Source organism: Polypterus senegalus, chromosome 8 (genome assembly GCF_016835505.1).
Source record: "Polypterus senegalus isolate Bchr_013 chromosome 8, ASM1683550v1, whole genome shotgun sequence".
NCBI classification, from domain to species: Eukaryota; Metazoa; Chordata; class Cladistia; order Polypteriformes; family Polypteridae; genus Polypterus; species Polypterus senegalus.
The window spans coordinates 103976519-104120697 of NC_053161.1; the positions used below are offsets into that span (position 1 = coordinate 103976519).

The 144179-nt window shown below is 39.6% G+C and overlaps 2 protein-coding genes across 2 annotated transcripts; one reads left to right on the forward strand and one right to left on the reverse strand.

The window, feature by feature from the left end:
- Positions 1-23398: 23398 nt before the first annotated feature.
- LOC120534578 (outer dense fiber protein 3-like) lies at positions 23399-52459 on the forward strand. The gene is made up of 7 exons (XM_039762171.1): positions 23399-23402; positions 28500-28619; positions 29157-29360; positions 29547-29648; positions 49135-49256; positions 50639-50779; positions 52241-52459. The coding sequence occupies exons 1-7, from the start codon at positions 23399-23401 to the stop codon at positions 52331-52333; spliced, it is 786 nt and encodes a 261-aa protein (XP_039618105.1). The 3' UTR covers positions 52334-52459.
- Positions 52460-81805: 29346 nt separating this feature from the next.
- Positions 81806-107953, reverse strand: odf3b (outer dense fiber of sperm tails 3B). Its single transcript, XM_039761525.1, has 7 exons — positions 107814-107953; positions 106078-106204; positions 103810-104013; positions 100192-100293; positions 88672-88793; positions 87713-87853; positions 81806-83190 (listed from the first exon to the last, which is right to left on the reverse strand). The coding sequence occupies exons 2-7, from the start codon at positions 106184-106186 to the stop codon at positions 83098-83100; spliced, it is 771 nt and encodes a 256-aa protein (XP_039617459.1). The 5' UTR covers positions 106187-106204; positions 107814-107953; the 3' UTR covers positions 81806-83097.
- Between the last annotated feature and the right edge of the window lie 36226 nt (positions 107954-144179).

The window sequence follows — 144179 nt, forward strand, 5'->3', positions numbered from 1 at the left end:
AAACTGAACTGAATAATTTATCAGAGCAATGGTGCTGAGAGGTGCCACCCGTTGCAAGGCTGCACTCGGTCCTAATTTGGAATCCTGAGGTCATTCATCATGTAGTGGGTGCGGCAATGTGGTCTATTACTGCATGCTCCCAACCTCTCACCTCACCTCTCTCAATTTACAATTATAGAAATGTTTAAAATGTATATACTTTTAACGCTGTACTCTTAACAGCTTGTGGTTTGTTACCATTTAAACTGACAGGTTCCTACTAATGAATCAAAGTAATACCTCAAAAAATTGTTTACAAATCACTGCATTTTTAGTTATGAGTGTTACAGACAGACAGGCAGGCAAATGAATGTTTAAAAAAGTTATAAGAAGCAATCTTTTGTTTAACAGTATTTTAAGCAGACTGTTGGGAGATTTTGTAGTCTTCTTTTTAAGGCACTATATTGAGATCATAGCATAGCAAATACTGATCACTGTAACACTTCATTTATACTTTTTGATTGAAAACAAATCACTTTAAGCTTTTATGTTACTTCTAATTGAAATAATGTCAAAACAATAATCAACAGTTTACCAGCCCACCAGAACTTATTGTATAAGCTGAATTAGTTAAAGAATGGCTGTGCCAATATGCATTTGCAAAAGAAAAAACAAAAGATTAGAAACAAAGCTTCTGCCGATGAGGTTCCCTTTTCAATGAGAAAAAAATGGCTACATTATTTTATTTAATATACTGATAAGTATTAAACATTTTTCCATATTGGGTCAGCACATGGCATATGTGGGGACAGGTCATTAGAATTAACCTCATGATAGAATGATTTAATGACAATCTAGTCTCATTCCAAAAAGATCAGTCTGTCTGCCAGCTCTACAATTTCTGTATTGTTGCAGCATAGCTGCTTGTTTGACATAGGTAGGCCAGATGATTTTACCAGAAATAAATAATATTTAAGTAAGTATTTTTTTTGATTATTTGCAACATAACTGAACATTAAGGATCTTTTTTAATTAATGATATACTTTTGTCAACATATCCACTGGTTCTGTATTTGGTGAAAATGAGATGTTTATCAGAGTTTATCACAGAGTTTTACTTATTTGTCTGTTTTTCTGAAATATTCTAGATTAAGAACTCTAAAAATACCTCCTGAACCTGTGGGCATTGTAACACATACTACATCGGTGAAGTTTTGAAAATTGTGTGCTGATGGTGTCCTTTAAAAATATCATATTCTATTGTCAAGGCTGTGGAGCTGCAATAACCTGGTACATATGCAACCGTGGCAGACCTTAGATCATTACAGGTAAGAGCTCAGAGTAAAAGGGTTCATAATTTAAAGTATTGGTTTAATACACTTTAATGAAATACTGAACTTATGTAATCTATACTAATAAAAGGCAAAGCCCTCACTCACTCATCACTAATTCTCCAACTTCCCGTGTAGGTGGAAGGCTGAAATTTGGCAGGCTCATTCCTTACAAAAGTTGGGCAGGTTTCATTTCGAAAGTTTACGCGTAATGGTCATAACTGGAAGCTAGACTTATTCCTTACAGATTACTTACAAAAGTCATTTCGAAATTCTACACGTAATGGTCATAACTGGAAGCTATTTTTTTTCCATATACTGTAATGAAGTTGAGCTGGATGGCCGTGGGGGGCGGAGTTTCGTGTGACATCATCACGCCTCCCACGTAATCATGTGAACTGACTATCAACCGATGCGTAGAAAACCAGGAAGAGCTCCAAAAAGCGCTGAAGAAAACATGCATTATATAATTGAGAAGGCAGCGAAACAATAAGAAGCGAGCGAGTGACATATACAACCATATTCATGAGTGCTGCTACTTCGGAAACAAAGCACGGTGTAAACTTAAAGTTTAAATTAAGTTCATAGACAGGCTGCCGCTGGCGTTTGTCATGCCTACGGCTAATGCGGGATACAAGTTTAATGACAGGACGGAGGATATAAACAAGAGTTTTGATCACTTTGTAACTAAGTTAAAATTGCTGGTGAAGGGCTGTGCTTATGCAAATTCCGAGAGACTGTGTTTGTGGGGGGATTGACAGTTAAGGCGGGTGGGGGAGTCACGTCATCATCTCCCTCCCATTCACCTCATTTCTCGCTCCGAGCTGAGCTCCGCAGCTAATGCAGTCTTGCGGAAACAACTTTGTGACTCTGCCACCAAATACTCACAGAAAAATCCACAAGTTAATAAACACGCTGTCTCTAGAGTTTCTCCACACTCTAAATCCTCCAGGCACTACTTACAAAAGGTTACATTGACAATCGTGTTACATTATTTTTAAAATTTTTCCTTTTCTTAGCACAAGCACAGCTGAGAAGCTTTGATGCATGTGCTCCATAACGTGTTAAAAAAATAACGCATTTAATCAAACATTGCATTCCAAGCAAAGGGGAACTTCTGTCAATGCATGATTTCCTGCTACACCGATTACATTGATGCACAAATCAGAGCTACAAAAATGTAACAGTCGGAAGAAAGCGCATTGCTACGACTGATTGGAGGAAAATTTCATTTCAAAAAACTACCCGGTGGAAGCCTTGATAAAAGCATGGTTTTGTGCACATATATATGTATATATATGTGCGTATATGTATATATGTGTGTATATGTATATATGTGTGTGTATATATTATATTATATATATATATATATACACTAATACAGTGTTTGACCCCTTTTCGCCTTCAGAACTGCCTTAATTCTACGTGGCATTGATTCAACAAGGTGCTGAAAGCATTCTTTAGAAATGTTGGCCCATATTGATAGGATAGCATCTTACAGTTGATGGAGATTTGTGGGATGCACATCCAGGGCAGAAAGCTCCCGTACCACCACATCCCAAAGATGCTCAATTGGGTTGAGATCTGGTGAATCTGGGGGCCATTTTAGTACAGTGAACTCATTGTCATGTTCAAGAAACCAATTTGAAATGATTCGAGCTTTGTGACATGGTGCATTATCCTGCTGGAAGTAGCCATCAGAGGATGGGTACATGGTGGTCATGAAGGGATGGACATGGACAGAAGCAATGCTCAGGTAGCCTGTGGCATTTAAACGATGCCCAATTGGCACTAAGGGGCCTAAAGTGTGCCAAGAAAACATCCCCCACACCATTACACCACCACCACCAGCCTGCACAGTGGTAACAAGGCATGATGGATCCATGTTCTCATTCTGTTTACGCCAAATTCTGACTCTACCATTTGAATGTCTCAACAGAAATCGAGACTCATCAGACCAGGCAACATTTTTCCAGTCTTCAACTGTCCAATTTTGGTGAGCTTGTGCAAATTGTAGCCTCTTTTTCCTATTTGTAGTGGAGATGAGTGGTACCCGGTGGGGTCTTCTGCTGTTGTAGCCCATCCGCCTCAAGGTTGTGCGTGTTGTGGTTTCACAAATGCTTTGCTGCATACCTCGGTTGTAACGAGTGGTTATTTCAGTCAAAGTTGCTCTTCTATCAGCTTGAATCAGTCGGCCCATTCTCCTCTGACCTCTAAGATCAACAAGGCATTTTCACCCACAGGACTGCCGCATACTGGATGTTTTTCCCTTTTCACACCATTCTTTGTTAACCCTAGAAATGGTTGTGCGTGAAAATCCCAGTAACGGAGCAGATTGTGAAATACTCAGACCTGCCCGTCTGACACCAACAACCATGCCACACTCAAAATTGCTTAAATCACCTTTCTTTCCCATTTTGACAATCAGTTTGGAGTTCAGGAGATTGTCTTGACCAGGACCACAACCCTAAATGCATTGAAGCAACTGCCATGTGATTGGTTGAGTAGATAATTGCATTAATGAGAAATTGAACAGGTGTTCCTAATAATCCTTTAGGTGAGTGTATGTGTGTATGTATATATTATATATATATATATATATATATATATATATATATATATATATATATATATATATATATATATGTATATTGTGGACGCTGGCCCGGACACAGACAGACAGACATGTTGTTCATCACCACACACTGTTTATTTACACTACTATTTACAATATTACCGTGCTCACAAAACCCCAGTGCCTCTTGCACCGATTCCCCAAAGTCCAGGGCTCACAGTCTCTGTGCCTTTCTTTCCTGGCTGCCTGCAGTCCTCTCTCCATCTCTGTCCACTTCCACCCGACATCCACTGCTCACTGAAGAGAGGCGGCCCCTTATATATGATTCCCAGACGAGCACCAGGTGTTCCTGGCACTCTCGGTCTGGAGGAGGCACAAGCCCTCAATATATGTGTATATGTATATATATATATATATATGTATATATTTTGTATCTGTGTATATATATATATATATATATATATATATATATATGTGTGTATATGTGTATATATATATATATGTGTGTATATGTGTATATATATATATATATGTGTGTATATGTGTATATATATATATATATATACTAGCAAAATACCAGCGCTTAGCAGCAGAGAAGTAGTGTGTTAAAGAAGCAATGAAAAAGAAAAGGAAAAATTTTGAAAATAACGTAACATGATTGTCAATGTAATTGTTTTGTCACTGTTGTGAGTGATGAGTGTTGCTGTATATATATATATTGTGAACCTTGCCCCGCACACAGACAGGCAGACACGTTAATGTCACCCACAAACACAGGTTTATTTTCAATTCTTCTGTACAATTCTGCCCACCAACCCCCAATACCCCTCAGTCCAGGCCAATCCAATGCCTTCTCTTTCTTTTTCTTTCTCTTCTTTTTCCTCTCTTTCTTTCACTCTTTCTCTCTTCTTCCGACCGCCTCCTGCCTCCTCCAGACGTTGCCACTCTTCCATCCGACTCTTGTCATCGACTGGAGGGAGGCGGCCCCCTTAAATAGGAACCCCGATGGGCTCCAGCTGCTTCCCGGCATTCCTCCCTTAGACACGCCCCAGTGTGGCGGAAGTGCCGGCTGCCCACCCGGAAGACGTCTGGGTGTCCCCTGTCGTCTTCCCCCCAGCACTTCCTGGTGTGGCGGAAGTGCTGGGTTCCCGGGATATTCAGGAACTGGGGCGCTGCCTGGCGGTGGCCACGGGTCCCTACAGGGCTGGGCTTACAAGCCCTTTACCCGAGGCTCCCAGCATAACCAGGACGGACGCCCCCTCTCGCTAGCGAAGACACGTGGGTCCGAGCGACACTCCCCGAAAGGGCAGCACGTCCCCAGAGAGGGTCCTACTATGTCCCCAGGGTCCAACACGGCACCCTGGGACATCTCGGTTCGGCACCCCCTCCGACGCCAACGTGCCCTTCTGGTCTGCGCCGCTCTTGCCCCCGCCGTCCCCACCAGCTGGGTCCCCATCAGCCTCCCGGCGGGGAGCCTTCCCGCGGAGCAGCCCGTTCCAGGAGGGCAGGTCCCAAACGACGTTGGCTCTAGCACTCGTCTGGGCTTCGGACCAGTGAAAAGAGAAAAAAGAGGGCCAGGAGCACTGCCAGGACACTCACCCCAAGCGTCCTGTCGGTCTCTATACCGGCAGTGCTCTCGCCCCCCTCCGACAGCTCCCGACTTGCGTGCCCGAGTCCTCCGCCGCAGGTTCCATGCCCGTCCTCTTGCTGTCAGCGGGACCGCTCTCGCAGGCGGCTCGCCCAGCTGCCCAGGGGATTCTCTCTGCCTCCGCAGAAGACAACCTTTCTTATCGGGGAAATCGGCACTCACCCCTCGATTCCCCCTTTTATTCTGGGACGCTATAACGGCTTGAGTCTGCCTATGGGAAAGGTACAGACCCTGTCCGGTTTACGTCCTATAGAGCGACAGGAGACTGTTGCAGGCTTGGGGCGTAGGGCGCTAGGACCCAGGGCACTCGTCAGCCCGTGTCCAGCTAACCCTATCACTGTCACTCCCCTCCCCTTGCATACAGAACTCACCGTCGCATGCAGTATCGGACATCCCCCTACTTGATACCGTTCATTCGGATCACGGCCGAGTTCGGTGGGCTTTCCTTTATGCTGTAAGGAGTCGATTCTACTCACTGTCTCCGTGGTACCAGTCCATCCAAAGATTCCAGCGTCGCGCCGTTCTGACGTCACTGACGCGCCCGCCGTCTCCTTCAGACTTAGCAGTTCAGTCTGGATGGCACCTAGCACCTGCAACATTGACAAGCACAGAAAGTCAGTCGACGATTGACCTACCTGCTTGTCAGTCTTCACCGCCTGCTTTCTGTGAGGCTTCTCCAGCCCAATCGGGTCTCTCCTTGGCATGAGATGGACGTTCCTTGGTCCCACCTCTATACAATCATTGGCGGGCACACAAGACACCAATCCTGTGCCTGTCTCAGGGAAGAACTTCCGGTCCGCGGCCATCTTGGCTCCTCTCCTCCTGGTGCGACGCCATTTCGGCTCTTCGCGTTGCAGCTGATTCTCCATGGCAGATCCTTTCGCCGTCGTTGCGACCGCAAAGCGCCGGGGATCGGCGTGCGATTGCCCTCCGTATGGACCTGGGCAGCCCCTGCCTGCTAAACACCAGTCTCGATGTGCCCTCCCGGGCTGACCGTCTGCAAGCAGGGACCTTACGTCCCGGATCCCTTCTGACCGAGGCACCCGCCCCGGCATGGACTTCACATACGCCACGCCATCCCGGATGTCTTCATGGGCAGCACCCACACAGGAGACCGCTGTACCCCTGCAACGCCCGTTGAAGTTTTGCCGCACCAGGTAGACATCCGACCGCATTCCGGTGGCGATCTGGGGAATTTCACGTCTTTCTGGGGCCGTGAGCACTTCGCACCCTCGAAACCTGTGCGGGGTTGCCTGCTGCTCCGGGCCGTTCACAAAATTTTTGTTTTGGGGTCCCCATCGTGGCACAGATAGAGGGCCCCACGTTGGGCGCCATTGTGAACCTCACCCCAGACACAGACAGGCAGACACATTAATGTCACCCACAAACACAGGTTTATTTTCCATTCTTCTGTACAATTCTGCTCACCAACCCCCAATACCCCTCAGTCCAGGCCAATCCAATGCCTTCTCTTTCTTTTTCTCTCTCTTCTTCTTCCTCTCTTTCTTTTACTATTTCTCTCTTGTTCCAACCGCCTCCTGCCTCCTCCAGACGTTGCCACTCTTCCACCCGACTCTTGTCATCGACTGGAGGGAGGCGGCCCCCTTTAAATAGGAACCCAGATGGGCTCCAGCTGCTTCCCGGCATTCCTCCCTTAGACACGCCCCAGTGTGGCGGAAGTGATGGCTGCGTACCCGGAAGACGTCTGGGTGTCCCCTGTTGTCTTCCCCCCCAGCACTTCCTGGTGTGGCGGAAGTGCTGGGTTCCTGGGATATTCAGGCACTGGGGCGCCACCTAGCGGTGGCCACGGGTCCCTACAGGGCTGGGCTTCCAAGCATAACCAGGACGGACAACCCCTCTCGGTCTGGAGGAGGCACAAGCCCTCCTCCGGTCCTCCTGGGCGACCCAGCCGGGGACCACTATATATATATATATATTGTGAAGGACCGAGGAGACAGCAATAAGGGTTGGGGTTTCCGGCCCCGTATATTGTACAGAAAAAGAACAACAGGTCTTTGAATAAACAAAACAGTTCATACGCGACGCCGACTCCTGCCGCGCCATTTTATTGGGGAGGAGCCGGAAGTGGAGGGATGCCGGGAAGGACCGCAAGGGAGGATGGGAAGGATGACGTCAGGGCAAGATGGCGGAGGAAGGGCGGAAGTATCGCACTGCGGTCAATCCAGGCCTATGGTGCAGGAAGGTCTTTCTTTCTACGGGGAAGCAGAGGGAGAAAGTTAATCCCCCGCCATTCCCTGGCGGCGAATGGTTTCCCAGGTGCTATCGAATCAATCCGCTGCCTCCTACTGGCGCGCGACACGATCCCCCTTAGCCCAGGACCGCCAGGTCGGGCGGACCTAACCGAGAGGTCGTGAATACGAGAGGGCATCGGCATTGGCCTGAAGGGTGCCCGCCGATAAGTGACAGTGAACTTATACGGCTGTAAGTCCAGGAACCACCTGGTGACCCGCGGATTCGACTCTTTGTGTAGGGACATCCACTGAAGTGCAGCGTGATCAGTCACCAGAGCGAATTCGCGACCCAGCAGGTAGTACCGGAGGTGGGTCACTGCCCACTTAATGGCCAAGGCCTCCCTCTCCACTGCCGCGCACCGGTCCCCGGTCCATCAGTTTCCGCTAAGGTACATCACAGGGTGCTCGACACCATCGACGCTTTGGCTCAGCACGGCACCCAGGCCTGTGTCCGCGCCGGTCTGGAGAATAAACGGAGCCCAAAATCGGGCGTCCGTAACACAGGTGCCGACGTTAGGGCCTTCTTTAGGTCACTGAACGCTGTTCTGCTTTGTCGGTCCACACCACGTATAGGGAGCCTTTTGTCAGGTCAGTCAAGGGTGCTGCTCTTCGAGAAACGGGGAACAAACCGGCGGGAGTAACCCGCAAGCCCCAAGAAAGCCTGCACCTGTTTCTTGGGATTCGGACGGTGCCATTCTAAGATGTCTTTAACTTTGGAGCTCTGTGGCCGCACCTGTCCTTGTCCCACGAGGTAGCCTAAATATTTGGCCTCCTTTAATCCAAAAACACTTCCGGGGGTTTATGCGGAGGCCGGCTTTAGCCAGTGTTCGGAGGACAGCTGCGACCTGCAGTAGATGCTCCTCCCAGGTGCCGGAATAGATGACAACGTCATCCAGGTAGGCGGCACTATAGGACTGGTGGGGCTTTCAGCACTCTATCTACCAGACGCTGGAAGGTCGCCGGGCCCGTGCAGCCCAAATGGGAGGACCTTGTACTGCCAGTGCCCGCTAGGGGTGCTAAAGGCCGTTTTCTCCTTTGCGGATGCCGTTAAAGGAATTTGCCAATACCCTTTGTCATGTCAAGGGTAGTCAGATACCGAGCCGCACTCCAGCCGCCAAGGAGGTCGCCAATGCGGGCATGGGGTAGGCATCGAACTTGGAGATCTGATTCAGACGCCTAAAGTCATTACAGAACCTCCAGGAGCCGCCTGGCTTGGAGACGAGGACAATAGGGCTGGACCAGGGACTATGGCTCTCTTCAATTATGTCCATGTCCAACATACGCTTCACCTCCAGTTCGACCTCTGCGTTTTGCCTCCGGAGTCGGTAGGGCCTCTCCCGGACGATTACCCCGGCTCCGTGACTATATCGCGGCTCAATCAGCGCGTCCGCCGGGTGACTCGCCACTACCTCGGGATGGCTCGGAGTGTTTGGGCTAACTCCTGCCGCTGCGTGGAGGTCAGCTCTTCGCAGAGGGTAAGGGCAGTTGTGCTTGCGGAAAGGGAGAGTGACCTATGGGAGCTGGGGGGCACCTCTCTATCTCCAGGGCTTTAACAGGTTGACATGATAGATCCTCTCACTCGGTCGACGATTGGGCTGTTTCACCAAATAGTCGACGAGTCCTTTTCTCTCCTTAACCTCGTAAGGCCCTTGCCAGTGAGCGAGCAGCTTCGAAAGTGGGAGGTCGGGACGAGCACCATAACTCGTCCCCGGGCGAACTCCCTGAGGACGGAGTTGCGGTTGTAACACCGGCCTGCGCTGCTTGCGCACGAGTCACGTGCTCTTTTAGGAGGGGCCTGATCTTTGTGAGTCGGTCGCGCAGTTGCGCACACGCTCAAAATGTTAGAGGAGGGAAGAGCCTCGCCTCCCAGCCTTCTTTTAGGATGTCGAGGATTCCCGGGGTTGTCGCCCGTATAGTAATTCAAAGGGGAGAAGCCTGTAGAGGCCTGGGGTACCTCCCGGTAGGCAAAAAGCACGAGCGGGAGGAGCTGGTCCCAGTTCCTGCCGTCCGCTGACTACCTTGCGGAGCATCTGCTTAAGCGCCTGATTAAACGCTCACCAACCCGCCAGTTTGCGGGTGATAGACTGACGCTTTCAGGTGCTTTATCTGCAGTAATTTGGCTACCTCCTTGAACGTATCCAAGTGAAGGGCGCACCCTGGTCCGTGAGGACCTCCTTGGGTATGCCCACGCGTGAAAACAAATTAACCAGTTCCCGTGCGATGCTTTTAGTATTAGCGAGCGCAGGGGACCGCCTCTGGGTACCGGGTGGCATAGTCCACCATGACTAGGATATACTTGTGGCCACGGGTTGAGGGCTCCAGGGTCCCACCAAATCGACCCCTATCCTTTCAAAGGGATGTCCACGAGGGGAATAGGGACTAGAGGAGCACGGTCCCTCCTAGGAATCTGGCGGGTCTGGCACCGGACAGGATTGACAGAACCGCCGGACCTCCTCATTGATCCCAGGCCAGTAAAAGCGGAGCTTAATCCTCTCCAGTGTTTTTCGCCCCGAGGTGGCCTAGGAGGTGAGCATGTGCCAACTCGCATATCTCCGCCGGAAGGTACGCGGAATTAGCAACAACTTCGCACCTCGCCTCATGGGTAGCCACCGGTACAACAGATCATTCTCAAGGACAAAGAAGGGTTCCCGCGGTGTGGATCCGTCCGCTGTTGAGCTGTTAGGCAGAACGACGCATTCCGGCAAAGCGCAGGGAGTCATCATTCCACTGCTCCCTCTTAAAGGAGGCCGGCGTGGACGAAATTGATGGTCCAGGCGCCGAGAGGGTCTTGGGGCCTGGGCCCGGGAAGAGTTCCTGGCTAGTCCCTTCTCCGCGGAATCTTCCGGTCAAGGTCCGTAGCCACGAAAGGTCCCCGAGACACCAGCCCATAGGGCCTGCCCTTGTGCACGGCGTGGAGGCCGCGGGGGGTGCCTTTTCCCCTCATAACAAGATCCAACGAGGCCCCGAGCGCGAATGGCTTACCGCTGATTCTTTTAGACCAGTCTTGTCCCAAATCACTGGGAAGGGGGTCAGGTAACACAGCGACCGCCATTTGATTGGTTCCCCTTCCAGGTGACATAGCAGTGAGCTGAACGATATGACCTAGTCCCCCATGCACACAGGTGACCAACAAATGCTGTTTTAACCACTGTTGCGGTAAGACAAACGGCGAGCAACAATGGTAATGTTGCTGCCGGAATCAAATAAAGCCACCACGGCGTGCCCATTTAGCAACACCACTCCCGTATTCGGACTCGCCAAGGGATGCGGCGGGGTACAATACCTCTCCGTCGATGTCCAGCTGCAGTCCATAGGCTCCGGGGCGATGTGATGGGGCAGTTTGGCAGCAGGTGACCGGTCTCCACACTTGAAACAGCGGCGGACCCGCCTCTCTCTGGCTCTGGCTGGCGCTTCTGCAGCGCGCCGAGGGGCTCGGGTGGCCGCCCGCCCCTGCCGGTTCCCGCGAGCAGGCTTTTCTGACCCCCAAGTCGGAGGACCGCCAACTGACGCTCCAGGACGCCGAGGAGGCCCGACATGTTCTGATAGGCGTGTCCCCGACCTGCTGGGCGAGGGAACTGGGCATCGATTGACCAGGCCTTCACAGGCCACCCGCCGACCACTTTCCGCCCGCCGGGTCTCTGGCCGTAGCCAGCGCCCATCTTGCCCCAGAACTCAACGCCTGGGCGCGAAGGGCTTTTCAGGGTCAAAGACCCAGTTCCGCCATTCGCCGCCTGCTGGCCCGGCTAATGCCGAGCGGGCCAGTATTTCGGGCTTGAGGAGGTCGTAATTAGCGCCTCCTCCTCAGGGAGGTCATAATAGGCCCGCAGCGCTGGTCCTTCAGGTATGGCGCCAGATGGACGCCACTGACCGCTGCCACTCGCTCCGGTGGCCGCCCTCTCAAACATGCCCAGGTAGGCATCGACGCCCTCGAAGGGCCCATCGGACTAAAGGATGAGGCGGCTGCCTGGGCGGGTCTGGTCTCGCCCGCTGGGCTTCCACTAACCTGGCCTCGTGGCCTCCAGCTCCCGGTGGTGGCGGCTTGCGCAAGCTGCAGCCTGGAGCTGGTCATTCATTGCCTGCAGCACGTGTTGAGGTCCTGTCCCTCCGTCATTCCGGGATCTCTATCCTGCCGCTACGCCATGTAAAGGACCGAGGAGACAGCAAGGGTTGGGGTTTCCGCCCCGTATATTGTACAGAAAAAAAAACAGGTCAAAATATAAACAAACAGTTCATACGCGACGCCGACTCCTGGCTGCGCGGCCATTTTATTGGGGAGGAGCCGGAAGTGGAGGGATGCCGGGAAGGACCGCAAGGGAGGATGGGAAGGATGACGCCAGGGCAAGATGGCGGAGGAAGGGCGGAAGTATCGCACTGCGGTCAATCCAGGCCTATGGTGCAGGAAGGTCTTTCTTTCTATGAGGAAGCAGAGGGAGAAAGTTAATACCCGCCATTCCCTGGCGAATGGTTTCCCAGGTGCTATCGAATCAATCCATGCCTCCTACTGCGTGCGTGATAATATATATATATATATATATATATATATATATATATATATATATATACATATATATATACACATATATACATATATATACATACATACACATATATATATATATACATACATACATATACATATATATATATATATATATATATATATATATATATATATATATATATATATATATATATATATATATATACTGCTCAAAAAAATTAAAGGAACACTTTGCAAACACATCAGATCTCAATGGGAAAAAGAAATCCTCCAGGATATCTATACTGATATAGACTGGGTAATGTGTTAGGAATGAAAGGATGCCACATCCTTTGATGGAAATGAAAATGATCAACCTACAGAGCCCTGAATTCAAAGACGCCCCAAAAATCAGAGTGAAAAAATTATGTGGCAGGCTAGTCCATTTTGCCAAAATTTAATTGCAGCAACTCAAAATTGTACACAGCACTTTGTATGGCCCCTGTGTTTTTGTATACATGCCTGACAACAAGGGTGCATGCTTCTAATGAGATGACAGATGGTGTTGTGGGGGATCTCCTCCCAGATCTGGACCAGGGCATCACTGAGCTCCTGCACAGTCTGAGGTGCAACCTGGTGGCATTGGATGGACCAAAACATAATGTCCCAGAGGTGTTCTATTGGATTTAGGTCAGGAAAGTGTGGTGGCCAGTCAATGGTATCAATTCCTTCATCCCCAGGAACTGCCTGCATACTCTCACCACGAGGCCAGGAATTGTCGTGCACCAGGAGCCACTATACCAGCATAGGGTCTGACAATGGGTCCAAGGATTTCATCTTGATACCTAATGGCAGCCAAGGTGCCTTTGTCAAGCCTGTAGCGGTCTGTGTGGACCTCCATGGATATGCCTCCCAGACAATCATTAACCCACCACCAAACTGCTCATGCTGAATGATGTTACAGGCAGCATAATGTTCTCCATGGCTTCTCCAGACCCTTTCACTTCTGTCACATGCTCAGGGTGAACCTTCTCTCATCTGTAAAAAGCACAGGGCACCAGTGGTGCATCTGCCAATTCTGGTATTCTATGGCAAATGCCAATCGAGCTGCATGCTGCTGGGCAGTGAGCTCAGGGCCCATTAGAGGACATGGGGCCCTTGGGTCACCCTCATGAAGTCTTTCTGGTTGTTTCGTCAGAGACATTCACACCAGTGGCCTGCTGGAGGTCATTTTGTAGGGCTCTGGCAGTGCTCATCCTATTCCTCCTTGCCCAAAGGAGCAGATACTGGTCCTGCTGATGGATTATGGACCTTCTATGGCCCTCTCCAGCTCCCCTAGAGTAACTGCTGGTCTCCTAGAATCTCCTCCATGCCCTTGAGACTGTGCAGGGAGACACAGCAAACCTTCTGGCAATGATACGTATTGACCATGCCATCCTGGAGAAGTTGGACTACCTACCTGTGCAACCTCTGTAGGGTCCAGGTGTCGCCTCGTGCTACCAGTAGTGACACTGACTGTAGCCAAATGCAAAACTAGTGAAGAAACAGTCAGAAAAGATGAGGAGGGAAAAATGTCAGTGGCCTCCACCCATAATTTTCATTGACTTTATGCTATACTCTGATTAAAAAGTGTTCCTTTAATTCTTTTGAACAGTATATATATATATATCAGTGCAATACGCTGCTTGTTAAAACGGATGATTCCCACTCTTACGTGCAAGTCTGCCTGGATATTATGAACTATCGTTTCTGTTCAAGTTTTATTTAAATTTTAAATAGAAGGAATTTTTATTTAGTCGACAGAATATTATTCCGGAATAAATCACCTCAAACCTTAAATAACTTATAATATTTTGCTCTCCATAAAAATATATCCTGTCTAAATTATACAAGTTAGAAATAAAGTAAACGTTAAAAGAACAAACATTCAAATTTCTTTACTCTTATGTAATTTTATATAAAAAATAAACTTAAATTTTAAATATCCCAAAAGATTTTGCTCTCTATAAAAATATATCCTGTCAAAATTATACAAATTCAAATATGAACAAGGTGCATAACAACCTTGAAATAAAAATAAAATGTGTTCTTTTCAGCAATAACAAATCAAATCATTCAGTTGTCTTTGCTCTTATGTCATTTTATCAGATTTGGACGCCTGTCATCTTTTTTTGGCAACAAGTTCATTTGTTTGGTGTGAGGTTCTGTGTTGTGGAGATTCTCAGGTGGGACTGCAGGTGCTCATCAGTGAGGCGACTCCTGTGTGCTGTTTTGTTAGTCTTCATGACTGAGAAGAGCTTCTCACACAGATATGTGCTACCAAACATGCACAAGGTTCGAGCCGCATGTAGACGGAGCTGGAGCATTTTTTGGAATGGAGTGAATAAACTGTGCGGGCCCTGCAGTATCGTACTTTGCCTTCAGTGTGCCATTACACTGCAGCTCAATCACCTCCATCTGAATCTGCACAGGTGCAGTTTCTACATCGACGGCAAATGGGTTGCGAAACAACTCAGAATTCTTTTATTGTTCTTCAAAGCCACCAAAGCGCCGTGCGAACTCAGTGCGCAGTGCGCTCAGTTTATCAGCAAAGTGCGTATTTGGGAACACCGTAGTGCCGACTTGGTTCAACATTACTTGGCAACAGGGAAAGTGGGGCAAGTTGCACTGGTGCATTTGTGTCTCCCATAAAAGCAGCTTCACTTGAAATCACTTTGTGATTTTGCACGGGTAAAAACGTCTGCTGAAGTGTCAGATTCTTCTTTAACTCTTCTGATTTCTGTATCTTGTGCATTGCATTCAGGTCTTTCAGGTTATCTTGATGTTTTGTCTCATAGTGCCGTCTTAGATTAAATTCTGTAATTACAGCCACATTAGCTCCACAAATGAGACACCCGGGTTTACCGGCAATGTCAATAAACATATACTCAGCCTCCCATCGGTTTTTAAAGTCTCTATGTTCAGAATCACCTTTCTCTTTGGCATCGTGGGATCGCTTCGCAATAACTTGCAGCATCATAAGCTAGACTTGATTAACGCGGTAAATGTTCGGCAAGGCAGCTGAAGCGCTGCATTATGGGATCTGTAGTTTATTGTGTTACCAGTGCTTCATATCCTCGGGGCCATTAATAACAATAATATATAATATGATATCGCGGGCCGGATATAATTACACGCCTGGCCGGATGTGGCCTGCGGGCCTTGAGTTTGACACATATGGACTAAATAGAACTTGAAAAGATATATTTTCTCAAATGTAATCGCGCAATTCAGATCGAGTTGACGCGCACTACAGTACATCGAGCCCGTGTGCTATTGTGGTTTTCCCTGCGTGCCTCAATAAGTTACCCTCCCCTCGCTCTTACTTTTTTACCGTTCATCTAATGAATACACTGAGTATGGCTTTACCAAAACAATCATTGATCGCTAATAAAGTATCCATTATTCATAAAGCTTAAATTGGTGATCTGTCTTTCTGCGTTAACCGCATATTTTTTCATACGTCTCAAACCAAGGGGATGCAAGGCTAAAATGAATCGGGAAGCGCACGTACATACTCAGTGCATCCCTCTCGGGAATGGAACCTCGGACGCCGGGCGCTTAGATGCTAAGCTCTACTATTAGCCACGGCGTGTGGTTTGTCTAATTGAGCGTAACAGTGTAATTCGGTTTTTGTTCAGCACTCTTTGGAACTGTTGTTTTTTGTCTGCGCGACGCGCCAGTTCACGGAGCCGCTGAATATGGTTTTATATGTCACTCGCCGCTTCTAATTGTTTCGCTGCCTTCTTAATTATATAATGTATGTTTTCTTCAGCGGTTTTTGGAGCTCTTCCTGGTTTTCTACGCATCACGTGATTACGTAGGAGGCGTGATGATGTCACACGAAACTCCGCCCCCACGGATCTCGAGCTCAACTCCATTACAGTATATGCAGAAAAATAGCTTCCAGTTATGATCATTACGCGTAGAATCTCGAAATGAAACCTGCCCAACTTTTGTAAGGAAGCTGTAAGGAATGAGCCTGCCAAATTTCAGCCTTATACCTATACGGGAAGTTGGAGAATTAGTGATGAGTCAGTGAGTGAGGGCTTTGCCTTTTATTATTATACTAGCAAAATACCCACACTTCGCAGCGGAGAAGTAGTGTGTTAAAGAAGTAATGAAAAAGAAAAGGAAACATTTTGAAAATAACGTAACATGATTGTCAATGTAATTGTTTTGTCACTGTTATGCTTATACATATATACATATATATGTATATACATATATATATATATATATATATATATATATATATATATATATACACACACACACACACATACTATATATATATATATATATAGTAAAATACCAAGGCTTCACAGCGGAGAAGTAGTGTTAAAAAGCAATGAAAAGAAAAGGAAACATTTTGAAAATAATGTAACATGATTGTCAATGTAATTGTTTTGTCACTGTTGTGAGTGATGAGTGTTGTTGTCATATATATATATATATTTACACACACACACAAACATATATATACATATCTATACATATACACATATATACATACATATATATATCTACATATATACACATACATATACATACACACATAAATACATACATACACACACATATATACACACAAATACATATATATATATATATATACATACACACACACATATATAAACATATATATACATATACATACATATCTACATATATACACACACAGCTATTTCAGATCAGTGCAATACGCTGTTTGTTAAAACGGATGACACCCGCTCTTACGCAAGTCTGCGTGGATATTATGAACTATCAGATTTGTTCAAGTTCTATTTAAATTTTAAATAGAAGGAATTTTTATTTAGTCGACAGAAATATCTTTGGTAGGAATGGTAAAAACAGACAGGAATATTATTCCTGAATAAATCAACTCAAACCTTAAACAACTTATAATATTTTGCTCTCCATAAAAATATATCCTGTCTAAATTATACAAGTTAGAAATAAAGTAAACATTAAAAGAACAAACATTCAAATTTCTTTACTCTTATGTAATTTTATATTTTATAAAAATAAACTTAGATTTTAAATATCCCAAAAGATTTTGCTCTCCATAAAAATATATCCTGTCAAAATTATACAAATTCAAATATGAACATGCTGCATAACAAAACCTGGAAATATAAATAAAATGTGTTCCTTTCAGCAATAACAAATCAAATCATTCAGTTGTCTTTGCTCTTATGTCATTTTAGAGCTGGACACCTGGCATCTTTTTTTGGCAACAGGTTCGTTTCTGTTTGCTGTGAGGTTCTGTGTTGTGGAGATTCTCAGGATGGATTGCAGGTGCTCATCAGTGAAGCGACTCTTGTGTGCTGTTTTGTTAGTCTTTATCACTGAGAAGAGCTTCTCACACAGATATGTGCTACCAAACATGCACAAGGTTCGAGCCGCATGTAGACGGACTTTTTTTGTTCTTCAAAGTCACCAAAGCGCCGTGCAAACTCAGTGCGCTCAGTTTATCAGCAAAGTGCGTATTTGGGAACACTGTAGTGACGACTTGGTTTAACATTACTTGGTAATAGGGAAAGTGGGGCAAGTGGTTGTGTCTCCCATAAAAGCAGCCTCAATTGAAATCACTTTGTGATTGTGCACGGGTAAAAACGTCCGCTGAAGTGTCAGATTCTTATTTAATTCTTCTGCTTTCTGTATCTTCTGCATTGCATTCAGGTCTTTCAGGTTACCCTGATGTTTTGTTTTATAGTGCCGTCTTAGATTAAATTCTGTAATTACAGCCACATTAGCTCCACAAATGAGACACACGGGTTCAGTAAACATATACTCAGCCTCCCATCGGTTTTTAAAGGCTCTATTTTCAGAATCAACTTTTCTCTTCAGCATCGTGTGAGCTAGCTTCGCAATAACTTGCAGCATCTTAAGGTAGACTTGATTAACGCGGTAACTGTTCGGCAAGGCTGCTGAAGCGCTGCATTATGGGATCTGTAGTTTATTGTGTTACCAGCGCTTCATATACCCGGGCTTTAATAACAATAATACAGTATATAAAATGATCTCGCGGGCCGGATATAATTACACGCGGGCGGATGTGGCCCGGCCCTTGAGTTTGACACATATGGACTAAATAGAACTTGAAAAGATATATTTTTTCAAATGTGATCGCGCAATTCAGATAGAGTTGACGCGCACTACAGCCTGCATGCCTCAATAAGTCATCCTCCCCTTGCCCTTACTTTTTTACCGTTCATCTAATGAATACACTGAGTACGGCTTTACCAAAACAATCACTGATGGCGAATAAAGTATCCATTATTATTCGAGTATATAGATCATATATATATATATATATATATATATATATATATATATATATATATATATATATATATATATATACCCGCCAGACGCAGCGAGAAGTGTGTTAAAAAGGTAGAAAAAGAAAAGGGAACATTTTAAAAATAACGTAACATGACTGTCAATATACAGTATTTGTTTTGTGAGTGTTACTGGGTGTTGCTGTCATCAAGGATTTGATTATCATTATTTCTTTCAATCAGGTTCGTATTTGTAGGATGTGTTGTGTTCAAGTTACATTCCGTGTTTGTCAATCGTTGTAAAGATGACAGGTTTCATTCATCGATTCGTTTCTTACTGCATCAATAAACAGCTCGTCTTCTTTATCTGAGACCTGACACACTGCATGCACGGGTTTTTTTTACACTGTCTTCCTTTAGCGGGACATTGACTTTTTCCAACGTGTGCTTTGTTTCCGCAGTAGTTGGATTTATGAATATGCTTGTATGTATGAGACGCTTCATATTTTTTGCTGCCTTTTCAATTGTGTAATTCAGTTTTGTTCAGCTCTTTGGAACTGTTACCTTTTATCTGTGCACTGCGTCAGTTCACGTGAGCCGCTCGGTGTACACGCATCGAAGGTTCCCAGCTGTGCTGGTGCCATCTGGTGCTATGTCCGTGGCTGTATTTAATGTTACCTTAGTCCTGGCACTTAAAACTTTCTCTCGCAGTTTCGCTGAGTTTGTGTCAAACACCACCCTGACCATCTCATCTTCCTCTGCATAAGCACAGTCCTTAACCCGTGAATATTTAGTGGCAGTTTGCTATTGGATTGCCGCTGACGGACGGCCTTATATGGGCAGGCACTAAATTACAAACGCCAGCGGCAGCCTGTCTATGAACTTAATTTAAAGTGTAGGTTTACACCGTACTTTGTTTCCGAAGTAGCAGAACTCATCAATATGGTTGTATATGTCACTCGCTCGCTTCTTATTGTTTCGCTGCATTCTCAATTATATAATGCATATTTTCTTCAGCGCTTTTTGAGGTCTTCCTGGTTTTCTATGTACTGCGTGATTACGTGGGAGGCGTGATGATGTCACACGAAACTCCGCCCCACGGCGTTGAAGCTCATCTCCATTACAGTAAATGGGGAAAAACTGCTTCCAGTTATGACCATTACGCGTAGAATTTCGATATAAAACCTGCCCAACTTTTGTAAGGAAGCTGTAAGGAATGAACCTGCCAAATTTCAGCCTTCCACCCACACGGGAAGTTGGAGAATTAGTGATGAGTCAGTGAGTGAGTGAGTCAGTGAGTGAGTGAGTGAGTGAGGGCTTTGCCTTTTATTAAATTTCAGCCTTCCACCCACACGGGAAGTTGGAGAATTAGTGATGAGTCAGTGAGTGAGTGAGTGAGTGAGTGAGTGAATGAGTGAGTGAGTGAGTGAGTGAGGGCTTTGCCTTTTATTAGTATAGATATATATATAATATATATATATATATAATATATATATATATATATATATATATATATATATATATATATATATATGTGTGTATATATATATATATATATATATGTATATATACAGTGGTGTGAAAAACTATTTGCCCCCTTGCTGATTTCTTATTCTTTTGCATGCTTGTCACACAAAATGTTTCTGATCATCAAACACATTTAACCATTAGTCAAATATAACACAAGTAAACACAAAATGCAGTTTTTAAATGATGGTTTTATTATTTAGGAGAAAAAATCCAAACCTACATGGCCCTGTGTGAAAAGTAATTGCCCCTGAACCAAATAACTGGTTGGGCCACCCTTAGCAGCAATAACTGCAATCAAGCGTTTGCGATTACTTGCAATGAGTCTTTACAGCTCTGGAGGAATTTTGGCCCACTCATCTTTGCAGAATTGTTGTAATTCAGCTTTATTTGAGGGTTTCTAGCATGAATCGCCTTTTTAAGGTCATGCCATAGCATCTCAATTGGATTCAGGTCAGGACTTTGACTAGGCCACTCCAAAGTCTTCATTTTGTTTTTCTTCAGCCATTCAGAGGTGGATTTGCTGGTGTGTTTTGGGTCATTGTCCTGTTGCAGCACCCAAGATTGCTCCAGTTGACGAACAGATGGCCGGACATTTTCCTTCAGGATTTTTTGGTAGACAGTAGAATTCATGGTTCCATCTATCACAGCAAGCCTTCCAGGTCCTGAAGCAGCAAAACAACCCCAGACCATCACACTACCACCACCATATTTTACTGTTGGTATGATGTTCTTTTCTGAAATGCTGTGTTCCTTTTACGCCAGATGTAACGGGACATTTGCCTTCCAAAAAGTTCAACTTTTGTCTCATCAGTCCACAAGGTATTTTCCCAAAAGTCTTGGCAATCATTGAGATGTTTCTTAGCAAAATTGAGACGAGCCCTAATGTTCTTTTGCTTAACAGTGGTTTGCGTCTTGGAAATCTGCCATGCAGACCGTTTTTGCCCAGTCTCTTTCTTATGGTGGAGTTGTGAACACTGACCTTAATTGAGGCAAGTGAGGCCTGCAGTTCTTTAGACGTTGTCCTGGGGTCTTTTGTGACCTCTCGGATGAGTCGTCTCTGCGCTCTTGGGGTAATTTTGGTCGGCCGGCCACTCCTGGGAAGGTTCACCACTGTTCCATGTTTTTGCCATTTGTGGATAATGGCTCTCACTGTGGTTCGCTGGAGTCCCAAAGCTTTAGAAATGGCTTTATAACCTTTACCAGACTGATAGATCTCAATTACTTCTGTTCTCATTTGTTCCTGAATTTCTTTGGATCTTGGCATGATGTCTAGCTTTTGAGGTGCTTTTGGTCTACTTCTCTGTGTCAGGCAGCTCCTATTTAAGTGATTTCTTGATTGAAACAGGTGTGGCAGTAATCAGGCCTGGGGGTGGCTACGGAAATTGAACTCGGGTGTGATACACCACAGTTAGGTTTTTTTTTTTTTAACACGGGGGCAATTACTTTTTCACACAGGGCCATGTAGGCTTGGATTTTTTTTCTCCCTAAATAATAAAAAACATCATTTAAAACTGCATTTTGTGTTTACTTGTGTTATATTTGACTAATGGTTAAATGTGTTTGATGATCAGAAACATTTTGTGTGACAAACATGCAAAAGAATAAGAAATCAGGAAGGGGGCAAATAGTTTTTCACACCACTGTATGTGTGTATATATATGTGTGCGTGTGTGTGTATGTATATGTATATACAGTATATGTAGATGTGTGTATATATATATATATATATATATATATGTTTATGTAGATATGTTTATATGTATATGTTTATCTGTGAGTGTGTATGAGACAGCAACACTCATAACAGTGACAAAACAATTACATTGACAATCATGTTACGTTATTATTAAAATGTTTCCTTTTCTTTTTCATAACTTCTTTAACACACTACTTCTCTGCTGCGAAGCGCAGGTATTTTGCTAGTAATACTATAGAAGCACTGTAGCAGACTAAATAAATATAATCAGCCTCCATCCAATAATATCAAGGCTGACTAATCCTTAAGTGGGTTCAATCTCCAAATGGTTGACCTTGTACAATTAATTAATCCAAATTATAAAGGACTTCAAAAATGTAAGAGATTTCTTTCAGTACTGTAACTGCAAAGTGCCTTGGATAGTGTTCCCTATAGTGCTAAAATAAACTATAAATATGATATTAATAGCTGCTAAAGTATGTCAAGAGCTTGAATAGCAGTTTTGGGAGAAACATCCATCCATCCATTATCCAACCCACTATATCCTAACTACAGGGTCATGGGGGTCTGCTGCAGCCAATCCCAGCTAACACAGGGTGCAAGGCAGGAAACAATCCCCAGGCAGGATGCCAGCCCACCACAGGGCACACACACACCCCCACACACCAGGGACAATTTAGAATCGCCAATGCACCTAACTTTCATGTCTTCGGACTGTGGGAAGAAACCGGAGTACCCGGAGGTAACCCAGGCATACATGGGGAGAAACGTTGTCTTAAAAAAACAGAAAGCCTCATGACACATTTTATCCAGGTTTATTTCTAATAGTAAGCTTAATCTTGTCAGGCACACTGTTTATTATGTTTTTTATTCCTGAAAATTTAAGCTCAACTTTGCACTTATCCTTGCTCCAGGTTAAAATATGTATGCATGTCACAGGAGTTTGCTGCTAGTAAAGGTACCTCTTGTACAAAATTTGGTAACGGCTAGTATATCATTTTCCATGCATAGCCCATTCTAAAAATCTGTGCATTAGATTAGTGGGCAACTCTAAACTTGCCCAGGATCAGTTAGTGTATGTGAGTAAGTGTTCTCTGTGATGGATTCCTGCTCTGCCATACCAAATGAGCAAAATTGTAAATGAAACCCATACTTGAAGGACACCTAGCCAGAAAGTCAAAAGCAAAAAAAGAGCAAAGAAACTGAAATTGAATCCACAAACTTTGACACAGAAAATACACGTGGCTCCAGCTTAAATAATGTCATGCTGATGACATCACATGATGCAACTTCAAAAGCCACATTTTTGCTCGTTTGTGTATCAGCTGTTTGCTCTTCTTCTTTGATGACACTTTCTGGTCTACTATCTGTTTTTTTCTCTGATTGTTCACCCATCGAGTCCTTATATTTTCTTATCACTGAGTTACTTTTTTTTCAATTTTCAGATCTGCTATAAACAACGCCAGCAGTGGCTATAACTATTCCTGGTTACCAGAGTCACACTTCATACCCACAGAGTAAACTGGAGCCCAAATCAAAAGTGAAAGGTTTTGGGTGAAGAACACATTTTCTGGAACAAGAATGGGTTTGTACATTTATTTATTCAACCTAGTCAACTTTTTCTTTTTAAATATTGCTTTGGAAATATTTTTTCTTACATTGTTCCCTGTCTAAATTAACTGTGCTCCATCTTTTGAAAACATATGAAGAACATAATTTAATTACAGATGTTACCCATCAAAATTCATAACTTGGAAATTATTACTCACACTGAACTTCACAAATGTTAATAAGAAAAAGAAAGTGGACCCATCCCAAACACTCTGGTATTACATAACAATCACCAAACATCAATGGAGTATGCCACAATTTTGCTAATATAAATTAAATTAAACAGTTAAAAACAATATCACTAAAAATTCAAAAGTTAACCCTGATATGCTCCTTCATTATTTTAGTGGTAAAAGAGGTGATGTGTATTAGGAACAAAAAAGAGTGAAAATGATCATTATTCCTATTTTTGTGAATTTCACTTGTGTCAGGTCAATAACCACACTGTAGATACAGGATATTAATAAAAGAAATATGCAAAGCTTACAGGGAGAGAAAGTACTAGTGGGACTGAAAAGCTTAAAATCATCAAGTTGCTAGGGCCAGATAACAGTTAAAGTGCTGAACAAATTTAGTTATTACATATATAAACCCTTTATGAATATTTTTACAAAAATTACTGCCTACAGGGAAAATTCTTCATGACTGGAAGCTAGCAATTTTTACCTTGTTACGTAAAAGAAGTGACTGGGACCAGCCATCCCCATTATCTACAACCCAATTAGCTTAGTGTGTACCACAAGTAAATTAATGGGGACAAACTCTTTACCTCAACACACTTACTCACTTACTTGAGAGGTCATGAGACTTTGCCAATCTTGCATACATGTATTTTATGGAATTGGAAAAAGATTATAAGTTTTACCTTGTGGTATCTTGAGGTGCTGTAAGGTGATCCCTGGCCTGCTGCATGCCAGTCAGTACTTGTATTTTGTAGAGCTTAAGTTCTGTCTGCACATTTGGCATTAAGTCAAGTCCATTCAATGCGGTTGCTGGACTCCACCAACAGCATGTCTAGTCACCTGTCCTGTTTATGATTTTCATGGAAAACCTATCAAGGAACAGCCAGAATTGGAGATCATCCGGTTTGGAAGCCTAAGGACTTTATCATTACTGTTTGTGGATGACAATGTTCTCATCTCTTTATCAGAATGTACTCTCAGGCAGTGTTTCTTTACTGAGGCTGTGATGAGAATCAGCAACTACAAATAAGGTCAAATACTTCACCTGAAAAAAGTGAGGTTTCTGCTCAGATAAGGGGTTAACAACTGCACCATGTGAAAAAGCTAAAAGTACTTCAAGGTCTTGTTTACAACTGAAGGCAGAGACGAATGGGAGATTGACCAATCAATTGGTGCAGCAACGGCAGTTTTGTGGATATTATACTGGATCATGAAGCAGGTATTAAATCCTCAAAGTTTTCACTTTACCAGTTAAATATGTTCCCAATCCTCACCCATGGCCACTGATCAAAAGAATGAGATAACTAGTACAAGAGGCTGAAATGCTGTACTCACTTTACATGAGTCACCCCATAATCAGTGGATAGCCAAAGACTTGCCCACACAGTGAGTGGGTTACAATCAGATGGGATCCTAAAGACCTGAAACATATCACCAGTTGGAACCCAGATGATGAAGTAATTGTCATGCACCTAGAAGCAACATGCACATATGCATCAATACAGTGCCATAGGAGAATATAATCATTTTTTAACTTCATTAAAAAACACTGGAAATGATGTTCGAAAAAAAGTAAAAGAAAAAGGAACAGTCGTTAGCCAAATAACTGCACATATTGCTTCAATAGTAAAACTGGCTAAAGTCAGGTACAAACATTTGTAAACTGTGGACTGTATATCTTTCCTACAATAGTGTCCATGAAGTCACATTATGCTCTAGTGTTCTAACATTACAACATTTTATGTTAAATACACTAGAATAACTGAATCACGAATTAAAGAGAAAGAAAGTACTTTCTCACCTAACAGGTCTAAATGCTAAAATAGTATTTTTACAGGAAACCCACTTACTAAGTAAGGATCAGTTCCGGCTGCAAAAAGACTGGACTGGCCAAATGTTCCATTCTAGTTTTACAAAGAAAACTAGAGGGGTGGGAATTCTCATACATAGAACAGTACCATTTGTAGCATCAGATGTAGTATTGGATCCTGAAGGGAGATATGTGATGGTCATGGGAGACTTATCTAACTGTAAAATGATTTTGATAAATGTTTATGCACCTAATGTTGATGATAAGGAATTTATACAAAATTTATTTGCATCCATTCCCAATCTGAACACTCATAAACTTATAATGGCTGGGGACTTTAATTGTGTTCTAAATCCACTTTTAGATAAGACTTCCTCCACAGGGGGAACGGCAACTAACAACGCAAAGATAATTACAAAGTTTATAACTGATCACAACTTATCAGATCCCTGGAGGTTTTTAAACCCAAATTCAAGAACATATTCTTTCTACTCACCAGTACATCATTGCTACTCAAGGATTGATTACTTCTTTATAGATAATAACTTCTTGCCTAAGATTAAATCTTGTAAATACGATGCTATTGTTATTTCAGACCATGCTCCGATGATCTTGGAGCTGAAATTACTAAGCCCCATACACTCACCCCGCAGATGGCGCCTCAATCCGCTTCTATTAGCTGACGAGAATTGTACTGAATTTATATCCAAACAAATCGAATTCTTTCTAGAGACAAATACATCCCCTGAGATCTCTGCAGGAACACTCTGGGAAACTCTTAAGGCCTTCTTAAGAGGACAGATTATCTCATATCTTTCCCACAGAAATAAATCCGAAGCGAAGAAAGTAGCAGAGATAAAAAGCGAAATTACTAAAATAGATGAAGAACATGCCAGACTACCAAGCGAGACTCTACATATCCCTCCTAACCCATTAACAGCTGTGTTTGATGTTCTTCCAGAGGGTCTTAAAGTGGAGAAAGACAAACAAATTGTGATTGCATTCACTACACTGTTGGCACGCAGACTTATTCTGATAAACTGGAAGAACCCAAACTCTCCTCTTTTAAGTCAGTGGGAAACTGATGTGTTATATTATTTAAAATTGGAAAAAATCAAATACTCAGTTAGAGGATCTGTGCAGACTTTTTTCAAAACATGGCAGGATCTAATCAGTAATATTTTGAAATGATTTTATAAAGCACAGAGAATTTGTTGATTTAGGTATTTTTACAAGCCTTAAATTTTACACCGTTTGGCTTGCTCTCTCTCTCAAGGGTGGGGATCGATCTGTTCTTAGCATAATTCTTTTTTTTTTTTTTTTGTAAAAACTTGATTGCTATGTATTGATTGTAATAAAATTAATAAATAAATAAAAGGAAAAAAAAAAAAATACACTAGAATAACTAACGTTCTAATTCTCTGATTGGCTCGGATTACGTTTCCTCCTGGTTATGAAATCTTGTAGTTTATCCTGACTTTGATCTACATCCTGACCTTTTAAAAAATTTGTTTCACATCTTCATGGTTTCAGCAATTGGCTTGTTATTTTGATTTTGGGAGTCCCCCAGAATCCCTTTTCATTTTAAACTACAAATACCCAGTGCAGGTAGTACAATATGAAGTTCATCAAAAATTCACACACCCTAATCCTGCTATCAAGCAGAGACATAACAGGGCACAATTAAAAGGTTCTAAAGTGGGGTCATTGAGGTTAAACAATGAAAAAGTTGTGTATTCAGATGACTTCTTAAAAATAAAATACCTCATGTAAGCAAACAGGTACTGCTATTGTGAGTGAAGTTTTTGTTTAAAATATTCTGGCCCAAAAAACACTTGTACATATTTTCGGGGTCTCCGTTACTTCACATACGGGTCTTCCCTTTGATGCATTATTTTAGGCTTTATTCAGCTTGAGTGGTCCAAAAATTTGACTAAGGTCAGACATTTACAGTTGACTCTACGTTTCAAACACATAAAGGGCAAGAGTTTAAAGCGTGGTCTACAGAATCATGGTGATAATCACAGTAACAGAGCAAAGTGACAACTAAATCATTCGTATACTGTATAGTAGTTAGTTTATTATTTAGGTATTCCTAACAGATTGAAGTCTTACCTTCATGCCCCTAAATGAATTCTGCACTGTTATTTTCAAGAGGACTAGCTCTAAAAAATGCCACCCATGGAGCACTACATCCTATTTGTTTGCAGACAATGCCAGTTTTACTTCAGTTCCACTCCTTCCTACGTTGCACATATTTGTTTGCAGTGATAGAATAATTTCAAACTTTCTTGACACTCTTCAAACATTGTCTTTCTCCAGTTCAGTTGATCTCCAATAATGCTCATCTTTCCTTTAAATTATTTTTATTGTCTGCCTGGAAAGGTTATCCTATCATTCGATGCAGCCAATGATATATACACCGCTTATGCTACGTCAATGCTGTCAGGCTGGTTCCTGATGCACTAACTTTAGGACTGAGATATTTATTACAGATGACTGGTGTAGTGTGGCTCAAATGAGATGACTGGCTAAGGTGCAGGCTGCAATGCATGGGGTAAAAACCGGAGTTTTCGCCCCAGGAGCCCAGTGTTGATGAGTGGTTTAGGGAGCACTCCCTTGGTGAACATAAACTGATTCTACTGGCTGAAATCCCAATCTCTGAAATACAAATTCAGTAATGGTGTTTGGGAATCTAGAGTTTTCAGAAAAATAATTGTAGTAAAATAAAAGTTGGAATTAAAAAATGGAATTATGCTAAAAGTAACTGTTGGCCACAGGTGGTCTGCCAGTTTGTTGTCATTAGCAGAGTGATCCTTTGAAAAATTTTGAAAGCTAATGCACTAATAGGGACTACAAAATTGCAACATAAGCATAATGACACCATATTATCTTCTCTTGGAGACTCTTTATAAGTCATTACCTCTTATTAAAATCTAGCTTGTTCTAGAAAATATCTTAAAAGAGTTTCTTCTGCCTACATATCCAATGACCTTTTGGCAGTGTTCTTTCATATGTATCCTGCAGTTTAATTGTGTTTATGTGTAAAACTAAAGAGTATCAAAAATATTTTTTCCAGTTATATCCCAGGCATCCACAGAGAACTGGGTAGGCTCATGGAGACCACATAAACCAAGGGGACCGATTGCAGCACACTATAGCAGTCCAGGGCCAAAATATGGACTCCCAGGTTCTACAGGTATGAGGTCAGCATTGGTAACGAACACCAAAGAATTCTCTTATTCTAAAGAGAGACATGGTATATCTCACACTGACAAAAAATTTGATTCTGACTAAATTGGCTTTCTGATAGTGGAAAAAAAAAATAACTACAAGCAGATAGTTCTGTTAGTTACTAAATTAAAGTAGAAATTTTTGGAAAAAAAAGTTTTACAGAATTATATACAATGGTGTAAAAACTGAAATGTTTAATTCTGACACTATGCATATTTTCTAAATCTCAAAATGCTTGAGCATTTAATAATTTACCTGGTTATGTCTACAGACCTTAAATGACAATGTAATGCCATTTCTTACATCGCCTATAAATACTAGATATAATACCGTGTTCATGACCTACAAATGAGTTGTACTTCATAAAGGCTGTTTATTAACAACTTTATTTCAGGCAGGTTGTTTTTTAACATACTGTTTTATGATGAGAAATTCAGTTTTGAATGTTCCCGTATAAGTCAAGCAATCTTGATACATTATTTTATTATTTTTAATTTTGTAGGAACTCATAATCATGATCCCAGAAAACACCAATTCCCTGCATATAGTTTTGGACTTCGTCACTGTGCACTCAGCAGGGAATGCTCTCCAGGCCCAGCATATTTCGTACCACCTTGCATCACTCGGACTGGAAAGGAAGGTGTCCCCTCCTATTCATTGTATGGACGTCACAAGGAGTTCAACAAATTTCGGACTCCTGGTCCTGGTGAATAGCCTTTTGTAATTTCATGAAGAAATCCAACAATGTATTTACAGCAATGGTAACTGAAAATATAAAAAATAGAAAGTTATTTTTGCAATCAAAACAAACTTTAATAATAGTGTCCAGATCTTAAAAATGAATATGTTTCATTTTTAAATGACTTAACAGTTGTGTATATTCTCGTTTTAGGGCATTATTATCCCGAACATTCTGGGAAGAATGTATTTACAACAGCTCCAGCATACACCATGGGTTCAAAATGTAAAGGGTTTAAAAATGAACAAAGTCCAGGTATCTAAATACATTTTAACTATGAAATGTTTAAGTAAATCTAAACAATTATTTTTTAGCATGTTAATTACTATTAGAAGTAAAGAAGAAAATATCGGCTTTTAGTTTCTGGGACTTTTCAATTAAATTGACTAACTCTGATCCATTCCAAAACCAAAATGAGAAATTAAATTCCTGAGAAACAGTACTGAAGGCTTATGGAGTGTACAATTCTCTAAATTTACAATAAGATTGTTCCTTTATAAACATCCTAAAACCTTTGTCACATGAGCCACATGTTCTTAAATATCTAGTGGGAATATAAAAATATTATCCATATATATACTAATATATAAGTAACCCTGAAATTGTCATTTACAAAAAGCTGAACACATGGTTTCAGCTATCCATCCATCCATCCATCCATTTTCTAACCCGCTGAATCCGAATAGGGTCACGGGGGTCTGCCGGAGCCAATCCCAGCCAACACAGGGCACAAGGCAGGAACCAATCCTGGGCAGGGTGCCAACCTACCGCAGGACACATGCAAACACACCCTTAAACCATGTTAAATAACTATGTATCCATAATGACCAGTAAAAGTATTAAACAGTTGTTTTCCGCTCATTCCCTATTTGAATGCAAATCAAATTATGTACATGATGAAGATGAAATTTAATAAACACAGTGGATCTAATTTTCTAATTAGTGATAAAAGAAATCAATGGAAAGAGATAATTATTTTTAACTATATTTTAATTATATCATGGTAATCAAATCAGCGATGAAGAGAGAAATCTTTATTAAGGAAAAAATGGAACCAGCTCTAAATAAACTGCATAAAAGTCTAAACAATCAATTTTTTACATTTTTAGATAAACGCCCCCTGCATTACTTTTGATTCAGGTCTAGAATTTGCACAGAGATTCCTCTTTGGAATGGGAATACTAGGAATTAGATCAATTGCACAAATATATTCACGGTATAAAGGAAGTTCCAGACTTTTGCTTACTGAACACATCCCATAGCCACTGTACTGATGAAGCAAAATTTCTGCAGAGAAACATAGGGGTTGCAGATGTAGAAATTACCAGAAAGGTTTAAGGTAAAACAAGACACTTTTATTGATAATCAAGGACAATTCAAACAAAAATTCCCCAAACCATCACAACAAAAATAGTATGCTTTGTCTAGCTCACTCTCACTTATTTTTTTCTTTTTTAGAAGCTTTAGTTCTTGATAGTACTTTTGTTGTTTTTTTAAATTCATTATTTATTTTTAAAGTCTGGGAAATTTTCTTATCATAAAAATTAAGAAATAGAGCTGAGGTGAGTAAACCAATATGTGCATCAAATTTATCCTGTTCAGCCTGCTTAATTTCACTCTATTTAACTAACCATCTCAATATCTATAGTAACTGGTCCAAAAATATGTTCTAACAGAAAAGAATAGGAAGATAAACTTTGTAATGTGACGAGGAGATATATGGCAAATACATTTTTGTAATAACACAAAAAAGGTAAAAATATAACAGAAAAATTCTTAGTTCAAAACAAGCGGAGGTCAAAACTAGAAAATAAATAAAATGAAAGTAACAAAGTCCAATAAAACAAAGGTAACTATCAGAATAACAAGCAATGATCAAAGTCTTTATTAGCATAAGAAACCACTAGCTAAACCCCACATTTGTATTTCTTTGTTGAAATTTCTTTATTGGAATATATACTTATTAGACAATGTAGTATTGACATGTAATATTAGTATAATATACAAGGTGAGTCAAAATTATGTTAACATATGAATGGCGGAAACAATTTATAAACATACTTCATATGTGCAAGATGATTTACAGTCCCAATTATGTTCAACACATGTATCATATATGGCACATAAATTGTCCACAAAAATTGTAAATAAGCATATACATAGCAGTAACCTTAGTGTTAACATAATCTTGACTCACCCTGTATAATAATGACCTCTTCACATCACATTATGCAACTTCTTACTGTGATGCATTTAGCAAAAGGCGGCCGCTAAAGAAACAACCCTTCACAAAATGGAGTCACCCTTCATCTGAAATAGGAAAACGAAATGGCATCATATTAAATAAAATAATGATAAAAGTATTCACATGTTCAAACTTATTTTTACTTTTTTAAATTCATTTTAGTGATTAACAACAAATAACTGAACACTCACAAAGTTCTTTTATTTTCTCAAAAAAAAAAAATATTGCTTGTTGATGGACTTTAATAATAACTAAGAAACAAATAACTAAAAGATACTGTAATCTTTTTAGTTAGCCAATAAAAGGTGTCATTTTGCTTGACTTCTCACTAAGAAAATTTTAGAGAATGTACTAAAAGAAGGACTGGGCTTTTCCCAAATTAAGAACTAAATTCTTACTCAATAAGTACAAACCTAAAACCACAACAAATTGCATCCCTAAACACTTCAATGTTGAATTTGGTTTGGTTAATGCAATTTATTAACAAACGTTCTAAATAGTCTGTGGTACCCTGAACGAACAATGAGTTATAAAAACAACCATTTGATTATCCAAACATTAAGTAAGGAGCTACATGCAGAAAAATCCAATGCCTCAAGAAAGAAACAGAGACATCAGTCATTTCATAGGGTAGACACAGATGATTGCACAGATGGAAATACACCCCCTTGGGCTCAATTAAAGAAATAAAGAGCATTAAAAAATAATTCATAGAACACAAAGTAATTAAAAAAGGACAAAGTGGTTAAAAAGACAAAAAAGTATTCAGTAAATAATAAAAACATCTAATACCTGGGAAGAAACTCCAGCAAGATCTTATATTCACCCTAAACCTGGCTTGTTGCCACAGGGAGAGGAAGTGAAGGATTTAATTGGGCTTCACCCCTTAACAATTGCAGATGCCGTCCTCTATGTATTTCTTCCCTGTTACCGACCCTGCTCTAGCCCATCCTCCTACATATTTTTGCAGTTATATTACAATTATGTAGAATCTACTAACGTCAGGTATGTAAAAAAATCAGGTATATGCAGAAAGTCTAAAAAGAGCAGGTGCTAAATTCATGCTAAGAAAGGTACACATTGCCATGAGGAGAATTTATAACAAAAATGAATTAATTCATTGCACATTGACTGCTTCTGATTATAAAGTCAGGACCTAGATGAGGTCAAGAGGGAGGGTCCCCATTTCAAAAGCAAAGGGCAAAAAAGACTGTGAAGCAGCAATTGAAGTATAAAGAGCAGGTGCTAGGTAGGTCCCTCAGCCACAGTTCTGTATGAACCCTCTTCCTCTCTGAATTGTGCTTCATTAAAATGTGTTGCCTGTTGATTCATTAATTCCTAGGATAAATGATCAGCCTGACTGATATAATCTATCACCTGACTTTGCATATTATCTAATAAGATATTTGCAGTAGTTGCAGCTAAAGGAAGTACCCATTTCACAGATTCTACAGTATTTTCCATTATTACTAGTAAATTCTGATAAAAAGCCTATAACACACTCCTTTAGCTTTATCATACTTGGCCAGTATTCATGTAGCTTGGAAGGATGCCCTTGTTGATTGATTATTCTTGTTGCATTAGTTTGTCTTCTAAGGCTTGATTTTCCTGAATTGGCCTTCAGGCTGTTGTGGATACGATTCATAAGCTGCCAAGGTTCTGAAAATAGTGGCGCCACACATTGTACTCTTATATGAGAGTGACGGTTTCATTGCAGATCAGACTGGTCAGCTGAGTATTTCAGAACGATGGCATTATAAAGATGCACTTTTCAGTCCATTCATCACTGAAATGATGATCCCCTGTATCAGGGTCAGCCCATTAGAAACAGACTCCATATGCTAAGCTGCCTACACATAAATAGATCTGATTGGTCTGTGTGTTATGAGCACCAGAATCCATAATAGGAGACCATGTATGGACTTTAACATAAATCCACATTTGAGATCTAGTTTTAACCAAAAGAATTACAACAAGTAAGTAAAAACAAACTATTCTTGTTACATATTCTTAAAACTGTGGAGTTGAGGCTGTGACAAAAGAAAGCTTTGTGTATGGTATCTGCACAGAGTAAACCATTGGGAATAAAATGAATAGAATTTTGACTATTCATCATGTTTTAAGTATGTGTTAAAACAGGATGTTCTCTCATGGTAGTACTAGACTTGGATTCCTTCTGTAAATAAGCATACTGTGTCTGTACAATAATATGACCATATTTTACTGACCACAGATAACAGTTTGCTTAAATTGTAGAATACAACATCAATCACAGACTGCACATAATGTAAGAAGGCGTGGTGTGGTCATTGGAACCTGCCAGCATTTTCATCACATGCCCGTGCATTTAATCCAAAATATTTAAAGTGCTCCTGGGAAGATTCATTAAAACATTTACTGTTTCAGTATAATAATCACATTATTAGAAAAGCTTTCTTTTTGCACTATGCTTTCAGTGTTAATAATTTATGGATCGTCTTGCCAAGTCATGTTCGGGGCATCTCAACATTTACATTTTCCTTTTCTCTGCAAATTACAGAATTTACTGACTGGCTAATGTGCTCCATAAAATAATGAATGAATTTAATTATTCTAGAGATTTAGACTGTTATAATTTTAAAGACAATCATCTAAATAGACCAGCCTTCCCTATCCAGAGCAACTCAGAGACTGCACTTTTAATTTCACCTTCATTCTTCAACCAAAATCCCTAAACAAAGAAAATACTACCGTAAGAACTAGAAAAAAAATTAAAATTTCTTCTTGCTCTTATTTCCTCCATCTCTTTTATGTTCTAGACAGATATACTCTTTTTGTAGTTGACATTTCGTTAAATTGCTGTGTATGCTAATGTAATTAAATGTCTAGTCTTGAGCTTTGAAGGCTACATAGGAAACTAATCTGGTTCTTCAGAATTAGCAAAGGCATCAATAGAGCTGATCAAGCATAATTCCTTTGAAGCACTTTATCGCAACAATGCATCTTGGGAATATGACATACTGAGATATGTAGTTGAAGAAAAAACATTGACAACTTCTGAGAGGTATCTAGGTGAGGTACTTAGACATTAACTATTAGCTAACTAAACAAGCTGGATAGACTGGGCATTCTTTGATTGATTGCCAGAATCTAATGATGAGCAAAAACAAAAGAAGTAAAAAATAAATCACAATATCCATGTGCCTGAGCAGCTGAAACATTCTAAAGATTCAGCTCAGCTATTGCTGGAGTTGGAAGTACTACTCGGACCTTCTTAGGCTCCACATGTACAGGGCAGGGCAGAGCACCAACACCATCTTATAAAAACAAATTAACAAACAAAATCATAAATTATAAAAGTACAATGACAAAACAAAACCAAAAACAGATTTAATATACAAAATAAACCAAAGAAAAAAAAACAAAAAAAACTTATGCCAAAGCAGCAACCCTGGCCGAAACATAAACTGTTGCCAGGGATGGAGTTTTAAAAGTCATACTGTGTGTCATTACTAACATGGCTATTTAAATACTGGAATTTCACGAATACAAGAAACCAGGATCACAGAGTCCTAAATAAAAAATTATTCTTAAGAGTTTCTAATGGAAATACAGTTTACAAAATAATAACAAGCAACTAACAACTATGAGTTTAGAGTAACATTGTAGTCTGGGCATCTGATTTCTTGATCTCCCAGTACTGACTTTCACTTCGTCTTAGGTTCACATACCATCTACCAATTCTTTTACCAGAATAAATCTACCTTGTTCTGTTACAGGTAGAAGAATGATTAATACTGCATACCAACATACACTTGACAGGTATAACATAAGTCAGATGTGTCCAAGGCTTACTGTCAGCAATGGAAGACAAGGAGAAGAGAACAAAAGACTGAGAGCAAGTCATGTTCTTGCAGAGATCAAAACCAGAGAATTAAATGAAATCAAAAGAACATATTCAAAGGGTAATGAAAGAGCAAAAGCCTAGGGACAAAATCAAAAGGAAACTCCTGAAAATTACTACCAAGGGCAGATGTATGGTATGGTATGCCTTATCCAAGGATCGATACCAACACTTAAGTCGCTGTAATATTTATACTGGAAGACATACTGACAACATCCTTCACAGCAAAAGTTTTCATAAGCAAACCCAAAACATATTCCATACACTGCCAGTCAAAATGGCAAAATGGAAAAAAGATAAAAACAAGCTGGTAATATAAATTATACTCATTTGAAATAGTTTAAAAAGGCACCCAAAAGACATATTTGGGAACGTCATATTCCAAAACCACTGGCAAAATGCAGGCAAAGAGGTGGTTAAGAGTGGACACCAAGCCCACTCTGACTAAGGGATGCCAAGTATTATCAGGTTTTAGAGTGAGATCAGCAAAACTCCAATTTTCAGGGATTCTGCATAATTTAATTATTTTGCATGGATGCTTTTATTTTTTTATGTGACAAAAATGACATTTATGAATGAAATGTTTAATATTTAGCTGCTCATAAATGGCAATGCGGTATGACTATTTATACATACACTGTTCACAATCTGGGCACAGGCAGATTAAATGGCTTGCTCAGGGTTACAGGATGAGTCATGCTCTAGCAATAACCACACACTGTCTACATTGCTAGGACTCCTTTGATTAAAACTGTAATTATTAAAAGGAAGTGGATGCATCAGACACAGGACTTGGCAAAGTACCTGCAGATTTTCAAATACAAATACAGCACTGTTTTTGAGTGTAAGAAAATGCAATAATGAAAATCCAAACACTAATAACTGAAACCTCATGGTCACTGACAAACAAGAAACTAGGTATTTAAAAAGGACATAACATAAGTCCAAAATCATATTAATGTACTACACAAGGATAGAAATAGAAAGTCAACCAACTATGGCAGTCTCAACTGGAGAAAAGAAGGACCATAATAAAAAAAAAAAACAGTGCAACAAGGCAGCACTCATGAGACCAAATTTGCAAACATAAACCAAATTTCTGCCACAAAAACAAAGGACTACTAATACCTAAGAGGGAAAATCCAGATGCACAAACAATAAGAATATAGCATTTGGCCAGTTGTGCAGGTTAGAGAAGATAAAGCCCTATTTAGTAGCTGTCAAGAATGGAGTTTGATTAGCTATGAAAAATGAAGAACTGTAGAGCCAGTGACTGATTAAACAAACAAGATTAGGAGAATAGCAGTGATCAGATGTGCTCATGCACACAAGTAACAAATGAACAGAAAGGAGACAAAAACAACAGCTACCACAAGGCTGCCGATCCAGTAGCTGTACTGCTTTCTGAACCACACCCGGCACCCAGTTTAAGGGCATGTGTGGATTATGAGAAACTTGATGAGTACTGGTTCAAAGCAACATGAAACAGAAAACAAATATGGTCAATTCTACGGAAAACATGGACAACTGATCACCAAAGACACAAAAAAGCAACCTCAATGATTTTTTTATGTGCCGTTATTTCAGATTGTGAATATTTGCTTTGTATACTCCTGAGTCCCAGAATACCATTATCTCTTTCCACTCCCAAACACATACACAAAGTTAATTCCACATAGGTCATGTGTGATTGTGAATGTGATTATATGCATGTGTGAGCTGTACAATGGTTTGTGCCTGACGATGCCAGGACAGGTTCTAATCTCCCAAAATAGAAAATGATAAAAGAAAAAAATGTTTTAACAATTAAAGAAAAATGAAAAACAGATAAAGTAATTTCCTTTCTATTTTCAAACTTTAATTTCATCTAATATATTAGTGTGCAGTACATTACCTAAATATGTCATAGGCTTAAACGGTTTGGTAGATAAATTCAAAAGAAACCTAGAGATTACGAATAACATAAAATCCCAGAAAGGCCTATATTTAATTAGAAAGAAAATAAAAAATTGGAAAAAGAGTAAAAATTAATTCATAGACAAATGAACTTCTGTCAAAGCTCAGGTCAGTCCATTATTTATTAGAAAACAAAATAGAAATACAAAGCCATAGTACCTTAATAGAGCTGTCCCTTTAAAACTCATTCTATGTCCATGTTACAACATTTGTAAATACAAATGAACTCTGTCCACACTAGCATTTTCACATCAATTAATAAAACAACCAAAAACTCACTGGGCATTCACGTATCAGTGGAAATAAATCCTTGAGAGGATGGTAGCACCACTGTCCACAGGATTTATCTCTAAATTGTAGTGACCGGTAATTTGTTTGCCTTTTGTGCATATATGTAGCATTCAATCTGTTGTAAGAGGAGAACAGGTATTCCAGCTGAGAAGGAGGATGGTTTCTTGCCCAGACTAGAGCCCAGAGTTGAACAACAGATATAGTGGCCAGCAGGACGGAAAAATAACTTTGTGTCTGGCCAGCTCAATCCTACATTGTATGAAATGCAATTTAGATGCATATAGGTAAGCAGCACAACAAGCAGTATGGAAAACAGCCACCCCTCTATGTCTGCCATGTTGGAATATGGTTTCTTCTATGAAGGATGACCAATCAGGGAATGAAATAATAATAATGAATGGTAATAAGCAAGATCCAGTCAGGGAAGGGCTATGTAATAAGCCAAAAAAAAAAAAAATCAGAGCATGATTAGCATCTCAGTTTTTAAAGCTGTTTTCACCCATTCACACCACAATATTGTGCCAGCATTTTCAGAAGTATACTCCGAAGAATGTTTTCAAAAATCTCTATTTTCGGGGGCTAAAAACACTGGAGCAGTAAGGACAAAAGATCATGTGTGACTGTGAATTATCCAAAGAAATTGCTTTCTGCAATTAAAGATAATGTTCAACAGTCTACAAGGTGTTCCCTGATGAGGGCCTTTGTGGGAGAGTGGCATCAAAGAAGTGACACCGAATATATGACAGAAGGTCTTGTGGCCTAAAGAAATTAAAGTGGGATGATTTGAAATGGTATATGTGATACAAATCACTTAAATAACATCATTGTAATATTTATGAATAACAGAGAATGGAATCGCATCTAGTAAGATAGAAATATGTGGTTAAAAAAGAGCAATCCTTTATCCTTTTCCTACATTGAAACCTGGAAACATTTTGTCCTGAAATACACTGCTACAACAACAATGCAGTTGCTTAAAGGCAATAGATAGGTCCTTGAATAACTGTACTGTGCAAGAACAACGAAACTCAGTAACAAAACAGGAATATTGTATGTCCATCACAATTTTTCAATTCATAGAACCATTCTGACAAGAGGAATGAAGACGATTGCACCATTCTGATCTGCAAAATTAGCCAAATAAGTAACTGACCATTATGCCTGCTAGGGATGGGCAGAATGGTAAAAACTTTAAATCACAACAAAATTAAAAATATCGCAGTTACAATAAATATATCAGAATAATCTATGTGCATATACTTTTCAGACTGAATCCATCTTAGGTACTTCTGTTGGCCTAATTTCAAAGATTAGCAATAGACAATTATACAGTGATCATTTCTTTTCAAAAGGACAATTTTAATCATCTGAAGTAATTCTAAATATCTGCATTGTACAAAATAATAACTGAACATATAAATACATAGTGTGAACTTGAAGCCGGACACAGACAGACGGACTTCATTAGTTCACCCAACACACCCTTTATTTACAATATTTACAGTATTTACGTGCACTCCCCAGTGCCTCTTGCAACGTTCCCCCAATGTCCAGGGCACACAGTCCAATCGCCTTCTGGCCGCCTCCATTCCTTTCTCCAGCTCCGTCTCTCTTCCACCCGACTTCCGCTCTGAATGAAGGGAGGCAGCCCCTTTTATCCGCACCCAGATGAGCTCCAGGTGCTCCAAGGCAATCGCCCGCTGACAGGCCCCAGTGTGGCGGAAGTGCCGGTTGTTCTCTCCTGGTGTGGCGGAAGTGCTGAGGTCCAGGGTCCCCAAGGCATTGGGGCGCCTCCTGGCGGTGACCACGGGCCCCTGCAGGGTGGGGCTTCCATGCCCTGAACCCGTGGCCCCCAAAGCAACCAGGATGGCGGCCCCCACATGATCCCAGATGGGCACACACCCACTTCCGGTCCTCCAAGGCGTCCCGGCCGGGTCGTGGCCCCTGGCATCCTCGACAATAGATAAACATAATACAGTACTGCAAATGCCTTTTAAAACATATAATCTTGGAAAATATATGTACTGTATAGACTATACAATAAAAACACGAAACAAGATTGACAATAAAAAGTATTTAAAAGCTATTCTTTCCAATTCCTTTGCTTTCCCATTAAACAAAAACAAACAAGCCTAACTGGACTTTAATGTTGCCTTTCAAACGTGTTTGTGAACCTGGTGAAAATTATATAAAGACAAATCAAAGAAAATTTAAATCTGCAATGACTAAATACCGTCTCAGCAAAGATTATCAAAACAAGCCCTACAAAACAGTCTACTAAACAAAGCTTTCACATTTGTCACACTATATAAATTTAGTGATCAAGACCATACTTTTCAATTTTCAACATCCTCCTTTCTACAGAAACCTATGTTGATGGACAAATTTGTTTTTAAAATAAAATTTCTAATGATGAAATCTCATTATTTCTACTAAAATATTGTGTTCAATTGCTTTTAAACCTTGAAGTGGATATATACTGTTTCAAAATACTGTACATATATTTATCTGTTGCCTACTTATATGTTTCTTTTATGCTTAAAGTTTTCTCCTACTTTTGTAAAATCTCTGTGGTGCCACCTTTTATTTGGTGGAATAAGGTTAAACCATGGCTGCTTTGTCATCATCATAGACTAAGGAAAGTATCTGCATGCATACACTAACTTGCATCACAAATCTGCTTTCTGTTGGCATAACAGATTGTCATTGGTTTGTAGTATTTTATTTTCCTAATTTTTTGAATCTCTGCATTATTTTTAATGTTAGTAAAATCAATATGTGAACATACTGCAGAAAACATGTTAATTGATAACTTCACGAGTTTGAACTGTTCCCTACAGAAACTGATTGTTTCACTTTTTGACAGGAAAAGTGTGGTGTTGTGTCATCACATCCTACAAAATATAATGTAACAACCTGAGGTACACTGTGGTTGACCTACATTTTGGGGCCCCTTCACAACCAGCAATGAGGTCTGGGTAAACACTGATGCCTTCTTCAATGGGGTTCTTCCACGACAGATCGCCACAAATTTTATTTTTTTAATACTTTAATAACCTTTTATTTTAACTTATTTTATGTTGATTTGCACAATTTTAATACTGTTATTTAAAAAAAAAACATTCTAGAAAATAACATTCCATACACTTAAGTGTAACTTATAAAATGAACAAGATAACATTACATACAATCATGTTAAACTTAACAAAACAGAATTCAACCCCTAACCGAGAGAAAGAGGGGAGAATGAACAGCCAGAACAAATCTTTACAAACAAAGAAAGAAAAATGTCCTTTTCCTTCCCAATATAAATGCTAGTTTTAAAATGTCACTAATTAAATCTTTCCATATCTTATAAAGGTTTTGAACAGATCCTCTAAGCAAAAATTAGATTTTTTTTTACAAATAGTATAAAGAATCCGTTACCCACCGACTTTTAACAGGTGGGCTGGGATTCTTAAGCATAAGTCTATGTGATAGTAGTGTGGCATAGCCAATTATAATCAAATTGTCCTTCTTCCCTTTAAGCCCATCTTGGAGTACACCAAACACAGCTGTTAATAGATTAAGAGTGATTGTGACACCTAGGCTGTCTGATAGGTAATCAAAGATTTTTGTCCAAAATTATGTTAATTTGGTGCACTTCCAAAACATGTGGCCCAGTGAGCCTGGAGCTAGATCGCAACGTTCACAGGTTGAATCTTGCCCTGGATACATTTTGGACAATTTTAAACAAGATAAAGGTAATCAAAAAAAAGTTTATGTTGAATGATTGAATGCTTTACGCATATAGAGCTAGAGAGTATATTATGCATGGCTGCCTTCCACTGCTTTTCTGAGATATTAAGTGAAAGATGCTTTCCCCGTTAAACTCTGGGATGAAAGGAAACAATTTTAATATGTTTTTATATATTATTAAGAATCTTTCTTGAGAGTCTTAAAGACTGATTAGTATTTCTTCCTAAATAGAAATGTGTGGGAGGTGTTGAAAATTGGGTAGGTTCATTTTAGCAAAGTTTCTGATTTGAAAGTAGTGGAAAAATTGTGTTGATGTGAAGTTAAATTAAACCATAATTGTTCATAGGATGCAAAGACATTATTTGTGTACAATTCTCTTAAGTATTTTAATCCTGGATGTTTTTCAAACATTAAATACTAGGTAGGTTCGAGAGTGTAGAAAAAGGTGATTGTCATATAGAGGAGCAGCAGATAAAAGCATCTCTGCTTTTTAGTGCTTCCTGTGTTGGTTCCATATTCTGAGTGATTAAAGGACAATTGGATTATTGATGATATTTGTATTTACTAGGGCACAAAGCAGAACATACAAAGAAGCACAGCAGAATTTTACTTCTATTGCAGACCAGGCTTGTGTATATTCATCAATTTGTATCAATGTCCAGGGGCCTCATGCATAACGCTGTGTGTAGAATTCACAGTAAAACATGGTGTACAGACAAAAGCGGAAATGTTCGTACACGCAAAAAAATCCAGATGCATAAATTTGTGTGAATGTCAACTTCCACGTTCTTCCGGTCCATAAATCCCGGTCAGCGTGAAAAGTAACACACATGCATGTGCCTGCTGCCACTCCCAAACTACTCTTTGAATATGCAAATTAATATAAATAGCCCTTAAACTCGGCGCTCTATGAAAAGGCAATGGCAAAAGCACGGTGAAAATTGAAGAATTTCAGCAAATACCAAATGAAGGCAAGGAAAAACGTACCATTTGTTGGTTTAAACAGTGGTATAAACAACAAAAGAAAGTTGATCGAGTGACATAGAGTGTCGGAGAAACTCGAAAGCTCAAGTTCACAAAGTCACACAGTGCCTGAAATAAAAAAAGAAGTTGTCAGATATCAAAGTCGTCATGAAAAGGTGAGTCATAGCCCACCATCTGAATGTCATATGGAAGCTTATTAGGGTACAGAGAAAAAAAAATAGGCATTAAAGTAGGACATCATAATCTTCATCTTAAAATCTTTAATTTACTAGTTTCTCAAATACCATCGTAACTAAAGTAGCACGTTAAATGCTTTGTTTTGTATTTGTTCTTCTATGTGCTCTGTGTGTGTGAATCACTACATGATTCTTAAACAGGCCTTCTCTTCCTCCGACAGGACACAGAATCCATTACATTGGTGATAATAGAGCTCTCTGAATAATTTAAATACGGAGATGTATACTTGTTATCATTTTCATGATGATAGGAATTAAAGCATGTTATTAAACATGAGGACACAGTGGCGCAGTGATAGTGACAAGATGGCGTCTCCTTCAGAGATTGTTCCTGCCTCCCACAAAATGCTTGCTGCGCGACCTTCAGTGAAATAATTTATTGCAGCAGTATTGTCTCTCTCAAATGTACTAACCCCCAATGCCTGTCCTTCCTTTTCTTTCTCCAAGTAACCAATAGCCACACAATCAGCTCTGTAATAGATGTTAAGCCATCTGTAAGCTTAGAATGCTGATTCTTCAAAACTTTTAAGGAGCATTGAAATATCTTCATAGTACATGTTTAATTATTCTATCCATCTATTTTTCCAGTGTTGTGCCAGCCCCAGCATGAGGCAGGAACAATCCCTGAATGTGCGCCAGCTCGTTGCTAGCTCTGCAACTGTGTGTCCTCAAATGTTTCATTATTAACAATATAGATTATTTAAATAATGTTAAAATTTTATCTGTACAATGTAATAAACAAATTTTGCTGCATTTCACTTTAAAATGATATCATCATCATATGTAAATACGCGCTTTATAAAGAGACTCAGGTTGTGCAATATTATAACTGTATTGCAAGTTTACAGTGAGATTATTGTACTTATAAGTACAAAAAGTTCTACCAGGAGCACTGATTGAGTGCATTTATAGTTCTTGGGATGAAACGGTTTCTGAACCATGAGGTCAGTACAGGAAAGGCTCTGAAGCATTTGTCGCATGAGAGCAGTTCAATAGACAGCATGGCTGAGGCAGCGTGTGCTTGATGCTGTATACAGTACCAATAGTTCTCTTTCTGATCAGCTGCTGTAGGGCTGTGATTCCACACTCACATACAGTGATATAAATACTCCGAGGGGTGCAGTGACAGAAATATGGAAAAAGATGATCTGCTGTGGCAAACCCTAATGGGAGCAGCTGAAAGAAGAAGAAGGTGCAGTGAGAGTAACAACAAATTTGGAATAGTTTTGCCATTCTATGGACCATTATATTGCTACGGGTTAATTACAATCAGATGCCTTAAACTAATAAACAATATGCGGTTAATTTCAGTGTACAGTGGAACCTCAGTTCACGACCATAATTTGTTCCAGAACTTTGGTCGTAAACCGAGTTGGTCGTGAACCGAAGCAGTTTCCCCCCATAGGATTGTATGTAAATACAATTAATCCGTTCCAGACAGTATGAACTGTATGTAAATATGTAAATATATGTAAAGATTAAGCACAAATATAGTTAATTACACCATATAATGCACAGTGTAATAGTAAACTAATGTAAAAACATTGAATAACACTGACACAAAACACCCAGGCTTCCTGCTCAGCTACACGCTCGTGCTCTCTCTCTCTGTAGCGCGCACACACAAACACCCCAGCCACCTCCTCCCCTCCCCTCCCCTCTGTCAGCAGCACGTGGAGCACTTTTTTTAAAATGAGTTTTAAGCACAGCGGAAAAAAAAGGAACATTAGAACAAATCCTAAGTGTATTTAAAAACCAACCACAAGCAACCAAAAAAGTAACAAGATCACGCTATTTTAGCCTTACATTCCGATCGCTGTAAACACTTTTTATAAAATGAGTTTTAAGCACAGGGAAAAAAGGAACATTTGAAAAAGAGAAAAGTAACATTGCAACAATTCGCGCTACTGAACTGAAAAATTAACTTTTGAAAAATCCGTAATACAAAAACCACCAAGAAAACTAACCTTGCATGAGTCGAATTCTGGCATGAAGTGTTTTCCTTCAGGTGTTTTCTCTCTTGTGATATTTTGTGTTTCTGGTGTTTTTAGCTGTTTAGCTGGTGGGAGCAAAAGCCTCATGCAGCCATTCCAAAGAACAAGAACAAAGTCCTTGTGACCCAACCCTTCATGTTTGCCCTCCACATTACTGGCAGTCTGGCTTTGTTTACATTGTGCTGCTTGAAAGCACAAGGGTTCTCAAATTGGTAAATGAGTAAACTGGTAAACAGTTTTTCCACCTCTTCCAGCACTTGAAGCCTCTGCCTGGTTAACGCTGTAACTCCTTTTGCAATATCACCTGCTTTAATAGATTCTTTCTGCTTTAGAATAGTCGAAATCATAGATTTTGACTTCTTGTACTCGGCGGCAAGATCAGTAACACGAACGCCACACTCAAACTTTTCAGTAATTTCTTTCTTTACTTTGATTTCAATTTTTTTCAAAACTTTCTTCTCGCCACTCTTCACTTGCTTAGAAGCCATAGTTAACTGCAAAAGCACACAAAATACAGTAGAGCACAAAGAGAGCTCAAGTAAAGCACGCACGTCTGACTGCGAACAATGAACCAACCAGCCAGGCAGGCAAGCAGGCAGGCACGCGGCTCCTCTCTCTCTGCTATACCCCCCTCCCCCCCTGTCAGTAGCAGGCAGGCACGTATGTGCACGCAAACCTCCCCTCCCCTGTCAGTAGCAGGCAGGCAGGCACGTGGCTAGCTCTATTTCTCTCTCTCTCTTAGCAGCAGGAAGGCACGTCTGACTGAGAACAATGCAACACGTGCGGAAATCATAGGCGCGCACAAACCGAAAGGGAAACTGACTTTGTCCGTATACAGAGTGTGTGGTCGTGAACCGAGGCAAAAGTTTGGAGAACTTTTTGGTCGTGAACCGAGTTGTACGTGAACGGAGACATTCGTGAATCGAGGTTCCACTGTATATGATAAAGCCATGTCAGGGATGTGGATCTAAAAAAGGGAAATCACACTTGAACAAAAGCACTGCTTTGACGCTGGGTGCCGCCAGTTTGCAAAACTGAGCAGAGAACTTGCGTACACCAGGGTTTGAACTAGCGTGAAAATGTGCGTGGCTTTACGGTAAGTTTACGTTTTATACATCACGATTTGAGTGTGGAAACGGGAGTACACAAAATTTTTGTGCATACGCACCATTTATACATGAGGTCTTTATAGCTTACATAGTTGCTGCTCAGTAATAAAATTGAAAGTTAGGTAGTGCCATGCCACCTTCTGTTTTAGGTCTTTGTAGATTTTCCTTTTGATGTGTGGATGTCTCAAAACCCAAACAATTTCTTAAAAAAAAATTGTTAATGGAGATGCTTTTAAATTGGAAAAGAAGCTTGGGAAGCATGTTCATTTCCACAGTATTGATTCTCTCTGCCAATATGATATGGACAGTAGACCATCTGCTCACATCTTGTTTAATTTATTCCATGGTGATAGCAAACTTCTGTTGGAAGTGATCTTTATATTTATTTGTGATGTTTACACCTAAATATTTAAACATTTTAAGCAATGTGGACTAAAGGTGCTTCTCGGGCCACTCCGGTAGTAGGGGTCCAGAAGCTTAAGTTTCATTTGTTTCATAGTAGATCCACATCTGGAGGTACGACAGAAATAGGACTGTCACAGAGAGACACTATCAACATCTGCTGCTTGAGAGATGTCACTTTTCCTCTTTAAGATGGGTCACTGTCCTCACGAGCCTTCTTGCCACACAGGTCATTTTCTTTCCTTTGTTGGATCCAACCTGCTGTGCTCCTTCTAAGTCCTTCAGTGCGCATGGATCCAATCCTACCCCCTGCACAGTCTCACCTGCACCTTCCCTCACAGGTTGAGTTAACAGCAACAACACAAAACACTAATTTTAACATTGATTAAACAAAAGTGTCTGAAGCCCTACTGCCATCTAATACCACATGTCGAAGATGATTACTATAGCATGCATTTTCTGCAAAACACACATTTATATACAGTCATATGAAAAAGTTTGGGAACCCCTCTCAGCCTGCATAATAATTTACTTTCAACAAAAAAGATAACATTGGTATGTCTTTCGTTTCCTAGGAACATATGAGTACTGGGGTGTTTTCTGAACAAAGATTTTTAGTGAAATTGGTTGGATTAGCTTGTTAAACCTTGAACTTCAGACAGGTGTGTCCAATCGTGAGAAAAGGTATTTAAGGTGGTCAATTGCAAGTTGTGCTTCCCTTTGACTCTCCTCCGAAGAGTGACGGCATGGGATCCTCAGAGCAACTAACTCTCAAAAGATCTGAAAATGAAGATTGTTAAGTATCATGGTTTAGTAGAAGGTTACAAAAATCTCTCAGAGGTTTAAACTGTCAGTTTCAACTGTGAGGAATGTAATCAGGAAATGGGAGGCCACAGGCACAGTTGCTGTTAAACCCAGGTCATGCAGGCCAAGAAAAATACAGGAGCGGCATATGCACAGGATTGTGAGAATGGTTACAGACAACCCACAGATCACCTCCAAAGACCTGCAACATCTTGCTGCAGATGGTGTATCTGTACATTGTTCTACAATTCAGCACAATTTGCAGATTCATTTTGGAACAAAGTGCTTTGGACTGGTGAAACAAAAATTGAGTTATTTGGTCATAACAAAAAGCGCTTTGCATGGCAGAAGAAGAACACTGCATTCCCAATATCAACAAATTCTTCAGGCTAATGTTCAAGTATCAGTCACAAAGTTGAAGTTACGCAGGGGTTGGATATTCCAACAAGACAATGAGCCAAAACACAGTTTGAAATCTACAAAGGCATTCATGCAGAGAAAGAAGTACAATGTTCTGAAATGGCCATCACAGTCCCCTGACTTCAATATCATCGAAAATCTATGGGATGATTTGAAGCAGGCTGTCCATGCTTGGCAGCCATCAAATTTAACTGAACTGGAGAGACTTTGTATGGAAGAATGGTCAAAAATACCTCCATCCAGAATCCAGACACTAATCAAAGGCTATAAGAGGCGTCTAGAGGTTGTTATATTTGCAAAAGGAGGCTCAAGTAAGTATTAAGGTAATATCTCTGTTGGAGTGCCCAAATTTATGCACCTGTCTAATTTTGTTATGATGGATGTTGCATATTTTCTGTTAATCCAATAAACTTAAGGTCACTGCTGAAATACTACTGTTTCCATAAGGCATGTCATATATTAAAAGGAAGTTGCTACTTTGAAAGGTCAGCCAATGATAAACAAAAATCCAAAGAATTAAGAGGGGTTCTCAAACATTTTCATATGACTGTAAATTCATTTAAAACACACTTATCAGTTTCAGGACATGCAGACTAATAGCTGCTCCACCTTCACCTTCTTTTTTCATCTCCACAGTTGTAGCGGCATATGCTGTTCTGTGTCAAAAGGACAAGTAATAAAGATGGCTTCCTGATGTGCTCAACCACGGTAAAAACGATACACGAAAATGTTTATCAGTTGACAAATTTCTACCGCTGTCTCATTTGTGGTCATTTACCACACACCACTAATGTCTACTATAGGTGATTCAACAAAGTACTGGGACAAAGTGTGGGATAAATTATTAAAAAATGCTGGCATTTAAGGGTTAGTATTTTTAATTTTGAGATATATGATTGTTTAACATTACCATTATTGGGAAGAGATCTGTGAAGAAAAATGTGGAATTGAAAATATCTAAATCCTGTTGTTGCCAGTATACTTTCGAAACCTGAACTGGATTATGCAGGCTGGACAATGCAAGGGTAGTGTTATAAATCTTATGCAGAATGCCAGAAGGCAGTTTTAAGAATTATGCATTCAAAATAATTCATAAAATGGCTTAAACTATGTCTAGATCAGTTTAATCAGGAGAAGGCAAACAGAAGCTAAAAGGCTAAAAGAAAGACAAAAAGCAAAACTTGCGGTCAAAAAAGTTGAACAGCAAATTCCCTGCAACCACCTTGGTGGATTTCACCTATCTAGCTATGAACAACAATTAAGTGAATCCAATCTTCAGATGCCAGATGCTGTATGCTTCCATATCTTGTTAGTGGGACCTGACAACACAAGACCTTTATGTCACATGTCCAGCAATGGGGATAGCAACTGTAAAACAATGTGGCCACCATCACTAATATTTTTGGTATCATGCATGATCAATGTCCTGCATGCTGTAGATGTCTTTTGCAACTCCTTTCTAGAATATCTACTAAGTTGTTTTTATTGTTGTTGTATTGTAGAAATCAACTCTAATAAAGTTGTATGTTTTTAGAAAGCATCATATTCAAATTTTAATTGTATAATTCTGAGGTAAGCTTAATACAAATAGTAATTTGTCAGTATTGACAGATTAATTAGATATCGGAACAACTTTATTAAAAGTTTTTTTTTCTCCAATTGTCGTTTTATCCTCATAGGTCCAGCGGCATACTCACTCCCCCCTATGTTGGGACCCAAAGTGGTGAACAAATCATCATCACCTTTTTATTCCATGTCTGGAAAGAACAATACTGGAAGCTTCTGTGAAGACCTAAAAAAAGTAAAAGTTTTAGCAATTAAGATCCTAGGGTGGTGCTCTGGCTTGTTGGCCTTGAGGTATCTCAAGGGATCAGGTGCTGGCTCTTCTGACCATCTCTGGCTATGAAATAGTGACCACTGTACGTAGCAAGCCAGGTCCGGCAGAGATTGACATGAAAACCACCAGCCAACACTAGGAAATGTTTACTGGATAGAGGTGGGAATGGTCAGGAAAAATAATGTCACCATACATGCCATCTGAGAAGTCTTCACATGGTTCATTTTAGCTTTTACAGCATAAGCTGAATATAGTATGTCCACAGTCAAGAATCTAAGCAAATTTATATTATCACATTTCAAGAACTATAAGTAGAAAAAAAAATAACAACTGGGCCTGAATTATTGACTGTAACCATATTATACTTGAAGACAAATCAGCTTTTCTAAAGAGAAGATAAAATTACAATAGTGAGAGTATAGCAACCTGGATTATAAAATTTTCTGTAATTTATATTTGCAAAAGTATGGCCTTCTTCCGAAGCACTTTTAAGGAATGGCCTGGTTGTAAATGAAATTTTCTTCCAGGCCTAATTTTAGGATTGAGTTACACCAAAGCCTGAATACATTTCTGTTGTTGCAGAAAAATTCCTTGAATCTTAGAATATATTAATATGCAGTCCAATTATAGAAAATTTGGATTAGTGGTTTATTTAAAGTAATAGTTGCATAGGTGATGTGCATAAATGTATGCTTAATGAAACAAGTAAATTTCAATGAACACAAGAAGTAGGTTACTGTACATCCTTTTTTCCCCTCAATTATGCAGGTACTCGCGAATTTAGCTAAATAAAAATAAAATGGCTAGATGCACTGGATATCAAAAGTCTTTATACCTTTATTGAAATCTCAGTTTTTGTTGATGTAAAAGTTGATATCAAGACAGATATTAGACCTTTTTCACCTTTACTAAGATCTTGTAACCATCAAGTTTATTTTTCTGTTTTTAATTTATTGTCCACTTTTGATACCCACTGTACGGTGTGCATTACAAAAGCAGTAACTTCATTACCTGTATAGTTTATACTCTGAATTTTGAAAATGAAAGAATGAAAGATCACATTTGAACTGCAAAGTGGTATTAATTTTTGTAATTAAATTGCAATGGATGGCCAGGTCACAATCCTACAAATGTTCACAGTTTAAGCAATTTACTACTTTATATTATGGATTGTCTGTGCATGATTTAATGAGAATTAATTGACTGCAATTTTTCTCCCAAATAATTTAAACTAGAAGGTGTGTTCCATTTGTAAATAACAGTATATTGCATTAAGCTCAAGATAAAACTGAACTGTACATGATTGATATACTAAATCACCCACCTACCCCTCCATTTCCTTTTAGTCTCCTGGTCCAGCTTCATACACAGCAACAGATCTCAATACCTACAAATATAAGTCACCTCAGTTCAGCATGGCAGGACGCAATGTCATGCCAGGGGACTCGACAAGGAAACCAGGACCAGGAGCGCACTGCCCAGTGGAAGTAAGTTTTAAACAACAAAAATAAATAACACATCTTTACTGTTTTGCTCGTATTTGTCTTTATTATAGTTAACATTCTCATTTTAGAACTATTTCAACATGCATAAAAAAAAACCTGACAGCTAAATATACTGTAATTTTCTCCTTTTAAGCACATTAATACTACTATGTTACAGCATGTGAGAAATGTAACAGTATGTGCAATAAATACACAGCATTGTGCAAACATGCATAAAGTTGTAGGAAGTCTACAAAAATAAATTTTCCATTCATATATACAGTGAGGCGCAGGGAAAAGGGAAATTTTGGAACGAGGTGTTGGCAACCCTGGGGTGTCAGCTGTTGTTTGGAACCAATGTGACCTTGTTTAGTACCCCTTGCCTTTAGTTATAATGGAGCAATGGAGTGGTGTGCAGAGAGCATTCACTGTGAAAGCCTTTTATGAGAATGGGGATAGTGTGACTGCTGCGCAGAGGGAATTTCAGCATCATTACCTGTTAGGACATCATGATTTTGTCCTGTCTGCTCATTCGATTACAACATGGTTGTGCAATAATTAAGAAACGGGTTCAGCCTTAAAAAAAAAAGAAGTCCCCAGGTGAAGCCACTTTGCATACTGCCCGACAATCAATGGCAGTTATTCGATGATTGTTCGGAAGGCACGTCATTTCACGCAACGGTGACATTCTATGACCTCCAAGATTCCCAGATCTCACCGTTTGTGATTTTTTTCTGTGGGGACATCTTAAATGTCAAGCGTACCGTACACATCCTGCAACCATTGCTGAAATAAAAACGAGGATTAAAGAGGAAATTGCTGGCATTTCTCTTTACGTTGCATCAAGAGCTACAGAATTTGTGTACAGAGAAATGGACAACACCTTCATGATGTTTTCATCAAAACATAAAATGAATATTGAATGAATATTGATTACCATCATTGAATGCATATCCTGTACAATACATTTCATCATTAAATGTATTTTGTAATGTATTTATTTGTGCATTGAACATCAAATGAAAATTTTCAGTTTCCCTGCGCCACCCTGTATAATCTGAAAAAGATTTAGAACTATGGTGTAATGTAGATGAAAGGATCCACTCCATTTCATTTTTTCCAGCCATATTTTGGATTCACGTCTTCACAAAGCAACACATTAGAGGTTAAAAGTACAAAATTGGCACTAACTTTGAAGATGATAAAGTTTTGGAGTTCATCACTTAGAGACTGGAATTTGTTTTTTTCCCAAAATTTGTCAAAGTGCTGAGTGCAGGGCTGTCATTTTCAGTCAATCACTAAAAAATCATTAGTATAATTATAAAAAGTGCCATCTGTACACATGACAAATAAATGATAAATATAATGCATAATATTAGACTGATTTTATAACCATTATACTGTTGCCCAGGTAGGTTATTGCATGCTATAATTGTTACTTTTTTTTTTTTTTTTTTTTTTAAGGTCACAGTCACTAAAGCCAAAGCTCCTTGTTTTACATTTGGAATTAGACATTCCCCATATCTGGCACCACTGATTACCACTGGAGCTAAATAATACAGGAGAACATCAAAATTGAACACAATTCCTGGACATCATTGACGAGTACACAAGTCAGGGGTCTGGTCCTAGGAGAATTTTCAACAAGGAGCCATTCCAGACAATTTCGCTGCTTTGGACACAAAAAAACAGCCCTTGAAATTCTGTTTACTAGGAATTTATAAGAAATAAGGAATAATCTTGGACTAAAGGATACTTTCCAAATAACCTTCCAAGTACTTTAACAGATGTACAGATTTTTTTTCAAGTTTCTACCTCTACTGAAGATATGGTAAATTCTGCCTAATTGACGTTTTTCCTGACTCAAACTAGATCAACATCTGGATTGACTGGGTAAGTCTGTGAGTCAAACAAACTAATGGAAGCATGTTTTACAGTACATTGATCTCCATAAACAATTATTTTTATAGATTTTCAATGACTTTTCTACAATCCTCTGTAAAAGTAGCATAGAAAGGCTAACTTCATGCTTTCTCTTTTAAAGTTAGATTTTGAATGAAAGAGTTTATATATGAAATGATCTTAATGTCAGTAAACTTTACCTTGTGACAACACTAAATATATTTGGTAATTCAGTGCCTACTTTATCTAAGGCAAATTTTAAATATTTTGTGAAATTTCTAGAATTTAATTTAAATTTAACATTTATCCATTGTTGCAGGTCTTGATGGCTTGTTTATTTAAAGTTTATTTACAATTTAAACGTCTTCATTTATTTTCCTTGGTCTTCCTAACTTTATTTAGCAGCATTTTATTGATGTTTCAGGTTTCTGAATGTGTGACAAGCATTGTTTTGTGATGCCTCCACAAGATTATTGATTGTGATGACATTTAAGTACAGGCTTTCATACTGTTGTGTTTCATCTTAAAAGTCAAATCTTAGTTACTACCGCCAGTAAAATTCTCTAGAACGACTTCTTCATTGTATATGGATTTTTTGAGATGCTACTTTGTTTTCTTGCCATGTGTTATATATAGTCCTTTTGTTTGTGATAACTGTTACAGTAAATGGCCTTAGGCCTAAATAGTTAAGTCAAGAAAGAATTTAATATTCAAATAAAAACAGTTTTGTGAGAACAAAAAAGGAAAATGACACCAAATTAAGATACGTGACCAATGAAAGGGAGAGGCGGATGATCAGGTTCAAAAAAACACTACCGTGTGCCTTGCGTTTCCTGCTTATGATATGTGCGGATTTTTCCAGAAGTGCCTGTTTAATAACATTTACCAAAAAAGCATGCATTTTTCACATTTTGAGCATACGGCTGGATAATGAACATGTAGATTATGCAACACAGTCAATAACGTCAGATTTTTGTTATGTATTTTTTCCCCCCATGGACACTTTTCATATTGCTTGCTACTACACAGTATTACCTTTGGCCTATATTATTGGAAAACATTATATTAAAATCGGTGGCGCGGTGCCGCAGTGGGTTTGCTTCCCGGGTCCTTCCTGCGTGGAGTTTGCATGTTCTCCCCGTGTCTGCATGGGTTTCCTCCGGGTACTCCGGTGTTCTCCCACAGTCCAAAGACATTCAGGTTAGGTGCATTGGTGATTCTAAATTGTCCCTGGTGTGTGTGTGTGTGTGGGCTGGCACCCTGCCCGGGGTTTGTTTCCTGCTTTGTGCCCTGTGTTGGCTGGCATTGGCTCCAGCAGACCCCCGTGAACCTATAGTTAGGATATAGCGGGTTAGATAATGGACGATATTTAAATTTTTCTTGCCCATCACTGCAAACTACATAAGTTAAGGAACTTATGAAAAAAATGGCTTTTTTTGTGGAATATTCCTTTAATACTAAAAATTTCCAATCAAAAAGTTAAGGATTTCTGCTTTAATATTAATGATTTACATTTGTTATTTTGAGTTTGACTTTACTGAACCCTTTAACTTCTGATGAATGATCTTTTGACTTCTGCCTGCCATTTTGTCCGCAAGTTTTGCAATAAAAGATCTTTAGTTTGGTCAAACAGGTTACCTTCTCTGATGCACTATACCTGGAGGTTTTGTTTTTGAATCCCATAATCACTATGCCCTTATTTTATTTTCTAAATGTTAAAAAAAACCTTACCCTGTGGCGTACTAGGAGTTTTACTTCCATACTCTAGTAGCTAATATTGCACGGACATTTCTCTAAAGACATTTTTTGTACCCGATTACCTGAGAAAGTTAATAATAAGCTAAAAATATTTTTAACCTTAATACATTTTACAAGTAATTTTCAAATACAAAATTTGGATTGTAAGTGATACTGAGCAAAAATTAATGTATCATATGTAAATAGCTGTGTAAGCCTGTGCTGTAAAAAGCACGGTGTCCTAGAAATTATTGAAATCGTCAGAAAAAAAATTGAAATGTAGAGATGAAAGGTAATTTAAAGGAACAGCTGTGGGCATCTCTTTCCTAGGAGAATTCGTGTTGCCAACATGCTTGCATCACTTGTGCATTAGCGGCTAAGTGACTGTCTTTTATTTGAGGTTTCCTTTTGCCGGCATGCTCAACTTGTGTATTAGCAGCGCGAGGAAAAGTAAAAGGGATACCGTTTTGCCAATGTGGTCGCTAAGCGAGTGACTCTTTCTTCGGAAGGTTTTACTTTGCCGATGTGCTGGTCTCACTTGTGTATCCTCGGAGGTGGAACCTTTACTCCGCTCTACCCTCTACCTCTCACTTCTGGGCCGGAAAGACTCACACACTTCCACGCGTAGACGTTTATATATAAGATAAGGAGTCCTGGCAATTGAATATTTTAGTCTTTAAGTCTGACTTTTTATAATTGAAACATACAAAATCATGAAATTTTAACATCTCAAAAGGATATAAAAAGATTAGAAAAATGTAGACAAGAACAGGACATTCAGCCAGTTCTATCCCCTTAATTCCTCAAAAATAACATCAAATTTTGAAGGTCCCTAAAGTACTGTCTACTGCAGTACTTGGTAGCTTATTCCATGTTTGCAAAATTTACCTTTAAAAAGTTTCCAACTGTGTCCCTGTGTTCTTGCTGAACTCATTTTAAAGTAACATTTTCGATCCACTGTACAAATTCCCTTCATAATTTTAAACACTTCAATCATGTCAATCTAATTTTGCTTAAAATGAAAAGGCTCCTCCGTTTTAATCTTTCCTCATAACTCTTCCCCTGCAGTCCTGGAATTAGCCAGTTACTCTTCGCTGAACTTTTTCTAGTGCTGCCATTTTATTTTTTGTAGCTTGGAAGACCAAAACTGTACACAGTTCTCAAGTTGAATTCTAACCAGTGCGTTAAGCTTGAGCATAACCCCCTTGGACTTATACTCCACACATCGTGTTATAAAATCCAAAATTCTTTTAGCCATCTTAATGGCTTCTGAACACTGCTTGGATGTTGATATTGACAAGTCCAATACAACACCTAAATCCTTCTCATAAGGTGTACTTCGATTTTCAGACTCTCCTTTGTTTATACAGCTGTAATATTTTTACATCCTCTAAGTACATTTACTTACTTTAAATTTCATCTGCCACAAGTTTACCCAAGCCTGTATGCTGTACAAGTCCCTCTGTAATGATTCAATGGATGTCAAGATTATCTGCCAATCCACCCAGCTTTGCATCATCTACAAACATAACCAGCTTATTTATATTCCTATCCAAATCACTTATATACATTAGAAATACCAGCAGGTCTAGCACTGATCCCAAAAGGACACCAAACTTAACATCAGCCAAGTCAGATAAGGTTCTTCACACCATCACCTTCTGCTACCTGTGTTTATGTCAGTTTTGCACCCATCTACACCCGACACACTGAACTTAATTTCTTTTACTTTGATAGCCAACATCTTATTTGGGACCTTATCCTTTTTTTGCTTTCCTCATAGAATTCCAGCTTGTTAGTAAAACATAATCTCTTTCTTCTGAACCCATGCTGACTGTTTAGTAAAACTCCTGTTCTTCCCATGTGTTGCTTAACGTTTTCCCTTAATAATTCTTTCCATTAATATAATAGTTACTGTGATTTGCCTGATCACTCTTCTTATATAATGGGATAATATTTGCCATTTTTCAGTTCAGTGCTGCCTCATTCTTGAACGATTATAACTTTGTATGTTCCAGAGTTTGAACAGTAAATTCGAGAGAAATATGATTTGGAGTTAGAGCTGTGCATGCAGTGAAAGAAAAAAAAAAAAAAATGTAGCAACAAATGGTGTTTACAGAGCGAGTGTAAATATTGTGTACAGTCTTAGTGTTAGTACACCAGCTGTTCTTGACATACAGCCATAATACCCCCCCACCCCCACCCCCCTTTTCTTACTGGATTCTCCGGTCCTGTCCTTTCAGTGTATTTTATGGTCTGCAAACTTGATAGCTGTATCCAGAATAAGTGAATGAAGCCAGACCTCTGTAATTATCAGAATGCTACTGTCTTTAATGATATTATTCACTTCAACCTGTAGCTTCAGTTTCTGTACCTATTCGCGAGGGACTTTGCGTTGGTGAGAAAAACACTAGGAAGAGGTGGCTTGTGTGGCCGCCTCCGTAGCCTCACCAGCACACCAGCCCTGCTTCTGCTTCTTGTCCTCGAGCTGTCTCCATCCCAATCGTAATTACACAATACATTTTAAAAGTCTCGCATACCATCTTCTTTGCCTATTTTTTTTTCTGGGGCTTCCTCCTGACCTGACAGTAGCGCCAAACAGCAATAGGTCACCACACAGAACATATTAAATGTATGATATTCCAACTCTCTGCACATTAGGAATCCCGACATTTATACTTGACATCACTTTCATGATGAAATGCATTAATGTATGTATGTTACATTTTACAAAAAGATCATTAATTTCATTTAAATAATGAATACTGTTAATAATTACACACATGTGGGTGACACAGTGGTGAAGCGGTAGCACTGCTGTCTTGCAGGGAGTCACGTTGCTGCTGTTCCTTGCTTGGAGTGTACATGTTTTCCTGGTGGGTTTCCACAGTAAGCTCTGGTTTCCTTCCAAAGATATGCAGATTTGGTGAAACTAAAATGATGCTAGTGTATGCGAGTGCTTGTATTCAACTTGCGACGAGCTGATACCCCGAAAGGATTGTTTCTGTCTCATGCCCAATGCTTGCTGGAATGGACACATCCCTGGATTGATGGATTTAATCATTAAACATCCTTTTCAGGGATACTGCATTAAGGTGTCATTGGAATTTAATGGGTATTCCAGGCAATTAACAACACAGCGAAGCTGAACCTGTTCTCACAGTGTTAATGTCTCGCACTGCCACCTGGTGGATTCCTCCAGATTTACATAAAGTATGCACGCAAGTATAAACAGTAAAACACTTGCGTAGCAGGAGCGTCCGCTGGAGCATGCGCCGCGTCGCATGAAATATAAACCTGGCCTAACATGCAAACTGATCAAATGATTAAACATTTAAAAAGTCTGTGCTCATTGGCATGGTAAACCAAACTTGTAGTGTTAAGGAGATCTAGACACAGCCTAGCAGCTCTGAGCAGGACGCCATTTATACCTACTGCTTTGATCATTACACTGAAATCTTGACCATAGCCAAGGATGGGAACATAAACCAATTAGTAAATTACATCATTCACTTGAGGGATTCAGTTCTTGCTTTACCACCACAGTACAGAAAGGTTTACAAAAGTCTTCTACTGCACAGATCTGTTGATGAATCTCACAATCATGTCTGCTCTCACTTATGAGCAGTGTCCTTGAGATCCATGAACCTGTTCCTTTAGGGCAGCTGCCTTCCACCTAATAGTTGCAGAGAGCTAGTGTTCCATGAAAAGACCATTTGGCAGTGATATTTCTTATCCTGACTGTACCATAATTACAGTAGACTGCGAACCATTACAATGTCTACTAGATAGCAGTCTAAAGAAGGTGATCATTTACAAACACTAAAGATGTAATGCTCAGTTTTCCAAAGTAGATAAACTTCAAGTCTTGGCAGTGCTTTGTTCTCTTGTCCATTTAAATCACAAAGACAGGCTACAGTTATGAATTTGTTGCTTTTCTTTGATAAATTCTCTCCATTAAAAGAAGTTAACAATACTTTGTGCCATTTTCTACATCATTTTCAGATGCGTTCGCATATAATATGCAAAGCATCTATTGTGAAAGCCCATGTCTGTCTCTCTGACTGCATGAATCAACTTGGCCCCCCATGGACTAATTATGTTGAGATGTGGTACACAAATTTTTCTAAGATATTTGTCAAGACAGTTCAACTTTCATTCAGATTTCTCAAACAGGCAGAGCTATACAAAGTTTTAAGATTTCAAAATCTCCCACTGAAAAGTACGGTTGTATCGACGAACCTGAACTTCTTAAAGTGGAGAAACGTTCTGTGTAACTTCAGCTAGTAATTTCCTGTTTCAATTTTACCTTGAAAGCAAGTTGCTTGAACATGAATATTTTGAATATTTTCCTCATTTGATAGTCAATCGAATGCCCAATGCAAGTGAACCAGATGCCGGACACACAAACAGCTCACACAGCAGCCCCATTCTCATAGCAATTATTTTAGCATATACAAGACTGAACAATATTATCTGCAGATTATTTTTGTATAGAACTGACATTAGCAACCTGCACCTAAACAGTGTTTGAACAAATTAATAACACAGGAAAAGTGCAGCTTCCCTAACCAATATAAACATGGAACAAGCTTAGCAATAGACAGTGGCGGAGGTGGGGAGCTTCGGTAGCTTAAGTTGTGGTGTCTAATGCCCATCCAAAAGTCATCTTTCAGTCCCAGAGATACACTAACAATCATGACAAGTCCCTGATTTTGCCCATTGTGTCCCATTCATATTCCCATTACACACAAAATTAGTTCCTTTCCAAGTTCTTACTTGTGTATATCATTTTAATGATATACTGTGTTTTAACTAAAATTAATAGCCAGACAGGGAACTTGGGTTAATATGGATACTGATTTTTTTGTTAGGATTTGTCATTTTGTATTAATGGTTACTTTTTCAATTGATAATTATTGGATACTGCTCAATTGGATATACTTTCAAAATGTTATGCTCAAGTACACTAAACAACAATTAGTTATAGAAACCCCACCACTAACACACACATACACACACATCAATTGATGCCATTTTCACATTGATTGTATCACAATCTGCTGTGAATGGAAGCTATTGAGCCACAACAAGCCTGTTGGGGCCTAATTTTTAACTTCATTGTAAAGTGCTGTTAAAATGTATGCATTTAATGTGATCTGCTAACACATATAATTGCATTCTATTATCACTACTACTTCTGAATAAGACCAATTACTACAAAACAATTTAATAAAGAAAAAACTAGGAGGCTCTGCCCCTGCTTGCTTTGCTCACCCACCCCCGGGTTTGGTTTACTGGATATACAATTTAAAGAGTTTGTTATTTTCATGGGAATTGTTACATATGCATTATTTTCATTTTTACTTTAAAACTTTAGTGAAAACAATATTTGGAATTAACTTTTCTTCAGGTCACCTGTGAGTGAATATCATTTCTTTCTCACTAATAAATAAAACAACTTTTTTCAAATGTTTGTTCATGCTCTTTTTTCTTTTCTTTGTTGTTGACATGTCATCTAGAACGTATAAAATTATTGTCCTGATAAAATTTATAAGAGCTGAGAGCGCAAGAAGTGTGTCTGACAAAAGCATTCACACGACTAAGGTTAGATGACCGTAGTCTTGTTTGAAAATAGTTGTAAGTAGGGGGTGACTTGAAAGAATCTCATGTTAAAAGTCTCCATGCCACAGGACTTCAAACCACCCCAACGTTTTTGGAATCTTTTAATTCTCGCTGACAATACGAATTAGACAATCTACAAGTCTCCGACTTAAAGTTTAAATCCGAACAATATATTCTCTCTCTTTTCGCTGTTCCGTTATTTCACCGAGTAATAATTTCTGTTTGTTTGCACTAATGCTGATCTTTACTATTCTTTTTTTGAGACTTTAGAATTTTCATACTTCCATTATCTCTAACCTGCACAGCATGTGTACTGTGCAAACATTTTTAAATTCTTTACAACATTCTATTTTGTCATCTACTCTTTGTCCTCCTTTATTTCTGGCCCCAGGCGTGGTTAAATCTCTTTCTCACAGGGCATATAAGCGTCTCTCCGAGAAATTCATGTCGTCTACTTCCAAGATTTATTTTTTATAATAGAGAGATGTACTAAAGGATTCTTAAAATAAAAATGTGTATTGCTCATATCATTTAACTTAGTTGCAGAATGCACCTGAATGTTACACCATGCATACACTAGATAGATAGATTAGATTTTCCCCAGAGTGGTTTATTTAATAACATCTTGGCTGAAGAAGGGGCCCGAGTTGCCTCGAAAGCTTGCATATTGTAATCTTTTTAGTTAACCTATAAAAGGTGTAATTTTGCTTGACTTCTCACTACAACATTTTAGTAAAAACACATTTGTGTTACATGTCGTGAGCATACAACTGAAGGACCTGCCGTGTGTGTGTATATATATATATATATATATATATATATATATATATATTAGTAACAAGGCACTATATTTGCACCCGACCTGACACAGATTGGACACTGGAGGCACGTATAAAAATAAAAAGACTTTTATTTCTCTTCATCTGTGGGGCACGTCTTCCCCGTAATCCCCACAGGCACAACACAGTCCCAAGCATGAGACACAAAATGTAAAGCACAATCCTCTCTTGCTCTCTTCCACCACCACTCTTCCTGTCTAGCTTTGTCCTCCTCCTGACTCTGGCCACTGAGTTGTGGTTGCTGGCCCATTTTATTGTTCCCCCAGGTGTGGTAAAAACACTGCCCACAAGGGCTCAGGAGTTACAGCTGCAGCCCCCCCTGGCGGCGCCTGTAGGACCCAACAGGGCTGCCCCCAACTCCAATTACCAGGGAGCCCTGAGGGAAACCAAGGCACCATTCCAACCCCGGGAGGCGGCCATCTAGCGTCCAGGGGGAGGTACTGCACCGTCCATGGCTGCTCCCCCTGAGGATACAACAAAGGGGAGTCCCAGCCAGTCATGAATCACAGTCATACACCACAATATTTTATTTATTATATATATATATATATATATATATATATATATATATATAGTCAAACTGGTGCAAGTAGGAGCCGGCTAAAGGGTTTGAGTAATAAAACATCCAACCAGGGGGTGGCGGAGTTCGCCGACTGTCTTTCTCAATTCCCTACAGACCTTTCCCAGGAAATCCTGCAAGGTTCCGGGTCTTTTGCTGACATCACTTCCGGTCCAGACAACATCACTTCTGATTCCGGCCCTTTTGATGACGTCACTGCCTATACGGTACTTTAAAGCCTCCATTGTTGTCTATTGTGATCAGTTCTGTTTTGGCATCTGTCCTATGCACATTGTGCTACTTATTTCGACTTTTGCAGCCAGGAAAAACAATATACGGGTGGCTGGCCCAAACCTTTATGAGGTCTTGGACTCTTTATTGTCACACATACACATATATACATATATATATATATATATATATATATATATATATATATATATATACACATTATATATACATGCCTATATATATATATATATATATATATATCGGGCGGACCTAACGAGAGGTCGTGAATACGAGAGAGGGCATCGGCATTGGCCTGAATATATATATATATATATATATATATATATATATATATGCCCACTTAATGGCCAAGGCCTCCCTCTCCAAAAATAACACATACATACTTTTTGGTCGAGTATTCCTTTAAGTTTCTCTTGACACTATTTGTCTGGTCTTTGTGACGCACTGATGTGACCCCAAAGTAACACAGACAGCTGAAGCTCACTACTCTTAGGCCAGGGGTGTCCAAACCTGGTCCTGGAGGGCCGCAGTGGCTGCAGGTTTTCTTTCTAACCATCTTCTTAATTAGTGATCCTTTTTGGCTGCTGATGAACTTGTTTGGCCTTCATTTTAATTGACTTGACTCAGATTCGGACCTCCTCATTGATCCCAGGCCAGTAAAAGCGGAGCTTAATCCTCTCCAGTGTTTTTCGCCCCAGGTGGGCCTAGGAGGTGAGCATGTGCCAACTCGCATATCTATACGCGGAATTAGCAACAACTTCCGCACCTCGCCTCATGGGTAGCCACTCGGTACAACAGATCATTCTCAAGGACAAAGAAGGGTTCCCGGTGTGGATCCGTCCGCTGTCGAGCTGTTAGGCAGAACAATATTCCGGCAAAGCGCAGGGAGTCATCATTCCACTGCTCCCTCTTAAAGGAGGCCGGCGTGGACCGAAATTGATGGTCCAGGCGCCGAGAGGGTCTTGGGGCCTGGGCCGGGAAGAGTTCCTGGCTAGTCCCTTCTCCGCGGAATCTTCGGGTCAAGGTCCGTAGCCACGAAAGGTCCCCGAGACACCAGCGCCCATAGGGCCTGCCCTTGTGCACGGCGTGGAGGCCGCGGGAGGGTGCCTTTTCCCCTCATGACAAGATCCAACGAGGCCCGGGAGCGCGAATGGCTTACCGCTGATTCTTTTAGACCAGTCTTGTCCCAGATCACTGGGAAGGGGGTCAGGTAACACAGCGACCGCCATTTGATTGGTTCCCCTTCCAGGTAAGATAGCAGTGAGCGGAACGATATGACCTAGTCCCCCATGTACACAGGTAACCAACAAATGCTGCTTTAACCACTGTTGCGGTAAGACAAACGGCGAGCAACAATGGTAATGTTGCTGCGGAATCAAACAAAGCCACCACGGCGCGCCCATTTAGCAACACCACTCCCGATTCGACTCGCCAAGGGATGCGGCGGGTACAATATGATGTCCAGCTGCAGTCCATAGGCTCCGGGCGATGTGATGGGGCAGTTTGGCAGCAGGTGGCGGTCTCGCCACACTTGAAACAGCGGCGGACCCGCCTCTCTTGGCTCTGGCTGGCGCTTCTGCAGCGCCGAGGGGCTCGGGGTGGCCGCCCGCCCCTGCCGGTTCCCGCGAGCAGGCTTTTCTGACCCCCAAGTCGGAGGACCGCCAACCCTTAGTTGTTTATTTTTCCTTAATGAGCAGCCAAGTTTCTCTTGACACTATTTGTCTGGTCGCTGAAGCTCACTATAATGCAGGTTTTCTTTCTAACCATCTTCTTAATTAGTGATCCTTTTTGGCTGCTGATGAACTTGTTTGGAGACACAAAACAAGAATCCATATGATCAGCTCACCTGAAAATAAAGAAAGGTGAAGGTCGCGGTCATGTTGGTCTGCTCAGGTCACCAAAACATCTTGATGGAAAATCAACAGTCTGCTGTGGCAGATTGAGAGCTGCAACAAGTCAGGATATTCAATAACAGCTTTAATTAACAGCAACAATTGGATTCTCATTAAGAAACTGGTTGGAGTTTGAAGACCGAGTTTAGCTGGTGATTTGTCAGCTCATTTCAGGTCTCATTTCTGTTTGGCTGCCATTTAATGAAGAAACGAATCAATTCAGAGGACTGAATCCTTAAAAACAGGGCTATTAAAATGAAGGGAAAAGGAGTTAATTAGCATTGAAAACTGGTCAATGATTAGGAAAAGGGTTAGAATAAAAACCTTCAGCCACTGTGGCCCACCAGGACTGGAGTTGGACACCCCTGTCTTAGGCGCTCAGCGGTGTTATTAGAATTTTAAACACCACACCTTCAGCATGAGGGTAAAGCAGTGAAAGGAATTTTGAACAGAAACACTTACCGTCGGCATCTGTGTTCGGGAAGAGATAATCCCTGGCGGATGTGAACTAGGTCAGAAGACCATTTTAAACATGGCGCTTCGTGCCGGTGCCTTCGTCAGTAATGGGAAGCTAGAAAACACACACAGGGGTAGGGCGAGTATTTTATTGGTATACAGCAAGACTATTCAAATGGTGGCCCAGATGCAGATGAGTGGTCCAGCCCATGGTCCCACCAGGGAACCAGACAGTAACTAAAATGATTGCAAATGCAACCAAAAATAGGCTTGGCACTTATAATTTCTTACTTAGTTCACCAGTGGTGAACGGAATCATTGAAACTTTAATCTACAGTATTATATTGTAGCAGATGCAAAAGGCCATTATTGTTGAGCATATGTACCTTTAACACGTGCCGGTACGGGTTTCCCCTTGCATACCCCTCAGCTGCATAAAGGCTGGTTTATATCCCACACTGGGCACGAGGGAGTTGCGGCGAAAATGACGTCAGAGGTGGAGACACCCGTGAGAAAATATTTACAGGATAAGTACACGGCGCTGCTGATGGGACGACCATGAACTTCAACGAAAGGCTGGTTATGCTTCTGTCAGAGTAATGAACGAAGGCCTGAATATTAGGGATGGGAAGATCGATACCACAGTAATCGATACTTCGATACTCAAAGTGTATTCATTTGTGTATTCATATTGAGTACCGTTCAGCTACTCTTTTTCCGTAAGGTACAGTGGCAAGGTTCATGCAAAAGGCGTAGAATGTATTAACACACTTTTCACGCTCACATACTGAAATGAGCAGATACGCTGTGACGCAACAGCGCCATAAACCCATGTCCCTTGCACAAGCGCAGACTGTACACCAATGGCTGATCGAGAGGTTAGTTGTATGCTGGTACATTTTACGGATGGAAAAGAATACAGCCGCTTGATGCAATATTTGTGAGAAGCATCAGCAGTATAGTGGCAAAACAATCAATCCATTTAAACAGTTAAAAAGCACATATGGTATTCAACAGAAAGATGTTTGCAAAACATCAAGTTGATGCAAATCTGAAGCCCAGTGATTTACCTGCAATCAGTGCCAGATAAGGGAGGTTGCAGGAGAATTTTGAAAGATGCATGAGACGTTATTCAGGTAACTCAGCCGCTAGCTGGATTATGCATAAGGGGATTTACTGAAGACTTTTCATCTGAGTAAAATATTTTACTGTTTATCACTCATTAATACTTATGAAACGTAAAACCCATTGTTAGCATAACGGAGAACACAAAACAGTGAAGCAAAACTGTCAGAGCATTGTGTTCTATCCATTTTGTTTTTCTGCTAATTAAATGAAGGGTACAGTACAACAAATATACATAAATAAGATATTACACTATGCAAAATACTTACTAGATATGTCTTATTTGAAGATGAAAAATTTCACTAAAAGTCAATTTTCTTTCGGAAAAATAAGTGCCTTAGTAAACGTTAATAAAAATATTTATTATTGTGCAAACTTAGTTGGATTTAAAAGTAATTCAATTGCATTATTAACAATCTAGTGTAATAAAATATAATTTTCTCCTTAATTTTGTATTGTTAAAATGATATTGTGCTTCTGTTTCCTCCCACAGTTCAAAGACAGGCAGGTTAGGTGGATTGATGATGTTAAATTGGCCCCTGGATTGGGTTTGTGTGTGTTCACTTTATAATGGCCTCTCACCGTGTCCAAGGATTGCTCCGGCCTTGCACCCACACAGGCAAAATAGGATTTTGTGTAAAAATGTCAGCATTTCTTTTTCAAAATACAAAATTAATAACTAAATGTAAAGCTAATATGACAAAATATTTCTCTGTAAAACAGAAGGGCACAATATAATGGAAAATGAAAGTGTGGGAATATGTTTTTTGTAAATATTAGTGTTCTAAGGGGATCAGTTTAAGTACACTCCTGAATAACCAAATCTTTATGAAAACATAAAAGTTATTATCTTTATTACATTTGTATTTTCCTTCTTTGCTACCCAGATCCTTCCTGAATGGAGTTTGCATGTTGTCCCTGTGGCTGTGCAAGTTTCCTCCCACAGTCCAAAGATGTGCATGCCAGGTGAACTGGCAAAGCTAACTTGGCCATAGTGTGTGTTTGCTCTGTAATAGATGGGCACCCTGTCCAGAGTTTGCTCCTGCCTTGTACTTTATGGCAGCTGGGAAAGGCTCCGGCACCCTCCCATAATCCTGATCTGGAGTAAGCAGGTTAGAAAAAAAAATGACAAGCCATGTTCATTCTATTAATATAAAGTTTGTAATAAATTTGTTATGGTGACCTAATACTGTGTTGTGATACAAGTTAATTTAAATACAGACTGGCCCATTAATATTAGCCATTCTAAACACTATCTTCATTTGAAAACAAATTCCTATGCTTTTTTAAAAAATACTCAGTATTGGTATTGAAAATCTGACACATAAAATACTTGTATTGGTATCAATTTCAAAAACAGTGGTATCGCCCATGCCTACAGAATATGACGCAACCGGTCATGGAAACAAAAGGTAGGCATGCAAAACATTTGAAATCCATCTGCCATTCATATAGGTCTCCTTTTATGAAAATATCTGTGCTCCGTGGAATTCCAATTCTCCCTTCTGATTTTGTGTAGGAACACAAAAGGTGCGATTGTCGACAATCTCTTTGGATTCATGTATCTTTGCATGCCGTTTCTCTTTTGTTTTAACGCATACCTCAGGAAAAATGCCGGCCTGTCCGTCAGTAAACATGTACGAGCAGTCGCCCTCTCAATGTTTCATCATGCACAGCGATGTGATGTAGTCTACATTTTAAGGTTTCAGGTGTATTACTGTTGTTTTACTGTGTTGCTCTGTGATTGACGGTGGAGAGTAAACTTTGTTAAAATGGTATGAAAAATGCCACTTCGTTAGTTGTTACTTCAGTCGTTTTGGCATGCGCTATATGTTGTTACCAAAAAATTCTTCAATGGGAGCGCATCAACAAAGAAACATGGAAAATGATTTAGTAAAAATAGTAATAATTATAATTAATGATTCATTACTTGAATTCCAAGAACTCTGAACTGAGATATTTTGAAATAAATGTATTAATCCACTTTCACACCATACATGCAGCCTTGCTCTTAAACATTTACTTGTGTAGTTTTTTTTCGGGGGAAAAAAAAAAATCCACAGGAAAGGCATTGTTGTGGAACTCAAATTTAATCTGTCATATTGATGAAAACCGTGTGAATAAAATAGTGTACGTTCTATGGAAAAAAAATCCCTTGCCTGTCATGAACACCTCTTTAAGTTGGGGGAGGATCTCATATTTCAAAAGGGAAAGAAATGTTACTGCTAATACTGTGTGCATTTTTTGATGTTTATGCACTTCAGATGTGAGCAAAATGCTTATTTTCTATTTCAGAAGTAGAAAAAAAAAAGTATTGCCTCTACCTCAGATTCTGGTGACCTGAGAGATCAACCTTACTGAGACCATCATCTTTCTTTAATTTCAGATCTTGTGTGATGGGCACAGGTGAGCTGGTCATGTGATGACTTGTTTTGTTTCTCATTATTGTCTGGCTGCTAATTAAGGAAAAAGAGACAACTAAGGGGCCTGAGTCGACTTATTAAAACTAAGGCAAAAGAAGTTAAATAGCAACATAAATTTGTCCACTAATGAAGAAGATGGTTAGAATGAAAACCTGCAGCCATGTTGCCCTCTAGGCCTGGGGTTAGACATCTGTGTTTAAGGGAAATGACATTCTTTTTATAAGGTTTAAGACGTTGTCTGCTTGGTAACATGGCTTGGTGGTAGAGGAGAAAAGTACAACGGATAATGCTTGCTGGAGAGAGTGGCCCAGGGCTTGCTGCTATATTGGAGTTTAATGACTTGTGTTAGTCAGTGGAGGCTCCTGATCTATCTGGATGCAAAGGAGCTCAATACCTTGAACCTAGTATATACAGTGTTTTAGAAGGCTGCATCAGAGCCATATTTTTGTAAATAGTACTAAAGCAGATGTTAGCCCTGCACCGAGATTAATTTCTTATTTTATTTTTATTCATGTTGCTTTTCTCACCTGTTTGTACATAACTCTATTCAACTGCTTGAAATATTTGGTGGATTACTTTTTCTTTATTCTTACATTACTCTTTCTTTATATATACACATATATATTTTAGGACTGCTGAAATGAAGCATTTTGGCTTTTTAACATCCAGTTGTCTTTTTATTTTTGATGCTGCCTTTGTCGCCATGGGTCCAATGGTCCAGAACTACTTGCTGGGCACCTGCTCCAGCAGACGGCTTGTGACAACCTTATTATAAACTTAAGACGTAGGAACTCAGGTATAGATTAAGGGATTGCTTTTAGACTTGGGTGAAACATCCTGCATGGTAAATTGAGGGGACAATATTTAAAAACGTGAATATATATTAGCAGGTATATAAAACATTCCAACTCTGACTTAGCTATATCCTTGAAGTTAAAAATGTGAGTTAAACTATATAAATTTTAAACTGTAAGTAGGCATGTGATAAGCAAAGTTCAGAGGCCGTAATTAATGCAAGTAAAGAGGAAGTCGATTATGGAGGAATATTTCGGACAAAATGAAATAAATAAATGCGTAAATAAATAAAAGTACTGTGAAATGTGAGCATAAATAAATAAATGTGTCATGAAATGAGAGCCTTAATAAATAAATATGTCATGAAATCAGAGCATAAATAAATAAATGTGTCACGAAATATGTTTTTCGTTGCTTATTTATTTATTTCATTTTGTCCGTAACATTCCTGCAAACCGTCATGAAATACGGCTTGAAATAAAACTGTCACTTTCACTCGTCAAAGTTGAGAGGGTGGGCTCTAACACGCCCTCTAGTTACTGATTGGTGAATCGATAGCACAAGAATTAATTAGAAAAATGCTTACTACTGCCGATGAAATGGATTCTGCCGAAAATATTACGTATCTCAGAGAGAGAATTGAAGATTTATCGGAGTGTTGCCGGCCCTTTTAGACTCCGATATAGATGAAACTATTTTTGAAATTATCAAAGAACAGGTGGAACGAACTCTACTACACTCCAGTTCAGGTGATGCAGTTACCTGCTCTGGACGTCCATCCTTTGACATTCCAGCTGAGTCAATAGAACACCTTCTGTTATGCGTTTTAAAAGTACGACCGATTACAGATCTATATGGTGTATTGGAGAAGACGATCACAAGGCGAATGAGCCAGTTTGATATACGGCTGTCTTAGTTTAGGTACTTTGACATGGAATGCCTAAAGCAGCGCCAACTAATATTTTGAACTGAACAACTTTACCACTGATCAGAGCTGTACAGTTGTTTGAAAAAGTAGCTGTGAATATGCAACTGACTTTATACTCGTAAAACAAGGGTCAAATACTCAGTTCTAAAAGGGCCGCCAACATTGTAATTTCTTCCGATAAATCTTTAATTCTCTCTGTGAAATGCGTAATATCTTCGGCAGAATCCATTTCATCGGCAGTAGTAAGCATTTTTCTAATTAATTCTTGTGCTATCGACTCACCAATCAGTAACTAGAGGGCGTGTTAGAGCCCGCCCTCTCAACTTTGACGAGTGAAAGTGACAGTTTTATTTCAAGCCGTATTTCATGACGGTTTGCAGGAATGTTACGGACAAAATGAAATAAATAAATAAGCAACGAAAAACATATTTCGTGACACATTTATTTATTTATGCTCTCATTTCATGACATATTTATTTATTAAGGCTCTCATTTCATGACACATTTATTTATTTATTTATGCTCACATTTCACAGTACTTTTATTTATTTACGCATTTATTTATTTATTTATTTCATTTTGTCCGAAATATTCCTCCATAGGTCGATCGGCTTATCACGGACATTTGGAAGAAAAATGTAAAAGAAATAAAAGTTTTCATTTAACTGTTTTAGAGAACCTACCCAGATTAACACGGCGGCAGTTTGAGCGCTGGGATGTTCGAAAGGGTGCCGCGGCCTACAGGTGCTCAGAGAGCCAGCAGTGGGGCTCAAACTCGCCAACGCCGAGGCACGCGTGTAAGGCAGTTTTTTCGAGCGCGTTCACGGTTTCTGACAGCCAAGTGCGGATGCGCGCTTCCGTAACCTCTGGTGGAGAGACGGTGAAAGTGGTACTGTATGTTTAAAATCGGAGGACAAGTCTGAAGGATTGAACGCCTTGTTTTAAAGTAGCTTGCGGTGGGTTGGCACCCTGCCCGGGATTGGTTCCTGCCTTGTGCCCTGTGTTGGCTAGGATTGGCTCCAGCAGACCCCCGTGACCCTGTGTTCGGATTCAGCGTTTAGAAAATGGTTGGTTGGCTTTAAAGTAGCCGACATAAAAGGGAATTCACACGTGTGGCAAAGGACAAAAGTGAAAGCCGGAGAAACTGAAATAGTACTTACTTAACAAAGGCTGAACGGGAAGCCCACAAGTCATCAAGACAGACGAGAAATAGAGAACATTTTAATACGCTGGAATGTACCTGAACAGGAGCTGATGAATGGCGCTCGTCTCGACATGTCTGAATTATTGGAAGCCCTAGGACAGGGTTCCTCAATCACGGTCCGGGAGGGCTGCAGGTTTTTGCTCCAACCCAGCTGCTTAATACGAAGCACGTATTGTTCAAGTAACACTTCTGCTTCACTTTAGTTGTCTCGCTCGTTAAGATTTTGAACCCTTAGTGCATATTTTAGTCGTATACAGCTGTTTTCTTGGTTTTTAATTGCTCGTAATTAGCAGTAACATGCAAATGACAAAAGAGACCCGCATTTCTTCATTTAGCTTGTTACCATTTACACCTGTGTGTGTATTTATCATGCACTATTGGGTTTTATTAAATACTTGGAAAGAAAGTGAAGAACTGAGAATTACTCATCCATTTTAGCCTTCAAATCATTTAGATGATATTGCTTACTACACATATATAATCCTGCTACTTCCTTGTCTTGTCTTTGCACAATGTCTTGTCTTCTTTGTGTTTTAATTTTAAATTTAAATTTTAATTCTTTTTGTAATTTATTTTTAATTTATCATTTGCACTTCATGTTGTTACACTGTGGACCCTGAGCTTCGCAATCTGAATACTTGTATATGGTTGAGATAACAATAAAGTTCACTTTGACTTTGACTTAGAAAGGGGAAGAAAATCTAGGATATGAGAATTACCTGACATAGAAGAGTTAAAGCTCTATCAAGCCATGAAATTAAATTATTGGCAAGAATTGCTTTCTAATTAATCAACTGGGTTAGAACAAAAACCTGCAGCCACTGTGGCCCTCCAGGACTGTGATTGAGGACCCCTGCCCCATGGAAACGTAATGGATTGGATGGTCAAAAGGGCTCGCGATATAAAACCAGGGTCCGAATGCCAGAGGTCATCTTTTGAGCATGTCTTCAAGCTGTAGTGAAGATCTGTGCTACTGATTTATTTAATTGAGTAGTAGAGATACATGCTGTTATTTGTGTATATAGTAGGTGCTTCGTTTATTCATTTTGTTTTGATTATTTTTTTAGCCTGTCCTTCGTGATCCTTTTGTAGCTGGACGATGGAGGTGGGAGAGTTTTTCTTTTTTTCTGTTTTGGTCTTGTCTTCACTTTTGATTTGGAAACAACTGTAAATATTAACACCTGCACTGATTTTTCTTTTGGGAAGTGTCTCTGCATTGGACTTTGTAAATATGTTTTGCACGATATTTCTTTGTAAAATAGTATGGCTATTGCTGGAATAAAGCTGATTCCTGATTTTGAATAGTTTTTTTTTAAGTCTCTCTTACTCCATTCCCTTGGTTGCTCGGTCTCATCTACTGACACCCCAAGTCGAGTTTTGTACAACTGGGTCCTTAACCCTGGGTGTCACAAGGCATTCATGGCATATCCATTTTGTAACCCAGCATTATATAGTAGATTGAACTAAATCTGTCAGTCGTTTAAAAAGCACATACATGGACCTATAAATAGCCATATAAAACAGGCCAATAACAGTGCCATAAGGTAACCTTTCAAACCTCACACATCTGATGAAAAGCCACACAGAATTTGTAGACCCTCCACATTGGCTCTTGGAGTCATGAAGCAGTTGTGTTGACTTTTGAGCCACCATGACGGGCCACCTCGTGACCCAATAGGCCACCTCAAAACCAGTTCCCAAAAAGAGAGAGATAGTGATAGTTGGGGACTCAATCATTAGGGGGATTGAAGCGCAGGTGTGCTCCAGAGAGAGAGAGTCTCGCACGATGTGTTGCCTTCCGGGAGCACAGGTGGGAGACCTCCCTGGAAGGGTGGATAGGCTCTTGGCCAGAGCAGGGGTGGATCCAGTTGTCATTGTCCACGTTGGAACAAATGACATACATAAGGGTAGTCTGTCAGTTCTGCGATCCAAATTCAAAGAGTTAGGTACCAAGCTGAGGAGCAGAACTGACAAGGTAGTCTTCTCCGAAGTTCTGCCTGTGCCACGCGCCAGTCCAGGTAAGATTGAGGAGATTAGAAGGCTTAACGCGTGGCTCAAATCTTGGTGCAGGGTAGAAGGGTATAGGTTTATGGGGCATTGGGACTCCTTTTGGAACAGATGGGACCTGTTCCGCTGTGACGGGTTACATCTGAACTGGAGGGGCACCAATGTATTGGGGAGGCGTATGTGTAGGCTAGTCGAGGATTGTTTAAACTAGGGAATGGGGGGCAGGGAGTTTAGGACAGGCCAGATTTAGATCTATACATGGAAGAACAAACAATGGTGTAGAAATAAAAATGCATAGTAATGTAAATTTTAAGCAAACATAAAGTAGAAGGATTAACACATTAAAAATAGCTTGCCTTAATGCTAGAAGTATCAAAAATAAGGTAAGTGAGTTGGAGTTGTATGTAGCAGAGCATAATTATGATATTATAGCAATAACGGAAACCTGGCTAAATAACAAAGATGGGGATGAGTGTAACATAGAGGGATACACATTTTTAGGAAGGATAGACAGAACAGAAAAGGAGGTGGGGTTGCTGTTTATGCCAAACAGGATTTAAATGTAAGTCATCTTCAGTTGGATGATGAGCCCCATCTTAGTGAGGACATGTGGCTTCGCCTGGAAAATATTAGGGAAAAGGTTATTTTAGGAGTGTGTTATAGACCACCCAATTCAGACAGTAATTTCAACACACATCTTTTAGTAATATCAAAAGGCAAGTTTACAGGGGATATTATAGTCATGGGGGACTTTAATTATCCAAATATTAACTGGGATAACCTTACAGATGGAGGAGCACAAGAGCAGGAGTTTTTAGAAGTAATCAGTGACTGTTTTTTAACACAGCATGTTAAAGCACCAACACGGGGTGAAGCCTGTCTGGATTTAGTATTCTGTAATAATCAGGATAGAATTGAGGGTGTAGAGGTGATTGAACCACTAGGGTCAAGTGACCATAATGTAATACAATTCTCAGTATTTTGTAAGAGTACAGATGCAAAGACTAAAATTGTTAAGTTGAACTTTAGTAGGGCTAATTTTGAGCAGATGCGACAAAGTCTAAGTAGGATAGACTGGGATAAGCTTTTAAATGTGGAGACAGTCGAGGAGCAGTGGAACAGGTTTAAAATGTTTTACATGTAATGCAGGACAGATACATACCTAAATTTGGAAGTAATAGGAAACTAAAAAAAAACTCCATGGTGGATTAATAAAGATTTAAAAAGAAGTTGCAAAGGAAAAAACTGCTGTATAAGGCATATAAGACTAATGACTGCAAAGAGAATCATAGAGCGTATGAGAACATGAGGGCAACCATTAAGAAGGATATCAGAGAGGCTAAAAGACAGTTGGAGAGGAATATAGCAGATAAGGCGAAAGAAGACCCCAAGAGATTCTTTCAGTATTTTAGTAGTAAAAGAACAGTTAAGGAGGAGGTCAAGTACATCAGAAATAGTAAAAGGGAATTAAAAGATACATTTACATTTTTCTGAGGTGTTTACAAGTGAGCAAGTGGATAACCTGCCAGAGGTAAACGCAACTACTAAGGAGGTACTGAGGGATTTGGAAATTGTAGAGGGAGAAGTGCTGCTCAGATTAAATAAGATGAAATCAAACAAATCACCAGGCCCAGATAATATTTATCCTCGTGTTCTTAAGGAGGCTAGTGAGTACATATATAAACCCTTGACACATATTTTTAGGAAGTCACTGTGCACTGGAGAGATTCCAAAGGACTGGAAAATGGCAAATATCATCCCATTATATAAAAAGGGTGACAGGGCAGATCCAAGCAACTATAGGCCAGTAAGCTTAACAAGCATCACAGGAAAATTAATGGAAGGAATTATTAAGGATAAGATTGAGCAACACATGGCAAGGACAGGAGTTATTCTGAACAGTCAGCATGGGTTCAGAAGAGGGAGGTCGTGTTTTACTAACATGTTGGAATTCTATGAGGAGGCAACAAAAGGATACGATCAAAGTGGAGCTTATGATATTATTTATCTGGACTTTCAGAAAGCATTTGATAAGGTGCCACATGAGAGGTTGGGCATCAAGTTAAAAGAAGTGGGAGTTCAGGGTGATGTTTTTAGATGGGTGCAGAATTGGCTCAGACACAGGAAGCAGAGGGTGATGGTGCGAGGAACCTCATCAGAACTGGCCGATGTTAAGAGTGGTGTTCCACAGGGGTCAGTGCTAGGGCCGCTGCTATTTTTAATATATATAAATGATTTAGATAGGAATATAAGTAACAAGCTGGTTAAGTTTGCAGATGATACCAAGATAGGTGGATTAGCAGATAATTTGGAATCCGTTATATCATTACAGAAGGACTTGGATAGCATACAGGCTTGGGCAGATTTGTGGCAGATGAAATTTAATGTCAGTAAATGTAAAGTATTACACATAGGAAGTAAAAATATTAGGTTTGAATACACAATGGGCGGTCGGAAAAATGAGAGTACACCTTATGAGAAGGATTTAGGAGTCATAGTGGACTCTAAGCTATCAACTTCCAAACAGTGTTCAGAAGCCATTAAGAAGGCTAACAGAATGTTAGGTTATATAGCATGATCTGTGGAGTACAAGTCCAAGGAGGTTATGCTCAACCTTTATAATGCACTGGTGAGGCCTCATCTTGAGTACTGTGTGCAGTTTTGGTCTCCAGGCTACAAAAAGGACATAGCAGCACTAGAAAAGGTCCAGAGAAGAGCGACTAGGCTGATTCCAGGTCTACAGGGGTTGAATTATGAGGAAAGATTAAAAGAGCTGAGCCTTTACAGTTTAAGCAAAAAAGATTAAGAGGTGACATGATTGAAGTGTTTAAAATTATGAAGGGAATTAGTACAGTGGATCGAGACTTGTATTTTAAAATGAGCTCATCAAGAACACGGGGACACAGTTGGAAACTTGTTAAGGGTAAATTTCGCACAAACATTAGGAAGTTTTTCTTTACACAAAGAACGATAGACACTTGGAATAAGCTACCAAGTAGTGTGGTAGACAGTAAGACGTTAGGGAGTTTCAAAACTCGACTTGATGTTTTCTTGGAGGAAACAAGTGGATAGGACTGGCAAGCTTTGTTTGGCTGAATGGCCTGTTCTTGTCTAGAGTGTTCTAATGTTCTAATGACATACAAGTAAACATTTCAGATTCCTCTTGTTGATATTGGTTCTGTATTGTAAAATGGAAAGTTAATTACTACTTATTATCTTGAACTATCCAAGCCCCTTAACCTGAGATCCAGTAAAATAAATAAAGCAGATAGAATGGTATCCTGATACCCACTTCCAAAATGTATGGTTCACTGATCTCTCCTGAGGGATTTCCTTTCTTGACCTTACTGTTGATATTCCAGCTCCCTCCAACTCTGAATAAGACAGGGGAATAAAAAAGTGGATGGATGACTTTTGGCAAGGGAGAATTGTTAAAAGGTTTATTTATTACCATTCATCTGCATTAGCTGTTATGTTGAATGTGAAAAAAAATGGTCAGCTATGCACAACATCTTTAATTTCCAGCAATGTTCACATTTTTAATGAAATTAATTGGATGTTTTTCCCTGCAGAATGTGCTCTTCTGAATCAAAGATGATGGCAGCTCAAAAGAAGAGGAACTGAAATTGACAGCAGTCTACTTAATGTTGTTGATTTTTAAGGAATTCAAGGGTTTCTGAGTAACATTTCATTCTGGTAATAAGTTGGTCAGGTCCACAAATTGGATTGTTCTTTTGAATGTGTTTTTAATTGTACAGTTAACAATGGCTGCCAGCATGTAAGGCTGGATTTTGTTTGTGATGTTTAAAGTTTGTTCAGTACTCAAACCATATTTTCATTTTTTGGAAATTTGATAATCAAAATGACTGTGAATATGATGGGGTTATCTTTAGTAAAATGTGATGCTTCTGTAAATTATTTTTTAATGCACTGCACATTCAAAAAATGCTTACGCTAAATTTCTTTATTAAAATGTGATGCTTCTCTAAATTGTTTTTTTAATATGTTGCACATTCAAAAAATGCTTGCAGTGAATGTGTACATTTCTTTGAATGCGTAGCTCAAATCTGTTATTGCCACTTTAATGTTTTACTTTGGTTGATTTTAAAGATACAGTACACTCCTGTTGTGAATGAATTATTGCTTGACATTTGTACAGTAATATAATTCTGTTGTACATTTTGTGTAAAATGCACTCATCTTTGTATTATCTAATGACCTGTATAATGATCTGGCAACATGCCATAAATTTTTTTTATATAAATTAACAAGTCTGTCGTGTTGTATTTTTTTACTTTGGGGGACTGATAAAAAATATTAACAAAGGACACAGTTATTGTTAGTGATAAAAAAAACAAAAACAGTGTGTGTTTCTGATTCCATATTACCCCCAAATCATGTAAAATCTAGCACACTACAACACTAATCATATACAACAGGCTAGGCACGGTGGTGCAGTGTTAGCGCTGCTGCCTCACAGTTAGGAGACCCAGGTTCACTTCCCGGGTCCTCCCTACATGGAGTTTTCCCCGTATCTGTGTGGGTTTCCTCCGGGTACTCCAGTTTCCTCCCACAGTCCAAAGACATGCAGGTTAGATGGATTGGCGATTCTAAACTGCCCCAGGTGTGTGTGCCCTGCCCAGGGATTTGTTTCCTGCTTTGCACCCTGTGTTGGCTGGGATTGCCTCCAGCAGACCCCAGTGACCCTGTAGTTAGGATATAGCGGGTTGGCCAATGACTGACATACAACAGGTACATTTACAGTAAATAAAATTATATATATTGTATAAGAAAATAAAGATTTTGACAAGAACAGGCTGCCACCTTCTTTTCACCTAATTCTTTATGTACAGTATTTATTACACTGTGTTAATTTAATTTCAAGAAGGTACAGTCAAGGAAAAAAAAATGCAGAGCTTAAACAACAAATAATTTAGAAAAAACACCAGAAAATTAAAAAAAGAAAACAGAGAGAAAGCAAAACCTAATAAAACAAAAATTCAGCTACCACCAACGAGAAAGAGAAAGGACCCAAGAGCAGACAAAAAAAAACATCCTTTTCCTCCAGTAATGACTTTGGGTTCTCAAAGGCCGTCAGTGTTTATTTCTGTCGTTAAGTCCACTTCCAGCATTGCAAGGGGCATGGCCTTTGAGGTTGAGACCTATGTGGAATTGATACCATGGGATAAAAGGTCGGCTATAAGTGTAAATCCTTATCTGATCTGTGGATACCAAATCTGCAGAGTATTCAAAGTTCATCTTTGTGATCTTTTCTCGCGTGTACTTTCTGTTTTGGCCCTCTTTGTTCTCTCAGCCAGAAGTATTGTCTCTTCTATTGGGCTTCTGTTTTGTTTTGCTTTAAAATTTTCTTATGTTTTGTTTTTTATGGACATCTCCTGGTTTTTGCTTAAACGTTTATCTGCCAATTTGCTGACAGAACACTCCCTAAATGAATTCTTATTCTAATTTGTTTTTCAATTATGTCTTACCAAGTTTTGAAAGAATCCTCTAGGCAAGCATTATATATTTTTTTTCTAATTTCAAATAGTACAGAACACCAGTTACCCACTGACTTATAAAATGGAGGTTGGAATTCTTTCAGATGAGCAAGATAAGTCTACGTGCCAATACTAAAGTTAAAGGCAATCACAGTTTGTTTGTCCTTCTCCACTTTAAGCCCATCTGGAAGTACCCCAAACACAGCTGTTAATGGGTTAGGAGGGATTGTGACTCCAAGGCTGTCTGAAAGGCATTTAAAGATTTTGGTCCAGAATGATGTTAATTTGTCGCAGGCCCAGAACATGTGACTTAGTGAGGCTGGAACTTGATTGTAACATGTGCAGGTTGAATCTTACCCTGGAAACATTTTGGATAATTTTTAAATCAGATAGATGTGCTCGACAAATGATTTTAAGTTGAATTATTGAGTGCTTGGAGCATGTAGAGCCAGAGTGAAATCTACATATGGCTGACTTCCACTCCTTTCTTAGATATTAATTAATCTGTATTCTAGGATTGTTGTTGGGAAGATTCTTTGAGATATTTTTATATATCTGTTGTTGAGATCCTGTCCAAGTCTTCAAGATCAGTATTTCTTTTGGAATAGAAGTGGGTGGGAGGTGTGGAAATTGAGTAGGGTTTTTTAAACAAAATTTCTAATTGGTAAATATTGGAAAAGCCCTTTAAAGAATACATTTGGTGTTTTTCCATGTCAAAAGTTATTTCTTCACAAGAATTGTTTATATTAATATGCCACACGAAACTGCATGGAGCACATTTTATAAATCTAAAAAAATAACTATCCCAGTTCCGTATTTTATAGTGGACTTTATGGAAAAGCCTTAAAACATACTGAATATGTCCATTTTTCAAGCAATACATGTCATTTAGTATTGGTCCATGGCTTGAGATTACACACACATTGCAAAATAGCATATTAATGTCATTTTAAGAAGGTAAAAAAGCAAACCAATGTTGTGAGATTCGGCCATTTTAAAAGGACACTGGCATTGTACTTTACTGTGCCACTTGTCTTCCTCCATGTCACCTTTCAGGACCAGGGATCTGGATTCACCTAGGAAAGCAGGATACTATCCCAGCAAGCATCAACAATCTCTACACAGTGGACACAGTGAATACATGCGCACTCACACTTGCACACCATTTTAGCAATGCTAAATTCTAAGTTTAATCAGTGGGTTAAAGGTTAGTACGTTTAGTGGCAGCACCGAGCTACCATGTCTGTCTCACAGTGCCAGCTGCATGGAGTTTGTATGTTCTCCCCACACATGGATTAACTGTTATCTGTGAGTGCCAAAAACATTCTCCTCATTGTTTTTTTATTATCATATCCTCGGTAAGAGTGACCCATCAAGCACTGGTTTGTGGTACTCCAAGCTACTCTATCACACACTTGTTTTTTTTTTTATGAAAGGTGGGCCTGTGAAGGTATCTTGATAATTTCAAATATCTAAGGTGTTTATTAAAATGCAGTAGAGCGTAATCAGTTCAGTTCAAATTTATTGTTATGTGTACAAAATACAATGAATTTCATATGTGTGTTGTTCTCCCCAGCACTGCCACTCAGTGTGAATCTCGCTCCACAGGCTATGTAAAATAACAGAACAGAATATAATTGGTGAAGAAGTTGATGCTGTTTAGGAAAACATAATCCTATGAGCATGCATCTGTGTTATTACAAGGTATGGCAGGACATAACCAGTGACAAAATAGAACTACTGAAGCAAAAGTAGCTTGCAGAAACATGCATCCTAACCTCAAGAAAGGTCAGGTCAGGTTAGGCTGGGGAGCAGGCATTGGTACAGTGCGTTGCTGTGTCCACCACACAGCCAAACAGTTCAGTATCTTGGTTGGCAACCCACTAGGCATACACGCGGACCAGTCCCACACTCCGGAAATGGCCCTTTATCTGCTGCAGCCAGGTGTTATGTGGGTGTCCCCTTGGCCTTGTCCAGCCACTCGGGTCTTGAATAGTGAGGATCCTACAAGCCGGATCACCCTCGGGGAATCGTGCCACATGGCCATAGTGCTGTAACTGACGCTCCCTCACAATGCAGGTAATGTGCCTCATTCGGGACTCCATTAGCAACCTCAGAAGAGACACAGTACCTCGAGATAAAAGTACAAGAAATCTGTGGAAAAATTGTATTATTTACACTGAGAAACAAGGAAGACATGTTTTCTTAAATCAAAACCTTTGCTACTTCAAAGTGGACATATTCAGTAAGTTTTAAGGTCTCACACATGTGTATCTGGGAACCATCCTCTTGGATCTGAAGCAATACCACCCCAGAAAGGGGGTTGAACTGACACTAATCTTACCTTCCAACTCCACTGCCAAGAAAAAGTGCTCAAAAGGAACAACTGACCCTGCCCACCATCCAAATATCTCTGCCACTTCTGATCCCCAGAATATAAACCGGTTCAGGCCTAAGGCAGGAACAATCTGTGGACAGGGCACCGGTCCATCACAGAGTGAACAAACATTCACAAACACACTTACTGTAGCCAATTTACAATGCCAACCCACCTAACCTGTTTAGAATGTGGGAGGAAACTGGACTTCCTGAAGGAAACCAACATGAACACGAAGAGAACATGCTAAACACTAGTAGTTCTACGCCAAGCCAGGGGGTGGCAGAGTGTACTGACTATCTCTCAGTCCCTTGCAGACCTTTTCCGGGAAATCCCACCTGTTGCCGGCCCCAAGAATTACGTCACTTCTGGGCACAAGGACACCACTCCCAGTTCCGGCATAGATGACGTAATTTCCCTTCCAGCCCTTTAAAACTGCCATCTTGCCTCAGTACAGGCAGTTCTGTTCTAGACTCTGAATTAAGCACATCGTGCAATTTTAAACTACTTTTTGCAGCCGATTCAATTATACGGGTGGCTGCCCCAAATCTTTATGATGTCTCTGACTCATTCTTATTACATCTTACATAGAAAGAAGCTTGCAGTTCATAAAATGTCTTTGCACCTTTGATGTTTGTGAGCACCTATAGCACTCCATGTGACACCTTTCAACATTCACTGTATAATTCTTTTTTTTTCAACCATTGTAAAAGTAAAATTCACTAAAGACACTTAGTTTTACTATTGTAGGTGTTTTTTTACCCTTAAATATTTATATATTGAAATTGAAAAGGAACAACTAATTTACAATTCATAATTTTATTTCGTTATCAATCCGAATACGTGCTTGCTCTGCACAGAAAATACTCCCACCTATCACTTGTACACTACACTGGTTCTGGTTTTTGCCGCGTAATTATCTTAAACTAATAAAATAATAATAAATACTAAAAAATTAAACTAATAATTATCAGTGCGTCTGTACTATATTCTTGTCTAGCTGATGCTTATAAATAATTATATGTGAAAAATGATTGCTGTTTCTCTATATTTGAATACATCTATGTAAAATATATGTAACATTTTCTCTATACATTATTTTAAATAGGTTAACATATTCAAATATGTTGGAGGGCTGCAAATTGAAGCACCACCCCTCCCCGTGGTGGGCATGAACTCGAGCTACGCCACTGATTTCTGTGTTAGTTTATGCTAAAGCCACATTCGTGTACAGTGCCTGCTATAGCTCAGTGTACAAATTTCATAGCATCTTACCATATTCAGCTCAATTTCAATTCAGGTTCAGATACATAAATCTCTTACCATTTCCTGACCATGATGGAAGCATGTTTCAAAAATGGATGGTGGTTATTTATATACAACAAGAAGATTAATTGACAACACACAAGATACTCAAAGGAACATATTTATTTGAAGGTTGGGCTGCATATTGTGATATAGAACATACAGTTCAGTGTAAAGGCACTTAAAGCTCAGGTGAAAATAATAAAAACAACTTAAAAATGAAATTCATCTGTTAAAAGATAGACATATGTACTGTAATGATTAAATAACAGTTACAGTATTAATGCATATTTATTTTTCCAAAGTAAGTAAGCAATGATTAATATAGCTAATCTTATTTAAAGTTGTTTACTCACATTGTTGTAAATATTGATTTTACTTGTCTGTACAGGCCCATGAAGGAGGGTTATAAACGAAAGCATACCTACCAACAATGGGCAGGAAAACCCATGCATTGACATTTGGCACTTAACACATCCTCACTCAGTTCCAACCTTTCTTTTGGTAGTAGACATTATGGTGATTTCAATTGCAGAATTTAAGATACGCATGCGATAAAATATTCTCAAATGTAATTAAAGTTTACAAAAATATGAAATACTGTCATGAACCGTGAAAATTCACAAAATTATGTGTTCCAGTGCACAATTCTAAGAGGAAACATGGATTTTTAGTGATGTCAAGATGTGTGTCTCTGAGAGTGTTAGTGTGCTTTAAAACAGAAATGTGCAATTATACATTTCCAGGAGTTACATAATTAAGTAAAATTTTGTGAAATGGTGGCTGTTTGATAAGTGAAACCCACTAGATGAACATGCATGCATGATCACACTTTGAAGTTCTTTCATCTGCAAGTAGCACATTTTCCTCTGTTATGCAAATATACTTGCATACCCTAAGACATTGTTACATTTGTTACTAACATGAAAACAACAAAATAATTATTAAACTTTAATTAAGAAGCTTCCCTTTGTGCAATTATTTTAGTCAACATATCCATTTCAAGCTGATGCTTTCATGTGAAAGTGAATCTCTGTCAAAACCTAGAGGTATTCCTATACGTTTAATAGATTACAGAATGAAAGTATAAAATGTTAATGTTTATTAGCTTAATATTCAAAAGAAATTCAATTTTCATAACAAAAGTAATGTAATTGTATATGCAAAATATTTGATTCACCAATTTTATCACTTCAATTATAATAAGTTTAGAAAAGTGAAAAAATGGATATTTTTCCCATTATGAAAACTAGGCATAACAATTACATCAACAGTATAAAATGGAATGATGCACATATAAAACATTTTTAAATGGTGACTTATCCTTCCTTTTCAGATTTTTATGCAATATAAATTACACCTTTCCAAGACATGAGGCCAGTTGCTGCAGAAACCTTTTAATCTTGCACATCCACAATGAGAGGAGCCACATATTCAGAATGTCGGATTCCAAATGAAAAGCTGGGAGGTTTGGCTTTAGAAAATGTCACCTGAAAATTGCAATTAAAAATGTTATTGGGACTAATCAAACACATTGCATTCTATTAAATGATGTAGAGAATTTTAAAGTAAAGTCCCCAAATATGTGTTAATGAATAGCTCAACTGCTAATATAAAAAAATATTTCATGACCCATGCAAGATTTTTGGATATGTCATATGAAAATAGCTAATTTAGTTGCGGAGTATCTAGCTACCAGTGGTATAGCTGATAGTACATTAAAATAACGTCTGTTTTCCTTTGCTATTAATACATATTTTACTTTTCAGTAATTAAACCCAGGTCCAAATCTCCTCTTTTTCCATTTTAAACCTGCTACCCCTTTTTTGGTCAGAAAACTTCACAGCTTGGTTTGACAGTAATGTATACTTTTATACTTTTGAACAACAGTTCCTGGAATAATCTCGGACAAATAAATAAACAAAATGTTCACTTGACATATGGATATGTGTTTGTGCAACTCACACTAAGGCTGATTGTTTCACTGTTTTTCTTTGAACATATTTTTCTTAACACTTTTACATCCAAAATGTGTTGATATGGAATCAGAAATTATGATTATCTGGTCATTAGAATTCACATTTTGTATTGATGCATCTTCAACATTGATAATTATTTTACATTCCATAATCCCAGTGAACAACAAAAACAATGCCAATAAGAAAAAACAAGAAACTTGCAGGGTATGAGTTTAAGGTTGTGTGTGTATCTGTGCTCTACAACTGGCTAGGATTCTTTCCGGAGTTAATTCTTGGAAACCTGAGACATTATAATGAAAGAAGATGTAGCTGAAATAAGTGTATAACCACATTCACCAGTATCAAGTCAACCCCACAGTGAATGGGCAGGCAAATGCAATTTTAAAAAATCTAAAGTTAGACTCGGGTGGCATGGTGGTGCTGCCTCGCAGTAAGGAGATCTGTGTTCGCTTCCCAGGTCCTCCCTGCATGGAGTTTGCATGTTCTCCCCATGTCTGAGTGGGTTTCCTCCGGGTGCTCTGGTTTCCCCCCACAAATTTTCCCAAATTTTACCAAATGTGAATTTCATGTATACAAATTTTATGATTATGTACTATAATACAGTCATATATAAACCATTTTATATACAGTACATATATACATATATACATATATATACACATATATACACACATATATATATATATTATATATATATATACATATTATATATATCCTCTTTAATAAAAGCCCTATGTGCGTCCAGGTGTCCGTGTGTGTGTCTCTTCTGGTGTAGTGCGCATGCGCGGGGTCACACGGCACGTGTTCAGTCTCTTCCTGTGCATTCCCTGTGCAGACACACACATAGGCGCATGAGAGACAGACACGCACACACAGGCGCGTGCACGACAGACACACGCACGCACACACGCACACACAGGCGCGCGGGACGCACACACACGCACACACACACACAGGCGCGCGCGGGACCCACACACACACACAGGTGTGCGTGTGCATTGTTGCAGTGTTACTTTTCTCGGTTGTTTATTTATTTTTCAACTGTTCATTTTTTTCCCTGTGTGTAAAACTCATTAAAAAAGGTGTTTTTAGAGAGCGGGTTGTAAGGCTATAGCGTGAACTCTTCCAGTGTTAGTTTTCTCAGTTGTTCAAGGTTTTCTTAGTGTTATTCAATGTTTTTACATTTAGTTTACTATTACGCTGTGCATTCAGTGGTATAATTAACTATATTTGTGCTTAAAAACGTAACAAAAATATATATTTACATACAGTTCATACGGTCTGGAATGGATTAATTGTATTTACATACAATCCTATGGGGGGAAATTACTTCGGTTCACGACCAAATCGGGTTAGAACCAGAGTTTTGGAACGAATTATGGTTGTGAGCCGAGGTTCCACTGTATTACTGTCATACAAAATTATAGGCATTTTAGGGAAATACAAACCAGTATTGCTGAGAGAGAAAATTAAAGGCACACAATACAGTGACAAATATTACAGCTACATACAAGATCCCTTACCATTTAATATAGACTGTTCCTACTAATGTTTATGCACTACTGTTCTAGTGCCCGTTATTGTAACGGGCTTAATGTCTAGTATATATATATATATATATATATATATATATATATATATATATATATATATATATATATACACACTAGGGGGCTTCATCCCCCCCCCCAACCTGCACTACACGTCAGTTACTTCGCGTCTCTGATGCTCGCATATGTAGATTTCACTTTCACCAAACAACAAATCTTTTCATTCTTGCAGATAAACATCTTCATTGGGAAGAAACACTACTCTTCCCTGATGGCAACAAGAATTAGACGATCTACAAGTCTCCGACTTAAAGTTTAAATCGAACAATACATTCAATCTCTTTTCGCTGTTCCGTTATTTCACTAAGTAATAATTTCCGTTTGTTTGCACTAATGTGATCTTAACTATAATTTTTTTGAGACTTTCGAATTTTAGTACTTTCATTATCTCTAACCTGCTCTGCATGTGTATTGTGTCAAAGTTGTTGAATTCTTTATGACGCTCTACTTTGTCATCTACTCTTTGTCGTTTATTTCCAGCCCCTGCCATGGTTAAATCTCTTGGCACAAAGTCTCGTCTATTGGAAAATCATGACAAGAAATATCTTACACCTCTCCCACTGACACAAATGACTGAAAATGATTTATATTTATAAATCACATGATATTTCCCCCCATTAACACCACTTAACATAGAGTTTTTATGAATATTGGAGAACTTAACTGTGCTAAACACATTTCCCTTGTTTTTGAAAGTTAATGGATAATTGTGAAAACATCATGGTAATGGTGCTTTAATGAGAAGTATAGTAACGTGCTTATTTAGATTTCAACCACAAAGTTTGTTCTCTTGTACAATTGTGTGTGTTCATTTCAAAGAGGGATACAATACAGGTATCGCATACAATATAAACAAATAGCCTTGTTTCAAAGCAACATTTGTTCACATATCAGAACATTTCCCTGCTACCTGTGATTCACTATTTAAAAATGTACATATGGTCTTGAACTGGTTAATTGTATTATATAAGTAGACAATTTAACATTTTTCAACAATATTACTAATTTTACTTGATATTTAATTAATAGAGGTGCAGTCATTTGACACTGAAAATGTCATGTCAATGACTTTCAAACCTGGAATTTTACAACAGAAACCTTTATTTTATTTGGAACCTTTCTACAGTGTGTCCATTACTGATTGATAGCCATGCCATAAAAATGAGAGATCACATAACAAGGAACCAACCTGAACTTATCTTAGATAATGTAACATTGTGTCTGTTATATAAAATGACTGTGTATTTCTTGTCTTATTATGATAGTTTATTAAGTTTTTTTTATTAGTTCTAATAGATTAACACATAATTGCTAATATCACTTCAACGTTAGCCTTAGATATATTCACACGTGCATATGGGAGACAGCTTAAGGGCTCGAATAATGGTGTTTCTCCACTAGGCAAGGGTTGGCATTGTTATCTAAATCTTTCTCATTTTGTTCCTTTGCAGACCTACAGAAGACCCCACTCCATAAAAAACATCATTCCTGTTTCCAGTCTCATCACCCTGTCTTCCAAGGACATCACTTCCTCTTCCAGTCCCTCAGAGGCCACCTCTTCCTGCCACACAACTATATAACCGCCTCATTTTCAAATGTTACCTCAGTTCTGTTTTGGACATGTCTGTAAAGAATGTTGCATTAATTCAAACTGATTTTCAAGTATACGGGGTGGCTATCCCAAACCTTTTTGTTGTGTTTCTGCTTCTTATTATACAGTGGCATAGGTGGCAGGATTATTGTTCGAAAGATGACTGAAGAACAAGACCTAATTACCATTCTAACTAGCACAGAGCTTCAAAGACTCAAGGTACAACTGGGAGAGACTTGGACACAGTTGATGGAATCTGAAGCACATGCCCAGACTCAACTGCAAGATCAGTCATGGGCTCCATCCCAGATAATATTACCACTTCAAAGTAAAGATGACATTTAATCTTACTTTTTGATTTTTGAAAGAAGATCTACCCGAAACCACTGGGAGTGTGCAGAATGGGCCAAAATATTGGCACCATTCCTGAAAGGTGAGACACAGCAGACTTATTATGAGGACGTCACTTCCGCTTCTGGTCCCTCTGAGCTCTCCTCTTCCTGTGACCAACTATATAACCACCTCATGTTCAGATGTTACCTCAGTTCTGTTTTGGACTCAGACCACTGCATTTATTCAACCTGATTTTCAAGTATATGGGGTGGCTACCCCAAACCCTTTTCTTGGTTTCTGTTTCTTATTTTACAATACCTTATTAAAAAGGGAATAAAAATTGTAATATAATTCACAATTAAATCACAGCACATAATATGCTGAAAAACATTAAAGAAATCACAATTTTATCATATCATGACCAATGCATCATAATAATATCCTATCATGATATCCCTTCCACTTCTACTTTACAAATGCCCAGTTTAAGTTTACGTACCTTCTCTGGACTATGGGCTCCTGGTCCAGGTTTCTGTGTTGTATCACCTGGCATGCTGTTTCGTGCTGTCATACTGAACTGAGGAAGTTTGCTTTTATATATATTGGGGTCAGTCACTTTGTATGTGCCTGGACCTGGAGTCTGAACAATAAAAAAATAAAAAAGACACATATTATTTGATTATATATGAACTAAACCACTAAGAAAACTAACCCAACACATGCAGAATTACAAATATATTTGTATTCAACTAAAAACAATGTTTTTTGTTTACTTCATCACAGGGGAGTGGGCAGTCACATACCATCTTTGTACTATGAACAATTAGACAGGATCCAACCTTGAGCCTTGGGATATCATTCTGTCAGAGGGCTTACTCATATTTAGCTATACCCCATTCTAAAGGAGACAGCCCTACATAGACACAAACAAAAAGTACAGTCTCCATACAAAGAGGTTCCTGGAGCTGTGAGCTAGCAATACTAATCACAGCACCACAATGTGTTCAAAAAGTATAAACAGCAAATGTACTTAAAATGTATATATTTTAATTAATTAAATAAATTTTATTAAGTTAGATTTACTTATAAGCATTTTATTGAAACCATTTACAAAGAAAATAAGTTCACAATTTCATACACATTCTAATGTTTGCATGGTCGGCTATAGTTCAGCTGTTGAAAATCTATTTGAGCAAGAGCTACAAAATTTAAATTAAAAGTGAACAAAATAATATATTTTTTAACATTACTACTCAAACTAATTGTAATTGGATTATGGATTATTTCAGTTATTTACATTTGATCACCTTATATTAACCTTTATTTCTGCAGCTCTGCAATGGAAAAAGTAAGAAATGGATGAATGAACCAGAATTACAAATTATCCAAGTTTCCAAATGTTCATTGTTAATGCCATTAAACTGCATGTATGTATGTATAATGACATATAAGTCTTACTTTTTGTAAGTCTTCATGGAAGCTTCCAATAGTGCTCTTTCCACTCAGGGAATAAAAAGGAGCTGAACTTTTAGTCACAGTTTTGGGTCCTAGCATGGGAGGAAGAGTGTATGCTGCTGGCCCTAAGAGAATAAGAAAGAAAATCTAACTTATTTTTTCCAAAATAATACTTCCTAATCTTTATTTTTCTATTCCAAACTTTTAGATAGACTAGAAATATTTTGTTAATCAATTAAAGTAATTAACATTCATTTATGTATGCTATTAAAAATAACATACATTAAAATAAATTCAAGAAAACAAAAACAGCATTTCTTTGACAATTTTAAAGTTTATTTTGAAGTACAATCACATAAAAGAATACTATGTATTATTTTGCACAGTGGCAGTCTAACATGCTCTATGAATAAAATTAAATATAGGAGAAAATAACTCTTAAGTCTGCATCCAAAATTGTGCTATAGAAATAAATTACATATAACATTAATGTCTACAACATAAATATGACAAAAAAGATATAATGAACATGCTAATGGGTAAATCTAATCTGTTTAAACAGTACTACATAATAAAGGTAGAATATAAAAGTTATTGTTGCTGTTCTTGAATATATCAAGCCAGATGCAAAAAATGAATAGGCACATAGCTGATGAGTCCTTATTTTTAGCTATATATCTAAAGCAAAATACCTGCGCTTCGCAGCGGCGAAGTACTGCCTTAAAATTTTTATTAAGAAGAAAACTAAACCTTTTTAAACCGAGGGAAAATATACCAATAATTATTTGTTAAGGATCTCTTTGTATACCACATTGTGAGTTCGGCCCTCCGGTTGTAATATGACCAAACTGTACGCTGAGCTTACTCTTGAACATGCAACGTACAGTTGGCTATGTGACAAGTAATCTTGTTTCAAATCTCACAGCATGGATTGCTGCTGTCATAATCGGTTTGAGTTTCATGGTTCGACAGTATTTGTAGAACTTATGTTGAAGAGACATTCAGCATCTGTAAAGCGTTGTAAGTATACAACCGGTTTCATCGATAAACTTCACATCCAGCTTTTGAGAGTTTAAACATTCATAAACATCAAAGTGTCCACTACTGAAATTGTCACCTGTGAATCTAAGATGTTTAAGAGGCATTGGCGGTTGTCGAAAGGTGTAAAATATTTGGCCATTTCGGTACACTTGAACGCGACAACCGAACAATTTAGCGGCAGCCATCAACTCACATGCAGATCCATAGGTGAAGGGCTTAAGCATTTCACTCTTATAGTGCTCCTGTGTAATATAATTATTTCCTGTACCGTCATCAGTCCACACCTTGAACCTGTCCCAGTCATTCAATACATAAGACACAATGTTCCTCCGGATATCAAGAGTGAGCCTGATATGGCCATGCAATATGTAACAAAGAGAATGGAAAAGGTATCTCCGGGCATGGAAACAACTCAGTAAGTGACAGTTCTTTAATAGATGGTGATCACCTCGATAGACATGTTAATGGGGGTACGGTTGGAATGATAAAGGAAATGGATACCTGAACAATGTAAAGTAAGTCTAAAATACCTACACAATAACTATAATCGTAATAAATGAACAATAAAACAGCGGAGAAGCCGTGGATTAAATTAAAAGGCTGTAGTTATCAGTAGGGAAATGTGAATCCCATGGTGTAGCAAGGAAAGGAGTGTAGAGACTGGAGCGATGGATGGCCTCATATAGGCAGGCAGCCAACAACGTGGGAGGCATTGGGATGGGGGACCCAGTGTTGCAGGCTATGGATGTATACAGTATATGTACGTAAGTAGGATTCAGTTAGCGTTGGGAGCCCGCGTACAAAATATCTTGAAGATGGGCCAATAAGTAACCAAGACCGTTGAAAAGTTTTATATATGGCGGCCAACAATGGCATCATACCATCGAAATAAGTACATACATTGGTTTCGGTTAGCGCAGGGAAGCTGCCTACCAAATTTCGTGAAAATGGGGCCATAAATAAGAAAGTTCAACATGGTGGATGTTGTTGACCATTGCGACCGTTACACGTAGAATTTCGAAATGAAACCTGCTTAACTTTTGTAAGTAAGCTGTAAGGAATGAGCCTGCCAAATTTCAGCCTTCTACCTACATGGGAAGTTGGAGCATTAGTGACGTTGGAAAGTTCAATATGGCGGCCAACAGTGGTGTCATACCACCGAAATACGTATGTACATCGGTTTTGGTTAGCGCAGGGAAGCCACCTACCAAATTTTGTGAAAATGGGGCCATAAATAAGAAAGTTCAACATGGCAGACGTTGTCGACCGTTATCGAACATTATGACAGTTACGTGTAGAATTTCGATATGAAACCTGCTTAACTTTTGTAAGTAAGCTGTAAGGAATGAGCCTGCCAAATTTCAGCCTTCTACCTATACGGGAAGTTGGAGAATTAGTGACATTGGAAAGTTCAATATGGCGGCTGACAGTGGCGTCATACCACCGAAAAAAGTACGTACATTGGTTTCAGTGAGTGCAGGGAAGCCGCCTACCAAATTTTGTGAAGATGGGGCCGTAAATAAGAAAGTTTAACCTGGCGGACGTTGTTGACCGTTGACCGTTACATGTAGAATTTCGATATGAAACCTGCTTAACTTTTGTAAGTAAGCTGTAAGGAATGAGCCTGCCAAACTTCAGCCTTCTACCTATACGGGAAGTTGGAGAATTAGTGACATTGGAAAGTTCAATATGGCGGCTGACAGTGGCGTCATACCACTGAAATAAGTACGTACATTGGTTTTGGTTAGTGTAGGAAAGCAACCTACCAAATTTCGTGAAGATGGGGCCATAATTAAGAAAGTTCAACATGGCGGACGTTGTTGACCGTTATGACCTACCAAATTTCATGAAGATGGTGTCAGCCTTCTACCTACACGCGAAGTTGGAGAATTAGTGATGAGTGAATGAGGGCTTTGCCTTCTATTAGTATAGATGCTAATATTTTATTTTCATATTCATAATACCATAAAATACTATAAGTACTACAGTTGAGTACATACATACACTCTCTATTATAAAAAAAAATCTTGGAAGGAGACGAGACGTGATTTTCTCAGAGAGACACTTTCACATCCCGCAAGAGACGTCTTTGTGCCAAGAGATGAGTAGATGACAAAGTAGAACGTTGGAAAGAATTCAAATACGTTGGTACAGTACACATGCAGAGCAGGTTAGAGATAATTAAAGTATGAAAATTCGAAAGTCTCAAAAAAAGGATAGTAAAGATCGCATTAGCGCAAACAAACGGAAATTACTACTCAATGAAATAACGGAACAGCGAAAAGAGATTGAATATATTGTTTGGATTTAAACTTTAAGTGAGCGACTTGTAGATCCTCTAATTCGTATTGCCATCAGGGAAAAGTAGTGTTTCTTCCCAATGAAGAGGCATATCCACTGAGATTAAAAGATTTGTTGTTTGGTGAAAGTGATTTGGAAAAAGTCTTGCCCACGTCTAAAACATTTACAACCACGCACACGGTTCAATCATTTCTCATTTGTGTGAATGCAATTGTTAGACACATTTCTTGTAGAAAGAAAGAAATGATATTCACTCATGGGCACTTATACATTGCATTGTCACGATGTAATTCCAAACACGGAATCAAAATTCAATGTGATAATGATGAAAAGGTAAAAGCGAAAAGAGATTGAATATATGGACATAAGTGATATGAGTGCATTATGTACATATTGTTTGGCTTTAAAGTTTAAGTTGGAGACTTGTAGATCGTCTAATTCGTGTTGCCATCAGGGAAAAGTAGTGCTTCATACCAATTAAAAGGCCTATCCACGAGAATTAAAAGTTTTGTTGTTTGGTGAAAGTGAAATCCACACACGCGAGCGACAGAGATGCGAAGTTGCTGGCGCGTAACGCAGGCTGGTGGGATGGCGAACGAAATGAGCAGGGAGCAAAGCCCCCTATTACATACTTAAAAAAAAAACCTTCCCAAAACCATTAACTCCAATTCACAGTCATTGGAGTCCAAAGCTTATCCAAGCAGGATCAGGAGCAAGGCAGGAGCAAACCATGGATAGGATGCTAATCCACTGCAAGGCCCACTCATTCCCTTGCACAAATACTTTCATCTTTTGAAATACAGAGAAAAACAGAAGTACACAGAGGAAAAACACACACAAAACTGTGAGCATGTGCAAACTTCATACTCAAAATGACTATCCTCAAGATTAGGACCAGGACTCGTAAAGGCAGCAGCGTTATCCACTACATCACTTAATACCTGAATATTGGTTAATTATCAATTTTTTGGCATGAACAGATTGATTGAAACTATAAAATAGGGTGGATATTTCATTCACATGGGTTGATGCCATTTTTAATCTTAACGTTGTCAGTTGCTTTGTATATAAAGTGGAAATTTCCCATTTGGAATTCCAGTAGGAGGGAACCTTTCCCAGCAGCATTGAGTGCAAGGCTTGCCCTAAGGTGCCAATCCATTGCAGGGTCCATGCAAACACATGGTGCCAACTTAAAATTATTCATTAACCAGCATTTCTTTGAGGATGCAGGAAGAACCCCAGAGTCACTGGAGGGAAACCAGCCCAGAAACATTAAAAACTATTGTTTTAAATACGGGTTTTTATCATTATATATCCTCATTATTACTCGGACGCAATCTGTTTATGTTTTAATTACAGCTATAAACGTTTGTGCTTAATTAATTTTTTTTTTTTTTTTTGTCTAATTATTTTCTCTCTACCCTAAACGAGACTGTTCAATATCATACCCTTGGTTTATTGTTATTGCAATTATTGCATTAAGACCTATTATGCTTATTCTGGACCACTTTCTAACACCATTCCCTGGGTTTATTATCTGGGTGTATTATCTTAATACACTAAGATTGCTGAAGATTATATATATTCTAAGTTCACAGTTTGCTAATGATTAAATTTTATGCATATAGTATTTAGACTATATTGGTAATAGATATCTCTATTTTTTAATCCTAAAACGCCGCTGCGTGGGGGCTTGATGTGCTTTGGACGTGCTCTGTCTCTGGGTATGTCAGAGGACCGGGACTGTGTAAAGTGGGTTCTAGCCTCAGGTGGGGAGGCAAAAAGGGAGGGTGGGGGGTTAAGGGGGGGAGAGAAAGAGAGCAGGCTATATCTATACCTAATCTATCATTTTAACCTTTCTAATTATAACTACCAACGTAATAATATGCTGCATGGCAATAACTCTTGGGGAAATAGGAAATTAAGGCCAAAGCTGTCTCACTTCCAGTTAAGACTACAAAATGACATCAAAAACTCAGAATCAATGTCTCCATGATGGGACAGTAAACTTTGTGAGCTGGAATGTTAAAAGCCTGAATCATGAATTAAAGAGAAAGAAAGTATTCTCCCACCTAACAGGTCTAAACACTAAAATAGTATTTTTACAGGAGACTCACTTACTAACCAAGGATCAGTTCCGGGTGCAAAAAGACTGGACTGGCCAAATGTTCCATTCTAGTTTTACAAAGTAAACTAGAGGTGTGGGAAATCTTACACATAAAACAGTCTCATTTATAGCATCAGATGTAGTATTGGATCCTGAAGGGAGATATGTGATGGTCATGTAAGACTTATCTGACTGTAAAATGATTTTGATAAATGCTTATGCACCTAATGTTGATGATAAGGAATTTATACAAAATTTATTTGCATCCATTCCCAATCTGAACACTCATAAAATTATAATGGCTGGGGACTTTAATTGTGTTTTAAATCCACTCTTAGATATGACTTCTACCACAGTGGGAACGACATCTAACACTGCAAAGATAATTACAAAGTTTATAACTGATCACAACTTATCAGACCCCTGGATGTTTTTAAACCCAAACTCAAGAATATATTCTTTTTACTCACCAGTACATCATTGCTACTCAAGGATTGATTATTTCTTTATAGATAATAACTTCTTGCTTATGATTAAATCTTGCAAATACAATGCTATTGTTATTTCTGACCATGCACCTCTGATCTTGGAGCTAAAGTTACTATGCCTCACACACTCATCTCGCAGATGGAGTCTCAACCCGCTTCTATTAGCAGACGAGAATTGTACAGAATTTATATAAAAATAAATCAGTTTCTTCCTAGAGACAAATATATTCTAAGAGATTTCTGCAGGATTACTCTGGGAAACTCTTAAGGCCTTCTTAAGAGGGCAGATTATCTCATATCTTTCCCACAGAAATAAATTAGAAACCAAGAAAGTAGCAGAGATAAAAAGTGAAATTACTAGAATAGATGAAGAACATGCCAGACTACCAAGCGAGGCTCTACATAGGAAAAGGCAGGCTCTGCATTCAGAACTAAACCTCTTGACAACTAAAGAAACTGAGCAACTAATTTATAAATCCAGACATCATTACTATGAACATGGAGAGAAAGCTAATAAGCTTTTAGCTCAACAAATTCACAAGGAAGAAGTCCGCAACGCAATCTCAGTAATCACCAAAACGAATGAAGACAAAATCATCGACCACAAAAATATAATGCACACATTCAGAGACTAGTATAATTCCTTATATACTACTTAGTTTAAAGAAGACAATACACAATCTAAAGCATTTCTGGATACATTACAGATACCATAAATAGACACTTTTAGTGCGGAGGAACTCGATAAACCTCTGGCGTTATCAGAATCAGTGGAACCTCGGCTTGCAAGACGAGCAAAATTTTTTAACTAATTTTGACTTGATAAACGAGCAATGTCTTGCAATACGAGTAGTATGGATACACTTTGTCTGCTCATCGTCATGTGATCACAACTGAGCTGATGGCGCCGTCTCTCTCTCTCCTTATCTCTCTTGCTCGCGCACGTCTCTCTCTTCTTATCTCGCTCGCTCCCGCACACGTCTCTCTCTCTCTCTTTCTCCTTATCTCTCTCGCTCACGCACAGCTCGTCTCTCTCTCTCTCTCTCTCTCTCCTTATCTCTCTCACTCGCCCGTGTCTCTCTCTCCTTATCTCGCTGGCACGTCTCTCTCTGTTTCTCTCTCTTCTCTTGAGGGCAAACGTCTCCTATTCTCCGTCTGAGTCTGTGTGCCTCACTCATATAGTCAACATCCGTACGAGGGTATATTGTTTACTACAGCATTGTGACTGTGTGTGTGTGCAAGCTGTGAAGTGCGAGTCCCCATCTTGCGCCCCAAAACACGAAGCTGAGTCTCAGTACTTTAACAACACCAGGTTTATTCAGCTTGAAACAGCAACAGTGCGGTTATTTATTCTATTATATCTTTACAATGTTCTTTGTATGACCCATTGACGGCAGGCGCTTATAGCATGTCTGCAATCTTTTTGGATGCGCTTATACGGCGAACTGTTACAGCACTGGGAGGCTGAGATTGCTTTGGGACACTCTTCCGCGTGTTGTCCCGTTGGGTGGAATCCTACATGAGTTTAGAAACTCACTCACACCAGCCATGATTCTTTTTAAAGGTAAAGTGCAGGTTAATTTGTTTTATGTATTTTTACTTTATATTTTGTATTAATCATTTTTATATGAATAGTTTTGGGTTGTGGAACGAATCATCTGAGTTTCCATTATTTCTTATGGGGAAATTCGCTTTGATATACGAGTGCTTTGGATTGTGAGCACGTTTCCGGAACGAATTATGCTCGCAAAACGAGGGTCCACTGTACTAGATGCTATAAAGTCACTTCAAGGCGGGAAAGCAGCAGGCCCTGATGGCTACCCTGCAGAATTTTATAAGAAATTCTCTGCTCAGCTAGCTCCTATTAGCAACATTTAATGAAGCCAGAGACAATCAAACTCTTCCTCAAACTTTTCGCCAAGCACTAATCACCGTTTTTCCAAAACAAAATAAGGACTTATTACAATGTACATCATACAGATCAATTTCACTTCTGAATAATGACATTAAAATACTCTAAAAAATCATAGTTAGAAGGATGGAGAAACTGCTCCCCTCTGTAATATCACAAGATCAAACTGGATTTATCAAGGGCCGACACTTATCTTCAAATGTTCGACACCTGTTTAATGTAATATACTCACCAACTAAATCAAACACCCCAGAAATATTATTATCATTGGATGCAGAAAAAGCATTTGACATGATTGAATGGAAATACCTTTTTACTACATTGGAGAAATTTGGGTTTGGCCCGAACATTTGTGCATGGATCAAATTACTGTACAGTGATCCCTCGCTATATCGCGCTTCAACTTTCGCGGCTTCACTCCATTGCAGATTTTAAATGTAAGCATATCTAAATATATATCACATATTTTTCACTGGTTCGCGGATTTCTGCGGACGATTCTTTTAATTAATGGTATATGCTTCCTCAGTTTGTTTGCCCAGTTGATTTCATACAAGGGCCGCTATTGGCGGATGGCTGAGAAGCTACCCAATAAGAGCATGTATTAAATAAAACTCCTCAATGATATACGATATGCTTCCCGCGCAGTGCTTCACACACTTCAAAGCTCTAACAGCCCGTATTGATTTTTGATTGTTTGCTTTTCTCTGTCTCTCTCACTCTTTCTGACATTCTCTGCTCCTGATGGAGGGGATGTGAGCAGAGAGGCTGTTTGCACAGAGGCTGTTTGCTTAGAAGATACGGACACTCCTCTAAAAAATGCTGAAAGACATTGATCCCTTCATTGCGGGCCGCTTTACTGCGGTGCTTCATTTACTTAAAAGCCCAACAGCCCTATTGATTTTTGATTGTTTACTTTTCTCTCTCTCTCTGACATTCTTTGCTCCTGACGGCACTTCTTTGAAGAGGAAGATATGTTTGCATTCTTTTAATTGTGAGACGGAACTGTCATCTCTGTCTTGTCATGGAGCACAGTTTAAACTTTTGACTAAAGGGTGTTATTTCATGTCTAGAGGGCTCTAATAATGTTAAAAAATGTATTTAGAAGGTCGTAAACAGGTTTTCCATGCTCTAACTGCGAAATATTAGATTTATAAATAAAGAATCCTACTTTGTGGAAATTCATTTATCTGTCTGGAGCGGATTAAACGCGATAAACAAGAGTTTACTGTATAACTGTGCGAAGAATATTTATAAAGAGCATGGGAGAGTTTCTAAGGGCTTAAAATATATAAAAATATCCATACAAACATATGGTTTCTACTTCGCAGATTTTCACCTATCGCGGGGGATTTTGGAACGCAACCCCCGCGATCAAGGAGGGATTACTGTATACCAATCCAGAAGCTTCAGTTTGTATCAACAAGAGTTGTTCAGACTACTTTAAACTAGAACGTGGTACTAGACAAGGATGTCCCTTGTCACCGCTACTGTTTGCAATCGCCATTGAACCACTGGCAATACATTGTCGAAATACTGATCAGATAAAGGGGATTATCAGAGAAGGACTGGAACAGAAAATTTCACCATATGCAGATGATATGGTAATGTATATATCAGACCCACAAAATTCTGTGCCTGCAGTCTTAACAGCACTCACTGAATTTCAATAGATCTCTGGTCTCAGAATTAATCTGAATAAAAGTGTACTCTTCCCAGTGAATTCTCAAGCATATAAAATTAGATTAGATACCCTACCTTTTATCATTGCAGAACAGTTTAAATACCTAGGGGTAAACATCACAAGTAAACATAAAGCTCTTTATCAACAAAATTTCGCCGTCTGCATGGAAAATATTAAGCAAGACTTGCATAGATGGTCAACTCTTCATCTCACTCTAGCTGGAAGAATTAACACTATTAAGATGAATATTCTTCCTAAGCTTTTTTATTTCAAAACATCCCAATATACATCAATAAATCATTTTTTAAGCAATTAGTTTCAACAATAACCTCATTTATTTGGAACTCAAAACATCCACATATCCAAAGAGCAACCCTACAAAGACAAAAGGCAGAAGGAGGCATAGCTCTACCTAACTTCCAGTTTTATTACTGGGCAGCAAATATACAAGCGATAAAAACCTGGAAACAAATAGAAGAACATACACAGGCTTGGTCCGCAATAGAAGTAAAATCCTGCAGTACTTCTTTATATTCCCTGCTCTGTGCCCCAATAAACACAAGTTATCTGCAATATACAAATAACCCAATTGTGCTTCACTCACTTAGAATATAGAACCAATGTAGAAAGCATTTTAAGACGGAGAAGCTTTTATCTGTGGCACCTCTGCAAGAGAACCACCTCTTTCAACCTTCACAAACATATGCAGTCTTTAATATCTAGAAAATATTTGGGATTAACTTGCTTAGAGATCTTTATATAAACAACGTCTTTGCATCCTATGAACAATTACATTCCAAATTTAACATTCCAGCTACATATTTCTTTCACTATCTTCAAATTAGGAACTTTGTTAAACAGAACCTTCCCGATTTTCCTCATCTTGCACCCTCATCCATGCTGGAAAAAATATTGCTCAATCTCAAGGACTCAGACACCATCTCTGCAATATATAAAATTATTTTACAGCCCCTCCCTTTCAAAGATCCAAGAGGACACTAGGAAAAAGATCTCTCAATTAATATATCAGAAAAGGAGTGGAAAATTGCAATGCAGAGAATTCACTTGAGCTCCATATGTGCAAAACATACAATTATTCAACTCAAAATTATATATCGAGCACATCTGTCTCGCTTAAAATTGTCCAAAATGTTTCCTGGGCATGATCCAACCTGCAAACGTTGCAACCAAGCCCCAGCCTCACTGGGTCACATGTTCTGGGCCTGCACCAAATTAACATTATTCTGGACCAAAATTTTTAATTACCTTTCAGACAGCCTTGGTCTCACAATCCCTCCTAACCCATTAACAGCTGTGTTTGGGGTTCTTCCAGATGGGTTTAAAGTGGAGAAGGACAAACAAATTGTGATTGCATTCACTACTCTTTTGGCACACAGACTTATTCTGCTAAACTGGAAGAATCCTAACTCACCTCTTTTAAGTCAGTGGGAAACTGATGTTTTATACTATTTGAAATTGGAAAGAATCAAATACTCAGTTAGAGGATCTGTACAAACTTTTTTCAAAACATGGCAGGATCTAATCAGTAATATTTTAAAATAAACTCTTAAAGCACAGAGGAAGCCATTATTTCTGTATTTCTTTGTCTTCTGCATTCATCTCTATTGGCTTCTCAAACATATTAAATTTAGGTATGTTTACAAGCCTTAAATTTAACGCCGTTTGCCTTGCTCTTTCTCTCAGGGGTGGGGGTTGACTTATTCTTATTTTTATTTTTTGTAAAAATTGATTGTTGTTTATGGAATGATTGCAATAAAATTAATAAAATTTCAAAAAAAAAAAAAAGAAAAACTACTGGGTGAAAGATTTGAACCTAGGACTCTGGATCTGTGAGGTAGTACATCAGCACTATTTTAAATAGCATTGTACATTCATCTGTTATAACAGCAAAATACATAACAATAATATACATTTTAAAAATATATAATACATATTTTAATAATAGAAATGAAGTAGTGAATGCCACATACCTGGTGTCTGGTCATTTCTAAATCCTTTAGATCGAGCAGAAAGAGAATAGGCTGGAGCTGAATAAAAAGAAGACCTTCCAGCTTTTTCTGGAGAATATTCCCCTGTAAAAAGACACATTAAGTATTTGAAAAGAAATGTAATGTTGACTTATATTGTTTAATAAAGAAAAATCAAAAGCTGATTTAACAACTGTAAGAAAAATGTAGCAGTAACATTTACTGTACTTGCACAGACAGATACTCTTTCGCAAGACCCAGGAAACATTACTATTATAATGAAGATACCCTTGAGTTATATTTTAAAAGTTTCAAAGAGGTGTTTCACTCCCTGTTTTGTAGAAAGAGAAACTTTGCTTGAGGCCTTTAATAAAATTATGCAACCTCCAAGGAAACCAGTGTTGGCTTCTATAAATCTAGGTGCTATGGAAACAGCAGGGAAGATCATGATGGGTATCTACATAACGCAAAATACTGGAAGTGTAGAGGATATTTAAGCAAGTCTTCTGCCAGGCTTTCTCATTACAGCCCATTATCATAATTAGAAATGCAATGACAAAGAAAGAAGCTGATGATGGTGTATGTAACCAAAGATTAGGATAGAATAACTAAAAGAAATGTAACCACAACACAGAAAATATACAAACCTAAAGAGTATATTGATTTTCTATTAATTTCAATATTCTCCTAAAACATAAATTTTCACTTACAGCACCAATGTAGATATAAAAATGTTGGCACCTGACTGACAAAGTCTAATTTATATAGTACAGTATATGCCAGGCAGGCTTTTAAGTGAGTGTTCATAATAGCCTTAACAGTAACGTTATACACAAACTGCTCATTTTCATTAGCATAACATTCTGATGATATCTTTGACGGTAATGGAGAGTTAAGAGTTAAAGCATAGTGAGTTTATGGCTGGCCAGATTGCACTGAAAAGTTGTGAAACTTTAAGGCAGTCATTTTCCAACCTGCTATATGCTAACACAGGGTCACAGGCATCTGCTGGAGCCAATCCCAGCCAGCACAGGGGGTAAGGCAGGAACAAACCCTGGGCAGGGCGCCAGCCCACCACAGGGCACACACACACACACTAGGGACAATTTAGAATCATCAGTGCACCTAACCTGCATGTCTTTGGACTTTGGACACGAAGGAAACCCAAGCAGACATGGGGAGAACATGCAAACTCCACGCAGGGAGGACCTGGGAAGTGAACCCAGGTCTCCTAACTTGCGAGGCAGCAGCGCTACCACTTTAAGCATTAGATATATTTTAAAACCTTGCAAAATGTTTTAAACAATATGTTTTAGTATTTTTATATTATTCAGTGTCTCAAGCATATTCTAAATTCTTTATCACTTACTTTTAATGCCTTCCTTTTGGTTATCTGCTTAGTTACTTCATCTGTTTTCCATTGACGGATATGACTTAAAACCGTTTGGAGACATGTGACACAACATATGCCTCTTAATCTTAAAAAGGTCTGTAAAAAAGTTTGATCTATCGACTGCATATACAGTATCTATTTATCTATGTATACTGTATATAGTGGCAGATTGCTAAGGTCCTTACCTGGCCGGGATGCCTGGAAGGACCGGAAAAGGGCATTAATAGCTTCCGGGTCACAAGGAGACCGCCCTGCACTAGTAGAGGACCACGGGAGAGGAGCAAAGAGGTTCTGGCCTGTTTGGACCCATGGCCACCGCAGGGGGCACCTCAAGCCTCGTGAGACCTGGAGAACTGTTACTTCCAACATAGCAGGCAAGATGGTGGATGAACCTGCCAGGGATGCCCGGAGTGCTTCCGGTGCAAAGGGCAGCACTTCCGCCACACCAGTAAGTGCTGCTGGAAGATCGTCATCAGCCACCTGGAGTACATCCGGGCGGGAATAAAAGGGGCCACCCTCTTACACTTGAGGAGCTTAGGTTAGGAATGGGAGCAGGATAAAGCCCCCAGGAGGAGAGTAGAAGCGGGTAAGGACTGTGAGAGAGAAGTCTGATTATTGTGGGGATTAATTGCTGTGTGCATTGTGTGGTGTTCGGGACTGAAACCTGTGTTTGTTTATGGCAAATAAACATGTGACTTTTATAAAGTTGTGGTCTCCGACTGGTGGTGTCCAGGCAAGTCTCACAATATACAGTATATATAAAAGAAACGTCCTCTGACTTTCAACTGTTTTTACTTTCAGTAAACTTAATGTGTAAATATTTGTATGAACACTAAAAGAGTCAACACCATAAGACATAAACTAAAAATGTTTCACAATGTGTCCCTGAATGAAGGGAGGCTCAAAATCAAAAGTACCAGTCAGTATCTGGTGTGGCCACCAGCTGCTTGAAGTACTGCAGTGCATCTCCTCCTCATGGACTGGACCAGATTTGTCAGTTCTTGCTGTAAGATGTTACCCCACTCTTCCACCAAGGCACCTGCAAGTTTCTGGACATTTCTGGGGGGAATGGCCCTAGCCATCAATCCAAATCGATCCCGCTCCAGGGTACAGGCCTCGGCGTAACGCTCATTCCTTCGACGATAAACACAAATCCGTCCATCACCCTTCGTGAGACAAAACCGTGACTCATCAGTGAAGAGCACTTTTTGCCACTCCTGTCTGGTCCAACAAAGGTGGGTTTGTGCCCATAGGCAGCGTTGTTGCTGGTGATGTCTGGTAAGGACCTGCCTTACAACAGGCCTACAAGCCCTCAGTCCAGCCTCTCTCAGCCTATTGCAGACAGTCTGAGCACTGATGGAGGGATTGTGTGTTCCTGGTGTGACTCGGGCAGTTGGAATTTCTTGCTTTATCAATGGGGTTGGGACCAGCAGTTGTGTTGTGCAGAAGTCAGGTTAGTTGGACGATCATTTATTTTTCAACAGGACAATGACCCCAAACACACCTCCAGGCTGTGTAAGGGCTATTTGACCAAGAAGGAAAGTGATGGAGTGCTGCGGCAGATGACCTGGCCTCCACTAAACACCTCTGGGAACTCCTTCAAGACAGTTGGAAAACCATTTCAGGTGACTACCTTCTGAAGCTCATCGAGAGAATGCCAAGAGTGTGCAAAGCAGTAATCAGAGCAAAGGGTGGCTATTTTGAAGAAACTAGACTATAAAACATGTTTTCAGTTATTTCTGAAAGTTAAGTACATAACTCCACATGTGTTCATTCATAGTTTTGATGCCTTCAGAGAGAATCTACCAATGTAAATGGTCATGAAAATAAAGAAAACATATTGAATGAGGAGGTGTGTCCAAACTTTTGGCCTGTACTGTATATATATATATATATATATATATATATATATATACACAGTATATATAGTAGGAAAACCGACAATGAATTAGGTAACATAAATACTGTATATGTCACAGGAGTGACTGTAGTGAAATGGCTGTGATATTTTAGAGCTATAGTACAAGGAGACAATGGTTTGATGCTCTCTAAACCTTTTGCATTAATTTGCTTGCAATGTCTGCAATTGACATATCATTTGTATTCAACCACGCCAAAATTAAATTACAAAAGTCTCATCTTAATTCTTATCACATTTTGAACATATCAGTTAAAAAATTACATTTTATAACCTTTTAGCTCTAAATGTTACCCATGCTGAACATTACCTGGACCAGGAGTTCTAAACTGGTTGAGATCCTTGGGTCGTCCATACAAAGAATATGCAGGAGTGCCATCCTTCCCTATTCTTGTGATATTAGGTGGAATTAAATACCCAGGACCTGGGGAGCACTCATTAGTTAAGGAGCAATGACGAACTCCAAAACTATATGAAGGATATTTGTACTTTCTTGGATCATGTTGGGAAGTTCCTATAAAATAATTTGAATGGTATTAGTCACATGTAAAACATAAACAAAATGAACTCTTGAATGATTATATTTCAACTTGAATACTAAAATGCTATTCAAAGTGAATGGTTTTCTTAAAATGCAGTTAAACAAGAAATATGACACGCTAAACAAAATCTGCTCTAATTTAGAAATCCAGCTCACCATTCTGACTGGCACATCATTATTGTTGTTTTTCTTTTCTGTATTAGGATGTAACTATTAAAGAATTATAACATGATAATTAGCATATTGTACTAGAACCGGCAGTTCACTTAGTAGGTAAATGTTTCTCATGCATGGTTAAAATTATTTTAGATTTCATTAATAGTAGTATAAAATAATTCATTTTAAAGTAAATTAGCCTTAAATTTGTTTTCTGTCTCCATTTCCAATATTACAGCTTCACAAAGTCTCTCCTATTTCCATAAGGTGCAAGTAAGTGACCTGAACAGGGCCTTCTCACTCCCACACATAACTTCTAATATGAATACTTTTGGGATAAGGCAGGAAACCCGGGCACTAGAAAAAGCTAAGTAGATAACAGAAAATATAACTGTCTATCCATCAGATTTGCTTCCTGTAATTTAAGGGTGATGTGGAGATGGGGCTATCCTAATAGCCTAAGATATTTACATGCTATCAAAGGTTATTAAAACGACTTTTGGGAAAGAAAATAATCACCAAATAATGCACAATGTATTGTTAATACTTGATGTTTTAGTATATATATCTATTTTCTATCCCTCTTTTCTAAGCCACAGTCATGGGTTGTCAGTGTCAACCCAGGGAGCATTTAAAGCAATGGAGGAAATGTCCCACTCACTCACCGAGCCCCAATCCATTCTCACTGAACCTAAGCCAATTTAGAGTTTTGAATTCCCCTAAAATGTATGCTTCTGAGCTGTGGGTGAAAAGCCAAGGTGGCACTTTATACCTATTAGGCACATACTGCTATGTAAGTCCTTAACAAAGGCTTCTTTTGGTTTTAATAACACAAACCATCAATAAACTGGTCATCTCTGTGCAATGTGCGATATGAAGAGCCTGTAATCTGTTGGTAAAATAACTGCAAATATAAGATCTTCATTTGGTTTTTTGGCATTTTTTGAAGAATGGAGAATTGTAAGATATACTGTAATATTACTGACTTAAGCCACCAAAGTAGCGGTATTGTAGCATGCTGCATTGAACAGAGATAAATAACCAGTTTATTGAATTCTATTAAGAAAAAAAGAAGGCTTTGTTAAAGACTTGTTATATAAGAATATGTGACTAATAGACACATCATAGGTGGTACTGTACCTAAGTAAATGTGTGGCCAAAATCAAAGCAATTGAAAAGAACAAAGAGTGTCCAGACTGGGATAAGAAGCCAGGCTCTGGAGTTGTGAGCCGACAGCACCAACCACTACATCTTAATGGCTTCTGAGAAAATTGGTAATTAACTATGATTAAGTTAAGAAAAAATACCTAATAATGTAGGGTCCATTTTAAAGCATCACCAAAATCCCAACAATGCTTGTACATTTAAACATTTACAGTGCATTAATTGTGCATCTGAAGGCCAAATACCATAACAAAGGTGGTGTTATTTTCATTAACACTTCAGTGTAAGTATCCATTACAAGCAGCTGTTAACAGTCTGAATGGTATAAAATAAATCATAAACCTTTTAAACTTTGTATTAAATTATGGAAAAACAACACATAACACATTTCAGGAGTCTTGGTATTTTAATGGTAATTTACTTTTGCTAATAGCACAGTTAATAAAATGTTTGCATAGTCTTAATTGCTGGATTATAATGATTGTCTAAACTAAAACGTGACCATTTCTATTATGATATAAAAGTGTGCAAGGCTTATTTGCGTTCATTTTTAACCACATATAAAAACCTGCTTATTTAATGAGACACTTCATAAGTAATATAAATGCTTTTTAAACTTCAATTTACAAATGTGAGCTGGAAAATGTAATATTTGTCTAAATAAATGACTTTCTGTACATTTTAGCTGATTTCCTCTGTTTGCTGAGCACACCATACCTGTAGCACCTGGGAGTGCGTACTTTGGTCCTGGACTACTGTAAAGTGCTGCAATTGGTCCTCTTGGTTTATGTGGTCGCCAGCTTCCTACCCAAATGTCTGCAGACATCTTGATCTGTAAAATTAACTGCAAGAGGCAAAGAGACAAACATATCTTACTTGAAATTGTAAAAAAACAGACTACTACCAATGGGTTTATATTTCTTTATTTTATATTTCTCAGAGAATTATAAAAATAAATTATTTATATATATATATATATATATATATATATATATATATATATATAAAGAGTCTATACAGATTGTCTTGCTTATAATAATCTGAGGTTTGCTTGATTAATTGTTAATCTCTTGAAAACTTGACAATATTTCAATAAATACCTGTATGATAAAACAAACACAGACTTTTTCTTCCTCAGATTCATATATGTGTTGTTTATTGCCCAGCTTTAAAACCCTTTCCACAGAAATTGCAGTTAAGTGGTCTCTTAGCAACGTTGTCTTTGACAAGTGTGCCACACATTCATTATGCTTCACTGAGAGAAAGGCCCTTGGCTAGTAAATAATAGACTGCTACTATAAAAGAACAGCAATTTATTGTCTTAATGACCCTATAAGTGTACGTTAAAGCAAATGTGGAAGTGTAGGAAACACAGAAAGATTTACTGTGCATCTTTGGTTAGCTGCATGGAGTTATGTTTTAATAAACCAAATACGATGTAGTAGCAAAAATTATCCTTAAAAAAGACCAATTTTTAAGGTTTTGCTAATTATCATATTGGGGATCCATTATAGGACTTTAAATACACGCACCAAGCTACATTTACTTTTGAAACTGTGAAAGGTAGGATTCATTACTCCAAAACAATAACTTTGCAGTGTTTTTCTTGTACTGTTTATAGTTTCCATGGCAATCTGAACACTTTTTCTGGAGTTGAACAGAAATGTTATAGATAGAGAAATTAAATGGCACCATATGATGACTGATAGATAGATAGATAGATAGATAGATAGATAGATAGATAGATAGATAGATAGATAGATATGTCAAAGGAGTACTTTGCTTCAAAATGTTATTGCAGGCGAGTAGATAAAAACGATTTTGTCATCAGGTGAAAAATTATATTGTACCTAAAAGTTAATTTATGGCTGTATTTTTTATTTAAGTGTTTACACTTTCAAAGTTCAATCTATCATTGTATCCATTTTACAACAGATACACGTTGAGACTATGCGACATTATTCACCCATTAGTTTTCACATCTAATGTCAATTACTATAGTGAAAGTTTTCAGTTCTATTTATTCACAGACCACTTGAGAGATGCTACGCTATGCATAATAACAGCTCTTTTTTCGCCAGAAGCCGAATTCTGAGGGATTTTACTCACTTGCATACCGACAGTGAAAACGAAAGATTTACTTTTTGCACAAATACAATCGCTAACCTATCACACATTGAAAAAATACAGATCTGAAGAAACTAATAGCATGCTTTCTTGTCAAATTATCAATTTTCCTTAGATACAACTGTTCAAAGTTAATCAAATGTGTTTTTCGTTATTAATACCTAAGAGAACGTAATCAACTGGTACTGATTAGTTATACACATTTCTATCGACACAGATGTTCACTACAAAATAAAAATGCACTTCCCATCTATAGTAACTTAAAAAATCACGCAACTCACGCTATTAGAAAAAGTAAAAGTATAAAATGAACAAGAGTCGCGAACCTTTGCCAATCTCTGCCGTCGAGTCCCGCTTGTAGTCCCGCAGCTGCTGCCGCACGTGTACCTTTAACTGGAGCGCCGGACTGTTTACATCCGTCTCCAGGCGACGGCGAGCTGCAACCCAGGCACTGCGTTGCTATGGCGAAACAAACCTCAGCTTCTCTTACGCTACGACCATATGAAGGACCTTTCACTTCCCCCTACCCAAAGGTGCTCACGTTCTGCTGATAGAAAGCTGATAAAGCAATTCGCGCAGGTTTGTGTGCGCTGGCGTTGACGGACACTGTACAGTACGTGAGGGCGTTAAGACGACATCCATTGCACGTGCTCAGCAGTCTTTAGGGTACCTAGCTAAGCCGAGCCAACTCCGTGCTTCAAAAACCCCAGCAGAAAGCCGTGATTTAAATTTGTTTCGAGCTCGCGCACTGAAGAAGTAGTAAAGTGAAGATTCTTGTCGATTGTATCCCCATATAAAAAGAATAAGTTGTTGGGTGCGGTGCTCTGTTCACTCTGGCAAGTGTGCTCACCCATGTGAGGACTGAATCGCACCCCTTGGACGTTTTTGCTGACCTCATGACCTCGCTTGGGGTCGGGTCAGGTGAATGTCACCCAGGCCAGTAGTTATGAAAACACGGAGGTGAACAGGAACAGCACACTTTTCACAAACTGAAGTGGCTCAGGTGTTTAAAAACAAGCTCTATTATTGGTGTAATGGCTTAGAGAGAACAAACAAAAGAAGCCTTTTTTGATGGAGTGCCTTTTAACAGTAAAGACAGAGGCCCTCAATCCTAGACAATAATTTGCACATGTAAAACAGGTAGGTTATGGGTTAGCTCCTGGCCATAGAGTGTGTCAGTTCATGGAATTGAACCAGTAAGCTAGTGGTTTAGAGTTCAGTTGCTTAGACAATCTGCCATGCTGTCTACTAACAATTAGGCAGTATTACACTGTAACATTCTTGGAGATGAGAGGTGACAGATTTATCTGGCAGCCATGGACTGTTAGAAAGGACGTGGCTACCTGGAAATACCAGGCATAAAAACAGCTCCTGAGAACATGGGAGTGGTGTGCAGAAGAAACACTTATAGGAGACCTCTTCTCCACTGCTAATGTCCATTGGTGGTCTTATTATGTGACCTCGGGTAGGATCCAGGCCTTGGATCAGTTCATGGAGCTGGGGAAAGTGCGGCAGATGGTGTTGCCACTGACCCGAGGTGAGCAGTGTGAGACTGAGCCAACAGTATCTATGTGCAAGCTTGGTGTTGAGGCAGCTAGGACTGCGTGAAATCACAGAACATTGGAGCAGATCTTTGGAGTTGCTGAAGGAGGATGTAGCGGGTTTGACACCAACTGTTACTTGCCCAACTACTGCCAACATTTTCAGAGTGTTATGCCTTTTCCTTCGGCTCATGCACCCTCAGGGCATTTAAATAATTTGAAGATAAAGCTAAAATAATGTAACAGACTGCCCTTTTCCACTACTAACTTCTCTTGACATTTGTATGTCACAGATGTTTATAGACACTGTATGTTCCTTTCAGGCTACATCTACTAGACATTATTTTTATTGTGATACTTTTGTGAATGAGGAAATTCTAGAGCTCATATTTATATGGCAACATCTGGTGCATCTGGAAACTCCTCATGGTTCTTCTTCTTTCGGCTGCTCCTGTTAGGGGTTGCCACAGTGGATCATCTTCTTCCATATCTTTCTGTCCTCTGCATCTTGTTCTGCTACACCCATCACCTGCATGCCCTCTCTTACCACATCCATAAACCTTTGTTTAGGCCTTCCTCTTTTCCTCTTCCTTGTAGCTCTATCCTTACCATCCTTCTGCCAATATACTCAGCATCTCTCCTCTGCGTATGTCCAAACCAATGCAATGTCGCCTCTCTGACTTTGTCTCCCAACCATCCAACTTAAGCTGACCCTTTAATGTAATCATTTTTAATCCTATCCATCCTCGTCATACCCAGTACAAATCTTAGTATCTTTCACTCTGCTACCTCCAGCTCTGTCTCCTGCTTTCTGGTCAGTGCCACCGTCTCCAACCCATATAACATAGCTGGTCTCACTACCGTCCTGTACACCTTTCACTTTTGCTGATACCCTTCTGTCACAAATCACTCCTGACAATCTTCTCCACCCATTCCACCCTGCCTGTACTCTTTTTAGCACCTCTCTTCCACAATCCCCATTACTCTGTACAGTTGATCCCAAGTCAACTCATCCACCTTCACCAACTCTACTCCCTGCATCCTCACCATTCCACTGACCTCCCTCTCATTTACACACATGTATTTTGTCTTGTTCCTACTGACCTTCATTCCTCTCCTCTCTAGAGCATATCTCCACTTCTCCAGGGTCTCCTCAACCTGCTCCCTAGTATCGCTACAGATCACAATTTCATCAGCAAACATCATAGTCCACGGGGACTCCTTTCTAAACTCGTCTGTCAACCTGTCCATGACCATTGCAAATAAGAAAGGGCTCAGAGCTGATCCCTGATATAATCCCAGCTCCAACTTGAATGCATCCGTCACTCCTACCGCAGACCTCACCACTGTCACACTTTCCTCGTACATATCCTGTACAACTCTGACATACTTCTCTGCCACTCCCGACTTCCTCGTACAAGAAAGCAATAAATCTATAGTAAGCTAAATCTAATAGAAACCGATAGAATATTGTCACTCTGCCTTTAAATAATGTATCAGATAAGTAAGAGTGAATAAACTTGGAGATAGGAAAGTGCGAAGGTCAAAAATGGGAGACAGAAGAATCAGAAACACCTAGCCCAAAATTAAACCTAAAATCAAAAGCCAGAAAACGTCCAAAAGTCTTTCCCCTAAAAACTTTATTAAACCACTCGTAACAATCTCAAAATTTTTTATTTTGTATTCACAAACTTGGAGAGTTACCCATAGCTTGACTCCAGTTTAAATACTGTTGCATCACTGATGTCAACTGGCAAACCTCTGGTAACCGCACCCTAGCACTCTACTGTTGTGGCCCAGCACAAAATGGCATCATAGGAAAAACTAATCATGATAATCATATATAGCATGATTACTGTATGAAATGATGTCAAAACAAAAGTGAAACTTAAGATCTCCATCACTCCAAACCTGCAGGAAAAATTAAAATGATTGATCAAAATCAAATCCCAATTCCAGACATTCATAACAATTTTCTTAACACATCGTCCATTTTCCTTAAATACATTTGTTTAAAGAGTTGTTGTGGGTGCCATGCTGGACTGATTAGGCGACCCAGCTGGGATGGAGGATGGTTTCCGACCAGAAAGGGAAGCCATAATGGAAGGACAAGTGGTGTCTGCCACCCACAGTCATAGGAATAACAGCAGGGCATGCTGGGAATTGTAGTCCCATGTGGCAGCCCTGTTGGGGTTCTTGGGTGCTGCCAGGGGGAGCTGCAGGGGATTGTTATGACCTCTTTAAAAGACTTCGACCTGACCTGAAAGTGCTCCTAGTGTGCAATACTGTGGCAACAGTACTCCCGGGTCTTTAATAAAAGAAACCAAGTTTCCTGCAAGGAAATCAGAGTTGGGAATCAGACAGTGACACTCTTCGAGTAAGGAAAGAGGGAAGAAATTGATCACATTTGTATTTTGGTATTGATCTTTAGGCAGATGATTATTGGAACGTGTTGGAACCTTTTATTTGAATCTGAAATTGTGTTGGGTATTATTGTATCTGCAGTTTGGGGCTTGGTTGTGTCCCCTTGTGGTTACATTGTACAAATTCTGAAAATCCATAACACATTTTCCAAGTTTGTCTTAAATGAGGCTGTATGTCTTTACAAATAAGACCAGATGTAAAAAGTCTTGGTGTCTTTTTAGAATCAGAGCTAAACGTCAAATCACACATTAAGCATATCACTAAAGCTGCATTCCTTTACTTCAGAAACATTGTACGAGTTAGATCTTTATCACTGCGAGATGCTGAAAAGTTAGTATATGCTTTTGCCTTTAGCTGTCTAGATTATTGCAATGCACTCCTCTCAAGATTACTGGAAAAGGATATCAGTTGGCTGCAACTAGTTCAAAATGCAGCTTTAAGAATTTTAACAAAGAAGAGAGATAATCAGAGCATATCTCACCAGTTATAGCATCACTGTACTGGCTGCCTGTGTCGTTTAAAATTTATTTTAAAATACTTTTAATTGGATATAAGGGTTGAAACAATCTAGCACCTTCTTACATTTTAGACTGCTTGTCCCCTTACATTCCCAATTGTAATCTTAGATCCTCTAAAACTGGTCTGCTCAGTATTCAGAGAGAACTACACAAAAGAACTGGTGAGGCAGCTTTCTGCTTCTATGCATTAAGAATCTGGAATACTGCTATTGCTAGAGATACATCAGGCTAGTACAGCAGAACACTTCAAAAATCTCCTATAAAGCACCCTTTAATTTGACTTTCTTTCTTGATCACTTAAATTACTAGCATCACTAATACTAGTACTTCATACTGAGGGGAGGAGGAGGAAACTGGTTCTTTTTCATAAATGTACTTGTATTTGCAGTTTGATATACTGGTCACTAATCACTACTCTGGTGTGTGTGTGTGTGTGTTTTTTTTTGGTATTTTGTTGAGGTATTACTGCCCCAACATACTGTAAGTGTTCTGCAGCTGCCTGATATGCTTGGAAGATGAGGAGAAAGAGCTCAATGTCCGGTAGTTGTGACATGTTCATGGACTGTAGAGTGCCCACTGGGGGCTAGGCAGTCTTTTGGCCTTGGAATCCCTGCAGATTTGGTTTTCTTCCTCCATGGATCATGTCCCTAGCAGCTAGACATTATTATAACAATACACAAAATGGTGGTGATCACAGAAGTAGCAACTCACAAAATGTTAATGTGATGTCACCAAAAGTGGATCTGCATTCATGGTAACATTGAAATTACAAAGAAGAGGGTGAGTCTCCTCCTGGCAGCCCCCAGGACAGCACCCATGTACTCTAGCAGAGTTGCCCATCATGACTACAAATGCCATGCTGCTCTGTGGGTACACAAATGGGAGACCCACCTGAGGGATGCTGCCACCCAGTGAAATTAAGAAACATATGGCCCCAAGAGGCAGTCTCCCTCAATCCTTCCACTGTGACACCTTCCCTACCAGGTAAAGGAACACCACCCATCCCAGTCGGCATTCCCATCCATCCCTGTTTTCCATCCCACCTGCCACATTTCTAAATTAAAGGTCTATATGGTACTAACATATGTTTGCACATCTATAATCCATATAGTCCCATTCCAGCAGCTTAAATGTTAGCATAAATTTGTATACTTACTTGTCAGTAGCTTTTTAGTGAAAAATTACACGTAGAAAACTTCAATTTCAAAATTCATTGTAATAACATTTTTATAATACAGCTCACAGGACTCACAGTTCAATGGCACTTGTGTTGCTGCATTGGCTATAAAAGTATCCCCACAACTTTATTGTTTTTTTTTAAGTTGTCGATGCTTACTATGCAGTCTGTTTTTGAGGAGACAATCACATGCAAACCGAGTTGTCGTCAGATTTTCCCGTTGCTAAGTATTGTGACAGTTGTGGTTGCTAATTATAGGTGTCAGATATAAAGAGAATTTCAAAGGCTTTGTGTGCTGCATGTACAATGAGTGCTGATAATTGTTTGCAGGGATATATTTTGACGAGGTGGCTTTGGTGGTTCCTTAAAACTTGTTCACTGTTATGTATTCACGGAAGTGTGGTGGTACGCAAGGTTTAGGGATTAATGATAGATATGGGAGCAGTGGAGACAGTGGCAGGATGGCCACTTATCTGTATTGAATAGCACATACCGTGTACTAGTTTGTAAGGTAATATGGAAAACGTAAACCTGAAGGGATTTTAAAGTTAGAATACTTTAAAAGACCAATGCATCTCTGAGCTGAATATGTGTTTTCTATTCCAAACTCACAGGAAAGCTAAAGGGCAGCCCAACATGATCAAAAGCATGGCAGGTACCAGCCCTCACAGTCATATACACACATCCTTACAGATTCAATATACCTGTAAATCTGCTGTTCACCCTCTGTTGCACATACAGTGTGTGGGATGTGCACAGAACACAAAGTACCTGAAGAAAGCCCACATGAACAAAGGGAGAACAGGCAAAGCTCACAGACAGAGAGAGATCACATTAGCATTCAATTCCAGGTTCTTGGATCTTTCTGGTGGCTTTTTGAACTATAGCAACACTGCTCTACCAGTAACAAGCCAGTGCAATTAACATCATTATGACTTTTTAAATGTGATTCTAACGTAAGGTTCAAGGATTTATTTAATCCTTTATTTATATTAGAAGCAGATAATATTCCATGCAGTCAAATCAAGTTTAACAAATTGAAGTAAAATTAAACCCCCACCCAAGAGAAAGATAGAGGAGCCAGCAACCAAAGCTACTCTATAAAAGGAGCAAGAAAAGAAGGGTATCCTTTTCCCCCAAGATGAAAGCTTATTCTAAATTGTTATTGATTAGATTCTGCCCTATTTATAAAAAAAAAAGTTTTGAACAGATCCTCTAAGTGTGAATCTGATTGTTTCCAATTTCAAGTAGTATAGAACATTGGTTACCTACTGACTTAAGAGTGGTGAGCTGGGATTCTTTCAGTTGAGCAAGATAAGTCTACATGCTAGTAGTGAGGTAAAGGCAATTACAGTTTGCTTGTGCTTCTCCACTATAAGGTTGTCTGGGACTACACCAAACACAGCTGTCAATGGATTAGGAGTGATGGTGACACCAAGGCTGTCTGATAGACATGAAAAGATTTTTGTCCAAAAAATGTTAATTTGGTGCTTGCCCTGAACATGTGGCCCAGTGAGGCAGGAGCTAGACTGCAATGTTCACAGGCTGAATCTTGCCCTGGAAACATTTTCGACAATTTAAATGAGATAAATGTTCTCAATAAAAGATTTTAAGTTGAATAACTGAATGCTGTGCACATATGGAACTCGAGTATATTCTGTGCATGGCCACCTTCTACTCCTTTTCTGAAATACTGAGTGACAGATCCTTTCCCCAATGTACTCTAGGGTCTTTGAAAGGAAGAAACTTTAAAATATTTTTATAAACTGCAGAAATGCTATCCGAGTCTTCAAGAATGATCAATAATTCTTCTGGAATAGAACAAGGTGGAAGGTGAGGAAAACTGGTCAGGTTCTGTTTAGCAAAGTTTCCAGCTTGAAAGTAGTGGAGGAATTGTGTTGATGTGAAACTGTACGTGTGAAGTTTGATTGTTCATAGGATGCAAAGACATTATCTATGTACCAGTCTCTAAGTGTTTTAACCCAGGACATTTTCCAGACATTGAATAGTTTATATGTTTGAGAGGGTGGATAAAGGTGGTTGTTATGTAGAGGTGCAAAAGATAAAAGCTTTTCTTTCTTAAAGTGCTTTCTACATTTGCTCCATATTCTGAGAGATGGAAGTTAACTGGATTTTTAGTGTAATGACGGTAGTTTCTGTTAACTGGGGCACAGAGCAGGGAATATAAAGAAGTACTGCAAGATTTTATTTCTATTGGAGACCATGCCTGTGGATATTCATCAATTTGTATCGATGTCTAGGGGACCCTGCCTGTAAAGATGTTCGTGGCTTTACACCAAATTTAGTTACTTCTCTAAGTGAGCGTGGAAAGAGGCATATGCAACATTTGTGTGTGCATCCAGCCCTTGAAGACATGCTCGGCACAGCAGCATCATCACTGCCTGACCATTGCACAAGGGTCAGTTTTTGTAATATTGTCTGAAACAGAATAAACAGATGGTGGGCTCCGACTTGCCTTTTCACATCGACTGTGATATCTGACCACTTCTTTTTTCTTTCAGGCACTATGTGGCTTTCTGAAGTTGAACTTTTGGGTGTCTCCGCCACGCTTTTGTTTCTTATACCACTGTGTAAGCCAACAAACAGTAAATTTTTTCTTGCCTCCACTTCACATTCGCTGAAATTCTTCTTTTTTTCCATTGATTTGTAACCAAACTCTGAATGGAAGGTGATATTAATATTGATTTGCTTATTAAAATATGCAAAATTCTGGGAGGAGTCAGGGTGGGGCTGTAGGCACGTGCACATGCATTAAAATTTCATGTTCGTTGGGATCTGTAAAGGGGAAATGTGTGGGATTTGGTGTACACACAGATTTATGCAATTTTGTTTTGTGCATACACACATTTCCACTTTTGTCCGAATACCATGTGTAAGAGCCAAAGTTAAAAGTTAAAGCTTTGAGTTAAACTCATATTAGTGTTTCCTTAATTTGAATAGAATATAAATTTTCTTTCATAGTCATAGACAATGGTGTAGTCTTTTCCCCCGATAAGTTAGTAAGAGATAGAACTTTATTGCTATAACTGAGATACGTTGTGTTAATTGTGTCAATTGTTGTTTAGAACAGGTCCCAGTAAACAGGGACTTAAAAGACCCATTTTCAACTTAGAAATGGGATAGGCATACAGTTTTCTGACAGTCGTTTTGAAATGGTTCAGAAACGTTTTGAAGTGATTTGTAACGATTTGAAATGTAACAAGATTTAAGCTTTGAACAGAACTTTTCTTAACTAGAACTTTTCCCTTTTTTTGCTATTTCAATTTTCTTTTTTTGTGTGAACTGTTTTACTTTGAATTTTAACTAAAACTTTTAAAAACAAAGATATTTTGTCTATGGAATCATTTTGTGCATCAGGATTTTGTTGAATCCTATTTTTATGCTAGAGCTGCTGAACTTTGGTAATTTTGGAAAAAACGCAGCTACACCATGTTTTAGTGTGAATTCCACGCATGGCGTTATACATGAGGCTCCAGGGTAGACCATTTAGTCAAATCTTGTTTAATTTTTCCATGCAGACAGTTATTTAATCCTGTTTTACACAAGAAAATATGAATTATGCCTTCTCAGTTCCAACCAATAACTGACAGAAATTAAATAAAACAGATTTTCAAGATTTCAAGAGAAATTCTAAAGTATTTACATCATTTTGAAAAACAGATTCTTTGCTAACTACTTCTAGATGGAAAAGATGGAAGGATGTGGGTAGGGAACTGCTTTAGGGCAATGCCTCCCCTAAAACGCTAGATAGTAACTACCCTGGTACATAACGGTGTCCCAGATTCCCACAGGACACCATGGGACTTGGACTTCAATATCGCAGACCTGTTGGGTACCGTGGGTACCACCAGGGGGTGCTATGGAAGAGACATATGCCATGATGTTTACGCCTGACCCGGAGGTGCTCGTACACCACGTGAGTGGAAGAGCAGAAGCACTTCCAGGTTGGCCACTATAAAAGGATGGGCCTGACCTCACAGAAAGGAACCAGAGTCAAGTGGTAGGTGGACGAAGCTTGCTGGGAGGAGCAGAGGAATAAAAGACAAAGAAAGAAGAAGAATTGCCTATTGTGCAAAGTATTACTTGTGGCTTTGGTGTTGAGGAACTATTCTGAAGAGTTTTCCTGAATAAAATAAGATCTTTGTGGTTTTATCTTTTGCCCTGTGTCTGTTGTGTTGGGTTTGAGGAGCAACAGTGCACTCTAGTGTCCAGAACTGCTAGATGTTTTATTTTTATCTCCCATATTGCTTATTCAAAAACAAATGGCACCGACAAAAAATTAATCACTGTAGTGGTTTGTGTGTGTTTTTTAAAGCAACTGCATGTAATGGGCATCTGGTATCAACTGAGGTAATTTCCAATTTTTTCAGCATTTCCTTCTGACACACACTTAGCAAATCATCTATGTAAGCTCCAATAACTGTAGCTGCATGTTTGGTTATCTTCTGGAGCTTTCATAAATTTTGGTTTGTCAGACTACTAAACCAGGCAATGAGGCTGAAAGTGATGATTGACTTAATTACACTGTAATAAAAGGGCAGAGTGAGGTCCCTCTCCACTTTAGTCTTAGTTTGCAAACTAGAAATAAGGGCCGATTGCATTTAAGGGTTTTTGCAGGGCAAATGATAAGCCAGGTTGGTTGGGGTGACAACTGGGCAAAACCCTGTTTAATTCTAACACAAAATAAAACATTTAAACAAAACACACACTTGATGGCACTGTATTGTCAGGATAGTTCCTTTGTTCTTCTTTGCTCTTACTCTGACATTCAGAGTAAGAGATCTACTGAACTAATTTACCATACAGCCAAGCTGATTTAAGAAATGGCTTTCATTATCTACAGACATGTCTCCTAACAACATGGTGTCATCAGCACACTTGTTAATGAAGTGGTAATTGTTCTGTCTCAGGTCACTTTTGTACAGAGTAAATATTATTGGAGACAAGGAGAATCTGTATTTGAATAAAGGAGCTTTGAAAAATCTCTTGTACTTTGACTGTCTCTGAATTTCTGAACCCATAATGTAATAAATGGAGTAATTAAAGGTATTTCGCTGTGGCCTGCATTGACATTTCAGCAGGCTAGCAAAATGTTGTCTGCCATGTATAAACAGCCTCAATAATAAGAAAATCTGCAGTGGGCTGGCGCCCTGCCTGAGGTTTGTTTCCTGCCTTGTGCCCTGTGTTGGCTAGGATTGGCTCCAGCAGACCCCCGTGACCCTGTAATTAGGATATAGCGGGTTGGATAATGGATGGATGGATAATAAGAAAATTGCACTCAATGAAAGATACAAAAAAGGTATAATTTTAGGAAAAGTTATGGATGTATAGTATATTGAATAATATGACCTGTTCTCTGTAAATAACATCCTCATAAACTAATTTATTTAAAAAAAACTAGGGGGCTTGGCTCCCTGTTTGCTTCCCTCACCAACCCCCCGACATGCGCTACACGGCACCCACGTTGCGTTTCTGCCACTCGCGTATGTGGCTTTCACTTTTACCAAATAACAAATCTTTTAACTCTCGCAGATAGGCCTCTTCATTGGGAAGAAACATTAATTAAGAATGCAAAACACAAGTCTCTGACTTAAAGTTTAAAGCCAAACAAAAGCTACATACTTCTGTCATATCACCTTTGTCCATTGTCACACTCGTGCGCATGGGAGGCAGCTAAAGGGCTTGAGTGAAGGCAGTTCGGAGGCATGCCGGGATGTGGCAGAGTGCACTTTTTCTCCCTTTCCTGTAGACCATTCCCGGGAGATTCCACCTGGCTCTCTTGATGTCACGTCCGGGACCGAGCCAATGGAAGTAGACCTTACCAGCTCCGGCCCCTCTGATGTCACGTCCGGGCTTGATCCAATAATTGAAGAACACATGCCCGATCCTTATGACCTCACTTCCTGTCTTCCCCTTTAAAACCCTGCCCTTTTTCCCTTTTCCCTCAGTCTTGTTTTGGACTCAATTATATGCACATCAGTGCTGTTCATTGTGAGAAATAACGACTTTTGCAGCCAAGATACCAGAATATACGGGTGGCTGCCCCAAACCTTCATCTGAGTATGTCTCATCTTTATGACACCATATATTTGATCTCTTTTCGCTGTTCCGTTATCTCACCGAGTAATAATTTCTGTTTGTTAGCGCTAATGTGATCTTTACTATCAGTTTTTGAGACTTTTGAATTTTAGTACTTTCATAATCTCTAACCTGCTCTGTATGTGTATCGAGCCAACGTTTTTGAACCTCTTTACGATGTTCTACTTTATCTTCTACTCTTTGTCTTTTATTTCTGACCCCGCTTGGAGCTGAGAGCGCAGGAACTGTGCCTGACAATAGCATTCACACGAATGAGAAGTGATTGGACCATGAACGTGGTTGTAAATGTTTGAGAGGAGGGCGGGACTTGTCAAAAATCTCTTGGCAAAAAGTCTTGTCTCGTGGGACCTAAAATGATCTCTTGCAGGAGTTGAAATTATCTCCGAGAAAGTCTTGTCCCAGGATTTCCTTTTATAATAGAGAGTGTAACAGATTCAGAAGGAGACAGCAAAAAGGTTTGGGGTTTTCCGGCCCCGTATATTGCAGACGATCCACAATAAAGAAAAAAGCAGGTCAAAATACAAACAAAACAGTTAATATGCGCAACGCCGTATCATGGCGTTGGCGGCCATTTTATTAGGGAGGAGCCGGAAGTGGAGGAATGCTGGGAAGGACCGTGAGGGAGGATGGGATTGATGACGTCAGGACAAGATGGCGGAGGAAGGGCGGAAGTACCGTACTGCGGTCAAAACCCGGCTTATGGTGATGGAAGGTCCTTTCTCCTATGAGGAAGCAGAGGGAGAAAGTTAGTACCCCGCCATTCCCTGCCGGCGAATGTGTCCCCAGGTGCGTTCAAATCCGTCCGCGGTCTCCTACTCGCGCGTGCGTGACATGATCCCCCCCTTAGCCCAAGACCGTCAGGTCGGGCGGACCTAACCGAGAGGTCGTGAATACGAGAGAGGGCATCGGCATTGGCCTGAAGGGTGCCTCGCCGATAAGTGACAGTGAACTTATACGGCTGTAAATCCAGAAACCACCTGGTGACCCACGGATTCGACTCTTTATGTAGGGACATCCACTGAAGTGCAGCGTGATCAGTCACCAGAGCGAATTCGCGACCCAGCAGGTAATAACGGAGATGGGTCACTGCCCACCTAATGGCCAAGGCCTCCCTCTCCACCGCCGTGTACCGGGTCTCCCGGTCCATCAGTTTCCGGCTTAGATACATTACACGGTGTTCGACACCATCGACGCTTTGGCTCAACACGGCGCTCAGGCCTGTGCCCGAAGCGTCGGTCTGGAGAATAAAAGGGAGCCCAAAATCGGGCGTCCTCAATACAGGTGCCGACGTTAGGGCCTTCTTTAGGTCACTGAATGCGTGTTCCGCCTTGTTGGTCCACACCACGTATAAGGGAGCGCCCTTCTTTGTCAAATTGGTCAAGGGTGCTGCTCTTTCGGAGAAACGGGGAACGAACCGGCAGTAGTACCCATCTAGCCCCAAGAAAGCCTGCACCTGCCTCTTGGTATTCGGAGGGGGCCATTCCAAGATGTCTTTAACTTTTGAACACTGTGGTCTCACCTGTCCCCGTCCCACAAGGTAGCCTAAATACTTGGCCTCCTTTAAGCCAAAATAACATTTCCGAGGATTGACTCTATCTACCAGACATTGAAAAGTCGCCGGTGCCCCGTGCAGCCCAAATGGGAGAACCTTGTATTGCCAGTGCCCGCTAGGGGTGCTAAAGGTCGTTTTTTCTTTCGCGGATGCCGTTAAGGGAATTTGCCAATACCCTTTCGTCATGTCAAGAGTAGTCAAGTATCGAGCCGCACCCAGCCGCTCAAGGAGATCGTCAATGCGGGGCATTGGGTAGGCATCGAATTTGGAGACTTGATTCAGACGTCTAAAGTCGTTACAAAATCTCCAGGAGCCGTCTGGCTTGGACACGAGGACGATAGGGCTGGACCAGGGGGCTATGGCTTTCCTCAATTATGTTCATGTCCAACATTCGTTGCACCTCTAATTCCACCTTCGTGCGTTTTGCCTCCGGGAGTCTATAGGGCCTCTCCCGGATGATTACACTGGAGTCCGTGAATATGTCATGGGCAATCAGCGAGGTCCGGCCGGGCAACTCGCTCACTACTTCGGGGACGGCTCGGAGTGTTTGGGTTAACTCCTGCCGCTGCTTGGGGTTTAGCTCTTCGCCGAGGTTAAGGGCAGTCGTGCATGTGAAGAGGGAGAGTGATCTATGGGAGCCGGGAAGCTCCTCCCTATCTTTCCAAGGTTTTAATAAGTTGACATGATAGATCCTCGCTCGGTCGACGCGATTGGGCTGTTTCACCAAATAGTCGACGAGTCCTTTTCTTTCCTTAACCTCGTAAGGCCCTTGCCAGTGAGCGAGCAGCTTGGAGTGGGAGGTAGGAACGAGCACCATAACTCGGTCCCCTGGGCGGAACTCCCTGAGGACGGAGTTGCGGTTATAACACCGGGCCTGCGCTGCTTGCGCACGAGTCACATGTTCCTTTAGGAGGGGTCTGATTTTTGTGAGCCGGTCGCGCAGTTGCGCTACGTACTCCAATATGTTGGAGGAGGGGAGGGCCTCAGCCTCCCAGCCCTCTTTTAGTATGTCCAAAATTTAACGGGGTTGTCGCCCATACATCAATTCAAACGGAGAAAAAAGCACGAGCGGGAGGAGCTGATCCCAGTTTTTTGCGGAGCATCTGCTTAAGCGTCTGGTTAAACTGTTCCACCAGCCCGTCAGTCTGCGGGTGATAGACAGACGCTTTCAGGTGCTTTATTCTCAGTAATCTGGCCACTTCCCTGAACGTATCCGAAGTAAAGGGTGTACCCTGGTCCGTGAGGACTTCCTTGAGTATGCCCACTCTGGAAAATAAACTGACTAATTCCCGTGCGATGCTTTTAGTATTAGCGGAGCGCAGGGGAACCGCCTCTGGGTACCGGGTGGCGTAATCCACCATGACTAATATGTATTTATGGCCACGGGTTGAGGGCTCCAAGGGTCCTACTAAGTCGACCCCTATTCTATCAAAAGGGACATCAATCAGGGGAATAGGGACGAGAGGAGCGCGGTCCCTTCTAGGAATCTGGCGGGTCTGACACTCCGGACAGGATTGGCAGAAACGCCGAACCTCCTCGTTAATCCCAGGCCAATAAAATCAGAACTTAATTCTCTTCAACGTCTTTTCGGCCCCGAGATGGGCGCCAAGGAGGTGAGCGTGAGCTAACTCACATATCTCCCGCCGGAAGGTACGCGGAATTAGCAGCAACTTCCGCACCTCGCCCTCGTGGGTTGCCACTCGGTACAACAGATCGTTTTCGAGAACAAAAAAAGGCTCACGCGGTGTGGAACCGTCGGCTTGTGAGCTGTTTGGCAGAACTACCACATTCCGGGCAAAGCGCAGGGAATCGTCATTCCACTGTTCCCTCTTAAATGAGGCCGGCGTGGACCAAAATTGATGGTCCAGGCCACTGAGAGGGTCTTGTGACCTGGGCCCCGGAAGAGTTCCCTGGCTAGTCCCTTCCCCGGCGGAGTCTTCCGGGTCAGGGTCCGTCGCCGTGGAAATGTCCCCCGAAGCGCCAGTGCCACTAGGGCCTGCCCCTGAGCACGGCGTGGAGACCGCAGGAGGAGCGCCTTTCCCCCTCACAACTAGATCCAATGAGGCCCCGGGAGTGGCGGGTGTCTTGCCGCAATTCTTTTTCGACCAGTCTTGTCCCAGAATCACCGGATAGGGGGGTTCGGGCAACACAGCGACCATCAAGTGAGTTAACTCCCCCTTCCAGGTGAGCATTGTGCGGAACGATATGACTTGGTCCCCCCATGTACACAAGTGACCAATAGGTGCTGTTTCAGCCACTGTCGCGGTAACACAAAACGGCGAGCCACAATGGTTATGTTGCTGCCGGATTCAAACAAAGCCACCACCGCGTGCCCATTTGATAACACCACTCCCGTGTTCAGAGTCACCAAGGGATGCGGTGGGGTACAGTACCTTTCTGTTGTTGTCCAGGTGCAGTCCATGGGCTCCGCCATGGTGTTGAGAGGACAGGTTGGCAGCAAATGGCCGGTCTCGCCACACTTGTAACAGCGCGGCGAGGCCGGCTTTTCTTTAGGCCTTGACGGCGCTTCCTCAGCGCGTCGAGGGGGCTCGGGTGTGGCCGCCCGTCCCTGTCGGTTCCCACGAGCAGAACTTTCTGACCCCCCGACTCGGAGGACCGCGAGCTGACGCTCCAGGACGTCCAGAAGACCCGGCATGTCCTTATAGGGGTGCCTCCGGACCTGCTGGGCGAGGGAACTAGGCATCGCGTTCACCAGGCCTTCACAGGCCACCTGCTCGACTACTCTCCGAGCCTGGGGTCCCTCTGGCCGTAGCCAGCGCCCCATCTTGCCCCAGAACTCAAACGCCTGGGCACGGGCAGGCTTTTCAGGGTCAAACTGCCAGTTTCGCCACTCTGCCGCCTGCTGGCCTGGGGTGATGCCGTAGCGGGCCAGGATCTCTGGTTTGAGGAGGTCTTAGTTCGCGGCCTCCTCCTCAGGGAGGTCATAATAGGCCCGCTGTGCGGGTCCCTTCAGTTAAGGCGCCAGAATGGATGCCCACTTGGACCGCTGCCACTCGTTCCGGGTGGCCATCCGTTCAAATATGCCGAGGTAAGACTCGACGTCATCTGCCTCTGTCATAGGCACCAGAGGGGGAGGCGTCAGTTTGGGCGGGTCTGGTCTCACTCTTTGAGCCTCTGCCAGCCTGGCCTTCGTAGCCTCCAACTCCCGAGTAGTAGCGGCTTGCGCTTGCTGCAGGGCCTGGAGTTGGGCGTTCATTCCCTGCAGCACGGTATTCAGGTCCTGTCCTTCTGTCATTCCCAAGGATCTTCTTTCCTGTCGACTACGCCACTGTAACAGATTCAGAAGGAGACAGCAAAAAGGTTTGGGGTTTTCCGGCCCCGTATATTGCAGACGATCCACAATAAAGAAAAAAGCAGGTCAAAATACAAACAAAACAGTTCATATGCACGACGCCGTATCATGGCGTCGGCGGCCATTTTATTAGGGAGGAGCCGGAAGTGGAGGAATGCTGGGAAGGACCATGAGGGAGGATGGGATTGATGACGTCAGGACAAGATGGAGGAGGAAGGGCGGAAGTACCGTACTGCGGTCAAAACCCGGCTTATGGTGATGGAAGGTCCTTTCTCCTATGAGTAGGCAGAGGGAGAAAGTTAGTACCCCGCCATTCCCTGCCGGCGAATGTGTCCCCAGGTGCGTTCGAATCCATCCGCGGTCTCCTACTCGCGCGTGCGTGACAAGAGATATAACTGGCATGGGCAAACAGTAGATGGCGATACTGTAAGTAATCCATAGTAGTTAATTTTTGAATGTAATGCAACAAATACATCAAAATAGCATTGTCATTAATTATTTTTAAAAATACCCACTCAACAAGACATTCCTTAAGCCTGCACTACCTGGTCAGGGTTTTTGAAATTCAAAATCTATTCCAGCATCAGTGGGTTGAGTCTAGGATGGTGTAATAAACCATTACTGGAGTCACTCTCTGAAAACAAGACAGTTCAGCATCCTAACGCTCATCTTTTGGATGGCAGGAAGAATCTATTCACTATTTTAAATTTAGATGTTGTTAGATCATTTAACCACAAGATGGGGCTGCTGCATGTTAATATACTTGTTATTGTAACTTAAATTTGAAATATTTACTAAACACTGTGTGATCTTATACCAAAAGCAATATATGTAATTTATAAATTAAATAACATTAATGATATATAAGTACTTATGTTTCTAATCAACAGAATTGCTGAAGCCATATAGGGCTGAGAGCCCAACTCTGGGGAACATCACAGGATTTTGTCTCCTAGTGAGTGTTTACCAAGAGTATAAAGCTTTCCACTTGTGAGAAGGTTGTCTTCAGATGATCTCCCAAGATACACAGTCAGGTATTCTTAATCTGTAAAGCTGATGGGGTTATATAACTGAGAATTTGGAGTCCTCTTTTAAAAGGGAAAGGATGTCAATGCGTTTGTGCTAGGTAAAGAATTGTACTAACATGAAAATAAGGGCAGGGCAATATTTTGTGCTAGTTGAAGTTTGATACAAATTCTTGCCATGCAACTTCTCTGAAATTAAGTGCAGTGACCCCATTTGGATATTAAGGACATATGACAAAATGTTCTGGTGTCTGAAAGAAGGGTACAAATGGATTTATCAAGTCAAGTGGCTTCATTGTCAGTTATTTTATTGTTTAATATGTTCTTCAAATTACTGAACTATGCTGTTTCTAGTTTCATTTTCCAGTCCTTCCAACCATTTTAAACCTACTTACTCAAACTCATGATCTCACATTCACACATAAACATCATGCTACTTACAATCCTCATTTCAGCCTCACATGCACATCTTTAGGATGTGTGATGAAAGCCAGTTTATGCAGAGCAAAATTCACACAAGTTATGCAACCTTCACTAACTCTAACTTTCTCTGCTTTCTTTTACATGGTGCCATTTTTTATTATCACCAACTGATCAAGGCACTGTGCAGCTAACCATGATACTCAAATGAAGGCGGGTGCCCCAGCTGTCCAAAGACCCACTCCATCGAATTTTCTGGAGAGAAGCCTGAAAACAATGAAGAGCAACAGTTATGTTCGGTAGGATGCTCAGTGGGGCTGGGCAGTCTTTTGGCATTGGAACTCCTGCAGAATTAGTTTTTTCTCCAGCTTATTTGAAGATTTTTTGTTTAGTCTATCCTCCAGGCCTTCTGACCTTATTATCATTTTCATCTTTAGAGTTATGCATTATGGTATTATACACTAATCGGACACAACATTAAATCCACCTGCCTAAAATTCTGTAGGTTCCCTTTGTGCCACTAAAACAGCTCTGAACCGTCAAGCTGCCAAGATGTCCGTTGGTATCCGACACCAAGACATTAGCAGCAGATCCTTCAAGTCCTGTAAGTTGCAAGGTGGGGCCTCCATGGATCAGACTTGTTTATCCGGCACATCCCACAGATGCTCAGTTAGTTAGATCTGTCAAATTTGGAGGCCAAGTCAACACCTTTGAACTTTTTGTCATGCTCTTCAAGAGTTCCTTAACAAGTTTTACAATTTGACAGGATGCATTATACTGCCATTAGGGAATGCCATTGCCATAAAGGGGTGTACATGGTCTGCAACAATCTTTAGGTAGGTGGTGTATGTCAAAGTAACAGCCACATAAACGGCAGAACCCAAGTTTTCCTAATAGAACATTTCCCTGAGCCTAGCATAGCCTACCTTATTTCCACAGTGCATCCTGATGCCATCTTTTCCCCAGGTAAACAACGCACATGCACCACATAATCTAAAAGAAACCTCCTTCCATTGCTCCATGGCCCAGTTCTGACGCACACATGTCCACTGTAGGTGCTTTCGGAAGTGAACAGGGGTTAGCATGACAGGTCTGCAGCTATGGAGCCCCATAAGCAGCAAGCTGTGCTGCATGGCATGTTCTGGAAACTTTCTCTCATGGCCAGCATTAAGGTTTTTAGCAATTTGTGTTACAGGAACTCCAGACGGGCTAGCCTTCACCTCCCATTCAAATCAGTGAGCCTTGAGTGCCTATGACCCTGCCTCTGGTTTAACAGATGTTTGTCCTTGAACCATTTTTAGTAGGTACTAACCACTGCATACTGGGAACACAACCACAAGATCTACCTCTCTGGAGATGCTCTGACCCAATTGTCTAGACATCACATTTTGGTCCTTGTCAAAGTGGCTCATATCCTTATGCTTACCTATTTTTCCAGCTTCCAGCACATCATCTTCAAGAACTGACTGTTCACTTGCTGCTGTCCTTGAAAGATGCCACTGTAATGAGATAACCAATGTTATTAACTTCACTTGTCACTGTTTTTAATGTTGTGGTTAAACAGTCTATATAAGGACTCTACTTTCCTAAAAGTTTTATATATCTATGTTATATATGCCCTGTGAGAGTGGGAAGTGGCACTATGCTACACTTTGGGCTCTTGTAGTTCATGGACCGGACATACTGATGGTGTGAGAAGATGGACACAGTTAAAACAATTATGAAAGTGGAGAATAAGTGTTCTTTATTTACTGGTGCCACAAAAAATTAATATGCAACTATATATACTGAAACAAAAATTAGAGTGGTATCATTAATTAAAAACAGTCCCCTAATGACATCCACAAAAGAACAGCAAAAACAACAAACAATAAAAATGCAGTTCTTTCCCTTTCTCCCATTCCAGACAAAAGTTAGGAATAGAAAAAAATAATAATAAAAAGCAAAAGTATCCTCTTTCTCATGTCTTCCCGAATGCAATAATCAAAAAGAAAAATAAATATATACAAAAATATATATATACAGTATATACAGTCATATGAAAACGTTTGGGAACTCCTCTCAGCCTGCATAATAATTTAGTCCACTTTCAACAAAAAAGATAACAGTGGTATGTCTTTCATTTCCTAGGAACATCTAAATACTGGGGTGTTTTCCGAACAACGATTTTTAGTGAAGCAGTATTTAGTTGTATGAAATTAAATCAAATGTGAAAAACTGGCTGTGCAAAAATTTGGATACCCTTGTAATTTTGCTGATTTCAATCCATGTAACTGGTCAATACTGATTACTTGCAACACCAAATTGGTTGGATTAGCTCGTTAAGCCTTGAACTTCAGACAGGTGTGTCCAATCATGAAAAATGGTATTTAAGGTGGTCAATTGCAAGATGTGCTTCCCTTTGACTCTCCTCTGAAGAGTGACAGCATGGAATCCTCAAAGCAACTCTCAAAAGATCTGAGAACAAAGATTGTTCACTATCATGGTTTAGTGGAAGGCTACAAAAAGCTATCTCAGAGGTTTAAACTGTCAGTTTCAACTATAAGGAATGAAATCAGGAAATGGAAGGCCACAGGCACAGTTCCTGTTAAACCCAGGTCTGGCAGGCCAAGAAAAATACAGGAGGGGCATATGCACAGGATTGTGAGAATGATTACAGACAACCCACAAATCACCTCCAAAGACCACCAAGAACAACTTGCTGCAGATGGTGTATCTGTACATCATTCTACAATTCAGCGCAATTTGCAGAAAGAACATCTGTATGGCAGGGTGATGAGAAAGTAGCCTTTTCTGTGCTCACGCCACAAAAAGAGTCGCTTGTTGTATGCAAATGCTCATTTAGACAAACCAGATTCATTTTGGAACAAAGTGCTTTGGACTGATGAGACAAAAATTGAGTTATTTGGTCATAACAAAAAGCGCTTTGCATGGCGGAAGAAGAACACCGCATTCAAGAAAAACTTCTGCTACCTACTGTCATATTTGGTGGAGGTTCCATCATGCTGTGGGGCTATGTGACTAGTTCAGGGACTGGGGTCCTTGTTAAAGTCGAGGATCGGATGAATTCAACCCAATATCAACAAATTCTTCAGGATAATGTTCAAGTATCAGTCACAAAGTTGAAGTTACACAGGGGTTGGATATTCCAACAAGACAACAACCCAAAACACAGTTCGAAATCTATAAAGGCATTCATGCAGGGGGAGAAGTACAATGTTCTGGAATGGCCATCATAGTCTCCTCACTTGAATATCATCGAAAATCTACGGTATGATTTGAAGCAGGCTGTCCATGCTCGGCAGCCATCAAATTTAACTGAACTGGAGAGATTTTGTATGGAAGAATGGTCAAAAATACCTCCATCCAGAATCCAGACACTCATCAAAGGCTATAGGAGGCATCTACAGGCTGTTATATTTGCAAAAGGAGGCTCAACTAAGTATTGATGTAATATCTCTGTTGGGGTGCCAAAATTTAAGCACCTGTCTAAATTTGTTATGATGCATATTGCATATTTTCTGTTAATTTAATAAACTTAATGTCACTGCTGAAATACTGCTGTTTCCATAAGGCATGTCATCTCTCTATTATAAAAAGAAATCCTGGAAAGCAAAAGCAAGGTGACAATACGTGATGTTCTCAGGAGTGCTCAAAAGACATTTAAAAGACCCGCGAGACAAAGGACAGTTGCCAAGAGACTGTGCCAGGGCCGCCTCGCGGGGACGTGGAACATGAGATTCTTGCAAGACACGCCCTACTTACAAAAGATAACATATAAGCACAAATCCATCAAAAAACTGTCAATCGTGTAAAAGCACGTAGATCACACAGATCCTATGCTCTCAATACATATAAAGCGTATAAGGACAATATGGAGAATAGAGACCCAAAGGCGTTGGAGAGAAAAAAATGCAGATAAGAGATTATGAAACCAGTAAAATTTGAAAGTATTGCAGCATCCCAACCAGGTTGTGGCCTATTTGGTTCTAAGTGACTGTTCGGTCCGATTGAGGGAGGGCGGAGTACAGCACAGAAGACTGATAGCAGGGTATTGATTGTTGCAGTAATGGGGGTGCGAGACGTGGGGGATGATGGGTTGAAGAAGGTACTAGAAAGTTGTGTTTGGGGTTATGAAGTCAGCGATTGTTCAAGTAAATCTTTTGTGACACTTTATCATGTCAGTCGCTACAGTATCAAAGAAAAGATAAATTGCATTACCGCTAAACAAACAGTGATTAATCATCAGAACCAGGTGTAATTGAAAAAATAGCAGGACAAATCGAGGTCAGAAATAAAAGGCAAAGAGTAGACAACAAAGTCTTTTCACATTCGCACCATTGAATGCAAAAAACATGGATTTACACAATAATAGACCATATGCTATGAGAATCTGTGGTCCCGAGACAGTTAAAACAACGACAAGTTGAATTTCAAAGAATACACAATTCGGTCAGGTGTATATTGATGACCACCGAGAAGCAATGCAAATTTTAACAACCCGGACACAGACAGACGGACATCGTTGGCTCCACCACACACTGTTTATTTACACTAATATTTACAATTTATGTGCACCACAAACCCCAGTGCCTCCAGCACCGTTCCCCCAATGTCCAGGCCTCACAGTCTTTGTGCCTTCCTCCTGGACACCTCCAATCCCCTCTCCAGCTCTGTCTCTCTTCCATCCGACTTCCGCTCTCGACTGAAGGGAGGCGGCCCCTTAAATAGGAACCCGCATGGGCTCCAGCTGCTCCCCGGCACTCCTCCGCAGACACGCCCCAGTGTGGCGGAAGTGCCAGCCGCACACCCAGAAGCCATCCGGGTGTTCCCTGTCGTCTTCCCCCCAGCACTTCCTGGTGTAGCGGAAGTGCTGGGCTCCATGGTTGTTCAGGCACCGGGCGCCGCCTAGCCCTTTACCCGTGGCCCCAACATAACCAGGGCGGACGCCCCCTCACGGTCTGGAGGAGGTACAAGCCTTCCTCTGGTCCTCCTGGGCGATGCCACAAAGGTAATGTATATATTCTGCGAATAACATTACACACCAAAGGAGATCGTGATATGCCATTCGTATTAAAATGTTTACAGTTTACTGTGAGAATAGCTTGTGCTATGACAATTAACAAATCACAGGGACAAACCTTAGAAAAAGTCAGATTATTTTTCAGAGAAACAGAAACAATAGTCACTCACAGGCAGTTATACGTTGCGTTGTTATAATGTGTCTTCAAAAAATATTGTTTTTAATGAAGCTTTAAAGTAAAAATTCAAAAAATGAAATTGAAACAATTCCAAAGAAAAAAATTTTTAATTATATATCCGATTAACCAAACACAGGGGTTGGCGAGCGAAGTGAGCAGGGGGTGAAGCCCCCTAGTATACTGAAAGGAAGTTGCTACTTTCCCCATTTATCCAGGCTTGGGACCAGCACAAAGAAACACACTGGTTTGTGCATCCCCTGTGGCTGGGTTGTATATGTATATGTGTGTATATGTATGTATATGTGTATGTGTATATATATATATATGAGTAAATATGTGTGCATATACGTGTGTGTTTGCATCTGACTAAACAGTTACTCAGACATTAAAAAGAAAAGCTAAATAATGTTATATGTGGTATTTTATTACATATATAAAAAAACTATACATAAAGTTTTAATTATGCAGATGGATTGAAATGTAAAGTTTTGCTTCTAGAGGAATAATTGTTTTCAGTCTTCAGTGTTTACCGGTGCGTACTATAACAAAACAAAAAAATTACTGGATCATACATAGACTACTATCATCACTTGCAGAAACATGATAACGCACTGCATTGTGGGTTGAATGTTGCTAGGTTATGTGGAGTTTGCATTCATGGTGTGTGTGTAGGAATTTCCGAACTCTCACAAAATGTGTTTTTCTCGGTTTTTCTCAGCATTTCTGGTTGTGGACCACAGCCTACTCCACTCGGAGGCTGTTTCTGGGCTACCGTTTGAATAAGGTGGTTGTAAACTTTCTTTACAAGGCATTTTACTTGTCTTGCTCAGGGTCACACTGCAAATCAGGAACTGGGATTGAACTGGCATCATTGCATTTGAAGTCCAGTACTTTAACAAAAAACCACTCCTGCTGGCAGAACACTCCTTTGTGCATCCAGAGGCTTAGTCTCCAATAATGACCCTGAATGACTGATTCCAATTTGTTCCACACACTAGAAAACCTACAGACTCAACATGGACACTGAATTCTGCACACCGAATTGACCTGCATAGTTTGAATCATTTCCATCTGGAAAAGCAACATAACTTTTCTTTCTCTAAATTAATGACTAACTGTTTACTGGAATGGTGGAAAGTTCACATGCAGGAGTTTTAATTTTATGAGACATGTTAAAAGTTAATATACTGCATCATTTACATCATAACGGTTTAATCGACCAGACCATAGTGGCATTTAACAGGCTCTTCCCAGAAGTCCCAATTAACACAGCAGCAGGGTCGGACACAAACTGCTTTGTTTCTCACACCCTCACTCAGCTTCCTTTCCCAGACAGCAAATGGACACAGTTCCAGATATGGCCCGGATATACTAGAATATCAGGACCAGATCTGGCATACAGACCTGGTCCAGTGTCATTTTGCACAACAGCCCAATACTGGCACAGATCATGATTTTTTGTCTGGGCCAGATTTAAACCAGAGCTGGACCAGAATCAAATAATTGTTAAAATCAAGGCCTTTTCTGTCACACATTGCTTACAGCCCCAAACTGAATCTGTACCAGATCTGCCCCCTGTAGAGCCAAGTTCTTAAAATTACCTCAACTTCTAATCTGGTTAAGGCAAATAGAGCTAACTTCTGCTGAAATGTTGAAGAAAATGTAGATGAAATGATGATCTTGCCTTAATGAATGAGTAATACAGGGTCATCCTTCAAATATTTAATTATACCTAATTATGCCTTTGTCTATAACAGGGGTCCTCAATCACAGTCCTGGAGGGCCGCAGTATTCTAACCCGGTTGCTTAATTAGAAAGAAATTCTTGCTAACAATTAGATTTCATGGCTTGTTAGTGTTTTAGCTCTGCTATGTCAGGTAATTCTCATATCCTAGATTTCCTTCACCTTTCTAATTATATAATCCAAATGATTTGAAGGCTAAAATGGATGAGTAATTCTCAGTCCTTCACTTTTTTCTCCTCACTTTCCTTCCAAGTTTTTAATTAAACCCAATTGTGCATGATAAATACCCACAGGTGTAAATGGTAACAAGCTGAATGGAGAAATGTCATTTGCATGTTATTGCTAATTAGAAGCAATTAAAAACCAAGACTACAGCTGTTTAAGACTAAAATAAGCAATAAGAGTTCAAAATCTTAACAAGCGAGACAACTAAAGTGAAGCAGAAGTGTTACTTGAGCAATAAGTACATCTTATTAAGTAACTGGGTTGGAGGAAAAACCAGCAGCCACTGCGGCCCTACAGCACCATGATTGAGGACCCCTGGTCTATAAGAATAGCCTCAAGAAATCAAGGAATGGGCTAATCAAGGTCTCAAAAGCATTCTAGAGAGATGCTAACTTACTTCAACTCCAGTTGAGTTGGTGGAGTATACCTTTTTTGGTGGCACTTTCCAAACACATAGCATGAAAATAAAGAAAAAGAAAAAAAAATGCAACTCATGACTTACTTAGTTTACAGCAATATCACCTACATGCCCTGTTGAGGTAAATATTTTCTTGTCCATATTCCAGTGTCTAGTATTAAAAGTTAAGAGAAAAATAACTGAATGACAACTTTCAGTATATAACTGGTTTATTTATTGTCATGTTATGTAAACTCAATGCAGTTGTATGGATCAAGACATACAACTACAATTCCAAACAAACATAATATATTGAGTGTTTTAACAGTTCAAATATCCAGTAACATGGTTAAAATATAGAAATATAAAATGAACACATTTGCACAAAAGTGTAGGATACAAGTACAAAAATGAAGAAATCTACACAAAACAGTAAAACAGCAATAAACTTGACTACTAAAGTGTATTCAGATCAGTCCTGATTCAGAAGGCACTGCTGCCTGCACTCTCCTGCAGTGCTCCTTGCGACCACCACCACGGTCAGATGCCAAACTGAACCACCCAATGGCAAATTTATTAATGTCCACATCTGTAGCTTTGGCTGCCACGTGACACTGGTGAACTGCACCTACAGGCAAACACAGAAAAATAATTATTAGAAACATTAAATGGCATTAAATACAGTTATATATATATATACATATACACACATACATATATACATATATACACATACTGTATACACACACACATATATATACATACTGTATATACACATATACATATCTACATATATACTGTATATACACATATATATATACAAATCTACATATATATATCCACATATATATATATTAGGTGGGACTCGATTAAAAAATTAATCCAAATAATTAGAGGCTGTGTAAGAATTAATCTTGATTAATCGTATGTAATCGCACACGTAAATTTGCCCCAAATCGCAAATTTTTTTTTTTTAATTTAAAAGTGTTTTAGTGGGCGACAGAATCAAATAATAGACATGTACATGAATATTGTAAACTGAAGCTGTTTTAATTTCTGAAAAAAAAAAACCTTTAAACTGCATTTGAATTCAAAACAGAAACAAAAATATCATCCCTGGTTAAAATTGGGCAGACTTAAAAATAAAGTGGTAGTTTAAGTACTTTAAGTACATTTTCAGAATAGTATTGTCTTTAAATAATAATAACCAAAATTTCAACATAAAGTGCAGTTTTTCTTCTTAAAAAAATAAGTCAGAAACATAAAAGGTAATTTGACCAACTTAATCTTTAAACTCTGAGTAACATTAGCCAAAATTATTTTGTACATTAGGCTAAAACAGTGTGATCATTGAACATTTTGTAATTAGATGTATTTAGAATTACTAACGGTCACGGAAGTCCAATGATCCCCAGTAAGAGCCACAAAGTCCGCTTTCTGTAATGCATCTAATTTTGCTTGCTTTTCAGTGTGCACAAAACCATGCTTTTATCAAGGCTTCGCTCGGGAAGTCGAAATGATCAGTCGTAGGAACGCGCTTTATTCCGACTCTAACATTTTTGTAGCTGTGATGTGTGCATCAGTGTAATGGATGTACCAGGAAATCATGCATTGACAAAAGTTCCGCTTGCTTGGAATTGAAAGTGTGATTAAATCGTTATTTTTAACGCGTTATGGAGTACATGCATCGAAGCTTCTCAGCTGTGCTTGTGCTAATAAAGGGAAACATTTTAAAAATAACGTAACATGATTCTGCGTTAACCTAATATTTTTCATACGTCCCAAACCAAGGAGATGCGAAGGTAAAATGAATCGGTAGCGCGTACATACTCAGTGCATCCCTCTCGAATCGAACCTCGAATGTCGGCATTAGAGGCTTAAGACTCTACAATTAGCCACAGCGTGTGGCTTGTCTATGCTAAAGTATGTATTGTAGATCGGGTATATATATACATTTATATATATACCCGTATCGCAGTGGAGAAGTAGAAGTTATGAAAAAGGGAACATTTTAAAAATAACGTAACATGATTGTCAATATACAGTAATTGTTTTGTGAGTGTTATTGAATGTTGCTGTCATCAAGGATTTGATTATCATTATTTGTTTCAATTAAGGTCGTATTTGTAGGATGTGTTGTGTTCAAGTTACATTCCGTGTTTGTCAATCGTTGTAAAGATAAGAGGTTTCATTCATCGATTAGTTCCTTACTGCATCAATAAACAGCTCGTCTTCCTCTTTATCTGATGTGACAAACTGCATGCACGGGTTTTTTTACACTGTCTTCCTTTAGCAGGACATTCACTTTTTCCACCGTGTGCTTTGTTTCCGCAGTAGCTGCACTTATGAATATGATTCTATGTATCAGACGCTTCATATTTTTTTGCTGCCTTCTCAATTGTGTAATTCGGTTTTTGTTCAGCACTCTTTGGAACTGTTGCTTTTATCTGTGCACTGCGCCAGTTCACGTGAGCAGCTTGGTGTTCTTGCATCGAAGGTTCCCAGCTGTGCTGGTGCCATCTCGTGTAATGTCAGCTAAGACCCGCACTTAAAAGTTTCTCTCGCAGTTTCAATGAGTTTGTGCCAAACACCACCCTGACCATCTCATCTTCCTCTGCATAAGCACAGTCCTTCACACGTGAATATTTACCGGCAGTGTTTGTATTGGATTGCCGCTGATGGACGGCCTTATATGGGCAGGCACTAAATTACAAACGCTAGTGGCAGCCTGTCTATGAACTTAATTTAATATAAACTTACGGTTCACGCCGTGCTTTGTTTCCGCAGTAGCTGTACTTATGAATATGCTTGTATGCATCATTTGCTTCATAATGTTTTTCTGCCTTCTCAATTGTGAAATGGCGTTTTGTGCTCATCGCTGTTTGGAGTTCTTCCTTGTTCTCTACGTACTTACGTAGGAGGCGTGATGATGTCACACGAAACTCCGCCCCCCACGCCATCTCCAACTCAACTCCATTACATTATATGTAGAAAAATAGGTTCCAGTTATGACCCTTACGCGTAGAATTTCGAAATGAAACCTGCCCAACTTTTGTAAGTAAGCTGTAAGGAATAAGCCTGCCAAATTTCAGCCTTCTACCTACACGGGAAGTTGGAGAATTAGTGATGAGTCAGTGAGTGAGTGAGTGAGTCAGTGAGTGAGTGAGGGCTTTGCCTTTTATTAGTATAGATATAAAATAATATATGCTTGATTTAAGTGAACTTTTTAATACTGATCAATGAAGGCTAAGTACCTTCAAGATTTTTATGTGGAGCAAGTGTAAAAATAATTAATATGGAAATATTAACAATTCAATTGCAAGGTTGAATTAAAGTTGCAGTTTTTCTCTTATTCTTTACTTATTATTTGGGGTTGTGGATAAAATAGTACAATTAGCTCATTTTGAATACTGTACATGATTATGTGTTATAAATGTATAAAAACCTGAAACCCACTCCTAATGCTCTGTCTTGATATAGAAGAAACTCCAAGTACTCCTAAGAATGTGGCAGGAGTTTTAGGAGGAGAATAAGGTATTAGAGAGAGACCTAGAAAATTCTTTTATTTAATAACTAGCAAAATACTCGCGCTTCGCAGCGGTAAAGTACTGCCTTAAAATTTTTATTAAGAAGAAAATTAAACCTTTTTAAGCTGAGGGAAAATATACCAATAATTATTTGTTAAGGATCTCTTTGTATACGACATTGTTAGTTCGGCCCTCCGGTTGTAATATGACCAAGCTGTGCGCTGACCTTACTCTTGAGCATGCAACGTACAGTTGGCCATGTGAAAAGTAAGCTTGTCTGAAATCTCACAGCTTGGATTGCTGCTGTCATAATCGGTTTGAGTTTCATGGTTTGTTTCAATTACGTTAGTATTTGCAGGACTTGTGTTGAAGTGACATTCGACATCTGTCAAACGTTGTAAGCATACGACCGGTTTCATCGATAACTTCACATCAAGCTTTTGAGAGTATAAACATTCAGAAACATCAAAGTGTCCACTACTGAAATCGTCACCTGTCAATCTAAGATGTTTAAGAGGCATTGGCGGTTGTCGAAAGGTGTAAAATATTTGGCCATTTCGGTACATTTGAAAGCGACAACCGAACAATTCAGCGGCAGCCATCAACTCACATGCAGAGCCATAGGTGAAGGGCTTAAGCATTTCACTCTTATAGTGCTACTGTGTAGTATAATTATCTCCTGTACCGTCATCAGTCCACACCTTGAACCTGTCCCAGTCATTCAATACATAAGACACAATGTTCCTCCGGATATCAAGAGTAAGTCTGCAATATGTAACAAAGAAAATGGAAAAGGCAGGTGCCATCTCCAGGCATGGAAACCACTCGGTAAGTGACAGTTCTTTGATCGATGGTTATCATCTCTATAGACATGTTAATGGGGGTACGATTGGAATGATAAAGGAAATGGGTACCTGAACAATGTAAAGTAAGTCTAAAATACCTACACAATAACTATAATCGTAATAAACAAACAATAAAACAGCAGAGAAGCCGTGGATTAAATAAATAGGCTGTAGTTATCAGCAGGGAGACGTGAATCGTGTGGCGAAGCAAGGAAGGGAATGTAGAGACCGGAGCGACGGACGGCCTTATATAGGCAGGCAGCCAATAATGTAGGAGGCATTGGGATGGGGGACCCAACGCCGCCTCACACAGTGACCGAGCTGCAGGCTATGGACGTATATATGTACGTAAGTAGGATTCAGTTAGCGTTGGGAACCCGCGTACCAAATGTCTTGAAGATGGGCCCATAAGTAACAAAGACCGTTGAAAAGTTCAATATGGCGGCCGACAGTGGCATCTTACCACCGAAATAAGTACGTACATTGGTTTCAGTGAGTGCAGGGAAGCCGCCTACCAAATTTCGTGAAGATGGGGCCGTAAATAAGAAAGTTTAACCTGCCGGACGTTGTTGACCGTTGACCGTTACGCGTATAATTTCGAAATGAAACCTGCTTAACTTTTGTAAGTAAGCTGTAAGGAATGAGCCTGACAAATTTCAGCCTTCTACCTACACGGAAAGTTGGAGAATTAGTGATGAGTGAGTGAGTGAGTGAGTCAGTGAGGGCTTTGCCTTTTATTAGTATAGATTGCTATTTTCCAGAAATCTATAATACTTAGGCTATATCTTAAAATAATATGTCACGTCATTTTCTAACCTGCTTAATTCAGACCAGGGTAATGGGGGGGCTGGAGCCTTCCCAGCTAGCTTTGGGGCACATTCAGGAACAAACCCTGGACAGGACACCAGTCCATTACAGGATAAACACACACAAACGTCATTTTACAATACACTCATCTATATGCCTTTGGACAGTGGGTGGAAACCAGAGTAGACACAGGGAGAAAATGCAAACTCCACACAGAGGACCCAGGAGGCAAACCCTGGTCTCCTTACTGCAAGGCAGCAGCACTGCCACTGAGCCACCAAAGGCATAAAATGTAATTTCTTAATACAATTATAATAATTTCAAATAATTGTATTTGTTGATACTTACGCATAATAAGAGTTTTGGATGCCATTTGACTGAAGGCCTGTTTTTCATTCACTCCCTTCCAGTTTATCTTTTTTGCAACATCATCTCCAAAAATATGTGAAAGAATATTCCAAGTGACTCACTTGGTATCTTGTCCTCCAATAGATGCCAGTACAGAAATCTACAAGGACAAAAGATAATATACAGGCTGTGGTTTTAGAATTAAAACACTAAAATATATGCAGAAACAGCATCAATGATCACTCGGAAGCATACATCTTTTGACTTTGATGCGATAACTGGCATTCTGACAAATATTGCTAAAAAGTTACACTTTCCAAAGTAAAACAAAGAAAAATAGCTGAATATTTGTTTCATAATTAACCATAATCTGTGGTGGGCTGGTGCTCTGCCCGGGGTTTGTTTCCTGCCTTGCAACCTGTGTTAGCTGGGATTCACTCCAGCAGACCCCCGTGACCCTGTAGTTAGGATATAGCGGGTTGGATAATGGATGGATGGATGGATTAACCATAATGTTAGCATAATATTAACTGTAATTCAATCCAGTAGACATTAATTTTTTAATAATAATAGTATATAACAAAGGAAGCACAAAATTCATGGATTGTAATGTTCAGAAAGCTCAAATTACATCATTTATATTTGCAACTCTTGTTATTGTACAAAGAAGTTTTCTTGTAACTGTAGGACAATGTAGAGCTATTAAATATTTTCTTAAACATAGTCCCTTACATAATAAACATACAGTATAAAATAACCCACCTAACAGCTAAAACAACTATATTAGTGCAAATTTTTGTAAATACTACAGCTTTATGCAAGCAGTGGTTAAATAGGCAGGCAGCCAATAACGTGGGAGGCGTTGGGATGGGGGACCCAACCCCGCCTCACACGGTGACTGAGCTGCAGGCTATGGACGTATATATGTACGTAAGTAGGATTCAGTTAGCGTTGGGAACCCGAGTACCAAATTTCTTGAAGATGGGCCCATAGGTAACAAAGACCATTGGAAAGTTCAATATGGCGGCCGACAGTGACATCATACCATCGAAATAAGTACATACATTGGTTTCGGTTAGCGCAGGGAAGCTGCCTACCAAATTTCGTGAAGATGGGGCCATAAATAAGAAAGTTTAACATGGCAGACGTTGTCGACTGTGTTGACCGTTACGTGTAGAATTTTGAAATGAAACCTGCTTAACTTTTGTAAGTAAGCTGTAAGGAATGAGCCTGCCAAATTTCAGCCTTCTACCTACACAGGGAGTTGGAGAATTAGTGATATTGGAAAGTTCAATATGGCGGCATAAAGTGAATTAGAAAATGACTGAGTGACAAAAATAGCTAATACATATCAGCAATAATGCAAGAGGTAATGACATAAAGCCAATTACTGCAGATGATCCTTACTTAAATAAAACAGATCTACAAACACATGTAATTAACAGCTTTTTAAATGTGTACCAGGATTAGACAAAAGCCACCAAAAGAAAAATAATAAATGAAATCATTACTGACAGGTAAATGCCTCCATATCACTTAAATTGTCATCAGTCACTCATTTTCTAACACATTGAGCTGTGTTGGGGTTGCTGGAGCCTATCCCAGCTAGTATAGGGTGTAAGGCAGGAACAAACCCTGGATAGGGTGCCAGCACATCGCAGGGTGAACAAACACACCAACCACACATTAGGGCCAATTTATTTTATCCACCTAATTTGCATGTCGCACACAGACATGGGGAGAACATGCATACTCCACAGAGGGAGGACCTGGGATGTGAACCCTGCGGTCTCCTTACTGCGAGGCAGCACTGCTGCCATGCCACTCTCACTTAAATTTTAATATGACAAAATAGAGACTAATTCATTTGCAAAGATTTTTTTATTATTTAGCAGAAGCCAGCAAGCTACCATATATGTGAATATAACCAGTCTAATCTGAATATTCACAACCATTAACTTTAAAAGGACAGAGAAAATATATGTAATGTACAGATTATGCTTGTGAAATGTTGCTAAAGTATATATACCCCTCAGGATTCTACTAAAATATTTAAAATAATAACACATTAATGTTAGCACTTTTTGTATCTAAATTTAAGAAATCTTTTATATATTTTTATGATGTTATTTTTGTACAAATAAGGAGTGCAACCTGAATTCTATTGGCACTTTTTTTAAAGCAAAGAACTCAAAAAAGACTAAATTGTGTAACCTTCCATAAAATAAACTGACACTGAAAAAGTTTATAAAGCAAAATAAACTACCACAGGCGTAGGTTCATTCAATTAAAAGTGATTCATGACAGGCGGGTTATGTGGCTCAAATTTCCTCATACTCGCTGGGCAAACACCCAACCACGGATGATTGCGCTTGATTCACTTGGCGGTCCTCTGACCTCCACCCCAACCGCTTGGATGATTCACCAACATAACCCTCTCCAGCGGTTGCAAAGGTACTTACGTGAGAAAACCAAAAAGGTTAAAAAACAATTCCTTTTTTTCTATAGCGTATCTGAAACAAACCGACGTTCAACACAAAACATTTAAAAAACAATTTTGAACACAGCGTCTACTGACCCTTATTTGGTGGAGACTAAAATAATCTGCAAAGGAATTTAACATTGTGACCTAAATATGTACAAGATAGATTAGATAGATAGATAGACTTTTTTAACCCCAAGGGGAAATTCACATAATCCAGCAGCAGCATACTGATACAAAAACAATATTAAATTAAAGAGTAATAAAAATGCAGGTAAAAGCAGACAATAACTTTTGAGTAATGTTAGCATTTACACCCCCAGGTGGAATTGAAGAGTCGCATAGTGTGGGGGAGGAATGATCTCCTCAGTCTGTCAGTGGAGCAGGACGATCTCTTCTGCCTGGAGATGACACTGTTCAGTGGATGCAGTGGATTCTCAATGATTGACAGGAGCCTGTTCAGCGCCCGTCGCTCTGCTACAGATGTTAAACTGTCCAGCTTTATCCTACAATAGAGTCTGCCTTCCTCACCAGTTTGTCCAGGTGTGAGGCATCCTTCTTCTTTATGCTGCCTCCCCAGCACACCACCGCGTAGAAGAGGGCACTCGCCTCAACCGTCTGGTAGAACATCTGTAGCATCTTATTGCAGATGTTGAAGGACGCCAGCCTTCTAAGGAAGTATAGTCAGCTTTGACCTTTCTTAGTATTGGCAGTCCAGTCCAATTTATTATCCAGCTGCACTCCTAGTGACATGCTAACATAATTCATTACATTTCACTTTAACTTGCTATGATGGTGACACTTCTCGCATCTTTTAAAAATGAATTTTTGACTTACTTCCTCCCAGAACAATTCCATTCTCTTTGTAAATGTTTTCAGAATGCTCGTTGTGGCGCTCGAACACAAAACATAAGCGTGTTACGCTCATGTTAACTTAAGCATAGACATATACAGTATAGATAGATGCTGCATTCACTGTGTTTCCCAGTCTACATGTCAGCTTTATTGCGAGTGGCAAAAGTGCCATTTAAACTAATACAGGTAGATGTGGAAACCGGGTTTTCTGATGAAAAAACAGTAACGTTTAAAATAGTATCCTTTACATACAACAGATTTTGGCGAATTTTTTAAATGCAATTATTTATATCCATGTGTACACTAATAGATAGATAGATAGATAGATAGATAGATAGATAGATAGATAGATAGATAGATAGATAGATAGATAGATACTTTAATGACAATTATTGAGACAAAAACTTGTCCAATGTGTGAAAGTCAAAATAGTAAGACTGCACCTGGTCTTTTAACAGTGGAATGATACACTCAATGACAAAAATAAAATACATTTTATTGTATACAAATTGGTTTAATTTCTGAAAACAGTTCACTCATTCCTCTCTCAATCTGTCTCTCTCTCACACACATGCACATACACAATATAGTTAATTAAATATATACAGGATAGGATCTAAAATCCTCGAAACAGAACTGTATTACATAGCCTTTTCAATGTGTTGCCACTCTATAATTTGAGAGTAGTCAGTGTGGAAATATGGTGCAGCCTTAGTTTGTGGAAGACAGACACAACTAAAGACATGAGCATAAAATGATGGCTGTCAATTTCAAACTGTGTTTTCTCAATGTGCTCCTTGAGAAAAAACACATCATCTGAACCAATCTCAGCCCGAACAAACTGATTGATCAAAGATACACTGACAGCTTGCCCTAATGTCGACTGTCAGATAACACGCTCAGCTACTTTGACCACCTTGACTATATCCTCAGATGGAATCATCAAACCTCCTGTGTTTTTTAATGTGAGCAAGTGGTAGCTTTGATCATATGATGCCGGTACAGCAACTGTTACCAAACTAGCACGGCACACATCACAGGCCAGCTTTCTCAAAATCTGTCGAACGCCAAACCCTGAGACGTACACAAGGGCATTTTCCATGAGGCCACCAAAGCGGGTTGGTAAGTAACTAAGGTCACACACGATTGCAGTGATATTTGCAAAAGGGGATGTTAGCTCTTCTGCTGCTATTGGTGTAGAGGACATCTCAACAGCAGACAGGGAGACAGTCTCATCCAGTGCTGCCACATTTCCAGATTTGCTTGGAGAGGCACCACACGGAACCATGAGACGACGGAAAATGTCCCGGAACTGACCAGCTGAAGGATTGTTATTCCAGCCCCCTAAAATACACAGGCAACACTTTTACAGATCTTTATTCTTTTTCAGTTGAATTTCTTGGGAAAAAAACTGCACTGCTAGTAAGAGTTTGGCTTCATAAATTGTACAAAGTGATAGATTTACATGCTTGTCTGTCTGTCCCCACAAATTCGATCAATCACAGCTGTCAGTCTGAGGATATTATAAAGACAATGAAATTACCATGATAACACAGGATAGCTGTGACTGGTCACAACAAGGCACCATGGTAAACAAATAATCATAAGCAAACCTTTATGGAAACAGACAGATATACATACATACACACAAAATGGTAAGTGGTTAAATAAATAAAACTAAATTCTAAAATACCTACCCAATGCCCTGATTGAATTAAATAGGAGCTCTAAGTGGTCTTGACTGAAATGATAGGTACAAATGTATCGCTGACACTGAAGCAGTTCTGGAATCATCATCATTAGGGTATCAATGTTGATGATGAACCCCACAACAGATAGTTACCTTCAAAACAAAATGTTTTGTCAATATTATCACTGTAAACCAAGATACTTCAAGAGCGCACAATATAAAACAACTAGAAAAAATAAAACAGAACTGGTCAAGGTTGAAAATATGAGCACTGCCATACATATGGCATACTGTAGGTGTCATGATGCCATACTGCCATTATGACACCTCAAAGAACTGGAAAAACAAAAACAAAACAACAGCAGACTGCAACAACATTAGAAGCAGAGAATAGAGCATCATATGAACTTATGATGCAGCATGCAGGAAAAGAAAACAGAGTAGGATAAGTAACGTAATATGAGTCAAATGTTTAGACAAT

What these genes read in the sequence shown, in the direction of transcription:
- odf3b (XM_039761525.1), bottom strand. Translation starts at nt 106,186, where the DNA reads ATGTCTGCAGACATTTGGGTAGGAAGCTGGCGACCACATAAACCAAGA. An exon ending in TCCATGAAGACTTACAAAAA is followed by an intron (nt 87,854 to 88,671) that starts GTAAGACTTATA and finishes TTTATTGTTCAG; the next exon opens with ACTCCAGGTCCAGGCACATA. An exon ending in GAGCCCATAGTCCAGAGAAG is followed by an intron (nt 83,191 to 87,712) that starts GTACGTAAACTT and finishes TGCAATTTTCAG; the next exon opens with GTGACATTTTCTAAAGCCAA.
- LOC120534578 (XM_039762171.1), top strand. An exon ending in TGGACTCCCAGGTTCTACAG is followed by an intron (nt 28,620 to 29,156) that starts GTATGAGGTCAG and finishes TTAATTTTGTAG; the next exon opens with GAACTCATAATCATGATCCC. An exon ending in TAAAAATGAACAAAGTCCAG is followed by an intron (nt 29,649 to 49,134) that starts GTATCTAAATAC and finishes TTATCCTCATAG; the next exon opens with GTCCAGCGGCATACTCACTC.